A 144179-nucleotide genomic window follows, 5' to 3' on the forward strand; every position below is an offset into this window, starting at 1 on the left:
AATCAAAACTAAGGTTCAACTCTTTTAGTTGAACAAACAGAACAGAAAGAAGTTTCACACAATTCTTCTCTGTAGTTTTTATTTGTAGACATTCTTTTTCCCAATATAGGCCTCCTAGCGCTCAGAATGTCCAATTGCAGTTTCTACAGAAAGAGTGTTTCAGAAAGGCTCAATCAAAAGTAAGGTTCAACTCTGTTAGTTGAATGCACAGAACAGAAAGAAGTTTCATACAATGCTTCTGTGTAGTTTATATTTGAACATATTCTTTTTTCCACTATTACCCACTTAGCGCGACGAATGTCCAGTTGCATTTTCTACAGACAGAGTGTTTCAAAACTGCTCAATAAAAAGTATGGTTTAACTCTGTTAGCTGAATGCTCAGATCAGAAAGAAGTTTCACAGAATGCTTCTGTTTTGTTTATATTTGAATATATTCCTTTTTCCACTACTACGCTCTTAGGGCTCCAAATGTCCAGTTGCATTTTCTACAGAAAGAGTGTTCTGATCTGCTCAATCAAAAGTATGGTTTAACTCTGTTAGCTGAATGCACAGATCAGAAAGAAGTTTCACCGAATGATTCTGTGTAGTTTATATTTGAAGACATTCCTTTTTCCACTATTACCCCCTTAGCGCTCCGAATCTCCACTTGCATTTTCTACAAAAAGAATCTTTCATAACTGCTCAATCAAAAATATGTTTTATCTCTGTTAACTGAATTTACAGATCAGAAATAAGTTTCACAGAATGCATCTGTGTAGTTTTTATTTGAAGATATTCTTTTTCCCAATGTAGGCCTCTTAGCGCTTAGCATGTCCAATTGCAGTTTCTACAGAAAGAGTGTTTCAGAACGGCTCAATCAAAAGTAAGGTTCAACTCTGTTAGTTGAATGCACAGAACAGAAAGAATTTTCACAGAATGCTACTGTGTAGTTTATATTTGAATATATTCCTTTTTCCACTATTACCCTCTTAGCGCTCCGAATGTCCACTTGCGTTTTCTACAGAAAGAGTGTTCAGAACTGCGCAATCAAAAGTATGGTTTAACTCTGTTAGCTTAATGAACATATCAGAAATAAGTTTCACACAATGCTTCTGTGTAGTTTTTATTTGTAGACATTCTTTTTCCCAATATAGGCCTCCTAGCGCTCAGAATGTCCAATTGCAGTTTCTACAGAAAGAGTGTTTCAGAAAGGCTCAATCAAAAGTAAGGTTCAACTCTGTTAGTTGAATGCACAGAACAGAAAGAAGTTTCATACAATGCTTCTGTGTAGTTTATATTTGAACATATTCTTTTTTCCACTATTACCCACTTAGCGCTACGAATGTCCAGTTGCATTTTCTACAGACAGAGTGTTTCAAAACTGCTCAATCAAAAGTATGGTTTAAATCTGTTAGCTGAATGCTCAGATCAGAAAGAAGTTTCACAGAATGCTTCTGTGTAGTTTATATTTGAATATATTCCTTTTTCCACTACTACTCTCTTAGCGCTCCAAATGTCCAGTTGCATTTTCTACAGAAAGAGTGTTCAGATCTGCTCAATCAAAAGTATGGTTTAACTCTGTTAGCTGAATGCACAGATCAGAAAGAAGTTTCACAGAATGATTCTGTGTAGTTTATATTTGGAGACATTCCTTTTTCCACTATTACCCTCTTAGCGCTCCGAATCTCCACTTGCATTTTCTACAGAAAGAGTGTTTCAGAACGGCTCAATCAAAACTATGGTTCAACTCTTTTAGTTGAACAAACAGAACAGAAAGAAGTTTCACACAATTCTTCTGTGTAGTTTTTATTTGTAGACATTCTTTTTCCCAATATAGGCCTCCTAGCGCTCAGAATGTCCAATTGCAGTTTCTACAGAAAGAGTGTTTCAGAACGGCTCAATCAAAAGTAAGGTTCAACTCTGTTAGTTGAATGCACAGAACAGAAAAAAGTTTCATACAATGCTTCTGTGTAGTTTATATTTGAAAATATTCTTTTTTCCACTATTACCCACTTAGCGCTACGAATGTCCAGTTGCATTTTCTACAGACAGACTGTTTCAAACTGCTCAATCAAAAGTATGGTTTAACTCTGTTAGCTGAATGCTCAGATCAGAAAGAAGTTTCACACAATGCTTCTGTGTAGTTTATATATGAATATATTCCTTTTTCCACTACTACGCTCTTAGCGCTCCAAATGTCCAGTTGCATTTTCTACAGAAAGAGTGTTCAGATCTGCTCAATCAAAAGTACGGTTTAACTCTGTTAGCTGAATGCACAGATCAGAAAGAAGTTTCACCGAATGATTCTGTGTAGTTTATATTTGAAGACATTCCATTTTCCACTATTACCCTCTTAGCGCTCCGAATCTCCACTTGCATTTTCTACAAAAAGAGTGTTTCATAACTGCTCAATCAAAAATATGCTTTATCTCTGTTAACTGAATTTACAGATCAGAAATAAGTTTCACAGAATGCATCTGTGTAGTTTTTATTTGAAGACATTCTTTTTCCCAATGTAGGCCTCCTAGCGCTTAGCATGTCCAAATGCAGTTTCTACAGAAAGAGTGTTTCAGAACGGCTCAATCAAAAGTAAGGTTCAACTCTGTTAGTTGAATGCACAGAACAGAAAGGATTTTCACAGAATGCTACTGTGTAGTTTATATTTGAATATATTCCTTTTTCCACTATTACCCTCTTAGCGCTCCGAATGTCCACTTGCATTTTCTACAGAAAGAGTGTTCAGAACTGCGCAATCAAAAGTATGGTTTAACTCTGTTAGCTTAATGAACATATCAGAAATAAGTTTCACACAATGCTTCTGTGTAGTTTTTATTTGAAGATATTATTTTTCCCAATAGAGGCCTCTTAGCACTCAGAATGTCCAATTGCAGTTTCTACAGAAAGAGTGTTTCAGAAAGGCTCAATCAAAAGTAAGGTTCAACTCTGTTAGTTGAATGCACAGAACAGAAAGAAGTTTCATACAATGCTTCTGTGTAGTTTATATTTGAACATATTCTTTTTTCCACTATTACCCACTTAGCGCTACGAATGTCCAGTTGCATTTTCTACAGACAGAGTGTTTCAAAACTGCTCAATTAAAAGTATGGTTTAACACTGTTAGCTGAATGCTCAGATCAGAAAGAAGTTTCACAGAATGCTTCTGTGTAGTTTATATTTGAATATATTCCTTTTTCCACTAGTACTCTCTTAGCGCTCCAAATGTCCAGTTGCATTTTCTACAGAAAGAGTGTTCAGATCTGCTCAATCAAACGTATAGTTTAACTCTGTTAGCTGAATGCACAGATCAGAAAGAAGTTTCACAGAATGATTCCGTGTAGTTTATATTTGGAGACATTCCTTTTTCTACTATTACCCTCTTAGCGCTCCGAATTTCCACTTGCATTTTCTACAGAAAGAGTGTTTCAGAACGGCTCAATCAAAACTAAGGTTCAACTCTTTTAGTTGAACAAACAGAACAGAAAGAAGTTTCACACAATTCTTCTCTGTAGTTTTTATTTGTAGACATTCTTTTTCCCAATATAGGCCTCCTAGCGCTCAGAATGTCCAATTGCAGTTTCTACAGAAAGAGTGTTTCAGAAAGGCTCAATCAAAAGTAAGGTTCAACTCTGTTAGTTGAATGCACAGAACAGAAAGAAGTTTCATACAATGCTTCTGTGTAGTTTATATTTGAACATATTCTTTTTTCCACTATTACCCACTTAGCGCGACGAATGTCCAGTTGCATTTTCTACAGACAGAGTGTTTCAAAACTGCTCAATAAAAAGTATGGTTTAACTCTGTTAGCTGAATGCTCAGATCAGAAAGAAGTTTCACAGAATGCTTCTGTTTTGTTTATATTTGAATATATTCCTTTTTCCACTACTACGCTCTTAGGGCTCCAAATGTCCAGTTGCATTTTCTACAGAAAGAGTGTTCTGATCTGCTCAATCAAAAGTATGGTTTAACTCTGTTAGCTGAATGCACAGATCAGAAAGAAGTTTCACCGAATGATTCTGTGTAGTTTATATTTGAAGACATTCCTTTTTCCACTATTACCCTCTTAGCGCTCCGAATCTCCACTTGCATTTTCTACAAAAAGAATCTTTCATAACTGCTCAATCAAAAATATGTTTTATCTCTGTTAACTGAATTTACAGATCAGAAATAAGTTTCACAGAATGCATCTGTGTAGTTTTTATTTGAAGATATTCTTTTTCCCAATGTAGGCCTCTTAGCGCTTAGCATGTCCAATTGCAGTTTCTACAGAAAGAGTGTTTCAGAACGGCTCAATCAAAAGTAAGGTTCAACTCTGTTAGTTGAATGCACAGAACAGAAAGAATTTTCACAGAATGCTACTGTGTAGTTTATATTTGAATATATTCCTTTTTCCACTATTACCCTCTTAGCGCTCCGAATGTCCACTTGCGTTTTCTACAGAAAGAGTGTTCAGAACTGCGCAATCAAAAGTATGGTTTAACTCTGTTAGCTTAATGAACATATCAGAAATAAGTTTCACACAATGCTTCTGTGTAGTTTTTATTTGTAGACATTCTTTTTCCCAATATAGGCCTCCTAGCGCTCAGAATGTCCAATTGCAGTTTCTACAGAAAGAGTGTTTCAGAAAGGCTCAATCAAAAGTAAGGTTCAACTCTGTTAGTTGAATGCACAGAACAGAAAGAAGTTTCATACAATGCTTCTGTGTAGTTTATATTTGAACATATTCTTTTTTCCACTATTACCCACTTAGCGCTACGAATGTCCAGTTGCATTTTCTACAGACAGAGTGTTTCAAAACTGCTCAATCAAAAGTATGGTTTAAATCTGTTAGCTGAATGCTCAGATCAGAAAGAAGTTTCACAGAATGCTTCTGTGTAGTTTATATTTGAATATATTCCTTTTTCCACTACTACTCTCTTAGCGCTCCAAATGTCCAGTTGCATTTTCTACAGAAAGAGTGTTCAGATCTGCTCAATCAAAAGTATGGTTTAACTCTGTTAGCTGAATGCACAGATCAGAAAGAAGTTTCACAGAATGATTCTGTGTAGTTTATATTGGGAGACATTCCTTTTTCCACTATTACTCTCTTAGCGCTCCGAATCTCCACTTGCATTTTCTACAGAAAGAGTGTTTCAGAACGGCTCAATCAAAACTAAGGTTCAAATCTTTTAGTTGAACAAACAGAACAGAAAGAAGTTTCACACAATTCTTCTGTGTAGTTTTTATTTGTAGACATTCTTTTTCCCAATATAGGCCTCCTAGCGCTCAGAATGTCCAATTGCAGTTTCTACAGAAAGAGTATTTCAGAACGGCTCAATCAAAAGTAAGGTTCAACTCTGTTAGTTGAATGCACAGAACAGAAAAAAGTTTCATACAATGCTTCTGTGTAGTTTATATTTGAACATATTCTTTTTTCCACTATTACCCACTTAGCGCTACGAATGTCCAGTTGCATTTTCTACAGACAGACTGTTTCAAAACTGCTCAATCAAAAGTATGGTTTAACTCTGTTAGCTGAATGCTCAGATCAGAAAGAAGTTTCACAGAATGCTTCTGTGTAGTTTATATTTGAATATATTCCTTTTTCCACTACTACGCTCTTAGCGCTCAAAATGTCCAGTTGCATTTTCTACAGAAAGAATGTTCAGATCTGCTCAATCAAAAGTATGGTTTAACTCTGTTAGCTGAATGCACAGATCAGAAAGAAGTTTCACCGAATGATTCTGTGTTGTTTATATTTGAAGACATTCCTTTTTCCACTATTACCCTCTTAGCGCTCCGAATCTCCACTTGCATTTTCTACAAAAAGAGTGTTTCATAACTGCTCAATCAAAAATATGTTTTATCTCTGTTAACTGAATTTACAGATCAGAAATAAGTTTCACAGAATGCATCTGTGTAGTTTTTATTTGAAGATATTCTTTTTCCCAATGTAGGCCTCTTAGCGCTTAGCATGTCCAATTGCAGTTTCTACAGAAAGAGTGTTTCAGAACGGCTCAATCAAAAGTAAGGTTCAACTCTGTTAGTTGAATGCACAGAACAGAAAGAATTTTCACAGAATGCTACTGTGTAGTTTATATTTGAATATATTCCTTTTTCCACTATTACCCTCTTAGCGCTCCGAATGTCCACTTGCATTTTCTACAGAAAGAGTGTTCAGAACTGCGCAATCAAAAGTATGTTTTAACTCTGTTAGCTTAATGAACATATCAGAAATAAGTTTCACACAATGCTTCTGTGTAGTTTTTATTTGAAGATATTATTTTTCCCAATAGAGGCCTCTTAGCGCTCAGAATGTCCAATTGCAGTTTCTACAGAAAGAGTGTTTCAGAAAGGCTCAATCAAAAGTAAGGTTCAACTCTGTTAGTTGAATGCACAGAACAGAAAGAAGTTTCATACAATGCTTCTGTGTAGTTTATATTTGAACATATTCTTTTTTCCACTATTACCCACTTAGCGCTACGAATGTCCAGTTGCATTTTCTACAGACAGAGTGTTTCCAAACTGCTCAATCAAAAGTATGGTTTAACTCTGTTAGCTGAATGCTCAGATCAGAAAGAAGTTTCACAGAATGCTTCTGTGTAGTTTATATTTGAATATATTCCTTTTTCCACTACTACGCTCTTAGCGCTCCAAATGTCCAGTTGCATTTTCTACAGAAAGAGTGTTCAGATCTGCTCAATCAAAACTATGGTTTAACTCTGTTAGCTGAATGCACAGATCAGAAAGAAGTTTCACCGAATGATTCTGTGTAGTTTATATTTGAAGACATTCCTTCTTCCACTATTACCCTCTTAGCGCTCCGAATCTCCACTTGCATTTTCTACAAAAAGAGTGTTTCATAACTGCTCAATCAAAAATATGCTTTACCTCTGTAAACTGAATTTACAGATCAGAAATAAGTTTCACAGAATGCATCTGTGTAGTTTTTATTTGAAGATATTCTTTTTCCCAATGTAGGCCTCTTAGCGCTTAGCATGTCCAATTGCAGTTTCTACAGAAAGAGTGTTTCAGAACGGCTCAATCAAAAGTAAGGTTCAACTCTGTTAGTTGAATGCACAGAACAGAAAGAATTTTCACAGAATGCTACTGTGTAGTTTATATTTGAATATATTCCTTTTTCCACTATTACCCTCTTAGCGCTCCGAATGTCCACTTGCATTTTCTACAGAAAGAGTGTTCAGAACTGCGCAATCAAAAGTATGGTTTAATTCTGTTAGCTTAATGAACATATCAGAAATAAGTTTCACACAATGCTTCTGTGTAGTTTTTATTTGAAGATATTATTTTTCCCAATAGAGGCCTCTTAGCGCTCAGAATGTCCAATTGCAGTTTCTACAGAAAGAGTGTTTCAGAAAGGCTCAATCAAAAGTAAGGTTCAACTCTGTTAGTTGAATGCACAGAACAGAAAGAAGTTTCATACAATGATTCTGTGTAGTTTATATTTGAACATATTCTTTTTTCCACTATTACCCAGTTAGCGCTACGAATGTCCAGTTGCATTTTCTACAGACAGAGTGTTTCAAAACTGCTCAATCAAAAGTATGGTTTAACTCTGTTAGCTGAATGCTAAGATCAGAAAGAAGTTTCACAGAATGCTTCTGTGTAGTTTATATTTGAATATATTCCTTTTTCCACTAGTACTCTCTTAGCGCTCCAAATGTCCATTTGCATTTTCTACAGAAAGAGTGTTCAGATCTGCTCAATCAAAAGTATGGTTTAACCCTGTTAGCTGAATGCACAGATCAGAAAGAAGTTTCACAGAATGATTCTGTGTAGTTTATATTTGGAGACATTCCTTTTTCCACTATTACCCTCTTAGCGCTCCGAATCTCCACTTGCATTTTCTACAGAAAGAGTGTTTCAGAACGGCTCAATCAAAACTATGGTTCAACTCTTTTAGTTGAACAAACAGAACAGAAAGAAGTTTCACACAATTCTTCTGTGTAGTTTTTATTTGTAGACATTCTTTTTCCCAATATAGGCCTCCTAGCGCTCAGAATGTCCAATTGCAGTTTCTACAGAAAGAGTGTTTCAGAACGGCTCAATCAAAAGTAAGGTTCAACTCTGTTAGTTGAATGCACAGAACAGAAAAAAGTTTCATACAATGCTTCTGTGTAGTTTATATTTGAAAATATTCTTTTTTCCACTATTACCCACTTAGCGCTACGAATGTCCAGTTGCATTTTCTACAGACAGACTGTTTCAAACTGCTCAATCAAAAGTATGGTTTAACTCTGTTAGCTGAATGCTCAGATCAGAAAGAAGTTTCACACAATGCTTCTGTGTAGTTTATATATGAATATATTCCTTTTTCCACTACTACGCTCTTAGCGCTCCAAATGTCCAGTTGCATTTTCTACAGAAAGAGTGTTCAGATCTGCTCAATCAAAAGTACGGTTTAACTCTGTTAGCTGAATGCACAGATCAGAAAGAAGTTTCACCGAATGATTCTGTGTAGTTTATATTTGAAGACATTCCATTTTCCACTATTACCCTCTTAGCGCTCCGAATCTCCACTTGCATTTTCTACAAAAAGAGTGTTTCATAACTGCTCAATCAAAAATATGCTTTATCTCTGTTAACTGAATTTACAGATCAGAAATAAGTTTCACAGAATGCATCTGTGTAGTTTTTATTTGAAGACATTCTTTTTCCCAATGTAGGCCTCCTAGCGCTTAGCATGTCCAATTGCAGTTTCTACAGAAAGAGTGTTTCAGAACGGCTCAATCAAAAGTAAGGTTCAACTCTGTTAGTTGAATGCACAGAACAGAAAGTATTTTCACAGAATGCTACTGTGTAGTTTATATTTGAATATATTCCTTTTTCCACTATTACCCTCTTAGCGCTCCGAATGTCCACTTGCATTTTCTACAGAAAGAGTGTTCAGAACTGCGCAATCAAAAGTATGGTTTAACTCTGTTAGCTTAATGAACATATCAGAAATAAGTTTCACACAATGCTTCTGTGTAGTTTTTATTTGAAGATATTATTTTTCCCAATAGAGGCCTCTTAGCACTCAGAATGTCCAATTGCAGTTTCTACAGAAAGAGTGTTTCAGAAAGGCTCAATCAAAAGTAAGGTTCAACTCTGTTAGTTGAATGCACAGAACAGAAAGAAGTTTCATACAATGCTTCTGTGTAGTTTATATTTGAACATATTCTTTTTTCCACTATTACCCACTTAGCGCTACGAATGTCCAGTTGCATTTTCTACAGACAGAGTGTTTCAAAACTGCTCAATTAAAAGTATGGTTTAACACTGTTAGCTGAATGCTCAGATCAGAAAGAAGTTTCACAGAATGCTTCTGTGTAGTTTATATTTGAATATATTCCTTTTTCCACTAGTACTCTCTTAGCGCTCCAAATGTCCAGTTGCATTTTCTACAGAAAGAGTGTTCAGATCTGCTCAATCAAACGTATAGTTTAACTCTGTTAGCTGAATGCACAGATCAGAAAGAAGTTTCACAGAATGATTCCGTGTAGTTTATATTTGGAGACATTCCTTTTTCTACTATTACCCTCTTAGCGCTCCGAATCTCCACTTGCATTTTCTACAGAAAGAGTGTTTCAGAACGGCTCAATCAAAACTAAGGTTCAACTCTTTTAGTTGAACAAACAGAACAGAAAGAAGTTTCACACAATTCTTCTCTGTAGTTTTTATTTGTAGACATTCTTTTTCCCAATAGAGGCCTCCTAGCGCTCAGAATGTCCAATTGCAGTTTCTACAGAAAGAGTGTTTCAGAAAGGCTCAATCAAAAGTAAGGTTCAACTCTGTTAGTTGAATGCACAGAACAGAAAGAAGTTTCATACAATGCTTCTGTGTAGTTTATATTTGAACATATTCTTTTTTCCACTATTACCCACTTAGCGCGACGAATGTCCAGTTGCATTTCCTACAGACAGAGTGTTTCAAAACTGCTCAATAAAAAGTATGGTTTAACTCTGTTAGCTGAATGCTCAGATCAGAAAGAAGTTTCACAGAATGTTTCTGTTTTGTTTATATTTGAATATATTCCTTTTTCCACTACTACGCTCTTAGGGCTCCAAATGTCCAGTTGCATTTTCTACAGAAAGAGTGTTCTGATCTGCTCAATCAAAAGTATGGTTTAACTCTGTTAGCTGAATGCACAGATCAGAAAGAAGTTTCACCGAATGATTCTGTGTAGTTTATATTTGAAGACATTCCTTTTTCCACTATTACCCTCTTAGCGCTCCGAATCTCCACTTGCATTTTCTACAAAAAGAATCTTTCATAACTGCTCAATCAAAAATATGTTTTATCTCTGTTAACTGAATTTACAGATCAGAAATAAGTTTCACAGAATGCATCTGTGTAGTTTTTATTTGAAGATATTCTTTTTCCCAATGTAGGCCTCTTAGCGCTTAGCATGTCCAATTGCAGTTTCTACAGAAAGAGTGTTTCAGAACGGCTCAATCAAAAGTAAGGTTCAACTCTGTTAGTTGAATGCACAGAACAGAAAGAATTTTCACAGAATGCTACTGTGTAGTTTATATTTGAATATATTCCTTTTTCCACTATTACCCTCTTAGCGCTCCGAATGTCCACTTGCATTTTCTACAGAAAGAGTGTTCAGAACTGCGCAATCAAAAGTATGGTTTAACTCTGTTAGCTTAATGAACATATCAGAAATAAGTTTCACACAATGCTTCTGTGTAGTTTTTATTTGTAGACATTCCTTTTCCCAATATAGGCCTCCTAGCGCTCAGAATGTCCAATTGCAGTTTCTACAGAAAGAGTGTTTCAGAAAGGCTCAATCAAAAGTAAGGTTCAACTCTGTTAGTTGAATGCACAGAACAGAAAGAAGTTTCATACAATGCTTCTGTGTAGTTTATATTTGAACATATTCTTTTTTCCACTATTACCCACTTAGCGCTACGAATGTCCAGTTGCATTTTCTACAGACAGAGTGTTTCAAAACTGCTCAATCAAAAGTATGGTTTAAATCTGTTAGCTGAATGCTCAGATCAGAAAGAAGTTTCACAGAATGCTTCTGTGTAGTTTATATTTGAATATATTCCTTTTTCCACTAGTACTCTCTTAGCGCTCCAAATGTCCAGTTGCATTTTCTACAGAAAGAGTGTTCAGATCTGCTCAATCAAAAGTATGGTTTAACTCTGTTAGCTGAATGCACAGATCAGAAAGAAGTTTCACAGAATGATTCTGTGTAGTTTATATTGGGAGACATTCCTTTTTCCACTATTACCCTCTTAGCGCTCCGAATCTCCACTTGCATTTTCTACAAAAAGAGTGTTTCATAACTGCTCAATCAAAAATATGTTTTATCTCTGTTAACTGAATTTACAGATCAGAAATAAGTTTCACAGAATGCATCTGTGTAGTTTTTATTTGAAGATATTCTTTTTCCCAATGTAGGCCTCTTAGCGCTTAGCATGTCCAATTGCAGTTTCTACAGAAAGAGTGTTTCAGAACGGCTCAATCAAAAGTAAGGTTCAACTCTGTTAGTTGAATGCACAGAACAGAAAGAATTTTCACAGAATGCTACTGTGTAGTTTATATTTGAATATATTCCTTTTTCCACTATTACCCTCTTAGCGCTCCGAATGTCCACTTGCATTTTCTACAGAAAGAGTGTTCAGAACTGCGCAATCAAAAGTATGTTTTAACTCTGTTAGCTTAATGAACATATCAGAAATAAGTTTCACACAATGCTTCTGTGTAGTTTTTATTTGAAGATATTATTTTTCCCAATAGAGGCCTCTTAGCGCTCAGAATGTCCAATTGCAGTTTCTACAGAAAGAGTGTTTCAGAAAGGCTCAATCAAAAGTAAGGTTCAACTCTGTTAGTTGAATGCACAGAACAGAAAGAAGTTTCATACAATGCTTCTGTGTAGTTTATATTTGAACATATTCTTTTTTCCACTATTACCCACTTAGCGCTACGAATGTCCAGTTGCATTTTCTACAGACAGAGTGTTTCCAAACTGCTCAATCAAAAGTATGGTTTAACTCTGTTAGCTGAATGCTCAGATCAGAAAGAAGTTTCACAGAATGCTTCTGTGTAGTTTATATTTGAATATATTCCTTTTTCCACTACTACGCTCTTAGCGCTCCAAATGTCCAGTTGCATTTTCTACAGAAAGAGTGTTCAGATCTGCTCAATCAAAACTATGGTTTAACTCTGTTAGCTGAATGCACAGATCAGAAAGAAGTTTCACCGAATGATTCTGTGTAGTTTATATTTGAAGACATTCCTTTTTCCACTATTACCCTCTTAGCGCTCCGAATCTCCACTTGCATTTTCTACAAAAAGAGTGTTTCATAACTGCTCAATCAAAAATATGCTTTACCTCTGTAAACTGAATTTACAGATCAGAAATAAGTTTCACAGAATGCATCTGTGTAGTTTATATTTGAAGATATTCTTTTTCCCAATGTAGGCCTCTTAGCGCTTAGCATGTCCAATTGCAGTTTCTACAGAAAGAGTGTTTCAGAACGGCTCAATCAAAAGTAAGGTTCAACTCTGTTAGTTGAATGCACAGAACAGAAAGAATTTTCACAGAATGCTACTGTGTAGTTTATATTTGAATATATTCCTTTTTCCACTATTACCCTCTTAGCGCTCCGAATGTCCACTTGCATTTTCTACAGAAAGTGTGTTCAGAACTGCGCAATCAAAAGTATGGTTTAACTCTGTTAGCTTAATGAACATATCAGAAATAAGTTTCACACAATGCTTCTGTGTAGTTTTTATTTGAAGATATTATTTTTCCCAATAGAGGCCTCTTAGCGCTCAGAATGTCCAATTGCAGTTTCTACAGAAAGAGTGTTTCAGAAAGGCTCAATCAAAAGTAAGGTTCAACTCTGTTAGTTGAATGCACAGAACAGAAAGAAGTTTCATACAATGATTCTGTGTAGTTTATATTTGAACATATTCTTTTTTCCACTATTACCCAGTTAGCGCTACGAATGTCCAGTTGCATTTTCTACAGACAGAGTGTTTCAAAACTGCTCAATCAAAAGTATGGTTTAACTCTGTTAGCTGAATGCTAAGATCAGAAAGAAGTTTCACAGAATGCTTCTGTGTAGTTTATATTTGAATATATTCCTTTTTCCACTAGTACTCTCTTAGCGCTCCAAATGTCCATTTGCATTTTCTACAGAAAGAGTGTTCAGATCTGCTCAATCAAAAGTATGGTTTAACCCTGTTAGCTGAATGCACAGATCAGAAAGAAGTTTCACAGAATGATTCTGTGTAGTTTATATTTGGAGACATTCCTTTTTCCACTATTACCCTCTTAGCGCTCCGAATCTCCACTTGCATTTTCTACAGAAAGAGTGTTTCAGAACGGCTCAATCAAAACTATGGTTCAACTCTTTTAGTTGAACAAACAGAACAGAAAGATGTTTCACACAATTCTTCTGTGTAGTTTTTATTTGTAGACATTCTTTTTCCCAATATAGGCCTCCTAGCGCTCAGAATGTCCAATTGCAGTTTCTACAGAAAGAGTGTTTCAGAACGGCTCAATCAAAAGTAAGGTTCAACTCTGTTAGTTGAATGCACAGAACAGAAAAAAGTTTCATACAATGCTTCTGTGTAGTTTATATTTGAAAATATTCTTTTTTCCACTATTACCCACTTAGCGCTACGAATGTCCAGTTGCATTTTCTACAGACAGACTGTTTCAAACTGCTCAATCAAAAGTATGGTTTAACTCTGTTAGCTGAATGCTCAGATCAGAAAGAAGTTTCACACAATGCTTCTGTGTAGTTTATTTATGAATATATTCCTTTTTCCACTACTACGCTCTTAGCGCTCCAAATGTCCAGTTGCATTTTCTACAGAAAGAGTGTTCAGATCTGCTCAATCAAAAGTATGGTTTAACTCTGTTAGCTGAATGCACAGATCAGAAAGAAGTTTCACCGAATGATTCTGTGTAGTTTATATTTGAAGACATTCCTTTTTCCACTATTACCCTCTTAGCGCTCCGAATCTCCACTTGCATTTTCTACAAAAAGAGTGTTTCATAACTGCTCAATCAAAAATATGCTTTATCTCTGTTAACTGAATTTACAGATCAGAAATAAGTTTCACAGAATGCATCTGTGTAGTTTTTATTTGAAGACATTCTTTTTCCCAATGTAGGCCTCCTAGCGCTTAGCATGTCCAATTGCAGTTTCTACAGAAAGAGTGTTTCAGAACGGCTCAATCAAAAGTAAGGTTCAACTCTGTTAGTTGAATGCACAGAACAGAAAGAATTTTCACAGAATGCTACTGTGTAGTTTATATTTGAATATATTCCTTTTTCCACTATTACCCTCTTAGCGCTCCGAATGTCCACTTGCATTTTCTACAGAAAGAGTGTTCAGAACTGCGCAATCAAAAGTATGGTTTAACTCTGTTAGCTTAATGAACATATCAGAAATAAGTTTCACACAATGCTTCTGTGTAGTTTTTATTTGTAGACATTCTTTTTCCCAATATAGGCCTCCTAGCGCTCAGAATGTCCAATTGCAGTTTCTACAGAAAGAGTGTTTCAGAAAGGCTCAATCAAAAGTAAGGTTCAACTCTGTTAGTTGAATGCACAGAACAGAAAGAAGTTTCATACAATGCTTCTGTGTAGTTTATATTTGAAAATATTCTTTTTTCCACTATTACCCACTTAGCGCTACGAATGTCCAGTTGCATTTTCTACAGACAGAGTGTTTCAAAACTGCTCAATCAAAAGTATGGTTTAAATCTGTTAGCTGAATGCTCAGATCAGAAAGAAGTTTCACAGAATGCTTCTGTGTAGTTTATATTTGAATATATTCCTTTTTCCACTAGTACTCTCTTAGCGCTCCAAATGTCCAGTTGCATTTTCTACAGAAAGAGTGTTCAGATCTGCTCAATCAAAAGTATGGTTTAACTCTGTTAGCTGAATGCACAGATCAGAAAGAAGTTTCACAGAATGATTCTGTGTAGTTTATATTGGGAGACATTCCTTTTTCCACTATTACCCTCTTAGCGCTCCGAATCTCCACTTGCATTTTCTACAGAAAGAGTGTTTCAGAACGGCTCAATCAAAACTAAGGTTCAAATCTTTTAGTTGAACAAACAGAACAGAAAGAAGTTTCACACAATTCTTCTGTGTAGTTTTTATTTGTAGACATTCTTTTTCCCAATATAGGCCTCCTAGCGCTCAGAATGTCCAATTGCAGTTTCTACAGAAAGAGTATTTCAGAACGGCTCAATCAAAAGTAAGGTTCAACTCTGTTAGTTGAATGCACAGAACAGAAAAAAGTTTCATACAATGCTTCTGTGTAGTTTATATTTGAACATATTCTTTTTTCCACTATTACCCACTTAGCGCTACGAATGTCCAGTTGCATTTTCTACAGACAGACTGTTTCAAAACTGCTCAATCAAAAGTATGGTTTAACTCTGTTAGCTGAATGCTCAGATCAGAAAGAAGTTTCACAGAATGCTTCTGTGTAGTTTATATTTGAATATATTCCTTTTTCCACTACTACGCACTTAGCGCTCAAAATGTCCAGTTGCATTTTCTACAGAAAGAATGTTCAGATCTGCTCAATCAAAAGTATGGTTTAACTCTGTTAGCTGAATGCACAGATCAGAAAGAAGGTTCACCGAATGATTCTGTGTTGTTTATATTTGAAGACATTCCTTTTTCCACTATTACCCTCTTAGCGCTCCGAATCTCCACTTGCATTTTCTACAAAAAGAGTGTTTCATAACTGCTCAATCAAAAATATGTTTTATCTCTGTTAACTGAATTTACAGATCAGAAATAAGTTTCACAGAATGCATCTGTGTAGTTTTTATTTGAAGATATTCTTTTTCCCAATGTAGGCCTCTTAGCGCTTAGCATGTCCAATTGCAGTTTCTACAGAAAGAGTGTTTCAGAACGGCTCAATCAAAAGTAAGGTTCAACTCTGTTAGTTGAATGCACAGAACAGAAAGAATTTTCACAGAATGCTACTGTGTAGTTTATATTTGAATATATTCCTTTTTCCACTATTACCCTCTTAGCGCTCCGAATGTCCACTTGCATTTTCTACAGAAAGAGTGTTCAGAACTGCGCAATCAAAAGTATGCTTTAACTCTGTTAGCTTAATGAACATATCAGAAATAAGTTTCACACAATGCTTCTGTGTAGTTTTTATTTGAAGATATTATTTTTCCCAATAGAGGCCTCTTAGCGCTCAGAATGTCCAATTGCAGTTTCTACAGAAAGAGTGTTTCAGAAAGGCTCAATCAAAAGTAAGGTTCAACTCTGTTAGTTGAATGCACAGAACAGAAAGAAGTTTCATACAATGCTTCTGTGTAGTTTATATTTGAACATATTCTTTTTTCCACTATTACCCACTTAGCGCTACGAATGTCCAGTTGCATTTTCTACAGACAGAGTGTTTCCAAACTGCTCAATCAAAAGTATGGTTTAACTCTGTTAGCTGAATGCTCAGATCAGAAAGAAGTTTCACAGAATGCTTCTGTGTAGTTTATATTTGAATATATTCCTTTTTCCACTACTACGCTCTTAGCGCTCCAAATGTCCAGTTGCATTTTCTACAGAAAGAGTGTTCAGATCTGCTCAATCAAAACTATGGTTTAACTCTGTTAGCTGAATGCACAGATCAGAAAGAAGTTTCACCGAATGATTCTGTGTAGTTTATATTTGAAGACATTCCTTTTTCCACTATTACCCTCTTAGCGCTCCGAATCTCCACTTGCATTTTCTACAAAAAGTGTGTTTCATAACTGCTCAATCAAAAATATGCTTTACCTCTGTAAACTGAATTTACAGATCAGAAATAAGTTTCACAGAATGCATCTGTGTAGTTTTTATTTGAAGATATTCTTTTTCCCAATGTAGGCCTCTTAGCGCTTAGCATGTCCAATTGCAGTTTCTACAGAAAGAGTGTTTCAGAACGGCTCAATCAAAAGTAAGGTTCAACTCTGTTAGTTGAATGCACAGAACAGAAAGAATTTTCACAGAATGCTACTGTGTAGTTTATATTTGAATATATTCCTTTTTCCACTATTACCCTCTTAGCGCTCCGAATGTCCACTTGCATTTTCTACAGAAAGAGTGTTCAGAACTGCGCAATCAAAAGTATGGTTTAATTCTGTTAGCTTAATGAACATATCAGAAATAAGTTTCACACAATGCTTCTGTGTAGTTTTTATTTGAAGATATTATTTTTCCCAATAGAGGCCTCTTAGCGCTCAGAATGTCCAATTGCAGTTTCTACAGAAAGAGTGTTTCAGAAAGGCTCAATCAAAAGTAAGGTTCAACTCTGTTAGTTGAATGCACAGAACAGAAAGAAGTTTCATACAATGATTCTGTGTAGTTTATATTTGAACATATTCTTTTTTCCACTATTACCCACTTAGCGCTACGAATGTCCAGTTGCATTTTCTACAGACAGAGTGTTTCAAAACTGCTCAATCAAAAGTATGGTTTAACTCTGTTAGCTGAATGCTAAGATCAGAAAGAAGTTTCACAGAATGCTTCTGTGTAGTTTATATTTGAATATATTCCTTTTTCCACTAGTACTCTCTTAGCGCTCCAAATGTCCATTTGCATTTTCTACAGAAAGAGTGTTCAGATCTGCTCAATCAAAAGTATGGTTTAACCCTGTTAGCTGAATGCACAGATCAGAAAGAAGTTTCACAGAATGATTCTGTGTAGTTTATATTTGGAGACATTCCTTTTTCCACTATTACCCTCTTAGCGCTCCGAATCTCCACTTGCATTTTCTACAGAAAGAGTGTTTCAGAACGGCTCAATCAAAACTATGGTTCAACTCTTTTAGTTGAACAAACAGAACAGAAAGAAGTTTCACACAATTCTTCTGTGTAGTTTTTATTTGTAGACATTCTTTTTCCCAATATAGGCCTCCTAGCGCTCAGAATGTCCCATTGCAGTTTCTACAGAAAGAGTGTTTCAGAACGGCTCAATCAAAAGTAAGGTTCAACTCTGTTAGTTGAATGCACAGAACAGAAAAAAGTTTCATACAATGCTTCTGTGTAGTTTATATTTGAAAATATTCTTTTTTCCACTATTACCCACTTAGCGCTACGAATGTCCAGTTGCATTTTCTACAGACAGACTGTTTCAAACTGCTCAATCAAAAGTATGGTTTAACTCTGTTAGCTGAATGCTCAGATCAGAAAGAAGTTTCACACAATGCTTCTGTGTAGTTTATATATGAATATATTCCTTTTTCCACTACTACGCTCTTAGCGCTCCAAATGTCCAGTTGCATTTTCTACAGAAAGAGTGTTCAGATCTGCTCAATCAAAAGTATGGTTTAACTCTGTTAGCTGAATGCACAGATCAGAAAGAAGTTTCACCGAATGATTCTGTGTAGTTTATATTTGAAGACATTCCTTTTTCCACTATTACCCTCTTAGCGCTCCGAATCTCCACTTGCATTTTCTACAAAAAGAGTGTTTCATAACTGCTCAATCAAAAATATGCTTTATCTCTGTTAACTGAATTTACAGATCAGAAATAAGTTTCACAGAATGCATCTGTGTAGTTTTTATTTGAAGACATTCTTTTTCCCAATGTAGGCCTCCTAGCGCTTAGCATGTCCAATTGCAGTTTCTACAGAAAGAGTGTTTCAGAACGGCTCAATCAAAAGTAAGGTTCAACTCTGTTAGTTGAATGCACAGAACAGAAAGAATTTTCACAGAATGCTACTGTGTAGTTTATATTTGAATATATTCCTTTTTCCACTATTACCCTCTTAGCGCTCCGAATGTCCACTTGCATTTTCTACAGAAAGAGTGTTCAGAACTGCGCAATCAAAAGTATGGTTTAACTCTGTTAGCTTAATGAACATATCAGAAATAAGTTTCACACAATGCTTCTGTGTAGTTTTTATTTGAAGATATTATTTTTCCCAATAGAGGCCTCTTAGCGCTCAGAATGTCCAATTGCAGTTTCTACAGAAAGAGTGTTTCAGAAAGGCTCAATCAAAAGTAAGGTTCAACTCTGTTAGTTGAATGCACAGAACAGAAAGAAGTTTCATACAATGCTTCTGTGTAGTTTATATTTGAACATATTCTTTTTTCCACTATTACCCACTTAGCGCTACGAATGTCCAGTTGCATTTTCTACAGACAGAGTGTTTCAAAACTGCTCAATTAAAAGTATGGTTTAACACTGTTAGCTGAATGCTCAGATCAGAAAGAAGTTTCACAGAATGCTTCTGTGTAGTTTATATTTGAATATATTCCTTTTTCCACTAGTACTCTCTTAGCGCTCCAAATGTCCAGTTGCATTTTCTACAGAAAGAGTGTTCAGATCTGCTCAATCAAACGTATAGTTTAACTCTGTTAGCTGAATGCACAGATCAGAAAGAAGTTTCACAGAATGATTCCGTGTAGTTTATATTTGGAGACATTCCTTTTTCTACTATTACCCTCTTAGCGCTCCGAATCTCCACTTGCATTTTCTACAGAAAGAGTGTTTCAGAACGGCTCAATCAAAACTAAGGTTCAACTCTTTTAGTTGAACAAACAGAACAGAAAGAAGTTTCACACAATTCTTCTCTGTAGTTTTTATTTGTAGACATTCTTTTTCCCAATATAGGCCTCCTAGCGCTCAGAATGTCCAATTGCAGTTTCTACAGAAAGAGTGTTTCAGAAAGGCTCAATCAAAAGTAAGGTTCAACTCTGTTAGTTGAATGCACAGAACAGAAAGAAGTTTCATACAATGCTTCTGTGTAGTTTATATTTGAACATATTCTTTTTTCCACTATTACCCACTTAGCGCTACGAATATCCAGTTGCATTTTCTACAGACAGAGTGTTTCAAAACTGCTCAATCAAAAGTATGGTTTAACTCTGTTAGCTGAATGCTCAGATCAGAAAGAAGTTTCACAGAATGCTTCTGTTTTGTTTATATTTGAATATATTACTTTTTCCACTACTACGCTCTTAGCGCTCCAAATGTCCAGTTGCATTTTCTACAGAAAGAGTGTTCAGATCTGCTCAATCAAAAGTATGGTTTAAATCTGTTAGCTGAATGCACAGATCAGAAAGAAGTTTCACCGAATGATTCTGTGTAGTTTATATTTGAAGACATTCCTTTTTCCACTATTACCCACTTAGCGCTCCGAATCTCCACTTGCATTTTCTACAAAAAGAGTGTTTCATAACTGCTCAATCAAAAATATGTTTTATCTCTGTTAACTGAATTTACAGATCAGAAATAAGTTTCACAGAATGCATCTGTGTAGTTTTTATTTGAAGATATTCTTTTTCCCAATGTAGGCCTCTTAGCGCTTAGCATGTCCAATTGCAGTTACTACAGAAAGAGTGTTTCAGAACGGCTCAATCAAAAGTAAGGTTCAACTCTGTTAGTTGAATGCACAGAACAGAAAGAATTTTCACAGAATGCTACTGTGTAGTTTATATTTGAATATATTCCTTTTTCCACTATTACCCTCTTAGCGCTCCGAATGTCCACTTGCATTTTCTACAGAAAGAGTGTTCAGAACTGCGCAATCAAAAGTATGGTTTAACTCTGTTAGCTTAATGAACATATCAGAAATAAGTTTCACACAATGCTTCTGTGTAGTTTTTATTTGTAGACATTCTTTTTCCCAATATAGGCCTCCTAGCGCTCAGAATGTCCAATTGCAGTTTCTACAGAAAGAGTGTTTCAGAAAGGCTCAATCAAAAGTAAGGTTCAACTCTGTTAGTTGAATGCACAGAACAGAAAGAAGTTTCATACAATGCTTCTGTGTAGTTTATATTTGAACATATTCTTTTTTCCACTATTACCCACTTAGCGCTACGAATGTCCAGTTGCATTTTCCACAGACAGAGTGTTTCAAAACTGCTCAATCAAAAGTATGGTTTAACTCTGTTAGCTGAATGCTCAGATCAGAAAGAAGTTTCACAGTATGCTTCTGTGTAGTTTATATTTGAATATATTCCTTTTTCCACTAGTACTCTCTTAGCGCTCCAAATGTCCAGTTGCATTTTCTACAGAAAGAGTGTTCAGATCTGCTCAATCAAAAGTATGGTTTAACTCTGTTAGCTGAATGCACAGATCAGAAAGAAGTTTCACAGAATGATTCTGTGTAGTTTATATTTGGAGACATTCCTTTTTCCACTATTACCCTCTTAGCGCTCCGAATCTCCACTTGCATTTTCTACAGAAAGAGTGTTTCAGAACGGCTCAATCAAAACTAAGGTTCAACTCATTTAGTTGAACAAACAGAACAGAAAGAAGTTTCACACAATTCTTCTGTGTAGTTTTTATTTGTAGACATTCTTTTTCCCAATATAGGCCTCCTAGCGCTCAGAATGTCCAATTGCAGTTTCTACAGAAGGAGTATTTCAGAACGGCTCAATCAAAAGTAAGGTTCAACTCTGTTAGTTGAATGCACAGAACAGAAAGAAGTTTCATACAATGCTTCTGTGTAGTTTATATTTGAACATATTCTTTTTTCCACTATTACCCACTTAGCGCTACGAATGTCCAGTTGCATTTTCTACAGACAGACTGTTTCAAAACTGCTCAATCAAAAGTATGGTTTAACTCTGTTAGCTGAATGCTCAGATCAGAAAGAAGTTTCACAGAATGCTTCTGTGTAGTTTATATTTGAATATATTCCTTTTTACACTACTACGCTCTTAGCGCTCCAAATGTCCAGTTGCATTTTCTACAGAAAGAATGTTCAGATCTGCTCAATCAAAAGTATGGTTTAACTCTGTTAGCTGAATGCACAGATCAGAAAGAAGATTCACCGAATGATTCTGTGTTGTTTATATTTGAAGACATTCCTTTTTCCACTATTACCCTCTTAGCGCTCCGAATCTCCACTTGCATTTTCTACAAAAAGAGTGTTTCATAACTGCTCAATCAAAAATATGTTTTATCTCTGTTAACTGAATTTACAGATCAGAAATAAGTTTCACAGAATGCATCTGTGTAGTTTTTATTTGAAGATATTCTTTTTCCCAATGTAGGCCTCTTAGCGCTTAGCATGTCCAATTGCAGTTTCTACAGAAAGAGTGTTTCAGAATGGCTCAATCAAAAGTAAGGTTCAACTCTGTTAGTTGAATGTACAGAACAGAAAGAATTTTCACAGAATGCTACTGTGTAGTTTATATTTGAATATATTCCTTTTTCCACTATTACCCTCTTAGCGCTCCGAATGTCCACTTGCATTTTCTACAGAAAGTGTGTTCAGAACTGCGCAATCAAAAGTATGGTTTAACTCTTTTAGCTTAATGAACATATCAGAAATAAGTTTCACACAATGCTTCTGTGTAGTTTTTATTTGAAGATATTATTTTTCCCAATAGAGGCCTCTTAGCGCTCAGAATGTCCAATTGCAGTTTCTACAGAAAGAGTGTTTCAGAAAGGCTCAATCAAAAGTAAGGTTCAACTCTGTTAGTTGAATGCACAGAAAAGAAAGAAGTTTCATACAATGCTTCTGTGTAGTTTATATTTGAACATATTATTTTTTCCACTATTACCCACTTAGCGCTACGAATGTCCAGTTGCATTTTCTACACACAGAGTGTTTCAAAACTGCTCAATCAAAGTATGGTTTAACTCTGTTAGCTGAATGCACAGATCAGAAAGAAGTTTCACAGAATGATTCCGTGTAGTTTATATTTGGAGACATTCCTTTTTCCACTATTACCCTCTTAGCGCTCCGAATCTCCACTTGCATTTTCTACAGAAAGAGTGTTTCAGAACGGCTCAATCAAAACTAAGGTTCAACTCTTTTAGTTGAACAAACAGAACAGAAAGAAGTTTCACACAATTCTTCTGTGTAGTTTTTATTTGTAGACATTCTTTTTCCCAATATAGGCCTCCTAGCGCTCAGAATGTCCAATTGCAGTTTCTACAGAAAGAGTGTTTCAGAAAGGCTCAATCAAAAGTAAGGTTCAACTCTGTTAGTTGAATGCACAGAACAGAAAGAAGTTTCATACAATGCTTCTGTGTAGTTTATATTTGAACATATTCTTTTTTCCACTATTACCCACTTAGCGCTACGAATATCCAGTTGCATTTTCTACAGACAGAGTGTTTCAAAACTGCTCAATCAAAAGTATGGTTTAACTCTGTTAGCTGAATGCTCAGATCAGAAAGAAGTTTCACAGAATGCTTCTGTGTTGTTTATATTTGAATATATTCCTTTTTCCACTACTACGCTCTTAGCGCTCCAAATGTCCAGTTGCATTTTCTACAGAAAGAGTGTTCTAATCTGCTCAATCAAAAGTATGGTTTAACTCTGTTAGCTGAATGCACAGATCAGAAAGAAGTTTCACCGAATGATTCTGTGTAGTTTATATTTGAAGACATTCCTTTTTCCACTATTACCCCCTTAGCGCTCCGAATCTCCACTTGCATTTTCTACAAAAAGAATCTTTCATAACTGCTCAATCAAAAATATGTTTTATCTCTGTTAACTGAATTTACAGATCAGAAATAAGTTTCACAGAATGCATCTGTGTAGTTTTTATTTGAAGATATTTTTTTCCCAATGTAGGCCTCTTAGCGCTTAGCATGTCCAATTGCAGTTTCTACAGAAAGAGTGTTTCAGAACGGCTCAATCAAAAGTAAGGTTCAACTCTGTTAGTTGAATGCACAGAACAGAAAGAATTTTCACAGAATGCTACTGTGTAGTTTATATTTGAATATATTCCTTTTTCCACTATTACCCTCTTACCGCTCCGAATGTCCACTTGCATTTTCTACAGAAAGAGTGTTCAGAACTGCGCAATCAAAAGTATGGTTTAACTCTGTTAGCTTAATGAACATATCAGAAATAAGTTTCACACAATGCTTCTGTGTAGTTTTTATTTGAAGATATTATTTTTCCCAATAGAGGCCTCTTAGCGCTCAGAATGTCCAATTGCAGTTTCTACAGAAAGAGTGTTTCAGAAAGGCTCAATCAAAAGTAAGGTTCAACTCTGTTAGTTGAATGCACAGAACAGAAAGAAGTTTCATACAATGCTTCTGTGTAGTTTATATTTGAACATATTTTTTTCCACTATTACCCACTTAGCGCTACGAATGTCCAGTTGCATTTTCTACAGACAGAGTGTTTCAAAACTGCTCAATCAAAAGTATGGTTTAACTCTGTTAGCTGAATGCTCAGATCAGAAAGAAGTTTCACAGAATGCTTCTGTGTAGTTTATATTTGAATATATTCCTTTTTCCACTAGTACTCTCTTAGCGCTCCAAATGTCCAGTTGCATTTTCTACAGAAAGAGTGTTCAGATCTGCTCAATCAAAAGTATGGTTTAACTCTGTTAGCTGAATGCACAGATCAGAAAGAAGTTTCACAGAATGATTCCGTGTAGTTTATATTTGGAGACATTCCTTTTTCCACTATTACCCTCTTAGCGCTCCGAATCTCCACTTGCATTTTCTACAGAAAGAGTGTTTCAGAACGGCTCAATCAAAACTGAGGTTCAACTCTTTTAGTTGAACAAACAGAACAGAAAGTAGTTTCACACAATTCTTCTGTGTAGTTTTTATTTGTAGACATTCTTTTTCCCAATATAGGCCTCCTAGCGCTCAGAATGTCCAATTGCAGTTTCTACAGAAAGAGTGTTTCAGAAAGGCTCAATCAAAAGTAAGGTTCAACTCTGTTAGTTGAATGCACAGAACAGAAAGAAGTTTCATACAATGCTTCTGTGTAGTTTATATTTGAACATATTCTTTTTTCCACTATTACCCACTTAGCGCTACGAATGTCCAGTTGCATTTTCTACAGACAGACTGTTTCAAAACTGCTCAATCAAAAGTATGGTTTAACTCTGTTAGCTGAATGCTCAGATCAGAAAGATGTTTCACAGAATGCTTCTGTGTAGTTTATATTTGAATATATTCCTTTTTCCACTACTACGCTCTTAGCGCTCCAAGTGTCCAGTTGCATTTTCTACAGAAAGAATGTTCAGATCTGCTCAATCAAAAGTATGGTTTAACTCTGTTAGCTGAATGCACAGATCAGAAAGAAGTTTCACCGAATGATTCTGTGTTGTTTATATTTGAAGACATTCCTTTTTCCACTATTACCCACTTAGCGCTCCGAATCTCCACTTGCATTTACTACAGAAAGAGTGTTTCAGAACGGATCAATCAAAACTAAGGTTCAACTCTTTTAGTTGAATGAACAGAACAGAAAGAAGTTTCACAGAATGCTTCTGTGTAGTTTTCATTTGTAGATATTCTTTTTCCCAATATAGTCCTCTTAGAGCTCAGAATGTCCAATTGCAGTTTCTACAGAAAGAGTGTTTCAGAACGGCTCAATCAAAAGTAAGGTTCAACCGTGGTAGTTGAATGCACAGAACAGAAAGAAGTTTCACAGAATGCTTCTGTGTAGTTTATATTTGAATATATTCCTTTTTCCACTATTACCATCTTAGCGCTCCGAATGTCCACTTGCATTTTCTACAGAAAGAGTGTTCTGAACTTCGCAATCAAAAGTATGGTTTAACTCTGTTAGCTGAATGCACATATCAGAAATAAGTTTCAAACAATGCTTCTGTGTAGTTTTTATTTGAAGATATTATTTTTCCCAATATAGCCCTCTTAACGCCCAGAATGTCCAATTGCTGTTTCTACAGAAAGAGTGTTTCAGAACGGCTCAATCAAATGTAAGGTTCAACACTCTTAGTTGAATGCACAGAACAGAAAGAAGTTTCATACAATGCTTCTGTGTAGTTTATATTTGAACATATTCTTTTTTCCACTACTACCCTCTTAGCGCTCCAAATGTCCAGTTGCATTTTCTACAGAAAGAGTGTTCAGATCTGCTCAATCAAAATTATGTTTTAACTCTGTTAGCTGAAAGCACAGATCAGAAAAAAGTAATACAGAATGATTCTGTGTAGTTTATATTTGAAGACATTCCTTTTTCCACTATTACCCTCTTAGCGCTCCAAATCTCCACTTGCATTTTCTACAGAAAGAGTGTTTCAGAATGGCTCAATCAAAACTAAGGTTCAACTCTTTTAGTTGAATGAACAGAACAGAAAGTAGTTTCACAGAATAGTTCTGTGTAGTTTTTATTTGTAGACATTCTTTTTCCCAATATAGGCCTCTTAGCGCTCAGAATGTCCAATTGCATTTTCTACACAAAGAGTGTTTCAGAACGGCTCAATCAAAAGTAAGGTTCAACTCTCTTTGTTGAATGCAGAGAACAGAAAGAAGTTTCATACAATGCTTCTGTGTAGTTTATATTTGAACATATTCTTTTTTCCACTATTACCCACTTAGCGCTACGAATGTCCAGTTGCATTTTCTACAGACAGAGTATTTCAAAACTGCTCAATCAAAAGTATGGTTTAACTCTGTTAGCTGAATGCTAAGATCAGAAAGAAGTTTCACAGAATGCTTCTGTGTAGTTTATATTTGAATATATTCCTTTTTCCTCTACTACGCTCTTAGCGCTCAAATTGTCCAGTTGCATTTTCTACAGAAAGTGTGTTCAGATCTGATCAATCAAAAGTATGGTTTAACTCTTTTAGCTGAATGCACAGATCAGAAAGAAGTTTCATAGAATGATTCTGTGTAGTTTATATTTGAAGACATTCCTTTTTCCACTATTACCCACTTAGCGCTCCGAATATCCACTTGCATTTTCTACAGAAAGAGTGTTTCAGAACTGCTCAATCAAAACTAAGGTTCAACTCTTTTAGTTGAATGAACTGAACAGAAAGGAGTTTCACGGAATGCTTCTGTGTAGTTTTTATTTGTAGATATTCTTTTTCCCAATATAGGCCTCTTAGCGCTCAGAATGTCCAATTGCAGTTTCTACAGAAAGAGTGTTTCAGAACGGCTCAATCAAAAGTAAGGTTCAACCCTGGTAGTTGAATGCACAGAACAGAAAGAAGTTTCACAGAATGCTTCTGTGTAGTTTATATTTGAATATATTCCTTTTTCCACTATTACCCTCTTAGCGCTCCGAATGTCCACTTGCATTTTCTACAGAAAGAGTGTTCTGAACTGCGCAATCAAAAGTATGGTTTAACTCTGTTAGGTGAATGCACATATCAGAAATATGTTTCAAAAAATGCTTCTGTGTAGTTTTTTTTTGAAGATATTATTTTTCCCAATATAGGCCTCTTAGCGCTCAGAATGTCCAATTGCAGTTTCTACAGAAAGAGTGTTTCAGAACGGCTCAATCAAATGTAAGGTTCAACTCTCTTAGTTGAATGCACAGAACATAAAGAAGTTTCACAGAATGATTCTGTGTAGCATTTAGTTGAAGATACTCCTTTTTGGACTATTACCCACTTAGCGCTCCGAATATCCACTGGCAGTTTCTACACAAAGAGTGTTTCAGAACTGCTCCTTCAAAAGTAAGGCTCAACTCTGTTAGTTGAATGCGGAGAACACAAAGGTGTTTCAGAGAATGCTTCTCTGTAGTTTTTAATTGGAGATATTCTTTTTCCTCTATTACAATCTTAGCGCTCCGAATGTCCACTTGCATTTTCTACAAAAAGAGAGTTTCATAACTTCTCAATCAAAAACATGGTTTAGCTCTGTTAACTGAATTTACAGATCAGAAATAAGTTTCACAGAATGCATCTGTGTAGTTTTTATTTGAAGATATTCTTTTTCCCAATGTAGGCCTCTTAGCGCATAGCATGTCCAATTGCAGTTTCTACAGAAAGAGTGTTTCAGAACGGCTCAATCAAAAGTAAGGTTCAAATCTGTTAGATGAATGCACAGAACAGAAAGAAGTTTCACAGAATGCTACCGTGTAGTTTATATTTGTATATATTCCTTTTTCCACTATTAACCTCTTAGCGCTCCGAATGCCCACTTGCCTTTTCTACGGAAAGAGTGTTCGGAACTGCGCAATCAAAAGTATGGTTTAACTCTGTAAGCTGAATGCACATATCAGAAATAAGTTTCACACAATTCTTCTGTGTAGTTTTTATTTGAAGATATAATTTTTCCCAATATAGGCCTCTTAGCGCTCAGAATGTCCAATTGCAGTTTCTACAGAAAGACGGTTTCAGAACGGCTCAATCAAAAGTAAGGTTCAACTCTGTTAGTTGAATGCACAGAACAGAAAGAAGTTTCATACAATGCTTCTGTGTAGTTTATATTTGAACATATTCTTTTTTCCACTATTACCAACTTAGCGCTACGAATGTCCAGTTGCATTTTCTACAGACAGTGTGTTTCAAAACTGCTCAATCAAAGGTATGGTTTAACTCTGTTAGCTGAATGCTCAGATCAGAAAGAAGTTTCACAGAATGCTTCTGTGTAGTTTATATTTGAATATATTCCTTTTTCCACTACTACCCTCTTAGCGCTCCAAATGTCCAGTTGCATTATCTACAGAAAGAGTGTTCAGATCTGCTCAATCAAAAGTATGGTTTAACTCTGTTAGCTGAATGCACAGATCAGAAAGAAGTTTCACAGAATGATTCTGTGTAGTTTATATTTGAAGACATTCCTTTTTCCACTATTAACCTCTTAGCGCTCCGAATCTCCACTTGCATTTTCTACAGAAAGTGTGTTTCAGAACGGCTCAATCAAAACTAATGTTCAACTCCTTTAGTTGAATGAACAGAACAGAAAGAAGTTTCACAGAATGCTTCTGTGTAGTTTTTATTTGTAGATATTCTTTTTCCCAATATAGGCCTCTTAGTGCTCAGAATGTCCAATTGCAGTTTCTACAGAAAGAGTGTTTCAGAACGGCTCAATCAAAAGTAAGGTTCAACCCTCGTAGTTGAATGCACAGAACAGAAAGAAGTTTCACAGAATGCTTCTGTGTAGTTTATATTTGAATATATTCCTTTTTCCACTATTACCCTCCTAGCGCTCCGAATGTCCACTTGCATTTTCTACAGAAAGTGTGTTCTGAACTGCGCAATCAAAAGTATGGTTTAACTCTGTTAGCTGAATGCACATATCAGAAATAAATTTCAAACAATGATTCTGTGTAGTTTTTATTTGAAGATATTATTTTTCCCAATATATGCCTCTTAACGCTCAGAATGTCCAATTGCAGTTCCTAGAGATAGAGTGTTTCAGAACGGCTCAATCAAATGTAAGGTACAACTCTCTTAGTTGAATGCACAGAACAGAAAGAAGTTTCACAGAAGGCTTCTGTGTAGTATTTAGTTGAAGATACTACTTTTTGGACTATTACCCACTTAGCGCTCCGAATATCCACTGGCAGTTTCTACACAAAGAGTGTTTCAGAACTGCTCCTTCAAAGTAAGGCTCAACACTGTTAGTTGAATGCTGAGAACAGAAAGGTGTTTCAGAGAATGCTTCTGTGTAGTTTTTAATTGGAGATATTACTTTTTCCTCTATTACAAACTTAGCGCTCCGAATGTCCACTTGCATTTTCTACAAAAAGGGTTTCATAACTGCTCAATCAAAAATATGGTTTAGCTCTGTTTACTGAATTTACAGATCAGAAATAAGTTTCACAGAATGCATCTGTGTAGCTTTTATTTGGAGATATTCTTTTTCACAATGTAGGCCTCTTAGCGCTTAGAATGTCCAATTGCATTTTCTACAGAAAGAGTGTTTCAGAACGGCTCAATCAAAAGTAAGGTTCAACACTGTTAGTTGAATGCACAGAACAGAAAGAAGTTTCACAGAATGCTACTGTGTAGTTTATATTTGAATATATTCCTTTTTCCACTATTACCCTCTTAGCGCTCCGAATGTCCACTTGCATTTTCTACAGAAAGAGAGTTCGGAACTGCGCAATCAAAAGTATTTTTTAAATCTGTTAGCTGAATGCACATATCAGAAATAAGTTTCACACAATGCTTCTGTGTACTTTTTATTTGAAGATATTATTTTTCCCAATATAGGCCTCTTAGCGCTCAGAATGTCCAATTGCAGTTTCTACAGAAAGAGTATTTCAGAACGGCTCAATCAAATGTAAGGTTCAACTCTCTTAGTTGAATGCACAGAACAGAAAGTTGTTTCACAGAATGCTTCTGTGTAGTTTTTATTTGTAGATATTATTTTTCCAATATAGGCCTCTTAGTGCTCAGAATGTCCAATTGCAGTTTCTCCAGAAAGAGTGTTTCAGAACGGCTCAATCAAAAGTAGGGTTCAACACTGGTAGTTGAATGCACAGAACAGAAAGAAGTTTCACAGAATGCTTCTGTGTATTTTATATTTGAATATATTCTTTTTTCCACTATTACCCTCTTAGCGCTCCGAATGTCCACTTGCCTTTTCTACGGAAAGAGTGTTCGCAACTGCGCAATCAAAAGTATGGTTTAACTCTGTTAGCTGAATGCACATATCAGAAATAAATTTCACACAATGCTTCTGTGTAGTTTTTATTTGAAGATATTATTTTTCCCAATATAGGCCTCTTAGCGCTCAGAATGTCCAATTGCAGTTTCTACAGAAGGAGTGTTTCAGAATGGCTCAATCAAAATTAAGGTTCAACTCTGTTAGTTGAATGCACAGAACAGAAAGAAGTTTCATACAATGCTTCAGTGTAGTTTATATTTGAACATATTTTTTTCCACTATTACCCACTTAGCGCTACGAATGTCCAGTTGCATTTCCTACATACAGAGTGTTTCAAAACTGCTCAATGAAATGTATGGTTTAACTCTGTTAGCTGAATGCTCAGATCAGAAAGAAGTTTCACAGAGTGCTTCTGTGTAGTTTGTATTTGAATATATTCCTTTTTCCACAACTACCCTCGGAGCGCTCCAAATGTCCAGTTGCATTTTCTACAGAAAGAGTGTTCTGATCTGCTCAATCAAAAGTATGGTTTAACTCTGTTAGCTGAATGCACAGATCAGAAAGAAGTTTCACAGAATGATTCTGTGTAGTTTATATTTGGAGACAATCCTTTTTCCACTATTACCCTCTTAGCGCTCCGAATCTCCACTTGCATTTTCTACAGAAAGAGTGTTTCAGAACGGCTCAATCAAAACTAAGGTTCAACTCTTTTAGTTGAATGAACAGAACACAAACAAGTTTCACAGAATGCTTCTGTGTAGTTTTATTTGTAGATATTCCTTTCCCAATATAGGCCTCTTAGCGCTCAGAATGTCCATTTGCAGTTTCTACAGAAAGAGTGTTACAGAACGGCTCAATCAAAAGTAAGGTTCAACCCTGGTAGTTGAATGCACAGAACAGAAAGAAGTTTCACAGAATGCTTCTGTGTAGTATTTAGTTGAAGATACTCCTTTTTGGACTATTGCCCACTTAGTGCTCTGAATATCCACTGGCAGTCTCTACACGAAGAGTGTTTCAGAACTGCTCCTTCAAAAGTAAGGCTCAAATCTGTTAGCTGAATGCGGAGAACAGAAAGGTGTTTTAGAGAATGCTTCTCTGTAGTTTTTAATTGGAGATATTCCGTTTTCCTCTATTACAATCATAGCGCTCCGAATGTCCACTTGCATTTTCTACAAAAAGAGAGTTTCATAACTGCTCAATCAAAAATATGGTTTAGCTCTGTTAACTGCACTTACAGATCAGAAATAAGTTTCACAGAATGCATCTGTGTAGCTTTTATTTGAAGATATTCTTTTTCCCAATGTGGGCCTCTTAGCGCTTAGAATATCCAATTGCAGTTTCCACAGAAAGAGTGTTTCAGAACGGCTCAATCAAAAGTAAGGTTCAACTCTGTTAGTTGAATGAACATATCAGAAAGATGTTTCACAGAATGCTACTGTGTATTTTATATTTGAATATATTCCTTTTTCCACTATTACCCTCTTAGCGCTCCGAATGTCCACTTGCATTTTCTACGGAAAGAGTGTTCGGAACTGCGCAATCAAAAGTATGGTTTAACTCTGTTAGCTGAATGCACATATCAGAAATAAGTTTCACACAATGATTCAGTGTAGTTTTTATTTGAAGATATTATTTTTCCCAATATAGGCCTCTTAGCGCTCAGAATGTCCAATTGCAGTTTCTACAGAAAGACTGTTTCAGAACGGCTCAATCAAAAGTAAGGTTCAACTCTGTTAGTTGAATGCACAGAACAGAAAGAAGTTTCATACAATGCTTCTGTGTAGTTTATATTTGAACATATTCTTTTTTCCACTATTACCCACTTAGCGCTACGAATGTCCAGTTGCATTTTCTACAGACAGAGTGTTTCAAAACTGCTCAATCAAAAGTATGGTTTAACTCTGTTAGCTGAATGCTCAGATCAGAAAGAAGTTTCACAGAATGCTTCTGTGTAGTTTTTATTTGTAGATATTCTTTTTCCCAATATAGGCCTCTTAGCGCTCAGAATGTCCAATTGCAGTTTCTACAGAAAGAGTGTTTCAGAACGGCTCAATCAAAAGTAAGGTTCAACCCTGGTAGTTGAATGCACAGAACAGAAAGAAGTTTCACAGAATGCTTCTGTGTAGTATTTAGTTGAAGATACTCCTTTTTGGACTATTGCCCACTTAGTGCTCTGAATATCCACTGGCAGTGTCTACACGAAGAGTGTTTCAGAACTGCTCCTTCAAAAGTAAGGCTCAACTCTGTTAGTTGAATGCGGAGAACAGAAAGGTGTTTCAGAGAATGCTTCTCTGTAGTTTTTAATTGGAGATATTCCTTTTTCCTCTATTACAATCTTAGCGCTCCGAATGTCCACTTGCATTTTCTACAAAAAGAGAGTTTCATAACTGCTCAATCAAAAATATGGTTTAGCTCTGTTAACTGAACTTACAGATCAGAAATAAGTTTCACAGAATGCATCTGTGTAGCTTTTATTTGAAGATATTCTTTTTCCCAATGTGGGCTTCTTAGCACTTAGAATATCCAATTGCAGTTTCCACAGAAAGAGTGTTTCAGAACGGCTCAATCAAAAGTAAGGTTCAACTCTGTTAGTTGAATGAACATATCAGAAAGATGTTTCACAGAATGCTACTGTGTAGTTTATATTTGAATATATTCCTTTTTCCACTATTACCCTCTTAGCGCTCCGAATGTCCACTTGCATTTTCTACGGAAAGAGTGTTCGGAACTGCGCAATCAAAAGTATGGTTTAACTCTGTTAGCTGAATGCACATATCAGAAATAAGTTTCACACAATGCTTCAGTGTAGTTTTTATTTGAAGATATTATTTTTCCCATTATAGGCCTCTTAGCGCTCAGAACGTCCAATTGCAGTTTCTACAGAAAGACTGTTTCAGAACGGCTCAATCAAAAGTAAGGTTCAACTCTGTTAGTTGAATGCACAGAACAGAAAGAAGTTTCATACAATGCTTCTGTGTAGTTTATATTTGAACATATTCTTTTTTCCACTATTACCCACTTAGCGCTACGAATGTCCAGTTGCATTTTCTACAGACAGAGTGTTTCAAAACTACTCAATCAAAAGTATGGTTTAACTCTGTTAGCTGAATGCTCAGATCAGAAAGAAGTTTCACAGAATGCTTCTGTGTAGTTTATATTTGAATATATTCCTTTTTCCACTACTACTCTCTTAGCGCTCCAAATGTCCAGTTGCATTTTCTTCAGAAAGAGTGTTCAGATCTGCTCAATCAAAAGTATGGTTTAACTCTGTTAGCTGAATGCACAGAACAGGAAGAAGTTTCAGAGAATGATTCTGTGTAGTTTATATTTGAAGACATTCGTTTTTCCACTATAATCCTCTCAGCGCTCCGAATCTCCAATTGCATTTTCTACAGAAAGAGTGTTTCAGAACTGCTCAATCAAAACTAAGGTTCAAATCCTTTAGTTGAATGAACAGAAAAGAAAGAAGTTTCACAGAATGCTTCTGTGTAGTTTTTATTTGTAGATATTTTTTTCCCAATATAGGCCTCTTAGCGCTCAGAATGTCCAATTGAAGGTTCTACAGAAAGAGTGTTTCAGAAAGGCTCAATCAAAAGTAAGGTTCAACCCTGGTAGTTGAATGCACAGAAGAGAAAGAAGTTTCACAGCATGATTCTGTGTAGTTTATATTTGAAGACATTCCTTTTTCCACTATTACCCTCTTAACGCTCTGAATCCCACTTGCATTTTCTACAGAAAGAGTGTTTCAGAACGGCTCAATCAAAACTAATGTTCAACTCTATTAGTTGAACGAACAGAACAGAAAGAAGTTTCACACAATGCTTCTGTGTAGTTTTTATTTGAAGATATTTTTTTTCCCAATAGAGGCCTCTTAGCGCTCAGAATGTCCAATTGCAGTTTCTACAGAAAGAGTGTTTCAGAACGGCTCAATCAAAAGTAAGGTTCAACCCTGGTAATTGAATGCACAGAACGGAAACAAGTTTCAAAGAATGCTTCTGTGTAGTTTATATTTGAATATATTCCTTTTTCCACTACTACTCTCTTAGCGCTCCAAATGTCCAGTTGCATTTTCTACAGAAAGAATGTTCAGATCTGCTCAATCAAAAGTATGGTTTAACTCTGTTAGCTGAATGCACAGATCAGAAAGATGTTTCACAGTATGATTCTGTGTAGTTTATATTTGAAGACATTACTTTTTCCACTATTACCCTCTTAGCGCTCAGAATGTCCAATTGCAGTTTCTACAGAAAGAGTGTTTCAGAACGGCTCAATCAAAAGTAAGGTTCAACCCTGGTAGTTGAATGCCCAGAACAGAAAGAAGTTTCACAGAATGCTTCTGTGTAGTTTATATTTGAATATATTCCTTTTTCCACTATTACCCTCTTAGCGCTCCGAAAGTCCACTTGCATTTTCTACAGAAAGAGTGTTCTGAACTGCGCAATCAAAAGTATGGTTTAACTCTGTTAGCTGAATGCACATATCAGAAATAAGTTTCAAACAATGCTTCTGTGTAGTTTTTATTTGAAGATATTATTTTTCCCAATATAGGCCTCTTAGCGCTCAGAATGTCCAATTGCAGTTTCTACAGAAAGAGTGTTTCAGAACGGCTCAATCAAATGTAAGGTTCAACTCTCTTAGCTGAATGCACAGAACAGACAGAAGTTTCACAGAACGCTTCTGTGTAGTATTTAGTTGAAGATACTCCTTTTTGGACTATTACCCACTTAGCGCTCCGAATATCCACTGGCAGTTTCTACACAAAGAGTGTTTCAGAACTGCTCTTTCAAAAGTAAGGCTCAACCCTGTTAGTTGAATGCGGAGAACAGAAAGTGGTTTCAGAGAATGCTTCTGTGTAGTTTTTAATTGGAGATATTCCTTTTTCCTCTATTACAATCTTAGCGCTACGAATGTCCACTTGCATTTTCTACAAAAAGTGTGTTTCTTAACTGCTCAATCAAAAATATGATTTAGCTCTGTTAACTGAATTTATAGATCAGAAATAAGTTTCACAGAATGCATCTGTGTAGTTTTTATTTGAAGATATTCTTTTTCCTAATGTAGGCCTCTTAGCGCTTAGAATGTCCAATTTCAGTTTCTACAGAAAGAGTGTTTCAGAAGAGCTCAATCAAAAGTAAGGTTCAACTCTGTTAGTTGAATGCACAGAACAGAAAGAAGTTTCATACAATGCTTCTGTGTAGTTTATATTTGAACATATTCTTTTTTCCACTATTACCCACTTAGCGCTACGAATGTCCAGTTGCATTTTCTACAGACAGAGTGTTTCAAAACTGCTCAATCAAAAGTATGGTTTAACTCTGTTAGCTGAATGCTCAGATCAGAAAGAAGTTTCACAGAATGCTTCTGTGTAGTTTATATTTGAATATATTCCTTTTTCCACGACTACCCTCTTAGCGCTCCAAATGTCCAGTTGCATTTTCTACAGAAAGAGTGTTCAGATCTGCTCAATAAAAAGTATGGTTTAACTCTGTTAGCTGAATGCACAGATCAGAAAGAAGTTTCACAGAATGATTCTGTGTAGTTTATATTTGAAGACATTCCTTTTTCCACTATTATCCTCTTAGCGCTCTGAATCCAACTTGCATTTTCTACAGAAAGAGTGTTTCAGAACGGCTCAATCAAAACTAAGGTTCAACTCTATTAGTTGAATGAACAGAACAGAAAGAAGTTTCACAGAATGCTTCTGTGTAGTTTTTATTTGTAGATATTCTTTTCCCAATATAGGCCTCTTAGCGCTCAGAATATCCAGTTGCAGTTTATACAGAAAGAGTGTTTCAGAACGGCTCAATCAAAAGTAAGGTTCAACCCTGGTAGTTGAATGCACAGAACAGAAAAAATTTTCACAAAATGCTTCTGTGTAGTTTATATTTGAATGTATTTCTTTTTCCACTATTACCCTCTTAGCGCTCCGAATGTCCACTTGCATTTTCTACAGAAAGTGTGTTCTGAACTGCGCAATCAAAAGTATGGTTTAACTCTGTTAGCTGAATGCACATATCAGAAATAAATTTCAAACAATGCTTCTGTGTAGTTTTTATTTGAAGATATTATTTTTCCCAATTTAGGCCTCTTAGCGCTCAGAATGTCCAATTGCAGTTTCTACAGAAAGAGTGTTTCAGAACGGCTCAATCAAATGTAAGGTTCAACTCTGTTAGTTGAATGCACAGAACAGACAGAAGTTTCACAGAATGCTTCTGTGTAGTATTTAGTTGAAGATACTCCTTTTTGGACTATTACCCACTTAGCGCTCCGAATATCCACTGTCAGTTTCTACACAAAGAGTGTTTCCGAACTGCTCCTTCAAAAGTAAGGCTCAACTCTGTTAGTTGAATGCGGAGAACAGAAAGGGGTTTCAGAGAATGCTTCTGTGTAGTTTTTAATTGGAGATATTCCTTTTTCCTCTATTACAATCTTAGCGCTCCGAATGTCCACTTGCATTTTCTACAAAAAGAGTGTTTCATAACTGCACAATCAAAAATATGGTTTAGCTCTGTTAACTGAATTTACAGATCTGAAGTAAGTTTCACATAATGCATCTGTTTAGTTTTTATTTGAAGATATTCTTTTTCCCAATGTAGGCCTCTTAGCGCTTAGAATGTCCAATTGCAGTTTCTACAGAAAGAGTGTTTCAGAACGGCTCAATTAAAAGTAAGGTTCAACTCTGTTAGTTGAATGCACAGAACAGAAAGAAGTTTCACAGAATGCTACTGTGTAGTGTATATTTGAATATATTCCTTTTTCCAATATTACCCTCTTAGCGCTCCGAATGTCCACTTGCATTTTCTACAGAAAGAGTGTTCGGAACTGCGCAATCAAAAGTATGGTTTAACTCTGTTAGCTGAATGCACATATCAGAAATATGTTTCACACAATGCTTCTGTGTAGTTTTTATTTGAAGATATTATTTTTCCCAATATAGGCCTCTTAGCGCTCAGAATGTCCAATTGCAGTTTCTACAGAAAGAGTGTTTCAGAACGGCTCAATCAAAAGTAAGGTTCAACTCTGTTATTTGAATGCACAGAACAGAAAGTAGTTTCATACAATGCTTCTGTGTAGTTTATATTTGAACATATTCTTGTTTCCACTATTACCCTCTTAGCGCTCCAAATGTCCAGTTGCATTTTCTACAGAAAGAGTGTTCAGATCTGCTCAATCAAAAGTATGGTTTAACTCTGTTAGCTGAATGCACAGATCAGAAATATGTTTCACAGTATGATTCTGTGTAGTTTATATTTGAAGACATTCCTTTTTCCACTATTACCCTCTTAGCGCTCCGAATCTCCACTTGCATTTTCTACAGAAAGAGTGTTTCAGAGCGGCTCAATCAAAACTAATGTTCAACTCTTTTAGTTGAATGAACAGAACAGAAAGAGGTTTCACAGAATGCTTCTGTGTAGTTTATATTTGAATATATTCCTTTTTCCACTATTACCCTCTTAGCGCTCCGAATGTACACTTGCATTTTCTACAGAAATAGTGTTCTGAACTGCGCAATCAAAAGTATGGTTTATCTCTGTTAGCTGAATGCACATATCAGAAATAAGTTTCAAACAATGCTTCTGTGTAGTTTTTATTTGAAGATATTATTTTTCCCAATATAGGCCTCTTAGCGCTCAGAATGTCCAATTGCAGTTTCTACAGAAAGAGTGTTTCAGAAAGGCTCAATCAAAGGTAAGTTTCAACTCTCTTAGTTGAATGCACAGAACAGAAATAAGTTTCACAGAATGCTTCTGTGTAGTATTTAGTTGAAGATACTCCTTTTTGGACTATTTCCCACTTAGCGCTCCGAATATCCACTGGCAGTTTCTACACAAAGAGTGTTTCAGAACTGCACCTTCAAAAGTAAGGCTCAACTCTGTTAGTTGAATGCGGAGAACAGAAAGGGATTTCAGAGAATGTTTCTGTGTAGTTTTTAATTGGAGATATTCCTTTTTCCTCTGTTACAATCTTAGCGCTCCGAATGTCCACTTGCATTTTCTACAAAAAGCGTGTTTCATAACTGCTCAATCAAAAATATGGTTTAGCTCTGTTAACTGAATTTACAGATCAGAAATAAGTTTCACAGAATGCATCTGTGTAGTTTTTATTTGAAGATATTCTTTTTCCCAATGTAGGCCTCTTAGCGCTTAGAATGTCCAATTGCAGTTTCTACAGAAAGAGTGTTTCAGAACGGCTCAATCAAAAATAAGGTTCAACTCTGTTAGTTGAATGCACAGAACAGAAAGTATTTTCACAGAATGCTACTGTGTAGTTTATTTTTGAATATATTCCTTTTTCCACTATTACCTTCTTAGCGCTCCGAATGTCCACTTGCATTTTCTACAGAAAGAGTGTTCGGAACTGCGCAATCAAAAGTATGGTTTAACTCTGTTAGCTGAATGCACATATCAGAAATAAGTTTCACACAATGCTTCTGTGTAGTTTTTATTTGAAGATATTATTTTTCCCAATGTAGGCCTCTTAGCGCTCAGAATGTCCAATTGCAGTTTCTACAGAAAGAGCGTTTCAGAACGGCTCAATCAAAAGTAAGGTTCAACTCTGTTAGTTGAATGCACAGAACAGAAAGATGTTTCATACAATGCTTCTGTGTAGTTTATATTTGAACATATTCTTTTTTCCACTTTTACCCACTTAGCGCTACGAATGTCCAGTTGCATTTTCTACAGACAGAGTGTTTCAAAACTGCTCAATGAAATGTATGGTTTAACTCTGTTAGCTGAATGCTCAGATCAGAAAGAAGTTTCACAGAGTGCTTCTGTGTAGTTTGTATTTGAATATATTCCTTTTTCCACAACTACCCTCGTAGCGCTCCAAATGTCCAGTTGCATTTTCTACAGAAAGAGTGTTCTGATCTGCTCAATCAAAAGTATGGTTTAACTCTGTTAGCTGAATGCACAGATCAGAAAGAAGTTTCACAGAATGATTCTGTGTAGTTTATATTTGGAGACATTCCTTTTTCCACTATTACCCTCTTAGCGCTCCGAATCTCCACTTGCATTTTCTACAGAAAGAGTGTTTCAGAACGGCTCAATCAAAACTAAGGTTCAACTCTTTTAGTTGAATGAACAGAACACAAACAAGTTTCACAGAATGCTTCTGTGTAGTTTTTATTTGTAGATATTCTTTTTCCCAATATAGGCGTCTTAGCGCTCAGAATGTCCAATTGCAGTTTCTACAGAAAGAGTGTTACAGAACGGCTCAATCAAAAGTAAGGTTCAACCCTGGTAGTTGAATGCACAGAACAGAAAGAAGTTTCACAGAATGCTTCTGTGTAGTATTTAGTTGAAGATACTCCTTTTTGGACTATTGCCCACTTAGTGCTCTGAATATCCACTGGCAGTCTCTACACGAAGAGTGTTTCAGAACTGCTCCTTCAAAAGTAAGGCTCAACTCTGTTAGTTGAATGCGGAGAACAGAAAGGTGTTTTAGAGAATGCTTCTCTGTAGTTTTTAATTGGAGATATTCCTTTTTCCTCTATTACAATCTTAGCGCTCCGAATGTCCACTTGCATTTTCTACAAAAAGAGAGTTTCATAACTGCTCAATCAAAAATATGGTTTAGCTCTGTTAACTGAACTTACAGATCAGAAATAAGTTTCACAGAATGCATCTGTGTAGCTTTTATTTGAAGATATTCTTTTTCCCAATGTGGGCCTCTTAGCGCTTAGAATATCCAATTGCAGTTTCCACAGAAAGAGTGTTTCAGAACGGCTCAATCAAAAGTAAGGTTCAACTCTGTTAGTTGAATGAACATATCAGAAAGATGTTTCACAGAATGCTACTGTGTATTTTATATTTGAATATATTCCTTTTTCCACTATTACCCTCTTAGCGCTCCGAATGTCCACTTGCATTTTCTACGGAGAGAGTGTTCGGAACTGCGCAATCAAAAGTATGGTTTAACTCTGTTAGCTGAATGCACATATCAGAAATAAGTTTCACACAATGCTTCAGTGTAGTTTTTATTTGAAGATATTATTTTTCCCAATATAGGCCTCTTAGCGCTCAGAATGTCCAATTGCAGTTTCTACAGAAAGAGTGTTTCAGAAAGGCTCAATCAAAAGTAAGGTTCAACTCTGTTAGTTGAATGCACAGAACAGAAAGAAGTTTCATACAATGCTTCTGTGTAGTTTATATTTGAACATATTCTTTTTTCCACCATTACCCACTTAGCGCTACGAATGTCCAGTTGCATTTTCTACAGACAGAGTGTTTCAAAACTGCTCAATCAAAAGTATGGTTTAACTCTGTTAGCTGAATGCTCAGATCAGAAAGAAGTTTCACAGAATGCTTCTGTGTAGTTTTTATTTGTAGATATTCTTTTTCCCAATATAGGCCTCTTAGCGCTCAGAATGTCCAATTGCAGTTTCTACAGAAAGAGTGTTTCAGAACGGCTCAATCAAAAGTAAGGTTCAACCCTGGTAGTTGAATGCACAGAACAGAAAGAAGTTTCACAGAATGCTTCTGTGTAGTGTTTAGTTGAAGATACTCCTTTTTGGACTATTGCCCACTTAGTGCTCTGAATATCCACTGGCAGTTTCTACACGAAGAGTGTTTCAGAACTGCTCCTTCAAAAGTAAGGCTCAACTCTGTTAGTTGAATGCGGAGAACAGAAAGTTGTTTCAGAGAATGCTTCTCTGTAGTTTTTAATTGGAGATATTCCTTTTTCCTCTATTACAATCTTAGCGCTCCGAATGTCCACTTGCATTTTCTACAAAAAGAGAGTTTCATAACTGCTCAATCAAAAATATGGTTTAGCTCTGTTAACTGAACTTACAGATCAGAAATAAGTTTCAGAGAATGCATCTGTGTAGCTTTTATTTGAAGATATTCTTTTTCCCAATGTGGGCCTCTTAGCACTTAGAATATCCAATTGCAGTTTCCACAGAAAGAGTGTTTCAGAACGGCTCAATCAAAAGTAAGGTTCAACTCTGTTAGTTGAATGAACATATCAGAAAGATGTTTCACAGAATGCTACTGTGTATTTTATATTTGAATATATTCCTTTTTCCACTATTACCCTCTTAGCACTCGGAATGTCCACTTGCATTTTCTACGGAAAGAGTGTTCGGAACTGCGCAATCAAAAGTATGGTTTAACTCTGTTAGCTGAATGCACATATCAGAAATAAGTTTCACACAATGCTTCAGTGTAGTTTTTATTTGAAGATATTATTTTTCCCAATATAGGCCTCTTAGCGCTCAGAACGTCCAATTGCAGTTTCTACAGAAAGACTGTTTCAGAACGGCTCAATCAAAAGTAAGGTTCAACTCTGTTAGTTGAATGCACAGAACAGAAAGAAGTTTCATACAATGCTTCTGTGTAGTTTATATTTGAACATATTCTTTTTTCCACTATTACCCACTTAGCGCTACGAATGTCCAGTTGCATTTTCTACAGACAGAGTGTTTCAAAACTGCTCAATCAAAAGTATGGTTTAACTCTGTTAGCTGAATGCTCAGATCAGAAAGAAGTTTCACATAATGCTTCTGTGTAGTTTATATTTGAATATATTCCTTTTTCCACTACTACTCTCTTAGCGCTCCAAATGTCCAGTTGCATTTTCTTCAGAAAGAGTGTTCAGATCTGCTCAATCAAAAGTATGGTTTAACTCTGTTAGCTGAATGCACAGAACAGGAAGAAGTTTCAGAGAATGATTCTGTGTAGTTTATATTTGAAGACATTTGATTTTCCACTATAATCCTCTTAGCGCTCCGAATCTCCAATTGCATTTTCTACAGAAATAGTGTTTCAGAACTGCTCAATCAAAACTAAGGTTCAAATCTTTTAGTTGAATGAACAGAAAAGAAAGAAGTTTCACAGAATGCTTCTGTGTAGTTTTTATTGTAGATATTCTTTTTCCCAATATAGGCCTCTTAGCGCTCAGAATGTCCAATGGAATGTTCTACAGAAAGAGTGTTTCAGAACGGCTCAATCAAAAGTAAGGTTCAACCCTGGTAGTTGAATGCACAGAAGAGAAAGAAGTTTCACAGCATGATTCTGTGTAGTTTATATTTGAAGACATTCCTTTTTCCACTATTACCCTCTTAACGCTCTGAATCCCACTTGCATTTTCTACAGAAAGAGTGTTTCAGAACGGCTCAATCAAAACTAATGTTCAACTCTATTAGTTGAACGAACAGAACAGAAAGAAGTTTCACAGAATGCTTCTGTGTAGTTTTTATTTGTAGATATTCTTTTCCCAATATAGGCCTCTTAGCGCTCAGAATGTCCAATTGCAGTTTCTACAGAAAGAGTGTTTCAGAACGGCTCAATCAAAAGTAAGGTTCAACCCTGGTAATTGAATGCACAGAACGGAAACAAGTTTCAAAGAATGCTTCTGTGTAGTTTATATTTGAATATATTCCTTTTTCCACTACTACTCTCTTAGCGCTCCAAATGTCCAGTTGCATTTTCTACAGAAAGAATGTTCAGATCTGCTCAATCAAAAGTATGGTTTAACTCTGTTAGCTGAATGCACAGATCAGAAAGATGTTTCACAGTATGATTCTGTGTAGTTTATATTTGAAGACATTACTTTTTCCACTATTACCCTCTTAGCGCTCAGAATGTCCAATTGCAGTTTCTACAGAAAGAGTGTTTCAGAACGGCTCAATCAAAAGTAAGGTTCAACCCTGGTATTTGAATGCCCAGAACAGAAAGAAGTTTCACAGAATGCTTCTGTGTAGTTTATATTTGAATATATTCCTTTTTCCACTATTACCCTCTTAGCGCTCCGAAAGTCCACTTGCATTTTCTACAGAAAGAGTGTTCTGAACTGCGCAATCAAAAGTATGGTTTAACTCTGTTAGCTGAATGCACATATCAGAAATAAGTTTCAAACAATGCTTCTGTGTAGTTTTTATTTGAAGATATTATTTTTCCCAATATAGGCCTCTTAGCGCTCAGAATGTCCAATTGCAGTTTCTACAGAAAGAGTGTTTCAGAACGGCTCAATCAAATGTAAGGTTCAACTCTCTTAGCTGAATGCACAGAACAGACAGAAGTTTCACAGAACGCTTCTGTGTAGTATTTAGTTGAAGATACTCCTTTTTGGACTATTACCCACTTAGCGCTCCGAATATCCACTGGCAGTTTCTACACAAAGAGTGTTTCAGAACTGCTCTTTCAAAAGTAAGGCTCAACCCTGTTAGTTGAATGCGGAGAACAGAAAGTGGTTTCAGAGAATGCTTCTGTGTAGTTTTTAATTGGAGATATTCCTTTTTCCTCTATTACAATCTTAGCGCTACGAATGTCCACTTGCATTTTCTACAAAAAGTGTGTTTCTTAACTGCTCAATCAAAAATATGATTTAGCTCTGTTAACTGAATTTATAGATCAGAAATAAGTTTCACAGAATGCATCTGTGTAGTTTTTATTTGAAGATATTCTTTTCCCCATGTAGGCCTCTTAGCGCTTAGAATGTCCAATTGCAGTTTCTACAGAAAGAGTGTTTCAGAACGGCTCAATCAAAAGTAAGGTTCAACTCTGTTAGTTGAATGCACAGAACAGAAAGAAGTTTCATACAATGCTTCTGTGTAGTTTATATTTGAACATATTCTTTTTTCCACTATTACCCACTTAGCGCTACGAATGTCCAGTTGCATTTTCTACAGACAGAGTGTTTCAAAACTGCTCAATCAAATGTATGGTTTAACTCTGTTAGCTGAATGCTCAGATCAGAAAGAAGTTTCACAGAATGCTTCTGTGTAGTTTATATTTGAATATATTCCTTTTTCCACGACTACCCTCTTAGCGCTCCAAATGTCCAGTTGCATTTTCTACAGAAAGAGTGTTAAGATCTGCTCAATCAAAAGTATGGTTTAACTCTGTTAGCTGAATGCACAGATCAGAAAGAAGTTTCACAGAATGATTCTGTGTAGTTTATATTTGAAGACATTCCTTTTTCCACTATTATCCTCTTAGCGCTCTGAATCCAACTTGCATTTTCTACAGAAAGAGTGTTTCAGAACGGCTCAATCAAAACTAAGGTTCAACTCTATTAGTTGAATGAACAGAACAGAAAGAAGTTTCACAGAATGCTTCTGTGTAGTTTTTATTTGTAGATATTCTTTTCCCAATATAGGCCTCTTAGCGCTCAGAATGTCCAGTTGCAGTTTATACAGAAAGAGTGTTTCAGAACGGCTCAATCAAAAGTAAGGTTCAACCCTGGTAGTTGAATGCACAGAACAGAAAAAATTTTCACAAAATGCTTCTGTGTAGTTTATATTTGAATGTATTTCTTTTTCCACTATTACCCTCTTAGCGCTCCGAATGTCCACTTGCATTTTCTACAGAAAGTGTGTTCTGAACTGCGCAATCAAAAGTATGGTTTAACTCTGTTAGCTGAATGCACATATCAGAAATAAATTTCAAACAATGCTTCTGTGTAGTTTTTATTTGAAGATATTATTTTTCCCAATTTAGGCCTCTTAGCGCTCAGAATGTCCAATTGCAGTTTCTACAGAAAGAGTGTTTCAGAACGGCTCAATCAAATGTAAGGTTCAACTCTGTTAGTTGAATGCACAGAACAGACAGAAGTTTCACAGAATGCTTCTGTGTAGTATTTAGTTGAAGATACTCCTTTTTGGACTATTACCCACTTAGCGCTCCGAATATCCACTGTCAGTTTCTACACAAAGAGTGTTTCAGAACTGCTCCTTCAAAAGTAAGGCTCAACTCTGTTAGTTGAATGCGGAGAACAGAAAGGGGTTTCAGAGAATGCTTCTGTGTAGTTTTTAATTGGAGATATTCCTTTTTCCTCTATTACAATCTTAGCGCTCCGAATGTCCACTTGCATTTTCTACAATAAGAGTGTTTCATAACTGCACAATCAAAAATATGGTTTAGCTCTGTTAACTGAATTTACAGATCCGAAGTAAGTTTCACATAATGCATCTGTTTAGTTTTTATTTGAAGATATTCTTTTTCCCAATGTAGGCCTCTTAGCGCTTAGAATGTCCAATTGCAGTTTCTACAGAAAGAGTGTTTCAGAACGGCTCAATTAAAAGTAAGGTTCAACTCTGTTAGTTGAATGCACAGAACAGAAAGAAGTTTCACAGAATGCTACTGTGTAGTGTATATTTGAATATATTCCTTTTTCCAATATTACCCTCTTAGCGCTCCGAATGTCCACTTGCATTTTCTACAGAAAGAGTGTTCGGAACTGCGCAATCAAAAGTATGGTTTAACTCTGTTAGCTGAATGCACATATCAGAAATATGTTTCACACAATGCTTCTGTGTAGTTTTTATTTGAAGATATTATTTTTCCCAATATAGGCCTCTTAGCGCTCAGAATGTCCAATTGCAGTTTCTACAGAAAGAGTGTTTCAGAACGGCTCAATCAAAAGTAAGGTTCAACTCTGTTATTTGAATGCACAGAACAGAAAGTAGTTTCATACAATGCTTCTGTGTAGTTTATATTTGAACATATTCTTGTTTCCACTATTACCCTCTTAGCGCTCCAAATGTCCAGTTGCATTTTCTACAGAAAGAGTGTTCAGATCTGCTCAATCAAAAGTATGGTTTAACTCTGTTAGCTGAATGCACAGATCAGAAATATGTTTCACAGTATGATTCTGTGTAGTTTATATTTGAAGACATTCCTTTTTCCACTATTACCCTCTTAGCGCTCCGAATCTCCACTTGCATTTTCTACAGAAAGAGTGTTTCAGAGCGGCTCAATCAAAACTAATGTTGAACACTTTTAGTTGAATGAACAGAACAGAAAGAGGTTTCACAGAATGCTTCTGTGTAGTTTATATTTGAATATATTCCTTTTTCCACTATTACCCTCTTAGCGCTCCGAATGTCCACTTGCATTTTCTACAGAAATAGTGTTCTGAACTGCGCAATCAAAAGTATGGTTTATCTCTGTTAGCTGAATGCACATATCAGAAATAAGTTTCAAACAATGCTTCGGTGTAGTTTTTATTTGAAGATATTATTTTTCCCAATATAGGCCTCTTAGTGCTCAGAATGTCCAATTGCAGTTTCTACAGAAAGAGTGTTTCAGAAAGGCTCAATCAAAGGTAAGTTTCAACTCTCTTAGTTGAATGCACAGAACAGAAAGAAGTTTCACAGAATGCTTCTGTGTAGTATTTAGTTGAAGATACTCCTTTTTGGACTATTTCCCACTTCGCGCTCCGAATATCCACTGGCAGTTTCTACACAAAGAGTGTTTCAGAACTGCTCCTTCAAAAGTAAGGCTCAACTCTGTTAGTTGAATGCGGAGAACAGAAAGGGGTTTCAGAGAATGCTTCTGTGTAGTTTTTAATTGGAGATATTCCTTTTTCCTCTATTACAATCTTAGCGCTACGAATGTCCACTTGCATTTTCTACAAAAAGAGTGTTTCATAACTGCTCAATCAAAAATATGGTTTATCTCTGTTAACTGAATTTACAGATCAGAAATAAGTTTCACAGAATGAATCTGTGTAGTTTTTATTTGAAGATATTCTTTTTCCCAATGTAGGCCTCTTAGCGCTTAGAATGTCCAATTGCAGTTTCTACAGAAAGAGTGTTTCAGAACGGCTCAATCAAAAATAAGGTTCAACTCTGTTAGTTGAATGCACAGAACAGAAAGAATTTTCACCGAATGCTACTGTGTAGTTTATATTTGAATATATTCCTTTTTCCACTATTACCCTCTTAGCGCTCCGAATGTCCCCTTGCATTTTCTACAGAAAGAGTGTTCGGAACTGCGCAATCAAAAGTATGGTTTAACTCTGTTAGCTGAATGCACATATCAGAAATAAGTTTCACACAATGCTTCTGTGTAGTTTTTATTTGAAGATATTATTTTTCTCCATGTAGGCCTCTTAGCGGTCAGAATGTCCAATTGCAGTTTCTACAGAAAGAGTGTTTCAGAACGGCTCAATCAAAAGTAAGTTTCAACTCTGTTAGTTGAATGCACAGAACAGAAAGAAGTTTCATACAATGCTTCTGTGTAGTTTATATTTGAACATATTCTTTTTTCCACTATTACCCACTTAGCGCTACGAATGTCCAGTTGCATTTCCTACAGACAGAGTGTTTCAAAACTGCTTAATCAAAAGTATGGTTTAACTCTGTTAGCTGAATGCTCAGATCAGAAAGAACTTTCACAGAATGCTTTTGTGTAGTTTATATTTGAATATATTACTTTTTCCACGACTACACTCTTAGGGCTCCAAATGTCCAGTTGCATTTTCTACAGAAAGACTGTTCAGATCTGCTCAATCAAACGTATGGTTTAACTCTGTTAGCTGAATGCACAGATCAGAAAGAAGTTTCACAGAATGATTCTGTGTAGTTTATATTTGAAGACATTCCTTTTTCCACTATTACCCTCTTAGCCCTCAGAATCCCACTTGCATTTTCTACAGAAAGAGTGTTTCAGAACGGCTCAATCAAAACTAAGGTTCAACACTGGTAGTTGAATGCCCAGAACAGAAAGAAGTTTCACAGAATGCTTCTGTGTAGTTTATATTTGAATATATTCCTTTTTCCACTATTACCCTCTTAGCGCTCCGAAAGTCCACTTGCATTTTCTACAGAAAGAGTGTTCTGAACTGCGCAATCAAAAGTATGGTTTAACTCTGTTAGCTGAATGCACATATCAGAAATAAGTTTCAAACAATGCTTCTGTGTAGTTTTTATTTGAAGATATTATTTTTCCCAATATAGGCCCCTTAGCGCTCAGAATGTCCTATTGCAGTTTCTACAGAAAGAGTGTTTCAGAATGGCTCAATCAAATGTAAGTTTCAGCTCTCTTAGCTGAATGCACAGAACAGACAGAAGTTTCACAGAATGCTTCTGTGTAGTATTTAGTTGAAGATACTACTTTTTGGACTATTACCCACTTAGCGCTCCGAATATCCACTGGCAGTTTCTACACAAAGAGTGTTTCAGAACTGCTCTTTCAAAAGTAAGGCTGAACTCTGTTAGTTGAATGCGTAGAACAGAAAGTGGTTTCAGAGAATGCTTCTGTGTAGTTTTTAATTGGAGATATTACTTTTTCCTATATTACAATCTTAGCGCTATGAATGTCCACTTGCATTTTCTACAAAAAGTGTGTTTCTTAACTGCTCAATCAAAAATATGATTTAGCTCTGTTAACTGAATTTACAGATCAGAAATAAGTTTCACAGAATGAATCTGTGTAGTTTTTATTTGAAGATATTCCTTTTCCCAATGTAGGCCTCTTAGTGCTTAGAATGTCCAATTGCAGTTTCTACAGAAAGAGTGTTTCAGAACGGCTCAATCAAAAGTAAGGTTCAACTCTGTTATTTGAATGCACAGCACAGAAAGAAGTTTCACAGAATGCTACTGTGTAGTTTATATTTCAATATATTACTTTTTCCACTATTACCCTCTTAGCGCTCCGAATGTCCACTTGCATTTTCTACAGAAAGAGTGTTCGGAACTGCGCAATCAAAAGTATGGATTAACTCTGTTAGCTGAATGCACATATCAGAAATAAGTTTCACACAATGCTTCTGTTTAGTTTTTATTTGAAGATATTATTTTTCCCAATATAGGCCTCTTAGCGCTCAGAATGTCCAATTGCAGTTTCTACAGAAAGAGTGTTTCAGAACGGCTCAATCAAAAGTAAGGTTCAACTCTGTTAGTTGAATGCACAGAACAGAAAGAAGTTTCATACAATGCTTCTGTGTAGTTTATATTTGAACATATTCTTTTTTCCACTATTACCCACTTAGCGCTGCGAATGTCCAGTTGCATTTTCTACAGACAGAGTGTTTCAAAACTGCTCAATCAAAAGTATGGTTTAACTCTGTTAGCTGAATGCTCAGATCAGAAAGAAGTTTCACAGAATGCTTCTGTGTAGTTTATATTTGAATATATTCCTTTTTCCACGACTACCCTCTTACCACTCCAAATGTCCAGTTGCATTTTCTACAGAAAGAGTGTTCAGATCTGCTCAATCAAAAGTATGGTTTAACTCTGTTAGCTGAATGCACAGATCAGAAAGAAGTTTCACAGAATGATTCTGTGTAGTTTATATTTGAAGACATTCCTTTTTCCACTATTATCCTCTTAGCGCTCTGAATCCCACTTGCATTTTCTACAGAAAGAGTGTTTCAGAACGGCTTAATCAAAACTAAGGTTCAACTCTATTAGTTGAATGAACAGAACAGAAAGAAGTTTCACAGAATGCTTCTGTGTAGTTTTTATTTGTATATATTCTTTTCCCAATATAGGCCTCTTATCGCTCAGAATGTCCAATTGCAGTTTCTACAGAAAGAGTGTTTCAGAACGGCTCAATCAAAAGTAAGGTTCAACCCTGGTAGTTGAATGCACAAAACAGAAAGAATTTTCACTAAATGCTTCTGTGTAGTTTATATTTGAATATACTCCTTTTTCCACTATTACCCTCTTAGCGCTCCGAATGTCCACTTGCATTTTCTACAGAAAGAGTGTTCTGAAGTGCTCAATCAAAAGTATGGTTTAACTCTGTTAGCTGAATGCACATATCAGAAATAAGTTTCAAACAATGCTTCTGTGTAGTTTTTATTTGAAGATATTATTTTTCCCAATATAGGCCTCTTAGGGCTCAGAATGTCCAATTGCAGTTTCTACAGAAAGAGTGTTTCAGAACGGCTCAATCAAATGTAAGGTTCAACTCTGTTAGTTGAATGCACAGAACAGACAGAAGTTTCACAGAATGCTTCTGTGTAGTATTTAGTTGAAGATACTCCTTTTTGGACTATTACCCACTTAGCGCTCCGAATATCCACTGGCAGTTTCTACACAAAGAGTGTTTCAGAACTGCTCCTTCAAAAGTAAGGCTCAAATCTGTTAGTTGAATGCGCAGAACAGAAATGGGTTTCAGAGAATGCTTCTGTGTAGTTTTTAATTGGAGATATTCCTTTTTCCTCTATTACAATCTTAGCGCTCCGAATGTCCACTTGCATTTTCTACAAAAAGAGTGTTTCATAACTGCTCAATCAAAAATATGGTTTAGCTCTGTTAACTGAATTTACAGATCAGAAATAAGTTTCACAGAATGCATCTGTGTAGTTTTTATTTGAAGATATTCTTTTTCCCAATGTAGGCCTCTTAGCGCTTAGAATGTCCAATTGCAGTTTCTACAGAAAGAGTGTTTCAGAACGGCTCAATCAAAAGTAAGGTTCAACTCTGTTAGCTGAATGCACAGAACAGAGAGAAGTTTCACAGAATGCTACTGTGTAGTTTATATTTGAATATATTCCTTTTTCCACTATTACCCTCTTAGCGCTCCGAATGTCCACTTGCATTTTCTACAGAAAGAGTGTTCAGAACTGCGCAATCAAAAGTATGGTTTAACTCTGTTAGCTGAATGCACATATCAGAAATAAGTTTCACACAATGCTTCTGTGTAGTTTTTATTTGAAGATATTATTTTTCCCAATATAGGCCTCTTAGCACTCAGAATGTCCAATTGCAGTTTCTACAGAAAGAGTGTTTCAGAACGGCTCAATCAAAAGTAAGGTTCAACTCTGTTAGTTGAATGCACAGAACAGAATGTAGTTTCACAGATTGCTTCTGTGTAGTTTGTATTTGAAGATATTCCTTTTTCCACTGTTACCCTTTTTAGAGCTCAGAATGTCCACTTGCATTTTCTACAGAAAGTGTGTTCAGAACTGCTCTATCAAAAGTATGTTTTAACTCTTTAGGTCAATGCACAGATCAGAAATAAGTTTCACAGAATTTTTCTGCGTAGTTTATATTTGAAGATATTCCATTTTCCACTATTACCCACTTAGCGCTCTGAATGTCCAGTTGCATTTTCTACAGAAAGAGTGTTCTGAATGGCACAATCAAAAGTATGGTTTTACTCTGTTATTTGAATGCACATATCAGAAATAAGTTTCACAGAATCCTTCCGTGTAGTATATTGTTGAAGATATTCCTTTTTCGACTATTATCCTCTTAGCTCTCCGAATGTCCAATTTCAGTTTCTAAACAAAGAGTGTTTCAGAACTGCTCCTTCAAAAGTAGGGCTCAACTCTGTTAGTTGAATGCAGAGAACAGAAAGGAGTTTCACAGAATGCCTCTGTGTAGTTTATATTTGAATATATTCCCTTTTTCAGTATTACCCTCTTAGCGCTCCGAATGTCCACTTGCATTTTCTACAGAAAGAGTGTTCAGAACTGCTCAATCCAAAGTATGGTTTAACTCTGTTAGCTGAATGCACAGATCAGAAAGAATTTTCACAGAATGCTTCTGTGTACTTTTTATTTGAAGATATTCCTTTCTCCAATATAGGAGTCTTAGCGCTCAGAACGTCCAATTGCAGTTTCTACAGAAAGAGTGTTTCAGAAAGGCTCAATCAAAAGTAAGGTTCAACTCTGTTAGTTGAATGCACAGAACAGAAAGTAGTTTCACAGAATGCTTCTGTGTAGTTTATATTTGAATATATTACTTTTTCCACTACTACCCTCTTAGCGCTCCAAATGTCCAGTTGCATTTTCTACAGAAAGAGTGTTCAGAACTGCTCAATCAAATATACGATTTAACTCTCTTAGCTGAATGCACAGATTAGAAAGAAGTTGCCCAGAATGCTTCTGTGTAGTTTTTATTTGAAGATATATTTTTCCCAATATAGGCCTCTTAGTGCTCAGATTGTCCAATTGCAGTTTCTACAGAAAGAGTGTTTCAGAATGGCTCTTTCAAAAGTAAGGTTCAACTCTGCTATTTCAATGTACAGAACAGAAATTAGTTTCACAGAATGCTTCTCTGTAGTTCATATTTGACGGTATTACTTTTTCCACTATTACCCTCTTAGAGCTCGGAATGTCCACTTGCATTTCCTACAGAAAGTGTGTTCAGAACTGCTCCATCAAAAGTATGGTTTAACTCTGTTAGTTGAATGCACAGATCAGAAAGAAGTTTCACAGAATTCTTCTGTGTAGTTTTTATTTGAAGATATTCCTTTTTCCAATATAGGTCTCTTAGCGCTCAGAATGTCCAATTGCAGTTTCTACAGAAAGACTGTTTCAGAACGGCTCAATCAAAAGTAAGGTTCAACCCTGGTAGTTGAATGCACAGAACAGAAAGAAGTTTCACACAATGCTTCTGTGTAGTTTATATTTGAATATATTCCTTTTTCCACTATTACCCTCTTAGCGCTCTGAATGTCCACTTGCATTTTCTACAGAAAGAGTGTTCTGAACTGCGCAATCAAAAGTATGGTTTAACTCCGTTAGCTGAATGCACATATCAGAAATAAGTTTCAAACAATGTTTCTGTGTAGTTTTTATTTGAAGATATTATTTTTCCCAATATAAGCCTCTTAGCACTCAGAATGTCCAATTGCAGTTTCTACAGAAAGAGTGTTTCAGAAAGGCTCAATCAAATGTAAGGTTCAACTCTCTTAGTTGAATGCACAGAACAGAAAGAAGTTTCACAGAATGCTTCTGTGTAGTATTTAGTTGAAGATACTCCTTTTTGGACTATTACCCACTTCGCGCTCCAAATATCCACTGGCAGTTTCTACACAAAGAGTGTTTCAGAACTGCTCCTTCAAATGTAGGGCTCAGCTCTGTTAGTTGAATGCGGAGAACAGAAAGTGGTTTCAGAGAATGCTTCTGTGTAGTTTTTAATTGGAGATATTCCTTTTTCCTCTATTACAATCTTAGCGCTCCGAATGTCCACTTGCATTTTCTACAAAAAGAGTGTTTCATAACTGCTCAATCAAAAATATGGTTTAGCTCTGTTAACTGAATTTACAGATCGGAAATAAGTTTCACAGAATGCATCTGTGTAGTTTTTATTTGAAGATATTCTTTTTCCCAATGTAGGCCTCTTAGCGCTTAGAATGTCCAATTGCAGTTTCTACAGAAAGAGTGTTTCAGAACGGCTCAATCAAAAGTAAGGTTCAAATCTTTTAGTTGAATGCACAGAACAGAAAGAAGTTTCACAGAATGCTACTGTGTAGTTTATATGTGAATATATTCCTTTTTCCAATATTACCCTCTTAGCGCTCCGAATGTCCACTTGCATTTTCTACAGAAAGAGTGTTCGGAACTGCGCAATCAAAAGTATGGTTTAAATCTGTTAGCTGAATGCACATATCAGAAATAAGTTTCACACAGTGCTTCTGTGTAGTTTTTATTTGAAGATATTATTTTTCCCAATATAGGCCTCTTAGCACTCAGAATGTCCAATTGCAGTTTCTACAGAAAAAGTGTTTCAGAACGGCTCAATCAAAAGTAAGGTTCAACTCTGTTATTTGAATGCACAGAACAGAAAGGAGTTTCATACAATGCTTCTGTGTAGTTTATATTTGAACATATTCTTTTTTCCACTATTACCCACTTAGCGCTACGAATGTCCAGTTGCATTTTCTACAGACAGAGTGTTTCAAAACTGCTCAATCAAAAGTATGGTTTAACTCTGTTAGCTGAATGCTCAGATCAGAAAAAGTTTCACAGAATGCTTCTGTGTAGTTTATGTTTGAATATATTCCTTTTTCCACTACTACACTCTTAGCGCTCCAAATGTCCAGTTGCATTTTCTACAGAAAGAGTGTTCAGATCTGCTCAATCAAAAGTATGGTTTAACTCTGTTAGCTGAATGCACAGATCAGAAAGAAGTTTCACAGAATGATTCAGTGTAGTTTATATTTGAAGACATTCCTTTTTCCACTATTACCCTCTTAGCGCTCCAAATCTCCACTTGCATTTTCTACAGAAAGAGTGTTTCAGAACGTCTCAATCAAAACTAAGGTAAAAATCTCTTAGTTGAATGCACAGAACAGAATTTAGTTTCACAGATTGCTTCTGTGTAGTTTGTATTTGAAGATATTCCTTTTTCCACTGTTACCCTCTTAGAGCTCAGAATGTCCACTTGCATTTTCTACAGAAAGTGTGTTCAGAACTGCTCTATCAAAAGTATGTTTTAACTCTTTAGGTGAATGCACAGATCAGAAATAAGTTTCACAGAGTTTTTCTGTGTAGTTTATATTTGAAGATATTCCATTTTCCACTATTACCCACTTAGCGCTCTGAATGTCCAGTTGCATTTTCTACAGAAAGAGTGTTTCAGAACTGCTCAATCAAAAGTATGGTTTAACTCTGTTAGCTGAATGCATAGATCAGAAAGACGTTTCACAGAATGCTGCTGTGTAGTGTTTATATGAAGTTATTCTTTTTAGCAATATAGGCCTCTTAGCGCACAGAATGTCCAATTGCAGTTTCTACAGAGAGAGTGTTTCAGAAAGGCTCAATCAAAAGTAAGGTTCAACTCTTTTAGTTGAATGAACAGAACAGAAAGAAGTTTCAGAGAATGATTCTGTGTAGTTTATATTTGAAGATATTCCTTTTTCCACTATTACCTTCTAAGCTCTCCGAATGTCCACTTGCATTTTCTACAGAAAGAGTGTTTCCGAACTGCTCAATCAAAAGTATGGTTTAACTCTGTTAGCTGAATGCACAGATCAGTACGAAGTTTCACAGAATGTTTCTGTGTAGTTTTTATTTGAAGATAGTCCTTTCCCAAATATAGGCCTCTTAGCGCTCCGAATATCCAATTTATTTTCTACAGAAAAAGTGTTTCAGAATGCCTCAATGAAAAGTAGGGTTCAACTCTTTTAGTTGAATTCACAGAACGGAAAGAAGTTTCACAGAATGCTTCTGTGTAGTATTTATTTGAAGGTATTCCTTTTTCCACCAGTAACCTCTTAGCGCTCCAAAAGTCCAGTTGCATTTTCTACAGAAGGAGTGTTCAGAACTGCTCAATCATAAGTGTGGTTTAACCCTGTTAGGTGAATGCACAGATCAGAAAGAAGTTTCACAGAATTCTTCAGTGTAGTTTATATTTGAAGATATTCCATTTTCCACTATTACCCACTTAGCGCTCTGAATCTCCAGTTGCATTTTCTACAGAAAGAGTGTTTCAGAACTGCTCAGTCAAAAGAATGGTTTAACTCTGTTAGCTGAATGCACAGAACAGAAAGAAGTTTCACAGAATGCTGCGGTGTAATGTTTATATGAAGATATTCTTTTTACCAATATAGGCCTCTTAGCGCTCAGAATGTCCAATTGCAGTTTCTACAGAAAGAGTGTTTCAGAAAGGCTCAATCAAAAGTAAGGTTCAACCCTGTTTGTTGAATGCACAGAACAGAAAGTAGTTGCACAGAATGCTTCTGTGTAGTTTATATTTGAATATATTACTTTTTCCACTACTACCCTCTTAGCGCTCCAAATGTCCAGTTGCATTTTCTACAGAAAGAGTGTTCAGAACTGCTCAATCAAATGTATGATTTAACTCTCTTAGCTGAATGCACAGATTAGAAAGAAGTTGCACAGAATGCTTCTGTGTAGTTTTTATTTGAAGATATACTTTTTCCCAATATAGGCCTCTTAGTGCTCAGATTGTCCAATTGCAGTTTCTACAGAAAGAGTGTTTCAGAATGGCTCTTTCAATAGTAAGGTTCAACTCTGCTATTTCAATGCACAGAACAGAAAGTAGTTTCACAGAATGCTTCTCTGTAGTTCATATTTGACGATATTACTTTTTCCACTATTACCCTCTTAGAGCTCGGAATGTCCACTTGCATTTTCTACAGAAAGAGTGTTCAGAACTGCTCCATCAAAAGTATGGTTTAACTCTGTTAGTTGAATGCACAGATCAGAAAGAAGTTTCACAGAATTCTTCTGTGTAGTTTTTATTTGAAGATATTCCTTTTTCCAATATAGGTCTCTTAGCGCTCAGAATGTCCAATTGCAGTATCTACAGAAAGAGAGTTTCAGAACTGCTCAATCAAAAGTAAGGTTCAATACTGTTAGTTGAATGCACGGAACAGAAAGAAGTTTCAGAGAATGCTTCTGTGTAGTTTATATTTGAAGATATTCCTTTTTCCACTATTACCCTCTTAGCGCTCTGAATCACCACTTGCATTTTCTACAGAAAGAGTGTTTCAGAACGGCTCAATCAAAAGTAAGGTTGAACTCATTTAGTTGAATGCACAGAACAGAAATAAGTTTCACAGAATGCTTCTGTGTAGTATTTAGTTATAGATATTCCTTTTTCGACTATTACCCTCTTAGCGTTCCGAATGTCCACTGGCAGTTTCTACACAAAGAGTGTTTCAGAACAGCTCCTTCAAAGTAAGGCTCAAATCTGTTAGTTGAATGCAGAGAACAGAAAGGAGTTTCAGAGAATGCTTCTGTGTAGTTTTAATTTGGGGATATTCCTTTTTCCACTAATACAATTTTAGCGCTCCGAATGTCCACTTGCGTTTTCTACAGAAAGAGTGTCTCATAACTTCTCAATCAAAAGTATGGTTTAACTCTGTTAGCTGAATGCACAGATCAGAAATAAGTTTCACAGAATGCTTCTGAGTAGTTTTTATTTGGAGATATTCTTTTTCCCAATATAGGCCACTTAGCGCTCAGAATGTCCAATTGCCGTTTCTACAAAATGAGTGTTTCAGAAGGCTCAATCAAAAGTAAGGTTCAACTCTGTTAGTTGAATGCACAGAACAGAAAGAAGTTTCACAGAATGCTTCTGTGTAGTTTATATTTGAATGTATTCCTTTTTCCACTATTACCATCTTAGCGCTCCGAATGTCCACTTGCATTTTCTACAGAAAGAGAGTTTCAGAAAGGCTCAATCAAAAGTAAGGTTCAACTCTGTTACTTGAATGCACAGAACAGCAAGAAGTTTCACAGAATGCTTCTGTGTAGTTTATATTTGAATATATTCCTTTTTCCAGTATTACCCTCTTAGTGCTCCGAATGTCCACTTGCATTTTCTACAGAAAGAGTGTTCTGAACGGCTCAATCAAAAGTATGGTTTTACTCTGTTATTTGAATGCACAGATCAGAAAGAATTTTCACAGAATGCTTCTGTGTACTTTTTATTTGAAGATATTCCTTTCTCCAATATAGGAGTCTTAGCGCTCAGAATGTCCAATTGCAGTATCTACAGAAAGAGTGTTTCTGAACTGCTTAATCAAATGTAAGGTTCAACTCTGTTAGTTGAGTGAACGGAACAGAAAGAAGTTTCATAGAATGCTTCTGTGTAGTTTATATTTGAAGATGTTCCTTTTTCCACTATTACCTTCTAAGCGCTCCGAATGTCCACTTGCATTTTCTACAGAATGAGTGTTTCCGAACTGCTCAATCAAAAGTATGGTTTAATTCTGTAAGCTGAATGCACAGATCAGTACGAAGTTTCACGGAATGCTTCTGTGTAGTTTTTATTTGAAGATAGTCCTTTTTCCAATATAGGCCTCTTAGCGCTCCGAATATCCAATTGCAGTTTCTACAGAAAGAGTGTTTCAGAATGGCTCAATCAAAAGTAGGGTTCAACTCATTTAGTTGAATGCACAGAACAGAGAGTAGTTTCACAGAATGCTTCTGTGTAGTATTTATTTGAAGATATTCCTTTTTCCACTATTACCCTCTTAGCGCTCCGAATGTCCACTTGCAGTTTCTACAGAAAGAGTGTTTCAGGACTGCTCCTTCAAAAATAAGGCTCAACCCTGTTAGTTGAAAGCAGAGAACAGAAACAAGTTTCAGAGAATGCCTCTTTGTAGTTTTTATTTGAAGATATTCCTTTTTCCACAATTACCATCTTAGCGCACCGAATGACCACTTGCATTTTCTACAGAAAGAGTGTTTCAGAACTGCTAAATCAAAAGTATCGTTTAACTCTGTTAGCTGAATGCACAGATAAGAAAGAAGTTTCACAGAATGCATCTGTGTAGTTTTTATTTGAAGATATTCCTTTTTCCACAATTACCAACTTAGCACACCGAATGTCCACTTGCATTTTCTACAGAAAGAGTGTTTCAGAACTGCTAAATCAAATGTATCGTTTAATTCAGTTAGCTGAATGCACAGAACAGAAAGAAGTTTCAGAGAATGCATCTCTGTAGTTTTTATTTGAAGATATTATTTTTCTCAATATAGGCCTCTTAGCGTTCAGAAATCCAATTACAGTTTCTACAGAAAGAGTGTTTCAGAACTGCTCAATCAAAATTAAGGTTCAACTCTGTTAGTTGAATGCACAGAACAGAATGTAGTTTCACAGATTGCTTCTGTGTAGTTTATATTTGAAAATATTCCTTTTTCCACTGTTACCCTCTTAGAGCTCAGAATGTCCACTTGCATTTTCTACAGAAAGTGTGTTCAGAACTGCTCTATCAAAAGTATGGTTTAACTCTGTTAGGTGAATGCACAGATCAGAAATAAGTTTCACAGAATTCTTCTGTGTAGTTTATATTTGAAGATATTCCATTTTCCACTATTACCCACTTAGCGCTCTGAATGTCCAGTTGCATTTTCTACAGAAAGAGTGTTTCAGAACTGCTCAATCAAAAGTATGGTTTAACTCTGTTAGCTGAATGCACAGATCAGAAAGAAGTTTCACAGAATGCTGCTGTGTAGTGTTTATATGAAGATATTCTTTTTACCAATATAGGCCTCTTAGCGCTCAGAATGTCCAATTGCAGTTTCTACAGAAAGAGTGTTTCAGAAAGGCTCAATCAAAAGTAAGGTTCAACTATGTTAGTTGAATGCACAGAACAGAAAGAAGTTTCACAGAATGCTTCTGTGTAGTTTATATTGGAATATATTCCTTTTTGCACTACTACCCTCTTAGTGCTCCAAATGTCCAGTTGCATTTTCTACAGAAAGAGTGTTCAGAACTGATCAATCAAATGTATGATTTAACTCTGTTAGCTGAATGCACAGATCAGAAAAAGTTTCACAGAATGCTTCTGTGTAGTTTTTATTTGAAGATATTCTTTTTCCCAATATAGGCCTCTTATCGCTCAGATTGTCCAATTGAATTTTCTACAGAAAGAGTGTTTCAGAATGGCTCTATCATAAGTAAGGTTCAACTCTGTTATTTGAATGCACAGAACAGAAAGTAGTTTCACAGAATGCCTGTCTGTAGTTCTTATTTGACGATATTACTTTTTCCACTATTACCCTCTTAGAGCTCCGAATGTCCACTTGCATTTTCTACAGAAAGAGTGTTCAGAACTGCTCAATCAAAAGTATGGTTTAACTCTGTTAGTTGAATGCACAGATCAGAAAGAAGTTTCACAGAATTCTTCTGTGTAGTTTTTATTTGAACATATTCCTTTTTCCAATATAGGACTCTTAGCGCTCAGAATTTCCAATTGCAGTATCTACAGAAAGAGAGTTTCAGAACTGGTCAATCAAAAGTAAGGTTCAATATTGTTAGTTGAATGCAAGGAACAGTAAGAAGTTTTACAGAATGCTTCTGTGTAGTTTATATTTGAAGATACTCCTTTTTCCACTATTACCCTCTTAGCGCTCCGAATCACCACTTGCCTTTTCTACAGAAAGAGTGTTTCAGAACGGCTCAATCAAAAGTAAGGTTCAACTCTTTTAGTTGAATGCACAGAACAGAAAGAAGTTTCACAGAATGCTTCTGTTTAGTATTTAGTTGAAGATATTCCTTTTTCGACTATTACCCTCTTAGCGTTCCGCATATCCACTGGCAGTTTCTACACAAAGAGTGTTTCAGAACAGCACCTTCAAAAGTAAGGCTCAACTCTGTTAGTTTAATGCAGAGAACAGAAAGGAGTTTCAGAGAATGCTTCTGTGTAGTTTTTATTTGGGGATATTCCTTTTTCCACTATTACAATCTTAGCGCTCCTAATGTCCACTTGCATTTCCTACAGAAACAGTGTTTAATAACTGCTCAATCAAAAGTGTGGTTTAACTCTGTTAGCTGAATGCACAGATCAGAAATAAGTTTCACAGAATTCTTCTGAGTAGTTTTTATTTGGAGATATTCTTTTTCCCAATATAGGCCACTTAGCGCTCAGAATGTCCAATTGCAGTTTCTACAGAATGAGTGTTTCAGGACGGCTCAATCAAAAGTAAGGTTCAACTCTGTTAGTTGAATGCACAGAACAGAAAGTAGTTTCACAGAATGCCTGTCTGTAGTTCTTATTTGACGTTATTACTTTTTCCACTATTACCCTCTTAGAGCTCCGAATGTCCACTTGCATTTTCTACAGAAAGAGTGTTCAGAACTGCTCAATCAAAAGTATGGTTTAACTCTGTTAGTTGAATGCACAAATCAGAAAGAAGTTTCACAGAATTCTTCTGTGTAGTTTTTATTTGAACATATTCCTTTTTCCAATATAGGACTCTTAGCGCTCAGAATTTCCAATTGCAGTATCTACAGAAAGAGAGTTTCAGAACTGGTCAATCAAAAGTAAGGTTCAATATTGTTAGTTGAATGCAAGGAACAGAAAGAAGTTTTACAGAATGCTTCTGTGTAGTTTATATTTGAAGATACTCCTTTTTCCACTATTACCCTCTTAGCGCTCCGAATCACCACTTGCATTTTCTACAGAAAGAGTGTTTCAGAACGGCTCAATCAAAAGTAAGGTTCAACTCTTTTAGTTGAATGCACAGAACAGAAAGAAGTTTCACAGAATGCTTCTGTTTAGTATTTAGTTGAAGATATTCCTTTTTCGACTATTACCCTCTTAGCGTTCCGCATATCCACTGGCAGTTTCTACACAAAGAGTGTTTCAGAACAGCACCTTCAAAAGTAAGGCTCAACTCTGTTAGTTTAATGCAGAGAACAGAAAGGAGTTTCAGAGAATGCTTCTGTGTAGTTTTTATTTGGGGATATTCCTTTTTCCACTATTACAATCTTAGCGCTCCTAATGTCCACTTGCATTTCCTACAGAAACAGTGTTTAATAACTGCTCAATCAAAAGTGTGGTTTAACTCTGTTAGCTGAATGCACAGATCAGGAATAAGTTTCACAGAATTCTTCTGAGTAGTTTTTATTTGGAGATATTCTTTTTCCCAATATAGGCCACTTAGCGCTCAGAATGTCCAATTGCAGTTTCTACAGAATGAGTGTTTCAGGACGGCTCAATCAAAAGTAAGGTTCAACTCTGTTAGTTGAATGCACAGAACAGAAAGAAGTTTCACAGAATTCTTCTGTGTAGTTTATATTTGAATATATTCCTTTTTCCAGTATTACCTTCTTAGTGCTCCGAATGTCCACTTGCATTTTCTTCAGAAAGAGTGTTCATAACGGCTCAATCAAAAGTATGGTTTTACTCTGTTAGTTGAATTCACATATCAGAAATAAGTTTCACAGAATGCTTCTGTGTAGTATTTAGCTGAAGATATTCCTTTTTCGACTATTATCCTCTTAGCTCTCCGAATGTCCAATTTCAGTTTCTACACAAAGAATGTTTCAGAACTTCTCCTTCAAAAGTAAGGCTCAACTCTGTTAGTTGAATGCAGAGAACAGAAAGAAGTTGCAGAGAACAGAAAGAAATTTCACAGAATGCTTCTGTGTACTTTATATTTGAATATATTCCTTTTTCCACTACTACCCTCTTAGCGCTCCAAATGTCCAGTTGCATTTTCTACAGAAAGAGTGTTCAGAACTGCTCAATCAAATGTACGGTTTAACTCTGTTAGCTGAATGCACAGATCAGAAAGAAGTTTCACAGAATGATTCTGTGTAGTTTATATTTGAAGATATTCCTTTCTGTTCTCTGCATTAAAATCAATCAAAAAATTATATTGAAATTGAAATACTGAATTTTATACTAAAGACAAGGCATCCAACTGAAAATGAAATTTTCCAGGTGAAAATTTCCAAATCATAAATATGTAGGGACAAAAAACTTTATTTATAAAGAAAAAGATAATTCTAATTAATTGATGATTCAAAGGTTTACAACTTTAAAAGTAAATATTATCTTTGAAGTAAAGTCCATTTAAATTATTTATGCCGCCAAAATTTTAGTAATTGTATATGTATATCATGTAAACTTTTTCGAGAATGATGGAATTGGAAATGTTAGGGTATTATGCGGAAAAAATCACCTAAAGAAAAAAATTATCTCCTCATGAAGGATTACTTTAGCCACTTTGACAGGTGTAGGTAAAAGAACACTTAATGCACATCAATATGATTAGGAGATGCGCGCTTAGATATACGTTATCATTGAAAAGAGAATTGTATTATCAGGTTTGCAGGGGCCCTTCTTATCCTTCATATTTATGTAACTTTGTCATCTATAGAAAGATTATAGGAATTTTAAAAATAGCTGATAGTTAAGAAACATCACCATAACACTGTGCTGAATGCATAATAAAACATTTCCCTTCTCTCTAAAAGCCTTTTAAAATTATGTACCATAATCAGTATGGCCAGCAGAGGGTCATTTCCATGTTCAAGTTCCTCTGTTTCTCGAGGGTGAGAATCCTTCTATAGTCTTCTGAGGGTGACACTGTAGTGTTTTCTTAGCCTGATTATTTTTATCTATTTTTTCCGATGCTTTCCTTTGTATATTTACATTTTACATATTGAAAGTTATTTTTTCAAATATTTTATATGCAAGTTTACAAAGTACAACGACTGTACATTAAAATAACTTATTTATGCCATATGGAAGATTAAATATAATTTTACAATATCTAATATTGATTGTTTAGTTTCTAATCATTGATACTTGACATGATTTTTCCCAGCATACCTCAAAATATTCTTCAAAATCCTGCGAATTAATTCCTGTAACACTTCTGAGATGTATTAATAAGCTAGAGATGTAAAGAAGATTTGCAGAGAAAATTAGGTTCCCAAATTAGAAATTTTGTCCCACTATCGACTAGAAACCTCTTGAAATGATCAAAAACAATAATAATGCATGTCATAGAGGAAAACCAATAAGGCTGCTGCAGCATGACTACCTCTGTGACCTCAGACAAGTTACGTGTGGGTCCCTACTTCTGTGACCTCAGACAAGTTACGTGTGGGTCCGCACTTATTTTCTTCATCTCTAATAAATATTCGACAAATCTCATTTTCAAAAGTCTTTTAAGGCCTATCCACCTTTCTTTTTCTGATGGAGTTTTGCTCTCATTGCCCAGGCTGCAGTGCAATGTCATGGTCTCGGCTCACACAACCTCCGACTCCCGGGTTCATGTGATTCTCCTGCCTCCACCTCCTGAGTAGCTGGGATTACAGGTGCGCAACACAACGCCCAGCTAATTTTTTGTATTTTTAGTAGAGATGGGGTTTCACCATGTTGGTCAGGCTGGTCTTGAACTCCCGACCTCAGGTGATCTGCACGCCTCGGCCTCTCAAAGTGCTGGGATTACAGTCATGAGCAACCGCGGCCTGTGAGGGCTTTCTACTTTTAAGATGTCAGGACGTATAGCCTGGGAGGTAAATGGTAGTATATATATACATATATATATGTATATATATATACACACACACACACTGTATATATATACATATATACAGTATATTATACTATATATACATATATACTGAATATTATACTCTATATATACATATCTACTGTATATTATATATATATATATATACACATACACACATACACACATACACACATGAGACAGAGAGAAGAGATAGACAATTTCATGTGAAAATATAAACTGTTAACATAATATTTTGCTTCTCTGAGGAATATTTAGCATTGTTCTCAATCTTCTCTGCAGAATTTAAGCATTTTTCTCAGAACTCACCAGATAGAATGAGGGAGGGGCCATATGATACGAGCCAGAGATGAAGGGAGAACAATAGAGAGGGTGCTTTGGGAAAAATAGTACAGTAAGGCTAGGGAATACTTCTCTCCAACAAAAAGACCAAGGTCACAGCTGTATCTCTTCAGAAGCCAAACTTTCTTTTAAAATGTCAATTTCCATCTATTTCTTGCTTCACAGACATTCCATTCATTGCTGGATTTCAAATAAAGCCTTTCCATGTGCAACCTTTCTATAGAAAAAGAGAAATATGGGGGACAGTACAGTCTAAGAAGTGATTAAGAATATCTAGTGGACTTTCCCAGACTGTAAATCTTTACATATATCTGAGCCTAATGAGGTGATTTATTGTGCTATAATGCACAGTGAACTATACAGATGCTTCTTTTTGATCATGCTGCAGAATGGAACTAAATACTAAATACCAAATAGCACTCCCATGATTCTTATACATGTGGCATATTTATGCTTTTTTATATAGCAATTCTTATTCTTAGCTCTTAGGCAACTACGGAATCTATTTGTCATTTTAATAGTCATGCTCCATTTGAGTTATGCAAGGTAGAAATTCTAAGTAGAAAATCTTGTTTTTATTGAAAGTTTTTAGTAAACATTTTGGAAAAAGTCTGTTTTTTGATGCTACTTCTGCACGCTTTCTCAACATGATATTACTTGGTATTGTCCTTATTAACCATAGTACACCATATTCTGCAAATGTTAGAGAGGGTTAAAAATCAGTCATGTATAAGTAAAGCTAATGAAATAGAAAGGAAACCATATTTAGGAAATGGAAGGCAGAAGCAAATGTATTAACCGTGAGTTAGAAACGGTTTAGTCTTTGGAATGAAGCAGCAAGAGTTTAAAAATCTGGTTTGTGATTCACTAGCTTTGTGACCTTGGAGAATTACCTCAGATTTCTGAGTATCAGTTTAGTAGGTGATATCAATTGCAACTTCGCAGAAATATCACAAGTATTAAATAAAGGACTTAGTATCTGGGAGAGCATAGAAAATTACTAATAGTTACATTTTTGTTAATATTACCGTTATTATTATCATAAGTATAGTATTTTCTTTCACTGACAATGCATTTAGGACATAAGGAGAACTATAGAACAGTGCTTCTCCAACTTAAATGCAGAGCATGAATCACCTGGAGTTTTGTCAAAATGCGAATTCTGACTCAGTAGCCCTGCAAACTAAGGAAATCTTGGTAATGCTGGTGCTGCTAGTTCACCAACAGACCACACGTTTTGCAACAGCTATATAGAATGTCCTGTTTCTTTTTTTAATCACAAAACATGGCAAGCTCTAAAATAAAGCAGAATAACAGATTTAAATGTTAATACTCATGTCCTCAATTTATAATTTCTCCCTCCCTAACAATGGTATAATTCTGATTAAAAATTAGCAAAGAAAAAAATGGAAATTAATCTTCCTATGTTTATTCTTTTAACAAATTCTGTGTGATTACTACTGGGTTACTTGCTGTAGGAAATAGAAAAATTGCTTTGACATAGATCCTCAAGAATCTGTCCCACTACAAGCTTATTTTTGTAGGAAGCTAAAAGATTTATATAAATAACCGTAATTAAAGAGACAAATGAAGAAGTGCAATGAAAGACGTAGGGAAAGTGCTAGAGGAGTTCGGGGTGGAGGAAAATTATCCTCAAATAATATCTATGCGTAACATTATGCTATCTTCCCTAACCAGCGCTTGACCAGATTGTCACAGTGAACTTTGGTCCTTTCTTATATCTTAGTTTTGGTTCCCACATCCTTCTGTTTGGGGAAGTTCTTGTTTTCCTCATGTAATGACAACAACACTTAAACAATGTATACCAGATAAAAGGAACTATATTGCTTGCTTTATTTACATAGTTAATTTAATTTGTACAATGAACTATGAAGTAATCAGCATTATTTCCTTCATTTTACATATGAGAAAATGGAGAATCAGCGACATTGAATCATCTCAAGTTTCTAAAATATCCACTCTCACCAGGCTGTTTACCCTGTTTTTGTCTGTATGCTGCTATAACAAAATGCCACAGATTGAGTAATTCATAAAAAACAGAAATGTATTTCTCACAGTTCTGGGGCTGAGAAGTCCGAAATCAAGGCAGCGGAGATTTGGCAGTTGGTCCCGAGGTGGCACCTTCTTGCTTCGTCTTCACGTGACAAAAGTGGGCAAAAACGGACAATGTGACGACATGGCAGAAGAGACTGAGGAGCCCGGCATTCCTCTAAAGCATCTTTTACGAGGACGTTTATCTCATTCATGAGGGTGGATCCTTCTTCACTTAATCACTTAACCAAAAGCCCCATCTCTTGATGTCATTGTCCTGGGATTTTAGTTTCAACATACAAACTTTGGATGGGCACATAGGTTCAAATCATAGCACCCTCCAAATTATAATGCCTCTCTCATGCCTGTTCTCCTTGAAGTACCCTCTGGTTTTGCTCTCTTCATTCTTGCCATCACAGTTAACCCTTCAGTTCCATTTCTTTAAGTAATCTCTAAATTTGTAAGATGGTTCCATCTTTTTTTTTTGTATATGGCAGTCTCTCAAACATATTTGTCATATGAACTAAGCAGGTAAATATGTAAATGCCAGCTAAATTTTAGTGAATGATATAATGGCCTAAAGTTGTATCTACCCTTCAGCCAAATATATTTACTTTTAGTAGCAATCTCCTGTCATATACAAAGTCACGACTCTAGGGGTAAACATTTTAGCCTGTGGGTAAGATGTAAAGCAGTGGTATGTTATAGTGACAACTCACTGTCATAGCACTGGGACATGCTCCTCTATCTGCTACAAATTGAATCAACAAAATATATATGATTTTGTCAGATTTAAATGTATGCTCCTGTTAGTAAAATAAAAGTATGGGAAAACTTTACGGAGTAGATTTAATAGAAATGTTTTCCTGAGTTATCTGCCTTCTTTATTTTTATGTTATGCTTTAAGTCTATGGTCAATGTATAGAGCTATGATTGATGTGCTTTTCCAATTCTGTTCAGATCAGACAGGTTAATTTTCTTCTTTTAAATCTTCTTGAATTTTGTCTAACACTTTTTGTTCCAATTTCTTACTAGATTATACTCCCTTCCCTAACTGCTTCATGATTACTTATACACAAACAATATTATGATATTGACACATTGAATTCATTTTAGGTGATGATTTTGGTCATAAACATGAGCAGGTTGTGAAGTGTTTCAGCCATCCCAGGGCATGGCTGTCAGTCCCTTGTCTAATGTTTCAAAAAAATCTTGAATTTGTGATGATGCTGTGATGGTCCCTCAGATATTCTTACACACATCTTTGCCCCTTGTTCCCTCTAACTTTCCTCTTCTGATAAAAAAGCAAACACTGCCAAGCTCAAATGGAATTACATTTGGATGCAAGTGTCACTATGCAATGGTTGCCAATAAAAGTACACAAGGAATTTTATTATGGTGAATTAAAGGCAAACAGACTTCAGAGAAATGAGCACGAACATGAAAATGGCGCATGGTACGCGGATCTCACTGGAAAGTCATTCTGTACACAATGTTTTCACTAGAAAAATCCATTAGCTTTAGCTAGAAATTGAAATTACTTTGTAGGAAATCAGAATAAAATATGTGAAAACATTATATTCTGTGCAAGATTAATACCACGCCTGGTGTTGAAAGGTTTGTGGTCTTGCTTCGACGATGCTAAAAGGTCAGAAACCACAAAGATGCATATGTGTTGTCGTTTGCACAGTTACTAATTTTTCTCATTATTTCCATAATGCGATGTGCTGTTTCAACAGAGAAACCCTCTGGAGAGTGGCTTGCACTGTTTTCAGGCAGCTCTTTTGCTTTCATGTTTTGGCCTTGGCCAGGGAATTCAGACAGACTTTTCAGTTATTTTCGACAAGAATGTATTCATTTATTGTTTTAAATAATAATAAATAGATTTTAAAATTACTGTACATTACTGCACTTTAAACGCCATGAGGTCAAGGACTCTAAAGTCTGGACATCATTGTATACCCTACATCTTGCACAAGGTTTAGAAAAAATGGCATGGACACCTATTTTTTGAATCAATAAATGAATACATAAAAGAATTCCAAACTCTAGTCCAAGGTTTTAGATTAATAATGTATTAAAATGCGTAAAATTTATAGACAAAACTCTTCTTATTTAGAAGTTTATTCTTTAATTGGAGAGATAAAATATATGCACATAAAAGCTTAAGGAAAAATAATAAGGGTTTTGAAGTACTTACTATGTGAAAAATTTAGCATAAATCTTACATCCATTTATTTAACACATTTTATACGTTGCATTATTTATATATAGTGCTGATTGGTAGAATTCATATGTGAACGGAACTATAAAAATTTTTAGGATAAGCACTAGAAACACAGAATAAATAGAGTGTTAACATGCAAAACACAGAAATACTTCAATTGACTAGGTGAAAGAAAAGATTTCTGGTTCCATGTACACTGATTATTGAGGGATGAGTATGACATTATTATGCCAGAATCAATAAATATTTTAAATAGGGAGAAAACTATAATTATATATCTTTGTGTTCAACAGGAGTAGCAGTACTGATAAAGTAGAAGTTTGTTATACCTTTTTTATAGTCTTTTAAAGTTGTTTATAAATAAAATCTACTCTTAGTTAATTAATGGTTGATGTTCATTGAAGTGTTTTCAAATTTTTGACCTCTGAATTGCCTTGTACATATGGAGAAATAAAGCTTGCCTAGCATAATTTCTTGAGTGGAGAATGAATGATCTGGATAGATTTGTTGACAATATGTCTGTACTTATTTTATTAATTCTTTAATCTTCATGAAGAAAAATATAAAAGTCATATTCTAGTGTTTTATACCATGGAAAAAATGTCTTATCCTTTTCCTAAGGAAAAATACATCATGACACAAAAGTAAAGTTAATTAAATTACTTACTTTATTAATTAACTGTCTATTATTTCTATGGGTTGAAGTAAATTTGATACTCAATGCTATTTAATCTAATTCTAAAAGCTTGAATGAGGAATGATTTTTTCATGTAAGGTTAGTTGAAATAAATTATCACTGATTTTCAGATTTAATATTAATTAGCTATTGCATATTCTTAATGGGAAATAAGTGTTTAAAAAGCCCTTTTTGGTAGCGAAAAGACCACGCCCATTGTAGACTTCTTAGAATACATCACATCTGGCCTCCTTTTTAGAGTGGGGAATTCAACTCATAAGTGGCTGGACATTGATTCTGAACATTTTGAACATTATTTGCCTGTCTTCACTCATACTGGTTGCTGTTCTTTTATAAGTAATCACCATGTTTAGCATGCACTTGAACTATTGTTACTTAGGGTGCTTGACTATTTACAAGTCTCACTAGGATTCTAGGTATTCATTAGTCTCGTGGTGTGTATTTGCTGATGGTCCTATTATCTTTGTTGGTTCAGTTACACAGTACCATCCAAGATGCTGCAACACATTATACACAGGGTATGGGTTGTGGGAGCTGCAGATATCAGTTATTATTTAGGCTCAGAAACTTAGAATCTCTGCAAGGTTGGACATGATCCTTAGTCTTGTTTTAAGACCGTCTTGTTTTAAAAGTTAAACCCAAATTCTTAAAATATAGAATAGGGGTGCTAGTAGTGCTCACAGAATTGTAGTAAAGATCAGCTGGGAAAGAAGAGCCTATTAAACAGAGCCTGGTATTTAATAAGTATCAGCTGCCTTCAATTAGGAATCTGTGTTGTCATGATTAGAAGATTGCTGGTTTATTTTACAGATCTGTAAGTATAGCCAAAATATGTCAAAATAACCACCAGAAAGAATCATATACCGTCCCTTGAACATTTCATCCCTAGAATCTAGCCAGATTAGCATCTCTATACTGGCAATACTGTTAACACAGATTGTGCTCAAACCCCTCATTGACTTTTCAGCACCTGTAAATTACTGGAGATTTAGGAAGAAGTCTGGGGTTATGGCTTAGTTAAGCTGAGTGGCCAGAAAGTGTGAGATGCTGGATGCCTCCTCCAGTTCATTTCTCCAGCGGCCGCACCAGGCGTATCCATAGCTCCGCTCCCGGGAGCTCGTCTCCGGCGTGGGGCGTGTGCGCACCCCTGGCCGGGCGGAGCCTGGAGCCTGCTCATTAGCAGCGCGGGCAGCTCGTGCGCCCGCAGGAGGGAGGCGGAAGCACAGCCCTGAGCCGCCAGCAGGAGGAGGGAGCGCGGCGGCTGCAGGCAGGGGAGGGAGAGGAAAGAACGGAGGGACGGTTCCCGGACAGAGCGGGAGGAATCGGGGAGCGGCCAGTCCAGGGGGAGCTGCTCCGCTGCGCTGCGCTCGTTATTCACAGGACGCGGCGGCGCTTCCCGGGGCCGCTTCCCGGTCCCCTGGGTGGAGGCTGCCATCTAAACCTGACTCCAGGTGAGTTCCCCAAAGAGGCGAAGCGAGGGGTCTCGAACCAGAGACTTGGAACTGGCGAGGCTGCTCGGCTCCCCAAGCGCTGCTGCCTTGACATTTCCCGATTCACGGGAGGTTTTGGGGGCGGCTGCACAGGCTGGAGGGGCGGATGGGCGGTTGCGATCCTCAGCCGGCGTGGGGGCGTTCGGGAGGAATTAGCTTCAGTGAACGGGGTTTTAGGAGATGTCCGCAAGGCACGCGCTATGAACGCGTTTCTAGACGAGCTTTTGAGACAGAAATTTGGCTTCCCGGATGCCCGTTTTGGCCTTCTGTCCTTCCTTTTGCTTGCCTCATGCCCAATTTTCCAAGCCGAGGAAAGGACTGGAAGGGCGTGGAAGTAGGAGGTCTGGGCACAGCATTCGGCAGGGCAGCCCTGGTCTCCAAGTTTGGGGGTGGGGGGTGGGACTCTTTTCCTTTCAGCCTAATTTACCAGGGGAAAACCCGCAGAGCACCTTGAGGTGCCTTTGCTCCGCACCCTCCATAAGCTTATTAGAGGGAACTTGAGGCTCGCTAGACAACCTGTGACAGGTGACGGCAATTTAGCTTAAAAGCCATGTTGGTTCACTTCGTCTCCTCTTTATCCTTTGTTGCAAAATTGATACCTTTTTGGATTTCTTTAACAGCACAAAGTTTAAGTGGCCGGCTGACAGGAAATATTTCTTTTGAAAATGCTATGAGAAAAGTGATGAGTTAACGTTGAGAGAAAGGCAACTTTATTTTCTCGGAAGAACTTTGGGGAAAGAGATTGATAGGGAAATTCTGGGCATGAAATTATGGACATTTCCCACAGAACTTCCTTCATTTATTTATTTTTTTACATTTCCTTCATTTTTTTTTTTAATCGTGTGTGTGTGTATCAGAGAGACAAAATTCGTTGGAGGTATTAGGACTTTATTTGGTTTAGAAGTTTCTTTCTTACTAATAGCACTAATTTGTGATCTTCATGATTATAAGAATTTACTAAGTGTTTTGCTTTTAGGTGTTTTGGGTCTGTTTTTTAAAAAAATTCAATACTTACTTTGTGGGCCTTGCTGAATACCTCTCAATAAAATCGGTGGGCATACAGTTAGTGACATGACCCCTGTGGATTTAATAGCAGGTAAGTATACAAATGATAAGTTTAGGAAATAAATGTCAGAATCAACATTTAGGTGTGAAATTGAAATATCTTTCAAATATTTACCAAACTCTCTTATAGGATCCAATGTCATTTTATGGTCAAGAGAGCTTAAAGGTTTCTCAGATTGAGATATATGTATCTACTTTGTTAATCCAAATGTAATGTTTTATTTTGTTCTTTAATGACTGTTTGAATTCAACAAATAAAACTTGCATATTTAATGTAAGGTTCTTTCACATATATTACTTCTCCAATTTTTAATATAAATTTAAGGAGAAAAGCAATATTCCATTTTGTAGATGAAGAGACTGTGTCACAGAAGTATTACTTTACCTAGATTTCTGTAATTATTATGTTATAAACTTAGAAATTACATATTATTCTGGAACATATAAAATATATGAATGTTATAAACCATAAGAATTCAGACCTATGCTATTTAACTTCAAGTTTAGTTCTTTACCCAAACAATTGCATGACTACATTGAGACTACTGAAGTAATTATATATGAACACGCTATACGAAAAAATACTTAAAACATTTCTTATTTTTGTCGTTTCTCTTTGATATAAAATATACTATAATTTAATGGAGTTATATTCCATATTTAGATGCTCTTAACTTCCAAATAACACCTAAACTCCTAAAAACTGACCTGTGTCCTTCTTAATAGAAGTGGCTTGACCGGGAGACCCAATTTTTACTAAGAATATTCTTGGGATAATTTATGTCTTATAATCAAGATAAAGACAGGCCACATTTAGTTGTATTTTTAAACCACTTAGTGTGAAGTTGCAACGCAGACATAACTTGCTTTCAGGCTACACTGCCAGCTTTGCAGTGAATAGTCTTTAAGATTCCGTGGAAACATTGGCAGATATAGCTAATGTCTATCTGATGTAGGATTTATGAGAAAAGGAGAGGTAGAAACTGAATGCTCTTATATTTCATATGTGACCACATTCATAAAACTTTATTGATAAGTACTTTGTTGTCTGACACGGGCTGATACAAATAGGCTTCTTCAAGAGTTGAGGAAGAAAACTAAATCCCTATAATACAGCCTTTTTCCTCCTTTTCTTTCTTAAGCGGTAATAGTTGATCCTAGCTTTTGTGTGTCTATGCATGCTCAATACAGTTAGGGGTATAAGGAGAAGTTAAGCAAGAATATTGAATGCTAGCTAGGAAAGTTTTTGGAGTCTCAAATACTTTGGAACGATTTTTCACATTATATACATAAAATTCCTAGTTACATTTGGGAACTAAGTATATTATACACAACTTTGCATCTGATTACAGGATTCCCTGTACATTTATAGCTCAGGTATTCTGGAAAGAGTCAAGATAATTAGTTTTATGGCTCTTGCCCGTGTGACCTGTTTCTTTCTGGTCCTGATATTAAAAGGATGACTTAAATTTTCTGGAATGTCAAAATTTTCTCTTCCCTTGGATCCTACAAAATACTTCAAGCAGTGTATGTGTGATACTCGCTGTCATTCCAACATTTCCATTCCTCCTGAGAATGCTAAACAATGCCCTAGATTTCTTCCTTTGTAATTCTTTCAGATAGAGGGTTAGCTGAGTTAGGAAGAAAGGAGAGAGGGAGAGAAGAAGAGAGATGACATTTTATCCCTCAGGAAAGAACAAGACCAATTGTATTCCTAATTTAGAAATATTATTCTACAAACATTCCTGAACAAGAGGGCTTTGCATATACATTAAAGCAGAATACCTAGTCAACTTCTAGTTATGCCATGTAGTGAAATGGAAGTAAGATGACTAGGCCGAGATCATTTTTGTTGGAGAACTGAGACCACATGAAATAGGTAACAGAGTTACCCCAACTGGGGGGCAAGAGGACTTGAAAGTTTCCTCCATAAATTTGCAGTTAGTACAGGGCTGCTCCAGTGATCAGAGTCATGAATGCCCTAGAGTGTCTGTATAACCCTGTACACAGGCTGAGACAGCTCTAACGGCCCAGAAAAGCCTCTGGACAGAATCACTGCACCCTTGGACATTGTCCGACCGCATGTATGAGAATAGTGAGTGCTGAGGAGTTGTGGGTAGCTCGGTACAACTCTTGCTAAAGGAGTGTCATCAACATTCATTGCTGAAAGTGAATTTTTTCATTCACATATGTGATGCCTATTAGGTCATGATTTCTTGGATACAAATTTGTACAAGATATGAATTAATTTTTGAACATCCTTTCTTAAAAGTACCATGTTCATATAGTTGCTCATTTTAATATGAGTAGTTCAGATGGGACATAATAGAGTAAGGAAATGATTGAACATCCTAAGATCTAGTGTATATACCTTTGTTCATGATGAGATTCATCCCCTGTCCCCCTTTGTAGTGACACTGATGGCATAAGGAGTATTAGATGAAATTTAATGCAGAAAACAATGGGATATATGAATGGTAGATATGGTTGACAACCACCATTTTCACTGAAGTTGTTTCAAAGCAAAGAAATTTGGGATAAATTCATTTTATTTGCTCCTGAAGGGTAATTAGGAATAAGTAGGAATTGTGAAGAGGCTGTAGTGTTGACATTAAGAGAAGTTTTTGATTCTTAAAATAGGATATATTACACAAGAGTGAACAAACAGAAGATACTGAACAAATATTCTGTCATAAGTAAGTGATGGATTATTCGGACTTGTTGAACTATGTTTTTAAATGTATTATTTAAATATTTAAATATTATTAAAACCTTAAATAATATTTAAATATTATAAAAGTTGTAGAAAATTATGTTTTCAATACAAATATACACTTATAAGCTATATTGTAGATATGGGAGTAAACAATGCAATTTTTTTTAACTGAGTGAAAAATTTAGTTTTTTAAAATTCCAAATGGAGCTAACAGCTTAGTGTGATACATATTTTGAATTTCAAAATTTGTAACCAAATAGGACAAATGTGTTGAACTGTACTTTTCTTGAAGAACCGTGATAAGAATGAGCGGTGAAAAAATTACAGCATACTTACCAGGGATCAAATACTTGCTTAGGGTTAATAAGAAAAATCTCAGCAAACGCTAGAAATGAGGTACACGATCTATCAGAGACCCATGATTAAAGTGGTATCTTGTTAGGTATATGAGCTTGAAAAGAAACGGCATAGCTTCACTTTACCCCAGTTGCTTCTTTTGTAAAACGGGGAGACTAAGAGTGTGGTAACTCAAAATCCTTTGTTAATGATTTTCTTCTTAGAACAGTGCCAGGTCCAATTAGGATTAGATTGCTATTTTTATTATTGATATTTGCCCTAGTTCTGCCTTTTATTGACTGTGTGAAATTGGTGAAGATCCCTTTCTGAAGCTTTGTTTCTTACCTACAAGCTGGGAATAGAATACCTGCTATGAAGAGTGGTTGTTAGTACATTAGAAAGGCTGGATATTTGTTTATATAAGGGGCTCAGCGCATGGTAGAAATTTGATAGCATTTTTTGCTTGCCCTCCCATGTATTACTGTGAAGACATCCCACATATTATGTCCAAGTTTTTATTTTCCCCTCAAATGCAATGTCAAGCACAAAACATTCCCATCTCCCAATTCTCTTCTGATGTTCTACAACCATTAAAGTATAGAAAACTAGAATGAGTGTTTTTATAACTTTTGCTGTACTTAAGCATGTGGAGAGAAGAGCGCTAGATCACAGGACACACTTTGATAGGAAAAGGGAAATATTTACACTGCAAACAACTTTCTCCTCATGCTTAACAGTTTTATGCTGTCATTCTGTCAGCACCAAGTGAGATTTTTCTATTTAAATAGTTTTCTATTTGTGGTATGATAATTCATGTATGGACTTCATGTAACTAACATAAATATAATGGATGGTTGAGAAGTGGTTTATTTTTACCAAGAGGAAAAAATGTGTACACGATTTTTTAAAATATTGCTTTGAAAATATTTAAAATTAATTTTGATTCAGTTGGTGGAAGATAGCGTCACAAACTCACTGCTAGTGGTATTCTTGAGAAGTAATGTTTGAATTTTCTAGGTATTGTCCCCAGACTGCCTTAAAAGAATTTAATTTTAGATGTAAATTTTCTGCTTAACATGGAAGATTTTCCCTGAAAATATTAGCTTCATCAGATACATAGTTGCTTAGGGGTAGCTGCATGGAATTATGGGAAGAGTGAAATAGAAAAAAATTTTCATGTCTAAGTTATACATACTGGTGTAATCATATTGATTGGATGATAATGATAATTACAGCAGTAATGTGATTGAAAGGGTAAGCAAGTAACATATACTACAGTTACTAATATAATCCTGTGATTGAGTTTACCACTTCATTTCTCTTTCCTGGAAACCCTTAAGTTTGTCACTATTGCACTTTATTTCCTTTGCTTATTGTAGTGGTGTATTAGTTGTATTACTGCTGCTATAACAAATTACGACACATTTACATAACTTAACACATATTTATTGTCTTGCAGTTTCAAAGGTCAGAAGTCCAAAATCACTTTAATTAGGCTAAGTCAATGTGTCTGCAGTGTGGGTTCCTTCTCGAGGTGCTGAGGGGAGAATCCATTCTCTTGCATTTTCTGCTTCTGGTGGCACCTGTCTTCATTGTCTTTTCCCCATTCCTCCATTTTCAAGGTGCGTTGCTTTTATTTCTGTTTCTGTCTCTGCGCTGTCTCCTCCTTTAACTTTGAGTCCTTCTCTCCACTTCATCTAAGGACTCCTGTGATTACTTTGGACTCACGTGGATGATCTGGGATAATCACCTTGTCTCCAGATCCTTAAATGAATCGTATCTACAAGTCCTTTGGCTGTGTAAGGCAGCACATTCCCAGGGCCGGGAGATTAGGTGAAGAACATCTTTTGGGACTATTATGCAGCCTATCACAAGTGGTAATATCACTTTTATGCCTTGAGACCCTGAAATTAATGTACTTGCTTACGCATGGAAAAACAATGTATCTGTGGGGGTAACAGTTTATTTTTGAACCATTAGAAGGTATTGATGGGGAAGTTTTCATCTGACAACAGATACTGATAAATTAAATACCCTTAGATTTGTCAAAACTAGCTTTAGTAAAATATAAGTAAAAGTATTTGCACTGCTAGGGTCAAAAATATTAATTAAACCCATTATTTATCAAGGCCAAGTCCTGGATTAGTTAGGTTTAAATTAACCTAGAACATTATCTTCCATAGTGCTTAATTGTGAAGCTTAGTTCTTGTTGACAAAAGCTCATCCATATAAGAAAGCATCGAAAGGTTGGTGTTTTTTTAACCTTTGCAGAATATAACTTTTCAAAGGGATGTTAGACAGTAGTTCCATCACAATTGATGCAGTTCACAGACATTCTTTGTGAATATTTTATCTCATGAGTTATATCTATGACACTAATCATAGACTTCTAGAAGAAATTTAGCAATGGTCATGTCAGCCTTTCAAATCTTTCTGTAACCTAGAAGAGGATCATTGCATAAGATAGATTCATTTTCCCCTTTATTCCATTGTTGCCAGAGAGAACTTGAAATGCCCTGTTCAAATTAATTTAATGCAAATGAATTCTTGCTGCCTCACAAGTAGTTTGTCCTTCATTTTTCTTAAAATTAGATTGAAAATGGATGTGACCTGCTTTACTGGTTGTTGTGCAGGAAGCGTTGTCCTTCCTGAAAGCTCCCTCAGTTGTCAAAATGAAGCCATTAAGAGTAAAGTAAATTATATTATCTGATCATAGTATCACAATTGACCTTAAAACAATAAATTTTATAATCAGTGCAAATTGCTGAATAGTGTTTGCAGTTGTAGAAATTTCAAAGGAAACCCTGGTTGAGATACAAAGCTGCTATAATCATTTTTAAAATCTTTGTTTTTCTTTTACTTTGGAACAGTAGTGCAGTAAGTACTTTTGCCTTATTGTTCTCTCTGCCTTCCAGAAACCCTCATTCAAATATTCTAAGTTTTTAAGTCTTTTTCATTTCTTTTAATATTGTAACATTTAACAATGTCAAAGAAAGTATAATTTTTCTGGAAATCAAGCTAAAAATAAAGAGAAGCCGATGTAAATGAACATCAAATTAACAAGATTGATTAGGAAAAGTAATTTTTGAAAAGGGCCCAAAATCCCTTTGCACATAAATGCAAAAGAATTTAGTGAAAGAAGGTGAAACTGGAGTAAAGAACTCTACGGATGCGTAAGTAACTCTTAATAAGAATGAGTAACGTACATGCGTATCTTTAGCTCCCAGTTTCAGAGATACAGTAGTTGTACAACAAATGGTCCTTTCCTGCTCTTAAGGAAGCCTCTCCTCCTCCAGCCATGCCATTCCTCAGAGCAAGCTCTTCCACTGAGTTTTCAGCAACCATAAGTAAGAAGGATGGTACGATAGGCTGCGTGTACATATGGCCCTCATTAGCAGGCCAACTGTTCCTTTTGCCCACCCACATCACTGGGGACATATGGCGTTACTTTGACTGTTGAAACAAGTGTGTGTGGACATATCTTGGTATGAGTAAAAGACTGTTGATTGTCTTTCTCTTGTCGCTCGTGCAACCGTCTCCTTGTGGAGATCGTATTATCCATAACACTAGATTTGAGGATGATAAATGACGTTGTTATTATTAACTGAATTTGCCTCTCTAGTTTGATCACAAAACCAGCGAATGTTTGCTTATGGAACATGTAAAGCTTATAGAAGACGGAAAGCTTACAGAAAGAAATGATGGCTTTTCTAAGCATAAGAGTCAGGTCTTTTTCAATCAAAAACTAACTCATTCAAAAATTCAAGAGTTCTGTAAAACCAGAACAGCAGAGGTTTCAGAAATGCTATTGAGATCATTTATTATAAAATAGCCATTAATGAAATGTAATAGTGAGTCTGTTGTTGTGACTATGTGGAGAAATGAATGAGAAAATATAAGATAGGCTGGAATGAAGAGAGTCATCGGATCCCAACATAATTCATTTTGTATAGTTCACAGTATTGTAGCTTTAAAAAAATTATGAATTTTTTCAGTACTGTGAATTCTGAATTTGCAATATGAGGCTTTTCAATCCTTGCAACAAGTGTGTATTTTTCAGTGGTTCTAGAATTATCGGGGCTTTCGAGCTGCTTCTGATAAGAAGGCAAGGCTAGAGGACTCGTGTTGAGGTGGCATTTGCACAGGACTTTAGATAACATACATCGATGATGTAGAGAGAAGAGCGGGTGATGTTGCTGTGGATTATAGTGGAAAGGCACCTTTTGCTCCCTCTGCTGACCTATTTGTGTATTCAGCTGTGTAGCATATTTCTTGTATAATTACATAGTAATTTCACACACTACATTAAGAAAATCTGAACAATTTTTACTAAACTCATGTTTTCTAAATATTAAGTAAATAAAACCAATATTTGGCTAGGTAACATTTATAAAAACAGGATTTCTAGATAGATGATGATAAATTTTCATCTATATCTATAGAGCTGATAAATTTTCAAAACCCTTTGAATATCACTTGTACTACAAAGTCTCGTTTCAGTTTCAGTGCCATGGCACATTGATTAATCACCACTAAAGCGGTACATGAAATATTTGGCAATATAGGTATTTGGTAATGGTGATTGATGCACAGAATACGGCACCGTTATTATGCACTGGCCTTGAGAACTTTAGTTTTCATCTTCGATCACCTGATAGAGAACAAACTAACAGCTTTTTTCTTTCACCTTGCTGGAGAATAAACTAACAACTTCAAATTATCTGATCCATCCAAAAACTTATTTCCGTGAAACTCACTGATTTATTTATTATTTCGTGGGGATCACTATTATTTGCTGTAGTAAAATATCAAATGATCGATGTTTTATACCAACATGGCAGCTCACATGGTAGGCAACAGAATGAAAACAAACAGGTTTACTACCAAGAATTATACTATATTGCTTTTATTGACAGAAAAAGCATACAGATAATTTTATTCAGAGATTTTATGTGAATTATTTTGATAAGTGTACACATATATTTATAACTGACCTTTCTTTGTCAAGTGTGTGCCCACACACGTATTCATACTAAATCAATCTTAGAGATCTTATCCAAAGATTGAATTTCTTAAAGTGACTGTTCCAAATATGTATAATTTATGGCAAAAAAGTCACAAAATGGCAATACAAGGAGGCATAAAAGTGAAGATAAAGGGGGAGATGATGGTTAAAAACACCTGTAAATGAATAATTGATTTTGATTTAAATTCTTTTTAGTTCTTAGCTGATGAAATGAATATAAATGAAATTATTATGCAAAACACCTCTATTTGTTGTATATGCATGTACATATATGTGTTACAAATACAAAACTGATAGGATATTATTTAACATATATTCACACTCATAATGTGCATATATGTACATAATGAAAATGAGTGCTTGTTTTATATGTATGTATACACACACATACACATATTGCATACTTTCATTTTTTAAAATTTTACTTTAAGTTCTGGGATACATGTGCTGAACATGCAGGTTTGTTACATAGGTATACTTGTGCCATGGTAATTTGCTGCACCCATCAACCCGTCATCTAGGTTTTAAGCTCCACATGCATTAGCTATTTGTCCTAATGCTCTCCCTCCCCTTTCCCCACACCCACCTACAGACCCCAGTGTGTGATGTTCCTCTCCCTGTGTCAACATGTTCTCATTGTTCAGCACCCACTTATGAGTGAGAACATGCAGTGTTTGGTTTTCTGTTCCTTTGTTAGTTTGCTGAGGATGATGGTTTCCAGCTTCATCCATATCCCCGCAAAGGACGTGAACTCATCCTTTTTTATGGCTGTGTAGTATTCCATGGTGAATATGTGCCACATTTTCTTCATCCAGTCTATCATTGATGGGCATTATGTTGGTTCCAAGTCTTTGCTATTGTAAATAGTCCCATGATAAACATATATGTACATGTGTCTTTAGAGTAGAATGATGTATAATCCTTTGGTATATACCCAGTAATGGGATTGCTGGGTCAAATGGTATTTCTGGTTTTATATCCTTGAGGAATCACCACATTGTATTCCACAATGGTTGAACTATTTTACAAGCCCACCAACAGTGTAAAAGTGTTCCTATTTCTCTGCATCTTCTCCAGCATCTGTTTCCAGAATTTTTAATGATCACCATTCTAACTGGTGTGAGATGGTATGTCATTGTGGTTTTGATTTGCATTTCTCTAATGAACAGTGATAATGAGCTTTTTTCATATGTTTATTGGCCACATACATATCTTCTTTTGAGGAGTGTCTGTTCATATCCTTTGCCCACTTTTTGATGGGGTTGTTTGTTTTTTTTTTCTTGTAAATTTGTTTAAGTTCCTTCTAGATTCTGGATATTAGACCTTTGTCAGATGGATAGATTGCAAAAATTTTCTCATATTTTGTAGGTTGCCTGTTCACTCTTGTGATAGTTTATTTTACTGAGCAGAAGCTCTTTAGTTTGATTAGATTCCATCTGTCAATTTTGGCTGTTGTTTCAAGTGCTGTTGGTGATTTAGTCATGAAGTCTTTGCCCACACCTATGTCCTGAATCATATTGCCTAGGTTTTCTTCTAGGGTTTTTATAGTTTTAGGTTTTACATTTATGTTTTTAATCCACCTTGAGTTAATTCTTTTATAAGGTATAATGAAGGGGTCTAGTTTCTCTTTTCTGCATATGGCTACCCAGTTTTCCCAGCGCCATTTATTACATAGGGAATCCTTTCCCCATTGCTTGCTTTTGTCAGGTTTGTTGAAGATCAGATTGTTGTAGATGTGTGGTGTTATTTCTGAGGCCTCTATTCTGTTTCATTGGTCTATATATCTGTTTTGGTATTAGCACCATGCTGTTTTGGTTACTTTAGCTTTGTAATATAGTTTGAAGTCAGGCAGCGTCATGCCTCCAGCTTTGTTCTTTTTGCTTAGGTTAGCCTTGGCTCCACAGGCTCTTTTTTGCTTCCATATGAAATTTAACATAGTTTTTTTCTAGTTCTGTGAAGAAAGTCAATGGTAGCTTGATGGGAATAGCATTGAATCTATAAATTACTTTGGGCAATATGGCCATTTTCATGATATTGAGTCTTCCTATCCATAAGGATGGAGTGTTTCTCTATATGTTTGTGTCCTGTCATTTCCTTGAGCTCTGGTTTGTAGTTTTCTTTGAAGAGGTCCTTCACATCCCTTGTAGGTTGTATTCCTAGGTATTTTGTTTTCTTTTTAGCAATTGTGAATGGGAGTTTACTAATGATTTGGCTCTCTGCTTGTCTGTTATTGGTATATAAGAATGATTGTGATTTTTGCACATTAATTTTATATCCTGAGACTTTGCCAAAGTTGCTTATCTGGTTAAGGAATTTTTGGGCTGAGGTGGTGGCGTTTTGTAAATATACAATCATGTCATCTGCAGACAGAGACAATTTGATTTCCTCTCTTCCTATTTGCATGCTTTTATTTCTTTCTCTTACTCGATTGCCCTGGCCAGAACTTCCAATACTATCTTGATAAGAGTGGGGAGAGAGGGCATCCTACTCTTGGGCCAGTTTTCAAAGGTAATGCTTCCAGCTTTTGGCCATTTAGCATGATATTAGCTATGCATTTGTCATAAATAGCTCTTATTTTTGTGAGATATGTTCCATCAATACCTAGTTTATTGAGAGTTTTTAGTATGAGGGGTGTTGAATTTTATTGAAGGCCTTTTCTGCATCTATTGAGATAATCATGTGGTTTTTGTCATTGGTTCTGTTTATGTGATGGATTATGTTTATTGATTTGCATATGTTGAACCAGCCTTGCATGCCAGGCATGAAGCCAACTTGATCGTGGTGGATAAGTTTTTGATGTGCTGCTGGATTCTCTTGCCGGTATTTTATTCAGGATTTTCGCATCGATGTTCATCAGTGATATTGGCCTGAAATTTTCTTTTTCTATTGGGTCTCTGCCAGGTTTTGGAATCAGAGTGATGCTGGCCTCATAAAATGATTTAGGGAGGAGTCTTTCTTTTTCTATTGTTCAGAATAGTTTCAGAAGGAATGGTACCAGCTCCTCTTTGTACCTCTGGTAGAACTCGGCTGTGAAGACATCTGGTCCTGGGCTTTTTTTGGTTGGTAGGCTAGTAATTACTGAGTCAATTTCAGAACTTGTTATTGGTCTATTCAGGGATTTGACTTCTTCCTGCTTTAGTCTTGGGAGGGTGTATGTGTCCAGGACTTTATCCATTTCTTCTAGATTTTCTAGTTTATTTGTGTAGAGGTGTTTACAGTATTCTCTAATAATAGTTTGTATTTCTGTGGGATCAGTGGTGATATACCCTTTATCGTTTTTTAATGTGTCTATTTGATCTTTCTCTCTTTTCTTCCTTGTTAGTCTGGCTACCGGTCTATCTATTTTGTTAATCTTTTCAAAAAACCCACTCCTAGATTCATTGATTTTTTTTTGAAGGTTTTTTTGTGTTTCTCTCCCATTCGGTTCTGCTGTGATCTTAGTTATTTCTTGTTTTATACTAGGTTTTTAATGTGTTTTCCATTGCTTCTTTTGATTGTGATGTTAGGGTGTCTATTTTAGATCTTTCCCACTTTCTAATGTGGACATTTAATGCTGTAAATTTCCCTCTAAACACTGTTTTAACTGTATCCCAGAAATTCTGATATGTTGTGTCTTTGTTCTCATTGGTTTCAAAGAACTTATTTATTTCTGCCTTAATTTTGCTATTTACCCAGTAGTCATTCATAAGCAGGTTGTTCAGTTTCCATGTAGTTGTGCAGTTTTGAGTGAGCTTCTTAATTCTGAGTTCTAATTTGATTACACTGTGGTGTGAGAGATTGTTATGATTTTCATTCTTTTGCATTTGCTGAGGAGTGTTTTACTTCCAATTATGTGGTTGATTTCAGAATAAGTGCTATGTGGTGCTGAGAAGAATGTATATTCTGTTGATTTGGGGTGGAGGGTTCTGTAGGTATCTATTAGGTCCACTTGGACCAGAGCTGAGTTCAAGTCTGAATATCCTTGTTAATTTCCTTTCTTGTTGATCTGTCTAATATTGATAGTGGGTTGTTAAAGTTTCCCACTATTATTGTGTGGGAGTCTAAGTCTCCTTGTAGGTCTCTAGGAACTCGTTTTATGAATCCTGGTGCTCCTGTATTTGGCATATATATATATTTAGGATACTCAGCTCTTCTTGTTGCATTGATCCCTTTACTACTATGTAATGCCCTTCTTTGTCCTTTTTTATCCTTGTTGGTTTAAAGTCTGTTTTATTAGAGACTAGGATTGCAACTCCTGCTTTTTTTTTCTTTCTTTCCATTTGCTTGGTAAATATTCCTCCATCCCTTTATTTTGAGCCTATGTGTGTCCTTGCAAGTGAGATGTGTCTCCTGAATACAGCACACCTGTGGGTATTGACTCTTTATCCAATTTGCCAGTGTATGTCTTTTAATTGGGGCATTTAGCTCATTTATATTTACCGTTAATATTGTTATGTGTGAATTTGGTCCTGTCATCATGATGTTAGCTGGTTATTCTGCACATTAGTTGAAGCAGTTTCTTCCTAGTTTCATTGGTTTATATATTTTGGTGTGTTTTTGCAGTGGCTGGTACTGGTTTTTCCTTTCCATGTTTAGTGCTTCCTTTAGGAGCTCTTGGAAGGCAGGTCTGATGGTGACTAAATCTGTCAGCATCTGCTTGTCTGTAAAGGATTTTATTTCTCATTCACTTATGAAGCTTAGTTTGGCTGGTTATGAAATTCCATATGTACATCATGGAAACGAGTGCATGTGATACACACACACACACACGCACACACATTGCATACTTTCATTTTTGTGTCCATTACTTTTCTGATTTTATCAGCAGCCAACTAAAGAAAATAGAAAAAAAAATTGGTAATTCGATCTTTCATGTTCTGCATCTTCCAGCTTCACAACTTATAGTTTTCTATTTTTATTGTTATTGTGATCAGAATGAAAATGTATACAATAGAATCAGAATCAGGTCAGAATCAACAAAAATACTATAATGTTTGTACATGCTTTCGATGCAGTTTGTCTCTGCAAAGGGTGTGTGTGTTTCTATGCACATGTGCATGTACACAAGTGTGTAAATAAGTGTTTTATTCATGATGGAGAAAGGCTGGTCAAAATGATTCTGAATGAGATAGCACCACTACAGCAGATAATTAGGTCTCTAGCAATAAAACAAGTCATTAAACATGTTTCTAAGCATCTACTCAGTATCTGGCACAATGTTAAGTAGTGTAAATATAATCATTAGCAAAATTCAGCTTCTACCCTCAATGGTATATGTGTAGAACAAATTGGTAAAGCTGGAGTACATTTCAGGACCAAAAACAGTTTCTGTGTAGTTCCCACTTCATCAAGACCATGTTGTATACCTCTCATACACTTAAGCCATAGGGAAGCAATTATTCCATCCATCCTTTTACAGGGTAGTGGTGGGGAAGAAGAGCTGACTGTCATGCTTGAATTCACATAATTTCATAATTAAATAATTTCATGTTACATAATCTCGATAAACCTAAAATCCAATATATGATAAAGATAGTGTTTCAAATCAGTGGATAAGTGATAAACAGTTCATAAAATGGTGTTCAGATAATTGGCTATATGTATTTTATAGTTGCACAAAGGTATAATATGTCATTAATAAATATTAATTCCATAGTGGATGTCAAATACACTTTTTCAAAATATAAAGAAAAAATACCATAGACAAATATCACTTGCAACATTACGGTTAAAATTAAATATCCAAACATAGCCCTAACCAATAACAGAAAATTTAAAAAAAAAATTATGGATTGGAATTTGTTAAAATATAAAACTTTTCTTTTTCAGAGGATACAATGAATATGTGTAAAAAGCAAATATCAAATCAGCAACAAGTGCTTGCAATTCACTTGACATATTTAAAATATGAGTAGTTCCAACAAATCATAAATAAATGATTAGTAGTCCAATAAAAAAAAGACAAAGTACATTGACAGGAAACTGTATGAAACTCATGAACACTAAATGTCTTAGATTCTCTATTGTTAAACAAAATGCAAAAACAATAGAGAACATTATGAATATGGAGTTAATATTTAACAAAATTATTTTATCCATGTTATAAGTAAATATTTACATCCAAAAACCCTTGTTTTCTCTGAAAGTTGTCACTTATGAGTCTATTTTGAAAATGTTTAAAGAATAGTAATTAATTAACTTTAATAAATAGGTACTCCTATTGAGGGAAAACAGACATTTCCATAATTTTTCTTCTGTTTCTAATCTAGTAGATGGTAGGAAAATAATGACAATTGCATGTTCATACCTGGAGAATATGCATTCCATTTCTTTTAAACTTTTGCATTCTCAAAACTATATTGATACCTCAAAGCATACCCTTTGCTGTTGAAAACAGCCTTTCAAGTATAAAGACACACACATCACTTTCCTTAAATCTTATATAAGGCAAGGGCCTAGATTCCTATCAGAAAATGTATTTCAAGAATGCTTTTTTAGTAGTTCCTGTGGCCTTATCTTATAGAGGAAGGTTTTTTTTTAAACATACACACAGTATTTGATGCACATTTTTATTGGAAAGAGCTTTTATTTCCTTAAATGTTTTGCTGTCTAAGTGTGAAAAGTATCCTGCAGTGGAATTCAGTGGCACAGATGCTTATTGTGATAGATGAGATGAACTTGCTTCCCTAAGCATGCATGGGCATGAAATGCATCTGGCTTCTGTACATAAAAGTCAGTTATGTTCCCAAATGTGTCTCTGCATTTACACAGACGTTTAGGGGCAGACACCCTACTGTTCCCTCAAAAGGCGGCTCTGCTTAATTATGAAGTTCAAGTTAGACCAGAAGTTGGAAAATACTAAATTCCACATTGCAGACAGAGCCTGAGCAGGTGATGTCACCACTGCATTCTAAGGTGGCAAGTCCTCAGAGAAGTAACTTATCACCTTACCATGGAGAAAAATAACCGTGTCCAGAACACAAGAGGATGCTTTAAGGTAGCGTACAATCAAGTGTGCAAACCTGTGCAATACATACCAGATGAAATCCAGTTCAGAGGCTCAGGAAAACAAACAAATGAGGATATGCTTTAAAAAATAGGACTTAATATAAACAGTCGTGAGAGTAAAACTATTGCTAAGCACATAGGAAACATAAACCAGGCTTTCAGGAAGGAGTTTGGCACATGTGTGCACTGGTAGGAGGTGTAATGTGCAGAAATCCGGCCTTTTGTGGCATAGCAACTAAAGTTCCTTTTCTATTGTCCAGACAACCTTAAATATTCCTTTATGCAGTACTATTTTAAAAAGGCCATCTACTGTGCACAATGTGTTAGCATCAAGGACATGAAATTTATCTGGAATATACCAAAACTTTAATCAATAGACTAGGACCAAAGCTTTTAAAAACAGGTTTTCGTAGATAAATCATTATAAGTTATTATTTCCTCGCCATAGGTAAGGCATGATAGATAACTTTACTTTTTCTCAGTCACTTAGTGTGTAGGTAGAATAATGACCCTTAGCAGGATGACCTTTTGAATGTGTTGTTAGGCAGCATGGAAGCATTATGGTTAGAGGTGGAATTAAGATTGCTAATCACCTCACCTTAAACTGGAGCGATTATCCTGAATTATCTAGGTGGGCCCACTGTAGTCACAAAGAACCTTCAGACAGGAAGGCGGAGAGACCAGAGTGAGCAGAAGAGCTTGGGGAAACTGGAGCCGAGGCTGAAGTGATGTGCTGTGTCCAAGATGTGCAGAGGCCAAGAGCTCAGGGATACATGTGACCCCTCAAACCTGGTGAATTCTCTCCTGGAATCTCTAGACAAAATATACACTTGATGATACCTTGATTTTAGCACACTAAGACCCATTTTGGACTTCTGACCCCCAGAAGTATAAAGAAAAAAAATGTGTTGTTTTAAGCCTCTGAGTTTATGTTAATTTACTGTAACAGCAGTAAGAAACTAACACAGTAAGACGGCTTTTATTTTTATGTGATGTATAGAATTAAATTGGATATGCTAGGAAATATTGGAAATTTATTGATTTATTTTTTTGTCTGAGCTGGAGTCTGGCTCTGTCGCCCAGGCTGGAGTGCAGTGGCGCGATCTCGGCTCACTGCATGCTCTGCCTCCCGGGTTCCCGCCATTCTCCTGCCTCAGCCTCCCGAGTAGCTGGGACTACAGGCGCCGCCACCACGCCGGCTAATTTTCTGTATTTTTAGTAGAGACGGGGTTTCACCGTGGTCTCGATCTCCTGACCTTGTGATCCGCCCGCCTCGGCCTCCCAAAGTGCTGGGATTACAAGTGTGAGCCACCACGCCCGGCCAGGAATTTATTTTCTTAATATAGTTCTTCATATTAGAATAATGAGAACCATCGAGTAATGAAGTGTTCTATTTTGTGAAGGATGATTATATAAACAGTACGAAGGTTAAAAACCGGGCGGGACCGGCTGGGCACAATGGCTCGTTCATGTAATCCCAGCACTTTGGGAGGCCGGGGCAGGTGGATCTCTTGAGCCCAGGAGTCTCAGATCAACCTGGGCAACATGTGAAACCCCATCTCCACAAAAATACAAAAACCAGGCAGACGTGGTGGCGGCGCCTGTGGTCCCAGCCACTCAGGAGGCTGCGGTGGAAGGATCGGAGCCCGGCAGGTGCAGGCTGCGGTGGACCGTGATTATGCCACTGCGCTCCAGTCTGGGTGACAGAGTAAGACCCTGTCTCCATTAAATAAATAGATAAATAAATATATATATAAGTAAAAGAGGAGGGTGTCTTTTGAAGGCTACTAAAGTCGTCTAAGTGTCCTCTGATTATATGAGGCTGGAATGGTGCATGGAATGTTGTGTTGAATAACCTGATACAGTCTCTGAAACTATAGAAGCATTAGTAATTTTAGCCTGAGAGTGCTATAATCTGGGATAATTTGGTCCAATACTTCCAGAGAGGGTTGAAGTTTTGAGATAGCTGGAGTTATTTCAGTTGAAGACCTGAATATGAGGCAACTGCATACTCAATTACAATTCAATTTCTACTCTTTATATAAGGTAGAAATGGGTAACATGTGGGACACTGTGTTAAAAGTAATGCAGCCATAGTGTAGTGGTAAAAGCAGATGAAAAGTACTATAATAGTCGTATAGATGAGGTACTGGAAAGAAGCAGATTTGAAAAATTGGAGATAAATGTCAGTTTTCCGGAGCCATGGGATGAAAACCAAACCGGATTACAACAGATTCAATTCACTCAAGATGTCTAACTTGGTAATAGGTCAGAAAACTCAATTTGTCGTATTTTCTTAAAAGTACACAAAAATGTTCCTTTTGATAAAACACGTGTAGTGCACCTTCGGATTTGATTTTTCTTTATGTTCTGTAAACTGCTCACAGTAAAACAGAAAAAAAGTCTGACAAATATGATGGTCCTTAAATCTTGTAGGAGTATGATGCTTCTCCAAAGAATAGAGGTTTTCCTAGGAAGGCCCTAAGCAAGGAATCAAGTTTCCTTTTGCAAGAAATAAAATTCTCAAAAGTTCCCTGCACCTTGGAAAGGCTCTGGTTGAAATTAATAGCACAACGTTATTTATTTAAATTTTAACTTTTAAGTTCAGGGGTACAAGTGTAGGTTTGTTACAGAGGTAAGCTTATGCCATGGGATTGGTTGTACAGTTTATTTCATCACCCAGATATTAAGCCTAATATCCATTAGTTGTTTTTCCTGATCCTCATAGCAAATATTACCCCCATAAAGTTTTATGGTTACTTTTTTCTTATCTTCTGATTAATGCCATTAGATTCACCAATTGAAATTATTTTTCAGTAGTTTAATTCCCTCTAGAAGGTTTAAAAAATGTTTCCGAATTTCCTAAGTCTTCTTTCTTTGTTAGTCTTCTAAAAAGCTATATTCAATAGAATTCATGTGCTTAGGTACAGTTTCACTAAAAGCGTATCTTCAACATTTGATCTGTTTAAAAGTTCTTAAGGTGTTAAGGAACATTAGGTATCAGAGTTTATGGCATTTGATTAATCTGAATAAATCTTGGCATCAAATTGAATTCAGCAAAAGTAACAGTGATAAATCAGAGAGCAATATTTGAAATGTCTCCAGGAAACATTTTAAAACAATTTTTAAGTTCACTAATTTGAGTCATTACACTTGGCCCTAATATGGTAGATTTTAAGTGAAGCTCAGTCGAACCTGGCAGATATCATATACAAACTTTTAATAGTCCTAACAATTCCTGTACCTCATTTGGATAAAGATTATTTCCAGAGCATCAGTGCTTTGACCAGAAAGGCATTTATTATTCTGTAACACTTTTCTTGAGAAATTAGCATGATTCATCATTTGAGTACGCTCTCTCAGATAAGATTCTAATATTTGGGTGTGAATAAAACTTCAGGGCATTGAAAACAGCTGGAAGATAGACAATAGGGTGATCATCCTCTCTTGTCATTCTCTATCAAGGTCCTCTTTAATTATTGGCCTAAACAGCTATAACTTTATGGTGAAAACAAACCGCTCGGATATAGCGTTAAAGGTTGAAATAATGAATTATACATAAATCGATTTAGTTCAGTTATATTCTGTTGAATTGGGAGAACATCGAATTTTTAAATTTCTCTGCATTTCTTGAAGTTAGGAATAAAAGCTGGGGTGGGGTCTCCTGAAATAATGAGGTCTAGAATAATTTCTGTTAAATTTACTTTTTAGTAGGATAAGTCTACTAAAATCAATATGAATGGAACCTTCAATGTACCACTGAAGATAATTAATCTTTGAGAGGTTAAGTAACCATTACAAGGTAATTTACCTAATTAGCAACTAAACCAACCAAATTTTAGACTTCTTAACTTTAAGACTATTGCTCACATAGTCACGTAAAGTATATCTTCCACATAGTCACAGGCAATCACAAGCTAACACGAGCAGTTAGCACAAAATAGATGTTCCACATAGAATGCAGAACAAAAAAAGACACTTTAAAAATCCTTTTCCCTTTTCCAAATTCATATTTAAAAAGTTTCTTGTGGAATTTCCCAAATGCCAGCATGGCCACATATAATACAGATTGATACTCAGACCTCTAATGAGAAACAGTTAGAATTATGCTAAACAAGGAACATTCTATATTGATTTCACAAATTCTCCTCTTTCCACTTATAGTTTCTCATAAAATGTAACATGTTTGTCTTGTGTGGAGTCTGTATAGAAAAAGTGTGATAACTGAAGATATAGACACACAGGTGTATGTATGTCTGTGTGTTCCTGTGTATTATAGCCTTTCTTTAATGGTTTTCTCTTTATATATATATATACTTTAAGTTCTAGGACACATGTGCACAACGTGCAGGTTTGTTACATATGTATACATGTGCCATGTTGGTGTGCTGCACCCAGTAACTCATCATTTACATTAGGTATATCTCCAAATGCTGTCCCTCCCCCTCACCCCACCCCATGACAGGCCCCGGAGTGTGATGTTCCCCTTCCTGGGTCCATGTGTTCTCATTGTTCAATTCACACCTATGAGTGAGAACATGCAGCGTTTGGTTTTTTTTGTCCTTGTGATAGTTTGCTGAGAATTATGGTTTCCAGCTTCATCCATGTGTCTACAAAGGACATGAACTCATCCTTTTTTATGGCTGCATAGTATTCCATGGTGTATATGTGCCACATTTTCTTTTTTTTTTTCTTTTTTTTATTATACTTTAGGTTTTAGGGTACATATGCACAATGTGCAGGTTTGTTACATATGTATCCAGCCACATTTTCTTAATCCAGTCTATCATCGTTGGACGTTTGGGTTGGTTCCAAGTCTTTGCTATTGTGAATAGTGCCACAATAAACATACGTGTGCATGTGTCTTTATAGCAGCATGACTTATAATCCTTTGGGTATATATACATATATATATAAAAAAATTATATATATATATTTTGGGGACGGAGTTTCGCTCTGTCACCCAGCTGGAGTGCAGTGGCACGATCTCGGCTCACTGCAAGCTCCGCCTCCCGGGTTCACACCATTCTCCTGCCTCAGCCTCCAGAGTAGGTGGGACTACAGGTGCCCGCCACCATGCCCGGCTAATTTTTTGCATTTTTACTACAGACGGGGTTTCACCGTGTTAGCCAGGATGGTCTCGATCTCCTGACCTCATGATCCACCCTCCTCGGCCTCCCAAAGTGCTGGGATTACAGGCATGAACCACCGCGCCTGGTCTCTATTTAAGTTAGCTCTGTCCAGGGCAAACCAGCATTTCAAAGATACAAACTGTTTTTGCAAAAAACAGGTATACACCTATCCATAGTGCAGACATTATGTCTACTTATTTCTCTCTAAATAGATCTTTCATTTTAACAAGTACTTCACCTTCACAAAATTTAGTTGAGTCAGTGAACTCTTATCCAGATGCTATATCTTGGCCAGATTATCAAGAATTAAGCCTCACAGATAGGCTGTTTCCATTTCCTTTAACAAAGTTTATCAGTCCTGAGTTACTTCTTGATTTCTTGCCAGTGGCATATAATGATGACTCAGCCAAGTCAGTTCCCAGAGTTGGACTCTTTTTTTTCTTATACACAGGAAACTTCTTTTCCAAGAATACTTGTTCCAGTTGCTCACAATCTTCATAGTTGATGATTATAGAATGATCTATGTACTTTCAATGTACCTTCAAAAATGAGATCTGCAGCTGGATAAGACGTGTGTGTGTGTGTGTGTGTGTGTCTTAGTAGACTTAAACCTTTCATTGAATAAGAAGCCTAGTTGATAGTGTAAGGTGAGAGTTAGAAGAACAGGAAATTATTTGGTTTAAGGAATTGTGAAGAAATGTGCTATGCCATTAAAATTTTTCTCTACTTTTGTGTTAAATCTTAATTTTGTGCAGAATTTACTAAGCTGCAGGAAACTGTCAAAATTGACTCTTGCTAAGTTCCATATTGGTTTGTAATTATCTTAAAACAAAAGTTGGTTGATACTAAAGTGCAGTTTTTCCTCTAGCTTTCATAAATTGAGACAGGTCTTTTTCTCACCCTCCACATACCTATGGCTGGAAGCCGAGGTGGTTGTTCTTGGTTCCCGTTACAACTTCTAGACTGTTAATTTCTCCGCTCCTTGCAAATTAGACTGTTCCTTTGAAACTCAAACCCCTTGGAAATATCAGCCATGCCCCTTTGGTATTACCATCATCAACAGACCTCCCTCCTGGGCACTCTGGTCTTATTTTTTTTTTTTTTGAGATGGAGTCTTGCTCTGTCACCCATGCTGGAGTGTAATGGTGTGATCTCGGCTCACTGCAAACTCCTCCTCCCGGTTTCAAGTGATTCTCCTGCCTCAGGTTCCTGAGTAACTGGGATTACAGGTGCATACCACCACACCCAGCTAATTTTTGTATTTTTGGTAGAGACGGGGTTTCGCCATGTTGGCCAGGCTGGTCTCGAACTCCTGACCTCAGGTGATATGCCTGCCTCAGCCCCCCAAAGTGCTGGGATTACAGGCATGATCCACTGCACCTGGCCTCTTGCCATTTATTTAAGGCTTTAGATCTTTTGCTCAATATCATCTTCAGGCAAGTTCAGCCATCATTTTAGTGGCTCAGCTTTCACGTGAAAGGACCAGTACAAACCTCGGTTCCCCGTTTTTTGACATCTTTATTTCCATTACTTTTTTTCTTTCCTCCACTTTATTGTCATCAAATCTGAAACATTTTCTATAAGGGTATGTACCACCAGGATCTAGATGCAAATATTCTGCCTCCTGGACATCACTCCTTGCCAGCTCGTTGGCCCAGATGTCCTCATTCCTACAACCCTTCATTTTCACTGAGACTCTCCTTAGGACACAGATGCTGCTGCTCCCTCACGATCCATCCGTACTCTCTTGCTTTCAGTTTCCACGTTTTCCTCCTCAAATGCCATAGTTCATTTTTAGCATTCCCTTGCAACTACCCTGAGCTTCATTTTCCCACAATTTATTTGTTTCTCTTTCTCTTCCCAAATTTTAAATGTTGATGTTTCTAAGGGTTCTGTCCTAATTGCTCTTCTTTTCTCTCCACACACATACTCTCTCTAAGCTCTAAACACTACTAAACAGCTCATAATTTCCAGTCTTAGAGTTTGGTCCAGACCTTTATTCTGGGAGTTGATGATTTACGTGACAATAGCACTCGAATAATTCAGAGGTAACATGTCCTGGTTTCCCACATGATAGTAAGTGGCACTGCCAGCCATGCTAGATGCTTATAAGTCATTTTTGGCCCTTCCTCAATATTCTGACAATATCCAATTCAACATTCATTTAAAGAATATTTTGGTTCCAAATACATCTGTAATTTCCTCCACCTATTTTGATTTCCAATGTCCCCAGCCTAGCCAGAGCCACATATTTTCTTACCTACGCTTATTTTCTTAGGTCATCCTTAGTCAACTTACTTTAATTCTTATCTCCGACACCCTGTTAGCTACAGAGAAACCAAAGTGATCTCTTAACATGTCTTTCAGTTTCCAACTCTCCCACTTTTCTGGTGTACTTGGACTAAGATTTATGTTCCTCATCATTACTAATGAAGACCTGTACTGTTTCACATATCCTTCTCTTTCAGCCACGTCTCACATTACTCTTTCTCCCTTCTGTACTTCATCCAGATTCCTACTTTTCAGTTTTTCATTTCATCCAATTCACAGGTTTCTTCTACATGCCAAGATCTTGCTCATATATTAGGGTCCTTGAACACTGGGGGTTTTTCCTATAAGACGAATCTTTCTGTATTGTATGAAAAGCTAACTCTTTTTATTCTCAGGTCTTAGCTTAAATATTCTCACTTGAAAGAAGTGGTTAGAGTCTGTATAATCCAAATTAATATTTCTTTTTTTCTTTTTCTTTTGAGACAGGGTCTTGCTGTGTCACCCAGGCTGGAGTGCAGTGCCACAATCTTGGCTCACGGAAACCTCTGCCTCCTGGGTTCAAGCAGTTTTCCTTTCTCAGCCTCCTGAGTAGCTGGGACTACAAGCGCACACCACTACACCCGGCTAACTTTTTTATTTTTAGTAGAGATGGGGTTTTGCCATGTTGATCAGACTGGTCTCAAACTCCTGGACTCAAGTGATCCATCCGCCTTGGCCTCCCAAAATGCTGGCATTACAGGCATAAGCCACCACGCCCGGCCCAAATTAATATATCTATATATAAAAATTATATGTATGAATCTTATATAATGTGAATTAAGATTATATCTAATGTTCGCCCCAACACCCTTGTTGGATATTCAGTCCCTTGCTTCACTTTGCATGTGAACACATTTTGTAATAATCTCTTCACTTTGCTCAGTTGGATTTCTGTGCCTGTCTTCGTCTTCAGAATTGAAACCCTAGGAGTACAGGACTGTGGCTTTCTTATTCACCACTGCAGCTCCGTAACTAAGAGAGCATCTGATACATATGTGTGAAGGGAATTGGTTAAATATAGACCACTAGGTCCAGTGGAGTCCACAGCCTATTCACTTCATGTAGTTTCCAAGAAACAAATGCTTCTCAACATATATTAATGAATGAGATATGGGCCAGGGTATCTGGTCTGGCTGGAGATGGCTTAACTTTGAGTTCACTTGAGAGGGTATCAGTGTGAGCAGGAATGCTTTCACTCACTTCAAGAATTGCATGGTGTTGGCCGGGCGCGGTGGCTCTCGCTTGTAATCCCAGCACTTTGGGAGGCCGAGGCGGGCGGATCACGAGGGCAGAAGATCGAGACCACGGTGAAACCCCGTCTCCACTAAAAATACAAAAAAATTTAGCCAGTCGTGGTGTCGGGCGCCTGTAGTCCCAGCTACTTCGAGAGGCTGAGGCAGGAGAACGGCGTGAACACAGGAGGCGGAGCTTGCAGTGAGCCGAGATTGCACCACTGCACTCCAGCCTGGGTGACAGAGCGAGACTCCGTCTCAAAAAAAAAAAAAAGAAGAAGAATTGCATGGTGTTTAGGGGGAAGAATCACCCCGCTTCTCTGGGGAGACATGAGGGCTCTGTGGCTCCTGTGGGCTCTCAAACTGTTGGAAGATGATTGCTAAACCTGAGTTTTCAGGTCTCCTAGTTATATTCATTTAAACTTATACATGATTTGTCACTATTTTAAGTTGTTTTTCACTGAAAAGTCAGTCTGAATATAGAGCCTTATTTCATTCAGATCAGAAAAACTGGGTTTTGGTAAAATCTGTTTATCTATAATTTTTAAGTAAGTACAATTTTATAAACCAGTTATTCCTAACTTGAGAGGCCTGGAGGATTTATTACAATGTGTATTTCAGGGCCACATCTGCAGAAGTTTTGATACAACATTTCCTTACTAATACCCCTGACAGCACATTTTAGCAGGCATCCTGTGTTATTCAGAAGCAGAACGTTTATGCACTACACTTTGGGAGAGAGAAGTGCATGTTATGTTACCATTTAAAGATGCCTGGTTCTTGTGGGGCAAATTGGCAAATGATTTATCTGAACTAATGGCAGAGTGGAATTTTAATACTTTAGGGTTTTCAGGAATCTTAGAGCTGTTTTCATTTGTCTCACACATACAGCCTGAACCTTGAAGACATTAATGAATTTGTCACAGAAATTAAATTGGGCCAAAATTTACATTTGCAACCCATGTCTGTGCTCTTCATTCTAAAGCACAATGGCCTAGAGTCATATTTTAACCTCTAAGTTTCATCTTATTAAAAAATAAAATAAAATAAATGTAAATACATGCATGTATTATACTATATATACAATTTATATACATTACAATATTAATTTGAATTACACATGACATCACTAGTAAAGGCCAGTTACAGTTTAGACTGAGATAAGCCCTGTGAGAATTTACTAAGGTCAAAAAGACTCCTTTTAATAGTGACTCAGTGGTACCTACTCTAAGGACAAAGGCTCCAGTATGTATCCTAATCTAAGTTATTACTGAATGTGAGTCCTGTGATAGCTTCTAATGAAAATTTTCCATTGAAAAAAATCAATGTTAATAACTGGAACTCGAGAGCTGTAATGGGTTCTGCTGTGTTTTTCGGGCTTAGACTGTGTGCTATAATATGCTAAGAAGAGGAGTTGATGACCTGTGAGCTCTGGTCACTTCCTGATCTCATTTGACTCTTTGGTCTTTAGTTTTAAAAGGGTGATCAGAGAGGTTGCTTTATAATGGAGAAGTTGAACAAAAGGACCATCAACCTGCAGGCTCACTGGCACAGCGCAAGTTTCACCGGATAAGCATTTCAGTAAAGAGGACTATTGCCAACAGCAATACTTGCAAGGAAGCTTTGTTACAGAGAGGATTTTTTTTTTTAAAGAAGCTGCTAGGAAAACTGACACTAGAAGCTAACTAGAGTCACTCTTTATAGATATCAATGAAATTGTAAGTCTGAAGACATTACTTACCTAGATACAGTAATGGACTTTATTTAAGAACCAACTTTATACATACCTAATATACCTAGGCTTGTTGATCAAGTTGGCTGGCTGGGGAAGAATAAAACCATCTAGAAGATCCACATGATGAGAGAAAGCATTCGGGGAGGGCAGACAGAGACATGATGCTGGCCACAGATAGAACCCAGAGACGCTCTGTGATTGAAGTAGTTCTAATACCTGGAAGCTTCGATTTGCTCTTATAACGTGTCTAAAGCCATTTAATTCAAGACTACCCTTCCTAGTTGGTACCTGTAGATGTCATGCATCTCCTAAGGTATTAGTCTAGGCTCCACCGGACAGAACAACTACCTGGAGGTAGGTGGTGGAGCCTCCGGACTCCGCGACACATTTCACAATGCTGTTTACTCCAAAACACTGGCCTTATTGAACTAATCTAGCTATTGGGTAAGACGAGAAGTAATACACGAACATTCTTAAAGTCTGTTCTCTTTTGCCTTGTGACCTTAAACATTTCAAAGACCAACATGAACACTATTGAATAGAATTGTGTTTCCATCGTCATAACTAATCTGAAAGCCTAAGTTATACCTCTTTCACTGCACATCCAATCTATTTTATGGGCAGAAGAGCACAATGGGCTCAGCTATGCAGGCTTTAGGAGTTATTTTAACCTTTAAAGAACAATAGACACAAGTAAAAGTACATACATAAAGTAGGCATTTTATATTTAATTTTTATTTTCATATGCATGAAAAGTGTGTTCCAAAAAAAGATTAGAGAAATCCATGGCATGTCTTTCTGGTTAATGTTACTTTATTTTTTGGTTCATCTACGCTACTACTTACAAGTTACTTGTTTTTTTTTTCATGGAAAATTTTTTTTAAATGAATTGATTTTGCTTTTCATCAGCACAGTTGTTGACTAATACCAAAGTTAGTTAGAAGGTTATGATTTTTACATTTATAGAATGTCAGGGGCAGCATTTAGACAATACATCATAGTAACTTGGCATTTATGAAATATTAGTTTTCCATAAACATGAACTCAGAGAGGAAGGTTACATTTTTTTAAATTATAATAACATTTTGAAAACCATCTGTCCTTTAAAATGTTACTAAAATATATATTGGAACTGGTGTTTTAGATGCCAGTCCTTCCTGAAGAGTGTTTTGAGATTTTTTTCAAATACTGCCTCAGTTCTATATAAAATAGAAAATATTCTGCCTTGTAAAATGACTACTGGATGTAGGTAAGAAGAAGTTAAGGAAATATTACATAAAAGTAGATTTGCAAAGGTAATTTGCTGAAGGATTATTTACACTTTGATGAGTGGATCTGGATATTTTGATACTAAGTGAAAGTGGTTCCACTGGAATTAGAAGGGAATAGAGATCTGAAAGCAGGAGTGAAAAGAATGTGTGTAAGCCGGGCACGGTGGCTCATGCCTGACCTCAGGTGAGCCGCCCACCTCAGCCTCCCAAAGTGCTGGGATGACACGCTTGTTAAGTGGTACTCTAATTAATCAGTAACTTAAACCTCAAAAGAGATTCATTATGTACACAAAATTAATCTTGTGTAATCAAGTGTATAAGTAAAATTAATTGAAGAAATCAAAAAACGCAAGGTGGCTGACACCTGTAATCTCAGTGCTTTCGGAAGTCTAGGTGGGAGGATCCCTTGACTTAAGGAGGCTGAGACCAGTCAAGCAACACGGTGGGACCCCATCTCTGTAAAACAATTAGCCGGGGATGGTGGTGCGTGCCTGTAGTCCGAGCTACTTGAGAGGCTGAGGCAAAAGTATCGCTTGAGCCTAGGACTTGGAGTCTGCAGTGAGCTATGATCACACCACTGACTCCAGCCAGAGCAACAGAGGGAGACAATGAGAACACGTGGACACAGGAAGGGGAACATCAGACTCTGGGGACTGTTGTGGGGTGGGGGGAGGGGGCAGGGACAGCATTAGGAGATACACCTAATGCTAAATGACGAGTTAATGGGTGCATCACACCAACATGGCACATGGATACATATGTAAGAATCCTGCACGTTGTGCACATGTACCCCAAAACTCAAAGTATAATAATAAATAAATAATAAACCACAAAACACTTGTAATTCCAAATCCAGATATATAAACCACAGGAATACTTAGATAAACACACGTTATACACACATATAGTATATGTATGATAAAATATACTTGTATGTTCAACTTGGGAAAGGTTGATGATTTTAGAAACTAATAATTCTATTGCCTTGTGCTCTAATGATTTTCAATTTGAAGATTTATTTGGGATCAAATATATGAGGCTCCATATACAAGACATCTTTCTTTCCCCTCTTCTCAGCACCATTTTTTGGCTGATTATTGGACTACAACTGGGAGATCTAGAACTAAATTCCTGCTTAGTGTTTACTTGTTCAGAGCATAGGCTTTGAAATCGTCCTGTTTTGCCTCAGTCTCCACAGTGGTACCTACTAACCTCATGACTAGGGGATCGTGTAGCATTTCTCTAAGCCTTGTTTTCTTAGCTGTGAAGTGGTAAATTTTGGAAGTGCTTTGTTCATAGGATTTCTGTGGAAACTGAATTGGGTAAAGAATGTAAGGCATTTAGCACAGTAAAATAACCTGGATTACAGTAACTTTTCAAGGAGTGTTTATTAGTACTTAAACTGCCATTGTCATCAAAATTCTGTTTTTACATATGAACTTAGAAATGCCATTGTAACCTTCTCAACTCATTTGGTCATTTAAAATAGAGAGGTTGAGTTAGGTGTTTCTTAAATTTCTCTTTAGCTCTGATACTATGTGTCTGACGTTAAGTAATGCAAAGTTGGTAATTAAATCTTCCCCTTTCGTGATGTAGGAGAAAGGCATAAAAAATTTCTGGGTGACTGGATTCCCTTGCAAGTTTATTAGAATTGTAATTACGTAGCATTTTGAATAAAGCGTTCATTCTGGAAATCATTAAGTTTATTTTTCTTAACTCCGTATTTTGTCAACTGTGGAAAAATTGGGATTTAGGAGTAACCTCTGATTTAAAATTCCACCTAGTAACCATCTAAATTGTAGTCTTGTAATTTCCTAACTTTGGTCTTGAAGGTGTTTATCATTCTTATGCGTTATCATACTGTATTATATATTTATGCAACATAAAATGTATAGTTTTAACTATTGCACATGTTTACATATGAAAGGTGTAGTTTTGAACTTATCATTATTAAATTTGCTAATTTTGCTTCACTATTCATTTTGGACACTTATCCATATTAGTACATGCAACTCAAGTTTATTCTTTTGAGCTACTGTATATCATTCAAATGTATGAATAAATAACCTTGCTTTGGTGGACATTTAAGTATTTTCATGTATCAGTATGAAAAACAGTTTCAAAATGAACATTCAAATATACATTGCATATATGTGTATAATATTTGTATATATGAAGGTTCCTGTGGGTCATATATCTGAAATCAAAATTACAAGTGTTTTGTACCTTCTATAATTAATTTTACTCTCAATTTTAAGTAAACAAGATTAGTTTTTGCACATGATGCATCTCTTTATTCAGTTAAAATTACTGACATAATTAGAATACCACTTAAAACTTGAGAATATTTTCAAGGGTATTTATGCAAAACTTACATAAATGTGTTGAAAAGTCCTTTTGTATATATGTAGAGATTACATGGTATGTTAAATTCATCAATTTGCCTAAATATCAAGTTATACTTAAGTAGTGTCCATACACCATGCTTTTGCTTGACTGAACTCCAATATGTATATCCGGAGTACTTTTTAACATTCATAGGTTAAGTGGCCTGTTTTGGAAAATGATATTAAAAATGTAATTCAGATGAATGCTTAAAGATTAAAAATGAATGAGCTTTCGTATTAATCATCAATATGACAACCCTAAAGGGAAGCATGATTTTCAAATATACCTCCTTGTAGGCAGGATAATTCAGAAATGCACAGTGCATATTAGATATGGGATTTGAGTCATAGTGTATTTCTCTAAGAATGTAATTTATTGTACTTTCACATCCACCCCACTGAATATGCAGAGTTTAAGATGCAATGGCCAGAAGACATGAGCGTGTCACTAGAAGGATGTGGACGTGGGCTCCGGGGCTGTTGATGATGACGGTGGTCTTTTGGGGTCATCTGGGGAATGGACAAGGCCAAGGTAAGTGCAAGGATTTTCTAATTCTTTGCGAGTTGGATGCGAATTTCACTTTGTGATGAAATTATGTTGAGTCTTTGGTTTGATGTTTAAGCAATTTTTTACAATCTTCCGTCAGGTTTTTGTTACAGGGTATTGTAATATCTCTGCACCAGTTAAATTGAAATAGAATTAGGTGTGAGTAAATGCATCAAAATTGAAGCCATCTTTCTGAAATTGGCTTTTCTCTGTTGTAATTGATGATATATATATATATGTGAGGTTTTATGAAGCCATATATATGCGTGTGTCTCTGTTGTAGTTGGTGGTATGTATATATATGTGAGGTGTTACGAGGCCATAAATATGCGTGTGTGTGGGTTTTGGGTGGGTGGGTGTGCCTGTGAGTTTGTGTGTGTGGTATTTTACAAGAACACGTAGCATATAAAGTTGTCGTGATTTTGAAGAAAAGTTTTTGGACGTTTGTCTGTTTAGGGTTTTTATGTTTTTGGATGTTTGTCTCTTTAGGGTTTTTATGTTTTACATTTTAAAATTTCAAGAACCTATTCTTAAAGGATGCGATGTTCTTTAGAAATTAAATGAAAAATGTGACGTTTCTCATTCTTCTGCCAAGTGTATTTAGGGGAAATTAATGAGAGAGTGGAGCTGCAAGGTTGTGGCATCCTGAAATGTCTGTTGGAGCGTAGAAAAAGGCCATAGATTTTGTAATAAGGCTTTCAATACTGATTTCATCAATAGCTGTATGGAGTGGTTTGTGCCAAATCTAGTATCTGTGAATGTATTTTGTGATAAGTATTGTATTATTTTTGGAGGTGTGTTGCCTGCTCAGATACAAATTGCAATTCTGTATTTTATGTGATAAAACATCCTGACATCGCTGAAATTTTCTTTTCCTTTCCGGGCAAGTATATTCGGCATTGATTTCCTGCATTTTCAAGGCTTGAAATGAAATCTGTGAGCAGGAAGTTTACAGAGTTATTTCAAGGGATAGGTATATTTCTCCAGATAAAATTGAAAGTGTGCAGTGTTATTATATAATTGTGATGAAGTTGAGCTTTGCTAGTTTGAAGTATCTAATAAAGTTTAACACTTTTTAAAAGATCCTTCAAAAAAAGCAGTTTTCTTGCCATATGTAATATTGTTCAATGAAGTTTTGAAATGAAATAGATATTTTTCAAAACCACAAATGCATCTGTGCCTTTATATGAACAGTTGTATATACATGTAAGCAGATAATACATTTTGTTAATTAAGATCAGCTTTGATTTTAATTTTTCTTTCCTGTCATTCAGAATTTGTATTTGCATCTAATAGAATTCTCATTTTTCTTTTTTGTCATAAAACTAATGTAAAATATATTCAATACACATAGTAGTTTTTTTCACCAAAGGTCTAAAACAAGAATATGTAGACAGTAGCTACGTTGGATTTCTTTGGCTATAAGAGTTGTCTATTTCTCTGGTGATGTGTAGAATTACTAAAATGCAGCATGACAACTGTTTCTCTGTAATAGTGATCCAACATGACATGTAGTATTACACAGGGTTGCTAATACCTTCCTCTGACCATCATTTCCAGTAATTGTGGCTTGTTTTAGATGAGGAATAGGTTATTAGATATTTAAAATATTTGAGAAAAATAGGTATCTTCTCTCTTATTTACCCAAACCCTTTTATTTACTCAATATTGATGGCTCAAGTATTCTATCTTTCACTAGGGACCATCATTTATTAAAAAATGGCCTGAAATCAATTCCAAGTCTAGCTGTAGTGAAGCTTCTAGTGGGAAATGCAAATTAAGTAATTTGTTTTCTTTCTAAAAGGATAAATTAAAATAGACAATGATTCAAAGAACAAAACAACTTAATAGAAAACATAATGGAATGCTTTGATACTATGATTCAGGGAATTTTGCTTCCTTAGTGGTAGCTAGATTGAGTGAAGGAGATTGCTTAGGTATAATGAGCAAATCTTATAATTGCAAGTATAACCCAAGCTGCATATCATCATTTAGCTCAATAAGCCTCATTAAATATTAAATATTACCTTTTAACTTTTATGCAATTAAGCAGAATTTAAAAATAAAAGTTTTAAAAATTAAAGTCTTTATTACTAAGTATCTTTTAAAATACAAATCTCACAGCTCCTTATTGTCAAGAAAAGAACACATGAAAATTTATAAATAAGGTTTTCTCTCTATTAAATTTACAGTCTTGCATTAAATATTGGTTATTGGGACCCACCATGTCCATGATTATGATTAAGTATCAATGAAAGATGACTCTTGCAGCAAATATGCATGCAAATGTTTTAAGATTATTTTCACATTATTTCACATAATTTCTTAAGCATAATAGGATAAGTAAATTATACTTTCTACACAAGCTCTTCATATTTATGAATAGACCATGTTCTAAATTTTTCAATCATTGGGGAATCCCAATGTCATATTTATGAATGGACCATGTTCTAAATGTTTCAGTCATTGGGGAATCCCAATGTCATATTTATGAATGGACCATGTTCTAAAAGTTTCAGTCATTGGGGAATCCCAGTGTCGTATTTATGAATGGACCATGTTCTAAATGTTTCAGTCATTGGGGAATCCCAGTGTCGTATTTATGAGTGGACCATGTTCTAAATGTTTCAGTCATTGGGGAATCCCAGTGTCGTATTTATGAATGGACCATGTTCAAAATGTTTCAGTCACTGGGGAATCCCAGTGTCGTATTTATGAATCGACCATGTTCTAAATGTTTCAGTCATTGAGGAATCTTCCTAGAGAAACCGTGTGAGAAATTGTAGCTAAGCTCAAAAACGGAAGACAAAAATCGATTTAACGAGGAATGTAGATTAATGTCATAGTATTATCGCGACTGTGTGCAACCACTACTTATAAACAATGATATAAGAAATGCAATCTGAAATCTGAATTCTAAATAGGAATGTAGTGCCATTATCCCTCTGGGACCCTTAGGGTCAAAATAAGATAAAAGTGATGAATGGTGGGTTGGAAGTCAGTCAGTGATCCTTGTCAAATTTTTGTATCTGTCAAGAAAAGCATCTGCTTGAGGACATCCATTTTCCTACTTCTGAGTTACAGAATAATAGGTACTTATCCTGAATGTGACATTCCCTGACGTGGACTCTGTCTTTGCTGCTTAGGTGGTGTGCGCATGAGAAAGTGCTTAACATCTGAAAACGGAGACAATCCTTAGAGAAAGATATATATGAATTTTAAAAGGAAATATACCTACGATGGAAATAAAACAAATAGCATAAATATCTAGCTGTATTTGGTCTTTTTGGTAACTATTACAATATATACATTTTCAAACAACTAAGTTCAGCACTGACTTTGGGAGAATCTAGATAAAACTGAACTGACATATAATAAGCATTGGTGTAATTAATAGCACAGCGGGCAGAACCATGGGGGTATTTCCTGAGGAAGAGGGACTATAGAGAGGCAAAAGAAAACCCAGCTCATTCTGGGGAGTGCCAGGAGCAGTTATTATATTCAGAACTGAGAACTTATTTCTAACTCACCAACCCATAGTTCTGGCTGAAGTGCAGTGGTGCAGTCATAGCTCATTCTCAGCCCCAAACTCCTGGGTTCATATGGTCCTCTCATCTCAGCCTCCTGGTAGCTATGACCACAGGTGTGCACTACTTTGTCCAGCCAGTTTATTTTATATTTTATTTTCATTTCATTTGTAAAGACTGGGTCTTGCTATGTTGCCCAGGCAGGTCACAAACTCCTATCCTCAAGCAGTCCTCTAACCTGGGCCTCCCAAAGTACTGACATTACAGGCATGAGCCATTGCATCTGGCTCAAAAATATTTCTGTCCTAATGGCTTTAACAAAGAAGTGCCGTTTTGGGGATATATACAATGGTGTGCTGCTTGGGAGTGACAAAAAAATAATTATAAGAAGAATGGAACGAATATGTCAGTATGTTTTCAAAAGCAAGTTAGCCCAAGTTTTTAAACAAGCATAATTTTAGGGTTTTTGTAACTAACTTAGGGTTTAAATGTAGCAAAAATTTTAAACATTATCATGAATACACAGAAAATTTTAATCAATTTGGTTTCCATGATGAATTTACATGCTTAAATTCCTAATTTCAATTTGCTGCTAGATATGAGAAAGTTTGAGATTTTGAAGAAGCAAGTGGTTCTTACAAATGTAGCAAACTTAAATTTTGAGGACAATTTAATTTAACTTCCATTTTTATGACCAGATTTTGGGTCAGCTGTTAAGCATTCAAAAAATAAAATCTGATAATATCTGGCAATTCCAATTTTCAGTTTTATTGATCTTCACCATGAAATAATATATAAGCTAAGGGGCAAAATTTTGGAAAAGCAGATCACTTTGTTGTCCTATTTAGCAAGTTCTCAAATTATGCCATCTTGGAATCATTACAAGTAATTATACGAAGACAGTATCTTGTGTTTTGTATTTCATTGTTACCCATCCAATTGTTCTCTAGAGATATCAGAGAAAACCCACTCAAGAAGGGAAGGTTAGATAAACAGCCCTCTTTCTCTCTCTCTCTATCTTTGCCTCCATTTGGTTCCTTATGTTCATTTCTCAGTGCATTTCAGTTACTTTTATTGTTCCCTTCATTTTCTCTTTCATTCCAGAAGTTTAAGTGATTGCATAATTCTTTTGACAGCTGAAAGTAGTATCCGACTTTGAATGAAAGGTTTACAGCTACAGCTTTTCAATTAGAAAATCTCAGATCATGTGATCTATGAGTTTTAATATCTTAGGATCTCGACCAGTAAGGAATAATCACTTTGAAAAACCTTGATGCTACCTAGAGTTTGTGTTTTGTGAGGTTGCTTGGTAAATTATTTTCCTTTGATAATTGAATATTGCTTCAAGAGAGGTGAGCTCAGACGTTTGGCAATGAATATTGAATGTGTATTCCAAGAGACATGACCTTAAAATATCATCAAGCTAAGTAGTAGTGAAATTGAACTCTGCTGTATAATAGAAGTCAGTGTTTCTTACATCTTTGTGATATATAAATATTTTTACATTGTGGTAGATAATAATTTGTATGGGAACATTTAATTGAATTTAATTTATCCTATGGCAGAATTATGTTGCATAGGTCATTTTAGTTTTTGATTTAAGCATCTTAAAATTACAAATGCAAATATTCAACACGTAAAACCCACATGAATACACACTCCCAAACATTTGAAATCCTAACAGTCATTTCCAACAGCTTTTTCCTACAAAAGAAGTCAGCTCTTCTTAGAGAAGACATGCATTCCCATAGCTTGAGAGGTGCACACTATAAGGTAAACAGAGAAAGGATTACAGCAGTTTAAGTATACCAGCGGATTTACTTTATAGACAATAGACTTTTGAATTACTTGTCTTCAAAATTTGGTTTCTTGAGAAAATTATCTGTGTAGATTAATCATGCATTTCAGATACTTTCCAGACATCTGAATGTTGTTTTCTTAAAAGTAGCCAGCACGCCTTTTTATGCAGTCTGCATGGGAGATAGTAAGAGATGTGTATGCTGTATATCTACTAGTAGAGATTTGTTTATGAGTGCTTCCTTAAAAAATTATTTTTTCTGAAGAAAGGGATTTCTTTTTTATAATTTAGATTAGATGATTTTAAATGTTTTTAGGTTTTAACCTCTCTGATCATCAGGGTCATTGCCATGGAAAAAATGCAAGTTATAGCATATTTCATTTTTATAAGGAAAGAAGTTGATAATTTAGACTTTTTTCTTTTACTAAATTGAATTACATCACTCAATATTTGGATGGCATTAATTCACAATAGCAACAAAAACATCTTACTATTCAACAAAATAAAGTATGATTTCCTTCACATTTAACTTAATTTGTTCTTTAAAACATCTCCTAACGAAGGTTTTCTCATCCTCTGAAGCTGAATTTATTTAGGAAAAAATATTTTAAACACCATCCCAAGTGATATAACTATTTTTATTGAGCTTTGATGTTCTATTTGAACATATTTGAAGACTGTACAAGCACTCAATTTAGAATTAAGATTTTATTTGGAGATTTTGGTTGTATTTGAAATCTGTTGTGGAATTAAACATGAAGAATACGTCAATTTACTAGATGTCATTGTCTATGACACATTTTAGTCTTATCTTTCTGCCTATATGTAAAGAGGAATAGAAATAATTGGTATAAACAGGAAAAAAGAAGTAAAGTGGTAGGATCAGATGTGAGAAATATATAAGCTAAGATACTCTTTTTTTGTTTGTTTGTTTTTTGTTTTTGTGAGACAGAGTCTTGCTCTGTTGCCCAGGCTGGAGTGCAGTGACACAATCTTGGCTCACTGCGGCCTCCACCTCCCAGGCTCAATGGTTCTCCTGCCTCAGCCTCCTGCGTAGCTGGGATTACAGGTACGCATCACCACACCCGGCTAATTTTTGGATTTTTAGTAGAGACTAGGTTTGACCATGTTGGCTAGGCTAGTCTCAAACTCCTGACTTCAGTTGATCCGCCCACTTCAGCCTCCCAAAATTCTGGGATTTCAAGTGTGAGCCACCAGGGCCAGCCTAAGCTAAGATATTCTAGAAGCTATTAATAGTAAAATATAATGTAAATTGTTTAAAATTAATCTGTATATGAAATTTTTTCTAGGACTTTCCTGCCAGAAAAGTAGGAATAGAATGGCAAAAGGAACGAGGTTCCTTCTACAAGTAGGCACACATCCTATTTCACTTTATCCTGTGATCAGTCTCATAACCATCTCCTGGTGTGAAGTGCTAAAACTGTGCTTTAAGAATAACTTAAGTCCTTTATGTACAAACTAAAGTATGAGAGCCTGAACCTTGGAAACCAAGAGATTCCAAAAAGCCTTATGTGTGAGACTGGGTGCCACAGATCTTGGCAGAAATTACTGCTTATTCTTAATTCTTATTGTTCCTTTCTAGCACTTCAATTTATAATGCCAATATCTACCTCAGCCTAAAGACAAGCTCTAGAATCACTTGTGTTACTTATTACATTTCTTTTAAAAAGCTCATGAATTACACATGAATTTCAAAGTTGCCAACTGAGATTCCAAGGACTTAGAAAAGAAAAAACGTGGCACCTTTCCATTATAAAGGCTGTACGCAGTCTTCATAGTGTTTGTCTTTAAGGGACAACATGCCTCATCCATCAGCAACTTTTCTTCCTTAAATCATCATATCTTGCCTAAAAAGGTTTTCTGAAAACTAAGATTTGCAGATTGTTATATCACATCTTAATCTACGTATCAACTTTAGCATTATCAAAGCATGAACTGTTCTGGGTTTTCATAGTTAATTATGTTTGTGGTAATAACTGGGATGCAATTGTTTTTCTTCTGATGATTTTGTACTTGCTTTTCTTATGGTAACTTCTGATGCTTGTTTGTAAGATCTTCCTCTCTTTTCTCCATCTGGTTATCTTCTTACCTTCTGTCCTTTAACTCAGATGTCACCCACACTGTGTGTCTTTCTGGATTGCTTCTTATTTAACTGTTGCTTCTCATAGTTTACATACCTCCTCCTGTACCACACTATCAACATTTCTCAAGCTGCACTATATGCTGGGTTGTGTCTTTATTTATTTATAAGTTCCTTGATAATTCGGACTATATATTAGTATATTCAAAAAATACTTATGAAGTGTTTACTTTGGGTCAGGAATTATTGAGTGAAGGAAATTGACCAAAACTCTGCCATCATGAAGCTCGCATTCTAACTTAGGGAGACAGATAACAGACAATGAGCCACATAAATATGCAAAGTATCGTAAGTTAGATGGTGAAAAGTAATCCTGGATGGGGATCAGATAATTTTGATAGGATAATTTTTAACTGGGTAGTCAAGAAAGGCCGCACAGAGAAGATGGCAATTGGAAGAACAAGGTGGTGAGAACTGCTGAGTCTGGAGCAAACACACAATTTGGAGCAGTAGAAGATTCCAGAAGTAACAGAATAGAGGCGAAGAAGTGGGAATTGTGTGGAGTCTTTTACTTGCTGTTGTAATGACCTTGGCTATGCTTTGAAGTGAGGTGGAAAGTTGGCAGGGACCTTAGTTTTCTTTTTAATAATCACTATGAATTTTGAACGGTCACTATTATAGACTCAATAATTTTGCTTTATTAATCTTGCAATTGACTACAAAAGAGCGTATTGAAGAAATGTTAAATTCTAATTTAAACTGATTGAAATAGGTTTTTATCTTTTTATATTTCTCATCACTGAATATCTCATTTTTAATTAGTTTGAAAGCATTCTAAGATAGTGAGCCAATGCAATTTAGCATAATGCATAACTTATTATTCATCAGATTTAGGTATTTAACCGAGGATGCTAATTAGGAAAGTAACTTGTTCTGTTGGATGATTTTGATAAAGCTACTTTCAAATGATTATCACATCCATTGATGTCATATTAAGTTGTGTTTCTGGAAACCAAATTTAGGCAGTGGTAATGAGTTAATATCTCTAAGTGGATACCTTCTATCTCTACAGTCAAGGATACTTGAAAGTGGAAAAACATACTGGCTTCAAGTCTTGGGAACTAGGACTTACCGGAAATGTGTGTGTTTGTTTTGTTTCCTGGTGGAATTGTCTTCTCGGAAAGATGGTGTTTCCTTTTCAATAGGAAAAAATTGATCCTATGCTGCTTTACTTTAATGCTTTGCTTTGGTCAAAATAGTGTTTTCTTAGGAAAATTAACCTATCATAATATAATGAAAAGAGAAATGCTGAAGACACAAAATGATGTCCATGTTAATATTGAGTAGGAAGCATCAAGGGACATGAGAAGAGGGAAGCGAAGAGAGAGAGAAGAGAAATTTATAGTGTAACAACAATTAGTAAAAAGGATTAGCATATACATGTAGTCAATAAGTCAATAAATGGCTGTTTATAGAAAGCCTACCAGGCACTAGGGGATATAGCAGTGAAGAAGGCAAAGACACAATTGGCTATACTGTAGTGAGGAGGGAAAGAGGAGGAAGACATACAAATACCTAAACAAAGCAATGGTGTGAAGGGCTATAAATTACACTACTACGAAGAAGATTACATGTGATAACATGGCTGAGTAAAACTGTCAAGGAGGAAGGCACTGATCTGGCTGTAGGTATTTCAGAGCATTTTTCTCTCTGAGGAGGTAATATTTCATTTGAGAGTTGAGTGAAGACAAAGAGGAAGGTACTTTGAAGATCTGGGGTGCTCTGAGCAGAAAGAAGGGCAGATATAAAGATTCTGTAATTTAAAAAGAGAGCTTGATAGTTTCTTACAAAGAAAAGAAGGCCGGTTTGGCTGGAATGTCCATGAAGGAAGAGCATGGAGAGAGATTACATGAGTGTTCTCAGGGACCAAATCTAGATCTTATATCAAAGTGTGAATATAAATTAACTACATTGAGAATTGTATGATGGATGTGTGATACGATGAGGTTAGCCCTTAGGAGGGTGTACTATTGTGGAAGGGTACAGTAGTGAAGGAAGGGGGTTCATTTAGCTGACTATTGCACCTGTCCAGTTGAAGGATGATGGTAGTTGGGATTATGAGTGTAGCAATAAAGTTGGAGAAAATCAGTTGAGATTGGAAGTTGATTTGAAGATGATTGAATTTACTGAGCAAGAATTATATCAAGGTATTTGGATTTAGGGACATGGGGGATTATGGCCACTTTTAGTGATATGGCAAAGTCTTGATTACATGAGGCAGTTTGCAAGTGACAGAGGTGTGGGTAGGTGCGTATGTGTGATTGATTTTACATTTTTTAATCTTAAATTAAGACGCTAGTTAGAATCCAAGTGGAGACATCAAGTAGGCACTGACAAGTTGACTTGGCTAGAGATGTGAGTTAGATCATCGTAGCCTATAGAGCATGCCTAAAGTCATGAATCTAGGTGAGGGGTTGGAAAACTATTATAGCCCATGAGCCAGATCTGGTCTGCCACCTATTTTTGTATGGCTCATGAGTTATAAGTACGTGTGGCATTTATAAGTCTAAAATGTAAAATACAGGGAAATTTTTCAGCAGGGAAAGTTCCATAAATTTGCCTCTTGGCAACACAAAGCCTGCAATATTTACTATCTGGCTCTTTGTCAAAAATGTTACTGACTCCTGATCTGGATGAAACCCTGTGAGGAGAGAGTGTTGATAGAAGAGAGAGAAGCATCACAGTGGAAATTAAAATTATGTCAACTGAAGTGTGTAGGGTAGAGAATTTAAGCCTGAGTATAACAGTAAGAGATTAACAGTAAATTCATTATCAGCGTGATCAATGAAACCTTTGGGGGCAAAGAGGAACTATCTTCGTCACACCTTTCACTCACTCATAGAAAGATCTTAGGCAGGAAATATAACTTGTTTGAAGATCTGAGATAAGGCTAATGTAGTTTGGACAAAGAAAGCCAATGGGAGGATGACATTACATCTGGCCAAAGATTTAGGGAAGAGCCAAATACTTCAGGCTTTTTAAAGTGATCTTTAGATAAAGAGGAGGTCATCAAGGCATTCCGAAGTTGGAGGATCAAATCACATCTGATGGGAAAAAATCTGGCTGTATGTGCATCTAGGATGTAAGGAAGCCAACATGGATGTGAAGTTAAAATTGTCCATTGCAAATAATAAAATGAAGGCCCCAGGTAGCCTTGGCAAGGGCAGATTTGGTATAAAATCCTTATTGGAATGGGCTTAAGCAGTAACGGGAATACGGATCTAGCTGTTGTGTTTAGTGGAATTTTATCAGTCTTTTTGTTGTGTATGATATATAGATGGTCAAAATAAGGAACTTCTACATTTTCGGTTTTTGTTTTATTTTAATTGAGATTTAAATTAAAAATAAGAAACTTTTATTTTGAAACTTGGAGACTGTGTTTAAAAAGTATAGAGTAGGGCTAGAAAAAAACCTAAAACTCTCCTGATGAGGAGAGTGCTAATCGTGACTCTAATAATAATAAAATACTTTTCTGATAATTTTTTGTGTGTTTCATTATTTATATATGTATGGGAAGTTGTACCCTAGCCACATGCCAATTCACCTGGTGAACTTGCTCTTCAACGTGGCACAAATATTTCCTTCTATCTTTAGCCTTCCGGGGTTTCTCACATGGACTATCGGCTCTTCCTACTTGAACCTGCTGGTAGTACCCTGTAGGAGACATGCTACTCCATGACAACAGGCACCACGCTGTAGGGGAATTACCATACCTGTCAATCACTATCTCTAGAATGTGGCCTTTCATGAGCCCTGAGATTTCATACTGTTTCTCTGAGCTGTAACAATATTTATATTGAAAAAATAAACATGTTCTTCTATCTTTAATATTTTATATCTTATAATTTGAATATCCCATTTTCATTATACTACTTAGCTGCTAAGTTATGTTATAAAAACAAGTTTTAATTATCTGCAAACACCTTCAAATCTAATCCTTACCGGTGAAGACTGATGTCTGGTTAACATCTGTTAGGACATTTATTTCCATAAAGTATTTATAGCGCCTTTTTGTTATTGATTGGTATGATAAATGTGTAACTCTTACACAAAGATAAAATTTTTAGATTTTTGTATTTAAAATACTGGTTATCAAAAGAAAAACCCAGATGTTATTTGTTTATGTTTCTGCTTGAGGTACTGAATCTATTTCAAGTCATATTTCTCAGTATTGATATACTTAATTTTGCTGAAATAATAACACACTAACTTTAGCTACTTTTTTTCTCAGTGTGTCTCCTTGTCGCTCACCATTTCCGCCTCATTTCACTTCTCATCTTTATTTCTTTTTCTTTGGTCTTCTTTTACTTTAGGGATTCTTTCAATTTAGAAGTGTTCTTGTTTTCTGTTAATTACTATTCTTCTTGGATGTACACAGATATCCTTTTCCATTTCATTTGTGAATTCATCTCAGAGGCATTTTGTGTGTGCCTTTTACTCATAGCTTCTCAGAAGTCCCTTTCGAGGTTACCGATTTAACATGTCATGTACTATAAGGTTTGCATGGCATGGTGGCAGCTGACTTTGGTCTTTACAAGGATTGAAATGTTCACTCAACATGGATTGGTAGAATTTTTTTTTTCCTTAAACATTTCATCGCCTTGTAAACAAACAAAAGCAAACCCAAGACTCAAAACTGACATTACTATTGGTGCCCCTGGAAATAGCTACCTTCTCACTAAAGTAGATTTTGTCATCCAACTTTATGTGTTGTTGAACACACATGGTGCTGTATGAGCACTCACTCACTAGTCTAGAAAACATTGCTATGACCAGTTACCAGAAAAATAAATTCAGATTGCTCTTCACCTTCCACAGATGACCCTTCTGAAAGCCATTTGAATTCATTATAAATTATAGTTATATTAGTGTGACTTTAATTCACTTGTAATCTGAACTTTATGTGCAATGCATTTTTTCTCATGTTTAATCATTTTTGAATGCTAAATCATTTTTTTTTTTTTTTTCTTGAGACGGAGTCTTGCTCTGTCACCCAGGCTGGAGTGCAGTGGCGCAATCTCGGCTCACTGCAAGCTCCGCCTCCCGGGTTCACGCCATTCTCCTGCCTCAGCCTCTCCAAGTAGCTGGGACTACAGGCGCCCGCCACCACGCCCGGCTAATTTTTTGTATTTTTAGTAGAGACGGGGTTTCACCATGGTCTCGATCTCCTGACCTCGTGATCCACCCACCTCGGCCCCCCAAAGTGCTGGGATTACAAGCGTGAGCCACCACGCCCGGCCAAATGCTAAATCATTTGCAAACAAATGGCTTGTCCTTGAGAAAGAATTTAAGGCTGAAAGTACATTAAGTGCCATCTGGGTATCTGTGTCAATGGTTTTGTCACTACATATGTGTGTGTGTGTGCATATCACCTACTTTATCACATTTATTTGATAAAATTGATATGCAATCTCTAAATCATTGTGTCTCCAACTTGTGTTATACCACAAATACAAATTTTTGTCCTAAAATTGGTGGTACCCTTTGTAAAACTAGAAGTTCTCATTTGTGCAAAGGAAGGAAAAATAAAACAAGAAACAAATTCAATAAAAAAATTAAAGGTCAGATTTCTTTTATAGCTGCTGAGTTCCTTTATTTCCTTTCCATCATCCTCACATTCCCAAATCTCAACAAAGTTAAGAAATTAAAACACACATCATGAGATCATATGTTCACCTTGTTCAGGAACTGAAGGATTACATATACAAGACTATACCTTAATAAGTAGAGGGAGAAATAGGAAGATATAAATAGAATATGAAAATTTATTATAATGCAGTTCTATTCTAAAGTGTTTCCTAGGCAGGCTAAGAGTATGTTGCCAGGAAATTTTAAGAGACCCACTCCATTATATAGAAGAGGATGTGTGTAGATCCCTTAATTCTGAAATGTTTAGAACTGAGTACAACAGGTCTTTGAATAACGACGTTTCATTCAATGTCATTTCATTATAATGTTGATGAGAAAAAACAAATTGATTCCAATTGGGGTTCACTGTCTGTGTAGAGCTTATATATTCTCCGCATGTCTGCGTTGATATTCTCTGGATGCTCCAGTTTCCTCTCACTTCCCAAGGCTGTGCATGTGAGGTTGATTGACGTGTCTATGTGGTCCCAGTCTGAGTAACTGTGGGTATGTGTGAGTGCACCTGCAATGCGACGGCGCCCTGTCCAGGGCTGGTTCCCACATTGCGTCCTGAGCTGACAGGATAGGCTGCGGTCAACTGCAACCCCAAACTGAAATAAGTAGGTAAATAATGATTTTACTAGCTTTTATTAATCTTAAACGTATGAATAGCTGAAATTTATTTCAGCATTTAATATTAGAAGTGTTTTGATCTTTATTTACAAGTTTGTTGACGTTTTAGTTACCAAAAGCCATAGAAGCTTAACTCTTTTGATGTCAACCTATGGTAAAATGGGTTTCGCTTACTGTATTTTTGTACCAATTAACCATCCCCAATTTATCCCTCCGTATGCGTGTATCAAAACATCACGTGACCATAAATATATATACCTATGACCAGTTTTCAAGCACCTGTCGATGATGTTAAGTGAAGACTTATTGTAGTCCTTTTTTGGCATAACAAAAATGTGTCTGTTTTGTTCAAGATTGGAAAAGTTCTTTGTGTAAAGAACTAGACAGTAAATATTATAGGCTTTGCTGGCCATATGTAGTCTCTGTCTCTCCTTCATCTACTCATTCTTCTTCTCCCCTTCCTTCTCCTTCTTTAAACACTTCAAAAATGCCAAAACAATTTTTAGCTCTCGGCCATATGAAGCAAGCCATTGATTAAATTTGGCTTGTAGGCCCATAAAGTGTGAATTCCTTTACATCATCAGAATGCCGCATATATATGAAATGTTATCTATGAGAAATTAATGGTGCTCCCAGCAGAGAGAAATTACCCTAAGTTAAGTTTGGGCTTTGGAATTCAGGGGAATGCCATGCACAAAATTGCTCTGCTTTTAAAACTAGTTACTAACAGTCCATTTCTGATATCAGAAATACATGAAAACTACCAATTGAATGGACATTATTCACTACTTTAGTGCTGCTACTCATGTGTGGTGGAAAAAGAATCCAGAAAGTTTTCCTGTCCATTTGAACATTCATGCAATAAAAATTTCCAAATCTTTTTTTGAACACATTTTTATCTGATAGCTCTCTTGTGTACTTTATAAGTACCTTTTGCTGCTTATTCTCAGTAACTGTATCGAAACAATCTGTTTTCCTTTATCAATCAAAATAAAATAAGAAATTTAGCTTAATACTAATATTAAGCTGAAGTGCAAGATATATGAAAAAGAGAGAAAAGAAGCAGGATAAACTGACCTTTTGATAACTGCAGAGGACAGCAGATCAAAGACTGGACTTTAACGTCTTACATTTTCAGAATCTATCACAGTAAGTCCACTGGGTCCAGAAATAGGTTTTAATCCTAGATTGAAATGACTCACAATGCTGTCATGACATTGAGTTTGATGGAAAAAGTGAAGTTAAAGTTTTTCTCAATATTTTTTTAAAATCAATGATTGATTTAACTATAAAATGGACTGATTCTGAAGAACTCATTCTGACGTTGGAGGTAAAAATGCTTTTACTCTAATCATTAAAATCAATTTCTCTAGATATCTGACTTTATTCTGCTTTATAACATAGAGAATGAAACTATATTTATTAATGAAGTGTAATCTAGCAAAGTGGCATAAGCATAATTATCAGTCACTTACTAAAGTTGTGTGTTTTTTTCCATTGCATGAAAACCCTGCCTTGTTTTAATTTTTATTGACTCTTTAAAAGCAATTTTAGGTTTGTAGAAAGAAGTGAATAAGCATTCACACGTCATCCTCAGCCTCTACCCCAATTTCCCCGATTTTTAACATCTTGCAATAGTGTGGTACATTTGTTATAGTTGATGAGTCAATATTGGTACATTATTATTGACTAAAGTATGTAGTTTGTATTAGAGTTTACTCCTTGTCTTATGAATTCTATAGGTTTTGTCAAATGTGTAATGACAAATAATCCTCATTACAGTGTCATACAGAATAATGGATTCACTCTCCTAAAATTCTTCCTTGCTCCATCCGTTCATCGTTTCCTCTACTAATTTATGTAGAAGATAAATTAGTAGATTGAGTTGATGGTTATAGCAGTTTAAAGCACAGATAGAAAACTAGATTGACCTACCTACCCAGACTGTGCTTCTCACTCTCACTGTGCCCTTTCTTAACCTTTGGAAATGCTTTTATTCATATATAAAATAGGCTATAACTTCATATAGTTGTATTACAAAAGGTTAATGCACAGAAAAAGACTTGTGCTAGGTATATGGTTTCTTCTCAGTTAAATGGAAGCCATTGCATGTGTTTGTCAATAGAATTCGTCATACTTTATCTCACATATCTTTACGTCATTGTTGGCACATGACATGTTTAGACTGCATAAATCTCCTCCAAATCCCTAATAGCCACTGATCTCTTTACTGTCTCCATAGTTTTGCTTTCTCCAGAAGGTCATGCAGTTGAATCATACGGTATGTAGACTTTTCAGACTGGCTTCTTTCACTTGGCAATATGCATTTAAAGGTTCCTGTGTGTCTTCTGTAGCTTGACAGAATACTATTCCATTGCCTGGATATACCACAGTTTATTTTTCCATTCACTTCCTGAAAGACATTTCGATTTTAGTGATCATGAATAAGGCTCCTGTAACATTCATGGGAAGAAGGCTTTTGTGTGCATGTAAGTTTTCAAATCCTTTAAGTAAATACCGGGAATGTAATTGCTGGGTTGTTTGGTAGGGTATGTTTAGTTTTATAAGAAACTGCCAAACTGACTGCCAAAGTAGCTGTACTATTCTGCATTCTCACCAGCAATGAATAAAAGTTCCTGTTTCTCCTCACATTTGCCAGCTTTTGGTATCATCAGACTTTTGTATATTGGTCATTTTAATAGTCATGTAATAATATCTCACGGTTGCTGTGACTTGCAGTTCCCTAATGATACATGACTAGTAACTTCAAAATCCCCATTTGACAGCTGTATTTAGACCTTTGGACTATTTTTTAAATGAGTTGTTTTCTTTCTTATTTTCGAGTTCTCTGTATACTTTAAATACCAGTAATTTATCTGATATGTTTTGAAAATGTTTTGAATATGTTTTGAAAAGATTTTCTCCCAACCTGTGGCTTTTGTTTTCATTCTAAGCACACTTTGAATAACAAAAGTCTTTAATTTTAATGATGCTCAATTTCTCAATTTTTTCTTTGTCTAACCCAATAAATCAGAAAGCTTTTTATCATTTCACATGACTTAATATTCAGGCAAGGTCTATATAGGCCCCTTTCAAACAGTCATAAAGTTTAGAAGCTCTCATCTCACAAACAATAACAACGACAATATAGAAACAAGAATGACAGCTTTCGATGTTGTCTCAGTAATTTCTCAATTCAAGAACAGATTACTGAGCTTTATAAGCAATACGTATAGATATCAATTTCACAATAAAATACCTTATGATATTTATCAAATCACCTTAGTTTTGGTCACTTATTACTATTAGACTAAAATGTAATTTGTCAGACATGAGAAATTTTTTTGTAGTATTTTTTAGAGAACCAAGTATTTGTTTTAGCCTTTTCAGTTCTTCTCTTGCTGTTTCTCCAGTATAGTCATTCCAATTGTCTCTATAGATGTATTAATACCAGGTACATAATAAACACAATTATCTCCCACGTGTACCCCAACCCCATTCCCTGTTCATGCAGTGAACATAAAGGAAGCAGGTCAAAAGGAAGCAGGTCATGTACCCTGTGATGTGCTGGGTTGTAAGGAAAGGTACACAATTAATGTACCATGTCTGAGTTTTCTTCTTCTCTGTATTTGTTCCATTTAATGCATGTATGTTTTTTATTCCTCAGGCCTCTCCAGTCCTAACACACTCAGGGATACTTGATACAGCTATAAGACTGTGTCTTTATCAGGTACCTTTGGGTTACCCCCAGCCAGGGGTGGGAAATAGAGGAAGTGAATGTCTGTATCCTCATTAAGTATCACACAGAGCAGAAACATAAAGAAGCCTGTGCCATGAATGGGTCTCTTCTTTCTCCAAAAACCACCTACCCCTTCAACTCCCACTGCTTAAAGGAAAATCTTGTATTAGTCTCCCCATTTTCTCCTCAAACTTGCTTTAGCAAAGCAGTTCTTAAACCTCTGTTAATGTATGTCCCCACCCCTAACTCAACACACAGTCTCATGTCACATCACAGAAAAGAAGTTCAAAACAAAACAAAACAAAGCCACAGTCTTATAAGAAAAATAGGTAAGTTTTACAAAAGTTGTGTACTGTATCTCTGCTTTGAATTTTGTCATTGGCCAAGGATAGTAAAACTCTTGGAAAACTATAAAACAGGAACTTACTTAATATGTTTTACCCAAGATTTTTCAAACATTTTTGGAAGGATACTTATTAACATCTTGCAGAGGTAATGTTACATGAAAAACTTAGCATAAGACCAATCAGGTATTCTATGCAATAATGCAGATATATGAAAAAATAATATAATGAAATAAATGACTTTTCAAAAGGTATTGATCCTAGATCCACAATCTTTTTTTGGTTCAGGTGAGGCAATTAGAATGTGAAAAAAAGAAGCATAGAACAACTGTCTAATGAGAGGGACGAATGTTCCTGGGTGGAAAGTTATTAGAAGATAAATTAGTAGATTGACCCTTTTGCTGTCTACGCAGGTTTTTTTTTTTTTTGCTAGTACCAATAGAAACAAATTCATTTTATGGTTTGTGTCACTGGAAATGTATAACTTAGTGGTAGCTATATAGCAAACTTTCAATATGTAATAATAAGAGATTAGATGTAGATTTAATATCATTATTTAATTTATTTGCTTGAATACCAGTGAGGAATTTCCACTTAAGCTCTCGTTTTCCAGATGAGTGTTTAATTGAATTCCAGAATTCATTTTGAAATAGAACTTTGTGTAGAATATGAATTTCTTTGCAAGAAGAATCATTTGTACACTTGGGTTTGAGAGCAGTTTAATGTCAATATAACTTCTTTCCAGGCTTTCATTTCCTACTTTTTGATATGGGAATAATCTCATGGCGTGATTGTGAAAGTCTTAAAAGATAATGTTTGGGGGGAGGGGAAGGGATAGCAATAGGAGATATACCTAATGTTAAATGATGAGTTAATGGGTGCAGCACACCTACATGGCACATGTATACATATGTAACAAACCTCCACGTTGTGCACATGTACCCTAAATCTTAAAGTATAATAAAAAAAGATAATGTTTGCAAAGATACTCTGTGCACTCAAAGCGTGCTCTATGAACTTCATTGCCGTTCACACTTTGGGTTTATGAGGCTTCCATTTGCTGGCAATTGAAATGTGACTCTGAGTTAGATGCCGTGGTGTGGGAGATGATGTTTATTGGAGTTTAAAGCACAGATAGACAACTAGATTGTCCTGCCCACCCAGACTGTGCTTCTCACTCTCACCGTGCCCTTTCTTAACCTTTGGAAACACCTGTATTTATATATAAAATAGTTTCATATACTATTTTATACTATATATTTCATATAGTTGTATTATGAAAAGTTAATGCACAGAAAAAGAATTGTGCTAGGTATACGGTTTCTTCTCAATTAAATGGAAGCTATTGCCTGTATTTGTCAATAGAATTCATCATACTTTATCTCACATATTCAGTGCTTTACATCATTTTTGGCACATGGTATGTTTAGACTGTGCAAGGGTTAATTACGCCAAATTTATCTATCTACAGTTAATATAGCCCAAGGTACCTTGTTTAGCTGAGCCAAAGTTTGCATTTATTAAAAATGTAAATTTATCTTGAAGTGATGCCTGATCTCACAGAACTATGGGTTCCAATCTCTAAATCACTGTGATCAGTAGTAAAACTATGTACTCTGTGTCTGTCCTACTAGCTATATTGCCGGAATCTGGAGCATGACTTTTGGGTCTTTCTGTAATGCCTTACCTCTCATCAAAATTCACAAAATTCACAAGACCTGCTCTCTGGATTGTGAGACTTTTGCATTACAAAGAAAAAGGTGCTGTCCTAATGGCATTCCAAAGCCATTTGAAATGAGTTGCTTTCGTTTCCAGGGAGTCATTTTTATGTTGGTTATCATTACTTTACCATTACCTTTTAATTTGGAAATGTTAAAATCCATTGCCATGCTCCTTGGAATATAAAGATCATATAGGGTCATTGAGATGAGTCTGAAAGTATGAGTCACTGGAGACCTTCTAGTGGGATAATGTTGTTAATATTGCTGGTATTCTATTCTTCACGTTTCCTCCAGTAAAATGTAAAGTGACCAAAATATAAGCGTCACGCAGGCAAAGATTCTTTTATTTGTTCAACGAACACTGCCTTCACATAGTAGTCAGTTAATATTCACTACTAGAATGCATGTTGAATGGCATCTCTTTTATTTGCCATTAGCGTTGGTCCACTTTATAGCAGTTGGACAAAAAAATTGGACAAAGTGTGTTGATCTTTTATGAAAAAATAGATATCTTTCTTTCTTTCATTGTTGCGTTTTCTGTGGGCACATTGATAGACACTGTAGTCCTGATGTTATTTTAGGGCATACAGTTGAAGTTACTAGATCTTTTAGAGTTTATTTAATTATAATATGAAGCTTTGAGTTTCTGTTTCGTTATTAAATAATTTATTTTATGATAGTGTTGCTTAACTTAGTGTGCAAGGCCTACAAATAAACCTAATAAATATCTTACAAACTACCTTAAAATAAATCTAACATTTTTTACTGAAATATTTTTAAACATGTTGAAGTTGGAATGCCACGTAATTGTATACACACACACACAAAACACACACACACACACACACACATTAGGTTTTCATTTGGTTTCTTTGTTCCTATTATTGAAATTCCTATGCTAATAACCATATCAATTTATGAAACTCATTTTGAGAAAAAAGGCCTAAAATATAACTCATTTTTAAAATGATTTTCTCTTAATTTATAATGTAATACTTTAATAAAATATGGTAGGGCAATTTTGTACAAATATTTATGCTAAGTTTTCTACATAAGTTACTGCATATAGTCTAGTTTTTAATAGAAGGGTTTTTTTTTTTTGCTTCAGTATCCACTTTAAAGTCAATGACATTTAGTGTTTTCTACTTTACAGTTCTAAGTTACTTTTGCTTAAAAAGTCATCTGACTTTTAAGTTAATGTCCAACTTGATTACTATCTCTCTGTATCTCATCCATGTGTTCTTGAAAGTAGTTAGATTTTGAAAGACATTACTAAGAGGGCTTTTTCTCATCTTTGGAGAGTAACTTGGGGTAAATGGTTGTCTTTCGTCTTTGTCCTCCCCTCTACCCGCAACTCCCTATCCCAGATCATTAGCTGAACTTGTGTGCTCAGGTTAATGTTCTGTTTCACCTTTCTTGTCAAATTGCTAGAGACAACTCTCTTCAGTTATATAATGTACACACAGAATCTCATCTTTTTAATCTCTCTCTTTTAAACAAATGTGTTCACCCTCAGATTTGCTGTCATTTAGAACAGGACTTCCTATTAGAAATATAATAATTTTCATTCATGTGGAATCTTCAATACAAAAAAAACCAGAAAAACACATATCAATGGTTTGCTTGTGTCATGCTGATAGTTGGGGGACAGCTGATATTAGAAAAAGTGACACTATATTTCTGAACACAAACCTTGTTTCATCTTAGAATGTGGTGTTGAACCAATTTTGTACCTCAGTGCTATAAACATTAATGAGTTGTTAATGTGTGATTAACTGCCTTGGCCAAACTCAAAATCTTATTCACACATACAATACACACAGAGAACTTATTTTTATTTGTTCAGTCACTCCTTTAGTCCTTCATTTATTTCACAAACATTCATTGACACTTACGTGGCAGCACTCTTATAAGAATAGAATATACCCTGTTAAATCAGACATGATACTTGCTTTTGTGGAGCTTATGCTTTAATGGAGAAACAGAAAGTCAAGCAAAACCTCAAACTATATAACTTTAAATTGGATATGTGCTAATGAAGGAAAATGTGGCACTGTAAGAAAAAATAATAGGGAGTTAAAGGATAAATAGGAGTTTGGTGGATGAAATTTATGAAGGGCTGAAGATTTAAAACAAAAGAAACTGATGCAGGAGGGTGCAGCTTTGGAGTCAAGAATGAAGTTCTAGGAAATAGCAAGGAAATGGTAGGAGAGGAGGTCAAAGTAGGTAGGATTTTATATATTATCAATGGGAAAATATTGAACAACCCTAAGCAGAAACGCAATGATATATGTTCATCTTCATTACAAATTCTTCTCTCTTTAGTAGACCTGTTTTCAGGCAAAATTTCATGAGAGAATAGTAACAAAGAGAAAAAAAGTGGTGTTCTCAGATTATCTCTAACTCACCTGATGACTTGAAGTTAAATGACCTCAACATTTTGTGAGGCTTTTCCTTCTTATAAAGTAAGGAGTTTAGATGAGGTGAGGTGTCCAATTTCATTTAGCTTCAATTTCCTGTAATTTGACAGCTGTCAAGTCATGCTTTGATTTGTTCTGTTTGTGAGCCAGAGTAACTTTAAGGCAGTATATTAACTAGGAGAACTATTTCTTTACTTTTAAACTTCAAAATTATGATGACGTAAGTATTTTAAAGAGCATTTAGAAAGTAGACAAATGAAAAATTTTTAACATTTAGGAATGCTTCTTTTATTTCTTTTTGAAACCTAGGTTTTTGGTGGTAGTGGTGATATTTATTTTTGCCAAACTAACCATTCCATGTAATTTTGTAGCATTTTGGGTTGATGACCACCGTAAGTCTAGTATTCCTATATGTGTTAAAACTTATCTTTACAATTAATGTATTTTCACTGAATTATTTAATTAAAAATTAAACTACGATTTCTAATACATGTTCAGTGAGATATTATTAGGCATTACCTGAAAGGGATTTCTGGAGAAAGAAAGAATTTCTGGTTAAAAGGAGTTGAGCAGGTTTTCCTAGAGCGATTCTCTCTGTCTCTAGGATGGAGCTACAGCATAAAATATCCTCCTAATTTACTTCACAAATTAGCCCTTAGATTTCATGAATTACTTATAATTCTTTTTGTAGACCACAGTTTCTTTGCTCTTCAGTATTACACTTGCTTATGTGAGTTTCTAAAACTAAGTTTAATTTTGGAAATTCTTAATTTTATGTTTATATTTTGAATTTTGTTTAAAATTAAGTTTAGTAAAAAGCTAGGTTTTTATTTCTACCTACAAATTCAGTGTCCCGTCAGTAGAAAAAAAATTCTCAATAATATTTTGAAGTTACTTTAGTCTTTGTCATTAAAGAATAAAAATTTACCAGGCAGAAATGCCCCAGAAGCTACCTATGGAGGAAATATAAATATTATTATTACCTACTAATATTAATATACAAAATAGTCAATTATGTGTATAGAAGTTAAATGTATATAAAAGTTAAATATTTATAAATGATACAGGACTCACGTGTTTGTATGCTCTGACTGCTGTGCAGTCACAGTCTTATAAATTGATAAACAGAGTTTGCAGTAAAGAAGGAGTTTAATGATTGCAGGACAGCTGAGTGAGGAGATGCGAGCACCCTCAAATCTGTCTTTCCAGAGAGTACTTGGTTGGGGTGAAGGGATTGTAGAGGGCCACGGGCTGGATAAATGGGGTCACTGAATGGTTTGGGTTAGGGGGTTTAAATCACCAGGATGTGGAAACTTCGCCCTTTAGTGAGTCAGCTTCTCCTGGAGCCCTTCGGAGGAGCTGATGTCAGTAGTTTTACTGGTATGTAGGATCTGAAAGAATACCTCAGAGAGAAAACTTAACACTTCACAATGCTCAAGTTGTTATCTATGAGTAGTTAAGTTTAACTATAATCTTGTGACAGGATATAAATGATTGTGGGGCTGTACCTAATAAACAATTATGAGGAAGCAGGACAGATAGCAAGTTAACTTAATGTTTAAGACTGGATGTGTTGGAAGCTTATTTTTATTTCATCCCCTCCCTCCTTTCCCAAATAATTTTATAAAGATTATAGGGGTGGTTTATATATATATGTATAAATAACTTCTAATATTTTATCAGTTAATAAAAGCTCACATTTTCTAGACATTTTTGTTGATTAAGCTAATAAGATGGCTTTTACCAATGGATCTTGAAATGTGGTATGCTAAATGAATTTCTGTTTTCAAAAAGAATTGTGCATGATCAATAATTCACTAAAACAGTAGGCAAGTAAACTATATCACTAAGACAGTAGGCAAGTAAACTATATTTTTAAATTTACTAGTGGTGTAATCTTGAGCAAGTCACCTGACACTTCATGCCTTAATTTATAAAAGAAAAAAGAGAACTTCCTAAATTACAGAGTTGGGTTCAAATATGAATGAGAAATAGAAATATGAAGGTATTGGAAATATTAGAAATAGGAATATGAAGGTATCTGCTATAGTGTTAGTGACTGACATGTACTTAACTATCATTGACAAAATTATTATTCTTTTCTTTTTTGAAATAATGGAGACATAGTAGAGAAGATTTTGTTAATTTGAGGTGTTTTAACTCTTTATTCAGTAAGTTCTTTGTAAAAATTTGTAGGAAGAACTGAAGGGATATAAAGGGTTCATAATAAACACAGCAGATGATTTCTGATCCTTAAATCCAGAAACTCGGCCCTAGTCTATTTTACTTTCTTATTTCTAGCAAACTACCTAGAAAAAGTTGGAGAACGGCACTATTTTTTTTATTGATCTCAGCTTCAAAAATTTCAAAATGTAGTTTTTCATTAGTAGTAATTCAAGCTAGAACATATAATATATTCAACATTACACTAAGTGATTTACTTTTATATAAGTTATTTCATTTAACCTTAAGAATACTTCGTGGATATATTTATATTTACTTTTACAGATTAATAGATTGTTATTAGCAGAGGTTGGGTAACTTGCCGAACTCTGATACATTGCTAAGGAGTGATTCACCTATAATTGAGCCAGGTTTCTTCTAAATACTATGCTCCACTGTAAATATATGAGATTACAGGTTAAAGTTTGAGAATTACTTCTAAGTAATAAATAGCTCACTCAATTTTAATATCGATTCTGGTAAAATTCTTTATAAAGGGTTTAGCATTCTTTATAATGTTTGGGGTTGGGTCAGGGAGAAGATAATGAAAAGAGAACAGAGCAGATAAGAAACATTTTGCACATCTGACTTCCAAACTGATCCTCTAAATAGATTTTTTTATGCTATCTCATCAAATTGAAACTTTTTGATGGATATAGAAACAAAAAATATTGTATTAAAAATATTGAGAAAGATTGAGGAGAAAGAAAATTTTTTTGAAGAGAATCAAACTATATTATTTTAGGTATATTTCTGTGTGAATCTTGAAAGTAGGGAAAGAAATATGTCAGCAAAAATACTAGAAGTAATTTATTATTTGATTGTCACAAAAACATTGATTGAACTTGCAATCACTAATCTAGGATGCTCTTGTTCTGACTTATATTCCTTTCCCAAATATTCCAAACCATGACCTTGTATTAATAAAAGAAGACATTCAAGTAGTATATTGATAGTTTACAAGCACTTAGAATGTATATTTTGAAATTTTCTGGTGATCTGACGAGTGACTTTGAGTCTCAAAATTAGAGAAGTTTCTAATAATTCTGGATTAAATAAAATGTGAGGGAGTTAATCTTGAAACAAAAGGAAAAGAACTCATCCATACAAGGAAAGGACTTTGTGATTAACACCTGACTTTTCATCAGAAACAATGATAGTCAGAACACAATGGGATAGCACATCCAAAGTGCTGAAAGAAAGAATAAGTGTCTTGTTCTGTTTATGTTACCAAAGTTGTAATGTGCGTAGGATTTATATTTAAAGGGGAAAAACTTTAAGGGGAATTAGACATAGTCAATGGAAAGAATATGACCAATAATGTGTTCTAGATCTGGCTTGGTTAGATATAACGTGTTTAACTTTGGATAATTCAGGAATCCTTTGCAAATCTTTGTTTCTTTGCCTCCAATATAACTGGGCTGGAGTCAACACTAAAAAGCTTGAACTCTCAATATTGTGTATATCTGTTATTTCAAGTTATCTTTGCCTCCGATATAACTGGGCTGGAGTCAACACTAAAAGCTTGGACTCCAAATATAGTGTATATCTGTTATTTCAAGTTAGTATATTTTATGTTTCCTTCTTGATGGAAGCTTGTCTTATTTTGTTCTCTACAGTCTGTATTTTTTTCTTTTCATAGTTCTGCAGCAATTGTTTTTGAAATATAAAAATAATTCTTTTGTGCTGTGTGAAAATATGCATCCTTTTATTGAAGCTGCCAGACAGATGTGTTATTTCAAGTGGGAGACTATGATTTTTCTCTATAGATGATGGGTGGGGTTTTGTTGTTGTTGTTGCCATTTGTTTGTTTGTCTAACTTTACTAGTAGGTAGATTATTTGAATGACTGATCTGATTAACCATCATTCCTTCTAAATCTGTCTCCTTTCCTTCAGGTCTCTCATCCGAACACATTAGAAATTCTCAGTACAGTTGGTATTGTGCCCAGCTAAATCCATCTGATTTTTGTTTTTAAAAATGGCAAGTTGATATAACATTTCATCATACTATATAAAATAGAAAAATCAGAACAAAATGTAATTGACAGTTTTTTGAGTGTCTTTTAGTCTTAAGTTTTGAAATTGTTTTTGTCTATTTTTATTTAGGGTCTCACTCTGTCACCCAGGGTGGAGTGCAGTGGTGCAATTATGGCTCACTGTACTCTTGATCTCCTGGGCTCAAGCAGTCCTCTCAACTCAGCCCCCAAGTAGCTAGAACTACAGGTGTGTGCCACCACACCCAGCTTTATTTTTTATTAAAGAAAAACAATTGTAGACCTTAGCTTTCATTATGTTGCTCTGGCTGGTCTTGAACTTCCAACCTCAAGTGATCCTCCCACCTTTGCCTCCCAAAGTGCTCGGATTAAAAGTGTGAACCAACTCACGAAACTGTTTTTTTAAATTATCATTAGAATACTTGATAAAATAAAATAAAATAAACATCTGAAAATGATTCTGACATAGTTGGGTGCTGGCTTTAAAAAGTCCATTATGTCCGTTTTCTAAGGTGGCACTTAAACACATGCATACACGCAGAGACTGGGTGGCTTAAACAACAGATATTTATTTTCTCACAGTTCTAGGGGCTGTAAATCCAAGGTCAAAGTGCTCCTCTGAGGACCATGATGGAAGGATCTGTTTTAGGCCTCTCTTCTTGGCTTGTAGGTGTCTGCCTTCATGCAGTTGTACTTCTGTGCATGCATGTAGCTGATTTTTACCCCTTTCCAAATTTTATTTTATATGGACTTCATTTTTGTTGGATTGGAACCCACCCTGAGGTCCTCATTTTAACTGAATTCTTATTTAAAACATCCAAATATGGTTACTTTCAGAAATACTAGGCTTTAGAATTTCACCATATGAATTTGGAGAGAGGGGAGCACAGTTCAGCCCATAACTAACACACGGTAAGTAACTATTGACCAAGTTACTCATGTTACTCAAGAGAGATAATTCACTTTTTTAATACAAAGCAATTTTTTTCCTCAGTAGGTGTAAGAGTGTGTCACACAGAAGTAGCATTTTAACATATAAGATACGTAGCTGAGCTGTAAATATAGGAGACAGTATGATAATTTTTACATTTCAAATTCTCTGCCTGCATTAGAATATTTTTGCAGAATGTGTAAAACAATCTAATGAATTGATTGGAATGTGTGGGAACAAGAAATATGGTTGTGGTTTTTACATAAAGCTTTTATATAGTTCCTTTAAAAATATAATTCTCATTTACCGATTTCCCTAAGGTAATGGGTATATTTTGTTTAATTATTTTTGATCCCTTGATTTTTCTGACTATGGTTCACAAAAAAACCATAAGATAAAGTACCATCCTGTACCTTATTTTCATTCGACAGTTTTTTTCTGCTAAATTAATATTTTGTATATTTTTATTTTGTATATATTTGGTATAATTCTGTTAATATTTTATATATTTTGCATATTTGTATATGAGATGCAGATGCCTTAGACAACATGAAAATATCTTTGAACATCCCTATTTTACCAAGGAAGAAAGATAAGCAAAGAACATGATTTAATAGATTTTAGGATTAACTGGTAAGTTACACGAGTTTCAATTTCCCAGAACTCTAATATATATCCCTGCATTCTTATTATGAAATATACAGAAAACACCATTTTGTTGCCTATTGTTACATTTATTTATATTGTAAACATAATCTCAAAGTTTATATTTTGCCACCATTTATGCATGAATTTTTCATGACAAATATTCCTAAGTATTCCCATTATAGGTATATGTTTCCCAGAATAGTGGTTTCAGGATGTCGTACTATTATCCAACTGTCAATTTACTTATTTATTTTATTTATTTTTTCTGTTTATTTTTAAGGCTAAGTGCGAGTGGAAAAGAAAACAAGAAATCTGTAACTGGTTGTGATTAATTAGTTTTGAACACCACTACATTTGGACTAGCCTGCTAATTTATTTTTCATCTATACTTACCTCATCAGCACTCCCTAATTCTTGCTTATCTTAAGCAATTGAAATTTTCACCCAAGCTTTAACCTAGTTAGAAATATATTTTTCTAAAATTCAAACTCCATACTGTTGAGGCCATACCTTTCTGAAATGCAGTAATATTTTCACTACTGTTTAAATCCAAACATTTCTAACTCTGTGTTGCAGATATGGATATGAAGAGGCTACTGCTACAAGTTTATACAGGCTGGGTATTTTGCACTTTAGTGACTGATTACTGTTTCTTTAGGAATGGACATATTTGTCTTGTTCTATAGTTGCCATTCATTGAATTGTTAAATGTGCGGTCAATATTGTATATGAGCTATTCAGATATGTGTGACGTGCACGTGCACAGGGATCTTTGTCCTTTGTGATTAGTATAACTGTGCATACCCATCTTTTTGTGAGTCTCTTGGTCATTCAAATTCAGCTACTCATCCTGTACTTTATCTTCATGCAACAGTTTTTTTTCTGCTAAATTAATATTTTGTATATTTTTATTTTGTATATATTTGGCATAATTCTGTTAATATTTTATATGTTTTGTATACTTGCATATGAGATGCAGATGCTTTAGACAACAAGAAAATATCTTTGAACATCCCTATTTTACCAAGGAAGAAAGATAACCAAAGCACATGATTAATAGATTTTAGAATTAACTGGTAAGTTACACAAATTTCAATTTCCCAGAACTCCAATATATATCCCTGCATTCTTATCGTGAAATATACAGTAACAAGGAATGAAATTAATGTATTAAAGTATCTTAATCTATCTAATTAAATGGTATTTTGAAAAGGACTTTAATGCTCTTTTGACATTGAAATAAAGTGAGTTTATCTTGAGATTCCATAAGATAATGAAGAGCTGGTAATTACATCTTTACATTTTATTGCTCTTTAAATGGCAGAATCTTCATTATTTCTGCAAGAGGTCACAAACATGTTCATCTTAACTTGACTATTATACAAATAAGGCTTTATTAATACATCTATAGAAGTAGCCAAATCACTTTGCCTAAATAACTTTTTTTTTAAAGAGACATATGCAAAAAAACATGAATGTATCATGAATTAATTTGTGCATGGTTTCCCTATAAAATAGTCACAGTAGCAACCACAATTATGGTAAATTAAAAGTTGTAAAACTAAATGTTTTTACATCAACAGTTTTCTCTTTAATGCTGTTTTCAGTTTAATGCTGGCCTATTTTTCTGGGCTTCCATACAGACTTTATAATTAGTTGGATACAGTGGTTGTATGATTAATAAAATATAGACTGGTGCTGCCATGTTTGCATTTGAATCCTGCCTCAGCCACCCAATATGGTATGAATGACGTCAAGTCAGAACCTGCGTTTTCTCATACAGAAAAATAGTCATAGAAACAGCAATCTCATAATGTTGTGTGTTGGTTAAATAAGAAAGTTATGTAAAACTGTCAAAGCACAATAGCTACACATAACAGGCATTCAAGTATTAGTGCCTATATTCTGATCTCTGTTTCCCTCACTTTTCTATTCCCCCAAGTGATAACAGAAGCTACATTTAAAATCACTATTCCACTCTACGATTTCTGTTGTAGAAAAATAGAGAAATCTGTGTTTTCTTATGTAGTAACTTTTATCTGTATATCTTCTTGAGTCTCTGGAGTTGTATAATTTTCATATATATAATTAATTTGACCTCCGGTCTCTACAGATAGTTTATCAACACACTGCTACACATAGACCCAGGTCTTTGATTTCCACAATGTGTGTGTCTGCATGTGTATTTATTAATATGCTTTATTTTCTGGCTGTTGAGTTGATGGGAGAAAAGTGAAGAAATCATAAGTAAAATTTTTACTCCACGATAAGGTGCTGATTTTTCTTTTAAGGAGTATACCAATATAACTATTTATACTTGGAACTATTAAGGTATCTTTTTTCTCTTTTTTGTAAGTATCTCAAGCTGAAATGACTGTCAGCAGGATGAGGCACATGCCAGTATATGCTGCCAATTTGAGATAGTTCATATCCCAGGACTTTTTTAGAATTGTCTATATGCCAGTCTTGACAAAATTTCAGTTACTTGCAGAGTTTTCCTTTGTGCAGAAGTGAACTCAGTTCAGATATTTTGACTTCACTACTAAAAGTGTGTAAGTCAATTTTCTATAACTGGAGACAACTGACTCAACTTTTAAAATAATCCTAGGTGTCTCTAGGATTACTATATATTAACACAAAAAGGGTTATAACCACATACTACAATAATTAAAATAACATAAAATTACAAACAAATTCATGGCATTCAGACTTAATAGGTATGTATGGCCCTTACACATTTATTTATCCTAACAATTTGTTCTGATGGCAAAAACGTACCCAAGTAGGAAGAATAATGTTAGAAGGCATGGAGTAATCTTGCATTTTTCATTATAATTTCATATATAATTTCATTTTTCATATATAATTTTGTTTTTAATGCATAGTTACCATGCATTAAAAACCAACTTTCTTTTTAGCCTCTTTAAATAAACACAGTTAACACAATCAAGATGGCAGAGATTTTCAGGGATCACCTTATCAAGTTGCCCATTTCTAAGAGTATTTGGAAGCAGATATTACTAAAAACAGTAGTTAGGGTGCCATAATTGCCTTGAGGTAATATTGACTGTAAGTATCTTCAGTGTCCAGAAGTTTTCCTGAAAAATAACTTCAAATATAAACTTCACGTGATAATTTACTTTCTTAAATTACAATAGTTTATTTTTGTTTCGTTGTTTTCGAAAATGGTTGCGATCAAGGTGACACATGCATACATGATCAGAGAGGCAGTTAATTAGGACGATAGATGCCTGAATCAAGATTTGCTGTTCTGTTTGTGTTTCATATGTTGCAAAAATAATATATTCACGGCAAAGTTACTGATGATTTGGCTGTCAACGCTATGGATGTTATTACTGTCCCTCAGGCTTTGCTGATGAGTCTACATGTATCAGGTTGTCTCCTTCCTCTACTTATCTTCCGTCTTTGCCGCTCTAATAGTATCGAAGTAATTGTAAATCTCTCCCATTGAGTTATTTTTTCAAGTTTTGAAATTTTTAGTGTATAAATTGTTAAGTTTTGATAACCTACATTTTAGTTTATTTACTTATTTTCATGGTACATATTTAAGGCATATATATATGCCATGAAATTATTACTAAAATGAAGCCAGTTAACATATCCATCACCTTTGATAGTTTTATTTTTATGTGATTGGCAAGAGCACCTAAAAAATATACTTTTAGAAAATTTTCAGTATAGAATACAATATTATTAACTATTGGTATCATACTATACGTTAGATACAACTTACTCATCCTACATGACTGCCAGTTTGTACCCTTTGATCTGCTTTTTTTCGTTTCCTCTTAATCCTTATCCCTGATGACCACCATTCTACTGTTTCTGTATACTTGGCTTGTTTTTAGATAGCACATAGAAGTGAGATCATGAAGCATTTTTCTTTCCATGTCTGGTTTTATTTTACTTAGCATAATGCCATCCAGGTTCCTCCATATCATCAAAAATGGCAATTTTAATCTTTTTTTAAGATTGAATACTATATACATAATATTTATACTATTATTACAGAGTTTATAAGATTATAATATATATTATAACTAGATATCATAATTTGTTTATCCAATTGTTTTCATAGCTTGGCTATTGTGAACTATACTGCAATAAACATGGGAACACAGATGTATCTTTCATAGACTGATTTCAGTTCCTTTGGGTGTATACCCAGCAGGGGGATTGTGGAGTCATACAGTAACTCTAGTTTAAATTTTTGAGGAACCCTCAAACCGTTTCCCAAAATGGATGTATCAGTTTACATTCCCACCAGCAGTGAACATGGGTTTCCTTTTCCACACCCTCATCACACTTATCTCTTTTTTATATAACAACCATCCTAACAGCTGTGAAATGATATATTTGTTTTGATTAACATTTTTCTGATTAATGATGTTGAGCACCTTTTCATACACTTGTTGCCCTTCGTATGTGTTTTTTAAATAACGTCTATTCAGATACTTTGGCTATTTATCAGTCGGATTGTTTTTTGACATTGAGTTGTGTGAGATTTTTATTTCACATGTCAACCCCTATCTGACATATGGTTTGTAAATATTCTCTCCCATTCTGCAGGCTGTCTTTTCATTTTGTTGAGTGTTTGCTGTGCAGAAGCTTTTTATGCACTGCATTTTGATGCAGTCTCACTTCTTTATTTTTGCTTTTGTTGCCTGAGCTTTTGGTGTGATAGCTAAAAAACCATTGTCAAGGCCCATATCAAGGAGTTGTTTTCTCTGTGTTTTCTTCTGGGAATTTTATACTTTCAGGTCTTACACGTGGGCCTTTAATCCACCTTGAGTTGGTTTTGTGTACAGTCTAAGATAAGGGTCCAGTTTTATTCTTTTATATGTAGATAACCAGACTCTCACTGTTGCTTCTTCACAGGAACCATTCTTTGCCCCAATTTTGGCCAAGTGCCTTCTACACCACCTTCAAGTCTAAGTGCAACAGAAAATGCACCTTCTCAGGAAAGACATTTATTGTTCACTCATAATTCGGTCTTTAATAGACATATCCAATAGAATATACAGTTCGCAAGATTAAAAACAGGGTTTATATTGCTTCATAAGAAGCAAGCACATTTTTGAAGCACACGGTAATTCTTGACAATGAAACCTGCAACTCATTATGATTTTTAAGTTGTGTGAGATGTGGATACCCAGCATTTTCATGATGAGGCTGTGCTTTCTTACATTTTCAGTGATGAAGAAGACATGCCAACAGAGGGTTAGTTCCAGATAAAATGAAATGTTCCAAACAGTATGTATTGTTTATTTGAATCATCTGTGGGGGAAGGAAAGATAATTTTCCAAAGGACATTCCTCCTAAATTCTGTCTTAAAGTTGTTTGTAAGTAGAAGATTGAGTTTATATTACATTACAAGACCATAATGTCTTTATTAAATTCACTGTGCAATCTTTAATCAAATAAGTAAATGTATTATTTATTTCCAAGTTTGAAGCTCACATTCTCTTCAGCTGAAATGCCAATTCTGGAGGAAAACATATCCAATTATATATGAAACTGAAGGCCATTTTTACTTTTTATTATTCTTGTAGCATTTAAAGACCAAAAGCCTGTCTTATATCTAGTTGCATGTTTTCAGGAAATATGCTTTTGGAAACTATTCTCATGAATATGAAATTAACCTCAATAAATAATTTATTTTTGAACTCTTATTTCTTGCTAATTAAATATCTTTGGCCAAAATATTTTTAATCCTCCTATTTGTTCTTTGAGAAATTTTGACAATAAATTCAAAACTTTTAATGGAGAATATTTAAAAGGTCTTCTTAGAATAAAAAGAAATTTTACTTTTTTTCTTCATCAAAGTTGTGTATCCCTATATTTCTAATGTTTAGGACATAAACAATTAGGTGTGATTATGACCACTAAATAACTAAGAACAATATACATTTTTAGATTTCAGGCTTTAAAAGTAAAACACTAGTTAGAATTTTATGGTTAAATCATGTTCTTTGTACCATGAAAGAAAAGAAAATCATCGTGTTGTATATCAAAATATAATAATGAGGTATCATCTCTCTCAGAGATCTCTGAACAACATCATAAAACCTGAACATGTTTCTTTTCAGTAATATTTGAGTGATGAAGGCATCAAAAACTTGGAACAAAATAAGATTAAAGCAGAATAATAGCTTAAAAATTAGGTCTAAATTCTAGTTCTCTTGCTTGTGGCAAAACTTTGGTCAAGTAAGTAACCTCTGATTTCTCATTGTCTTCATCGATAAAGACAGAAAAATTCAATTTATCCTACTTTGCCAAACTCTGTGAGAAAGCTGCATAACTTTGAAATTTTGTGGTAGCATAGAATTTCTTAACCATCTAGATTATTAAAAATTCATTTAAAAATTAGCTATTTTTTGAAGTACAAATTCTAATAAATTCTATAACTTTGAAAAAATAATTTTTCAAGTTTGGAAAACTTCAGGCTATGTGGCTAAATCAGAGGGCAATAGAGCATGTATACACCAATATATATCAAATTTTTCTTGTAACATTTTAGAGATTCTTAAGTTTTACAGAAGCTTATTCACAAAAAGGGTTGCTACAAATTCAGAAATATATCCTTCAGCCTCTTCCATTAATTAGAAAACATTATATAATCAGTCACACCTGTCCAAAGTACATAATAAAATATAGCATCCTAAATAAGTATTTGTTACTTTTATTGCTTATGTTGTGAAATCGAAGCTTATTGCAAAGTAAATCAAATAAATTATTCTGTTCTGTGCTTATAAAAGTGAGATTTCAGACCCAATTTTAGATAATTTGCCATCATCATGGAAACGGAAAAGGTTGCTAAGTCAGTTATTTGTTCTTTCTTTCCCATCTCCTGGGGGTCCAGTAAATGATTATTGAAAAAGTGCTTATCAAAAAACTATTTTGAGCAACATAATTTAGAAGAAATATTATTAAGACACAAGCATTTTTAAGAGAGTTGTGAAATATTCATAGAAATGATCAATAAAATCAAAATGTGTGAAATACCACACAATAGTATACTTGATTGTTATGGGGGTGCAAAGTTAAAGTATTCTAAGGTGAGCGTGAAGTTCTGGAAAGTACTTTTTGGCCATTGACGAGGACTTTGTTTCAATGAAGGAAGCAAGAAGGGAGTGTTGAGGCAGGGACACTGGGCATCATGTTGAACAAATAGTAAAGACCAAAGACAGATTCTGGAAAATGGATGGCCTCTTGAGAGAAAAATTATGTTTGTGCTACCAGCTTGACTTATTACTCTTATATAAGCAACTTCTAAATAAATGAAACCAAATTTGATTATGTTAGGGATTGCCTGGACAGAGACTTGGATTTTGGAGAAATTCAGGGCCTAATTTTCTTGAATTCAAATCATGTAGATCATTGATTCTCAAAGAGTGGTCTTTGATCCAACAACATCGGTGTTACATTGAGACGTCAATTCTTGGACCCCCAGATCTGTTGAATCAGAAACTCAGGAAATCTCAGCAGTCTCTTTTGCAGCACGTCCCCTGGGTGACTCCATTGCACAGTGGAGTTTGAAAACCACTGCTGTGGACAAATAACCGAAGTCCCTCGAAGGCCGTCTGGCACTAGCTGTGGCAGCCTGTTAAGTGTGGCTCCTGCAGGACCATCCCTTGTTCACTCTATCTATTAAAGTTTAGTGGCAGATGGAAAGATAACAAATGATAGGGTACAATTTTGTATGTAAACCATAATCCGCGAAATAATCTATTTTCAATCTTCTAACTAGAAGGTACTTCACTCGAATTTAAGCTATTCTAAATAACAACATTTTTCTGAATTAAGAAGACATAGAGTCAAAGGACCAGGCAATCAATTACTAATTAGTGGTTAGTTAACAAGAAATAAATAAAACTATTATCAGAATGTCATTTACATAAGCAAAGCATAGCCAGGTAGGTAGATCCTATTAGAAGGATTATAAGATGAATAATTACACATCTATTCTGTAACACTAGAAATTATAAAAATGACAAAAATTTAATTATCAAATGAACAAATATTGTAAGATTCCTTCACAGTGGTTTATCTTCATTATTGGAAGAGTGCTTTAGTACAAACTTTCTAGGCTCAGTTTGGCAGAATTTATCAAGAATTTAAAAAATATGGCCATTGACACAATAATACGGTTAAACAATCACCTTAAGGGAATAGAAATCTAATCCAAGAACTAAAGAACCAGGAACTGATAAGGCAAAAGGGACTAAGTGATGGAAAGAGCAAGAGGGAGAGATGTGAGACCTTGCACCAAAGATAAAACTTAAAACTACAACAACGAAAATTATGGATAGACACTATTACCTGTATATGAACATTAAGGAAAAGTAACAGTCAAAATTTTGTCTGGAATAATAGAAATTTTGTAAAAACAGGAGAGTAAGAAAAGGAAACTGACTGTATAGAATGTGAAGTGTGATTGTGGATTCCTCTCTGATACAGAGGGTTCATCAAGCACTGACAAATAATTGTGTGTGTGTGGATAGACTTAAATTCCCACAAATCAGCACCATTTATTTTATGGCTACATGATGCCATAATATATAGACATAAAACCATGAAATCACAAAGCAAGAAATGAAATTCTACATGGAATTGTCAACTTTGTCAAAATAAAAACATGCCTAGAAAAAATGAAAAGTTAATTCAGCAAAACAATGCATAAGGCTGATTATCTCACACTGGCAGATTCATTGGTAATTACATAATAATAAATATTATTAGTATCATTATTGATTTGCAGCATAGTGTTGAACAGAGCACTCTCTAGAGCCTGACTAACTCACATGAACCTTGATCCCGTCACTTTGTGGTGAACTCAAGTAATTTAGCCTCTCAGAACCTCAGTTTTTCCATCTCTAAAATAGTGATAAGGTAATGCCTATCTTTAATCAGGGCTAAATGGATAAATTATTTATAGGGGTTGGGAAGGTGCTTGGTGTTGTAATTACTCAATAAATAAAATATCCAATAATTTTTTTAAAATAAAAGTATAAAAATTATGTAAGGTTTATAATCATAAAAATACTCGAATCCAAAGATATTTACAACACAACGATATATTCTTTTTAAAAAATACTAACATTTAGGTTAGCTAATATTTGGTGTCCTATATATGAACAACAACAACATAAGGCTACATGTGAAAGAACCAAGTGGATGTCCACTTCAATAAGAGTGAGGGGTCAGAGGAAGGTAAGTTTGTGCTTCGTGATAAATAGTGTTGCACGGAGGCAAGTTCAGGGACGTTTCTTAGAGGAAGTAATTTGGGCTTTATGGAAGACTAATTGTAAAGTAAGGTTGAGAGCAAGGGTATTCAAATGCTGAAATATGATCCAGGCAAAGTATGAAAATGTAAAGGGTTGTCCAGGTGGCAATGTGCAGATTTGTGGCCATTCGTGATGGCAGATATGGTTTTGTTTGCCATCTCTAGTTGAGTCTAGTACTGCTGATTTTGGCCAGACTATCCAGGAATTTGATGATCCAATTAATGAATCTGGTGTCGGAGTATAAAGATAGAATTAGGCTTTTAGGAAGACTAACGTGGCAATAGTGTGTGTTATTAGCGACAGGAAAGAGGAATTGCCCTACAGAAGGCCTAAAAGCCCAGAAACTAAAAAGGCAAGGAATAGTGATGGAAGGAGCAAGAGGGAGAGATGTGAGACCTCGCACCAAAAATAAAAATTAAAACAACAAAAAAAGTATAGATAGACTCTGTTACCTGAAAGCAACAGTGAAAATTTTGTCTGGAATAATAGAAATTTTGAAAAAACAGGAGAGTAAGAAAAGGAAACTAATTTTATAGAAAGAATGTTAATTTGATTTTGGATTACTGAAATGACAGCAGGCCATGGAAATGAAAGGAGCTAAGTAGCAGAGGGAATTGGTGATAGGAAGTTTTAGATGGAGTGGCTTCCGATTCATCAAATAAAAATAATAGTTGAGATTTCAGAGGTAGAAGAAAAGAGAAAATTTGAAGGCAGAAGATTAAAATTAATTACCCAGGGTTAGAAAAAAATCGTAAAAAAGAAGCCAGTAAAGATGGCGGGAAAGGGCTCATGAGTAGTTAAGGTAGGGATGAGGGAGGAGAAAAACCATGGTAATGTGGTTATATAACATGAGAATAATATGGAAGGAAGGGGTAATTATTTTAAAGAAGAAAGTGAAGGAAAACAGCAATAGGTAATGGTGAGGACCAAATACTGCGAACAGCTTACAGTTTGCTGAAACTGAAGGGACATTGGGATTGACCATTGTGAGGTGATTATGATTGCTAAATATAGTGCATTTGGTGAATACAAAATGGAGAGGGTGAAAGAAGCAATGTATGAAAATATTTCAACGCAAGAAAGAATAGATTCAGGCATTTGGTAAATGTAAAATATAGTAGGCACAAAATGCATAGCAGTGCATAGAAACAGATAAGTATTAATTTTTTGTTCAGAGGCACTCAGTTACAAAAGAAATTATGTTCGCTGTTGCAATTATTATCAGCATAATAGGAGGAAATATTATGCACCCTGTATTTTGAAAGATAGGTGCATTTGAACAGTTGAGAGTAGCTATACTTCAAAGAAGCTATCATGGGAATGTTTCGGGGGTTAAAATCATTAATTAAGTAAAATTTATCGAAAATTTGTCAAAGTATTGTTGGCATTAACAGACAATTTAATTTTATGAATTATGGCTTGTCTTGTAATTCTATGTACTGCGTCAAATGTAAATTTGGCTAAACAATGTTTCAGATTTTACTGTTAGCAGTTATTCTCTAATGTTAGGTAAACATTTATAATGTTTTCAATTATTTGAGTTTAATTTTGCAAGAGATTTATTGAAAAGTTTAGTGAGTTGTAAATTTCCATATTGCACAATAAGAGGCAGTTTTGAGAGGCTAAAATATGTAGATACATTTACTTTCACAACTTTTTAGACTTAAGTCACATTATATTTATTCGATGGCAGCAGGAAAATAGTTGTTGATGCCATGTAAAACATAGAGAGATGTGTGTTTATACAGATAGTGTTTTTGATAAATTGATGAGCTTTATTTTATTTTTGTCGGGCTATAACATATTTTAACCTGTCCTCAAAATATAAATAATAACAAGTAAAATGAACTTGTTAACAAGTATAATAATCTTTTTCACAATGGCTGAAAAAGATTGAATTATTTTTGAGATTCATAATGTATGCTAAAAATTTGGAAGAAGATACATACTTTGGGATTAGAATTGGCTAGATATAAAATAGTTGGCAGATATCTAGACAATTATCACTGTCATATATTGGTTTATTTTGTAATTGGGTACAATACATGAATATTGGCAAATTGGGTAAATAAGGTCTTCCACAGATACAAATTTAAACATATTTGTACAAATTTAATAGTTTGTTGGCCTCTTTATAGGTACTTTTGCAAGGCCAAATTCTTTATCAAATTATTTATATAAAAATGAATAATTTTTATAAATGACTAAGATATTTGAATATCTGAAGAGCAATTTCGTCTACCCTTTATTTATATGTACTAATATATTTTGGTAGCCTCTGTTTAGATCAATTTCATCTACACTTTATTTATATGTACTAATATATTTTGGTAGCCTCTGTTTAGATCAATTTCATCTACTCTTTATTTATATATACTCTTTATTTATATATATACTCTATTTATATATACTTTATTTATATATATATATTAAATATGCTTTATTTGTATATATATAAACTCTTTTTTTCCCATTATTTGGCTATCACTAGTTACCAATGTTTATTTTTTGAAGTAATATGATCCTTGATATCAACAATTATGACATTCAATCAACAATGTGGTTGATAGAAGCCTTAAGAAAATTACCTGCTCTGATTACTTCTCAGTGAACAGGAGATGCTAACATGACCATATAGAAATAGTGTGTGAGAATTAAATCAAAGATTATGTGTGAATCTGTGATCTATAATTTATTAGCATAAAATCACTAAACAGCAAAATCCCATCTGGCTATAATTGGGAGAGATACTCACTAATGGAAGACAGGAAGTAGTATTAATCTGATTTCTACAGGACCAGGGGGCTTTTTATTGGTTGAGCCTAAGTTGGGCCATAGAACTCCAGTCACTGCCAAGAAATTCTGAAAATCATTGAATAGCAACTCTCAGTGTACATGAAGCAGAAGTCCCATTGCCAGGTAATAGAGGTCTTTGGCTTGTGCCTATGAGCTTTCATTGGAGAGGAGAGAATAGTGTCAATATCCATGCAAATGGGAACAGCAGAAGCACAAGTTATAAAACTTAATTAAAAAGAAACTCTGCCAAAAATTTACATGTGACTATGCATATACCATGACCCAGAAACTCAATAAAAATGTGTACATGTGTTTAAAAAACCGTACTGAAATGTTTGTGTTAGCAGTATTCAAAATAGCCACACACTGGAGATCACTCAAATGCCCAGAAAATGTAGAAGAGATAAATTAATTATTGCACATTCATGCAGTGTAATACTATTAAGCAATAAGATTGAACTACAACCGTGGGCTGTAGTTAAATGACTCTCCAAAATACAGTGTTGAGTGAAGAAATCTAGACACAGAAGATACATACTGTTTAATTCCACTTATACAAAGTAGAAAGGAAGGAAATTTTTTGTGACTCTTGGAGTGGAAGAGACGAATTTCAAAGTCATTAGCAATATTTCTTATCTGATTTGACTATTGGCTACATGGGTATTGACGTATAATACATTCTCCAAATGTATTACATGTTAATAAAAGTTTAAAAATCAATTTTTCATTGTCACAAAGAAAGAATGGTTATTTTCAATAATTCATATTAAAAACAAAATCTAAGGAAGTTCCATTGTGACACAGAGCATTGTAAGACAAGGACTATGTAATATACGGAAGAGGAATTAGAAACAAAAAGAAGACTCGGAGGAAATAAAAGGGAGGGAAATCCACTTATGAATGGCACAAACCATGTTTCTTTGCCACACGTCTGTGGAAAGGGTTACTCCATACCATAGAATGGAATAATTAAAGACTCATTATATATATGGTGTGTTTTATTTTTAGCTGGTTGCCTCAAAAGTTACGTTACCTATCAAGGAAATGGCTTAGTGTTTGCTTCCCATTATGTAGCTTAGGTATTCTCAATTATCCCTCTGTTCTTTATAATGTGTTGTGTGGATCACTCTTTCATATAGTATCAAAGAATTGCAAAATAATACTTTTGTGCATAGAGTTCTACAATATGATTAAAAGCAACCAATTCAGGAAAACATGCTAATTAACAGATCAAACACTTAACGAAAGGAATTCTCGCCTGGACTTACTCTGTCTCACAAATGTGCCTGGCAACGTAATAGACACTTGATAGGTTCTGATACGACTAGAGCACAGATCACAAGAAAGGTCCAAACATACACCAAACACATAGCTGAAAAGTAAAGTTGAAAAAAAATTCATGGTCTGTGCTTGGTAGAATGGATTATCTCAACCTACTACTACTTGTCGGAAATATCTAACTTAAAGTCAAATAGCTAATTGTAGACATAAAAAAGTTGCGTCTCCATATTTGGTTTTCAGTTGATTCAATGGAGAACAATTTTAGTTTTGAATCCATAAAGTTGAAAACTCTTCCTTTTTGAAAATGCTTAAAAAGGCTTTTCTGCCACAAGCAACTCTTTCTACATGCCATATTTTATACTAGTTAGAGCCATTATTTGAGTTTACTTAAAATATAAGGATATGAATTTAGCTAAATAAATGAGTAGGGGTATGCTAGTTGCAAGTTAACTAGGATGGATCAATGTTCATGATAAGGAAATTTGAAAAGCGTCAACTGCCATATTGATACATACACATCAGCATATACTTTGTACTCAAAGATCCAGAAAAGGTAGAGTGACAAAGATAAATTGCACTATACATTACTTTCTGCTATTGATTATTTTCACTATTTACAACTTGTGGTATTTTGGGTAACAATGAGACATTCTTGTATACCACATGAACAATTTTGAAAACAATGAGTAAATTATTATAGCTTTAACATTTTCTCATTGAACTTGTCAATTTAGAGACACTATCCTGAAACCAGCTCTATGGAAAGATGTTATAATGTAAAGGAAGTTAAATGAGCAAGAAGTAATATAACGTTAGTTCAAATATGTCCCAATTTTTCAAAATAGTGATATATTACACATCAAAACAGTTTGTAAAGCTATATCTGAAAAAATCAGCAATAGTAGTTTTCTGTAGATATTAAATTTTACCATCGTAAATATGGTGTAGAGAATTATAGTTCAGAGTAACTTGAATTGGAATCATGGTGCTTCCACTTAAAAACTGGTTGGCTTTTGTTAAACATTTCACTTCTTTGTTTTTCTGTTTTTTCATAAGTCTAGTGAATATAATAATGGGCTCTATTTTGCAGGGTTTTGTAGAGTAGTCAATAATTTTAAAAAAGTACTTAGAATGCCAAAATTATTCAATAAGGTTTAGTTATTATTTTACTAATATTTTATCTTAGCTAGTATTTCAAACTTCAAGATCTTTCATTTTTAATTTAATATGCAATTGATGGTGTTCAACAAAAGTTTACCTATGTTTTACAAAAATAATATATTTTCTTTTTTTTTTTATTATACTTTAGGTTTTAGGGTACATGTGCACACTGTGCATGTTTGTTACATATGTATCCATGAGCCATGTTGATTTCCTGAACCCATTAACTTGTCATTTAGCATTAGGTATATCTCCTAATGCTGTCCCTCCCCCCTTCCCCCACCCCACAACAGTCCCTGGAGTGTGATGTTCCCCTTCCTGTGTCCATGAGTTCTCATTGTTCAATTCCCACCTATGAGTGAGAACATGCGGTGTTTGATTTTTTGTCCTTGTGATAGTTTACTGAGAATGATGTTGTCCAATTTCATCCATGTCCCTACAAAGGACATGAACTCATCCTTTTTTATGGCTGCATAGTATTCCACGGTGTATATGTGCCACATTTTCTTAATCCAGTCTATTGTTGTTGGACATTTGGGTTGGTTCCAAGTCTTTGCTATTGTGAATAGTGCCGCAATAAACATACGTGTGCATGTGTCTTTATAGCAGCATGATTTATAGTCCTTTGGGTATATACCCAGTAATGGGATGGCTGGGTCAAATGGTATTTCTAGTTCTAGATCCCTGAGGAATCGCCACACTGACTTCCACAATGGTTGAACTAGTTTACAGTCCCACCAACAGTGTAAAAGTGTTCCTATTTCTCCACATCCTCTCCAGCACATGTTGTTTCCTGATTTTTTAATGATGGCCATTCTAACTGGTGTGAGATGGTATCTCACTGTGGTTTTGATTTGCATTTCTCTGATGGCCATTGATGATGAGCATTTCTTCATGTGTTTTT

The sequence above is a fragment of the Symphalangus syndactylus genome, chromosome 23, assembly GCF_028878055.3.
Source record: "Symphalangus syndactylus isolate Jambi chromosome 23, NHGRI_mSymSyn1-v2.1_pri, whole genome shotgun sequence".
In the NCBI taxonomy this organism is placed as follows: Eukaryota; Metazoa; Chordata; class Mammalia; order Primates; family Hylobatidae; genus Symphalangus; species Symphalangus syndactylus.